This window comes from Macaca fascicularis, chromosome 16 (genome assembly GCF_037993035.2).
Source record: "Macaca fascicularis isolate 582-1 chromosome 16, T2T-MFA8v1.1".
Classification (NCBI taxonomy): Eukaryota; Metazoa; Chordata; class Mammalia; order Primates; family Cercopithecidae; genus Macaca; species Macaca fascicularis.
Window position 1 is genome coordinate 53,329,565 of NC_088390.1, and position 144,179 is coordinate 53,473,743.

The following is a 144,179-nucleotide window of genomic DNA, read 5'->3' on the forward strand; positions in this document are numbered from 1 at the left end:
GCTCTATTTCTGTGCTCTCTGATCTGTTCCATGTATCCATTTGGCTTTTTTTTTTTTTTTTTATCAATACAAATTTGTCTTGATTACTATATCTTTACAGGAACTCTTGAAGTTAGATAGTGTCAGTACTCCAACTTGATTCATCTCTTTCAGTATTAGGTTGGCTATTCTGTGTCTTTTGCCTCTTCATATAACTTCTGGAGACTATGATGCGGATAGCATTTAATCTGTAGATCAAGTTGAGAAGAACTGACATGTTGACAAATTTGAGTCTTCCTATCTGTGAACATAGAATATGTCTTCATTCATTTGCTTCTTTTTGATTCATTTTATGAATTTTATCATTTCCCCATATAGATTTGTAGATATTTTGTTAGATTTGTACCTAAGTATTTTATTCTTTAGGTACTACTGTAAATGGTATTTTGTTTTAGTTTCAAATTTTATTTGTTTATCAATGGTATATAGAAAAATAATTGACTTTTGCATATTAACATTATATCCTGAAATCTTACTATAATTGCTTTTCATTTTCAAGACTTTTTGTCATCATTTTTCATTTTCTACATCAATAATCAAGTTAAATTTGAACATGAGAGTTTTGTTTCTTCCTTCCCAATCTGTATAACTTTTATTTTATTCTCCTTGTCTTATTGCACGAGCTAGGACTTTCAATACAATATTAAAAAGATGTTGCTAAGAGTGAACATTCTTGCCTTATTTCTAATCTTAGAAGGAAAGCCTCCAGTTTCTCAACAATAAGTATGATGTTAGCTGTAGGATTTTTGTAGATATTCTTTATCAAGTTACGAAAATGCTCCTCTATTCCTAGTGTGCTGATAGCTTTTATCACAAATAAATGTTGGATTTCTTTTCAAATGTTCAGTCTACATCTATTTATATGGTCATGTGATTTATCTTCCTTAGCCTGTTTATTCAATAGAATACATTAAGTTTCTAATGTAGGACCAACTTCACATATTCATATTTGGAAGAGATTCCACTTGGTCAGAATGTATTATTCTTTGTGTACATTGTTGGATTTGGTTTGCTAAAATTTTGTTGAGGGTTTTAACATCTATATTTATTAGATTTATTGCCTATGTTTTTCTTTTCCTGTAAGGTATTCATCTGGTGTTGATATTAGGACAATTCTGGACTCAAAATGAGTTACAAAGTATTTGTCTTCTGGAAGAGATTGTAGAGAATTGGTAATTTTTTCTTAAATGTTTGCTAGAATATACCATTGAACACATCTGGGCCCCCAATTTTTAAATACATTTAAATTTAAAAATCTTTTTTCACTTGATTTTAGTTAGCACCACCATCTAATGCTAATTTTTTTCTTGCATGTCACTTTGACTGAAAAGAACAAAAAAATAAACATTATATGACTCTAGAAGAGATTAGATTTAATATTAATAAGTATTGAAATACTTTTAGCTTTTAGCTAGGTACATAACTAGTGGATCACACTACTTATAAACTAAATCTCGAGTTTGATCCATTTTTGTGTTAACTAATTTTATTGTATTATATAATCTTAGTAGAATGCATGCTAATGGTGTATGTTGCTACATGTTAGAGCAACATAAAAATGTGTTAAGATTGATGAATACAAACCTCTAAGCACCAATGAAGACTCAGTTAAAAGCACACAACGTGTTTCGCAGTAGCATCTTCCTGCATGTAAAAGTCACAGATATGTTAAGTTTAAGTAACACCAAATTTCAAATAATTCTGGCTTGAGGAATCTTGTAGAGTCTCAGGTAAATAGGTTTTACTACATTGCTTCCATATAGCTGTGCTACATAAATCTAATCTTAATTTTATAATTATCATGTACATTCACTTCAGCAAAGTTTTTTCAGTTTCTATCATGACTAAGATACTGTTTCAGTTGCTGGAAGAAATACAAAGATATGCATGTTATTGATCTTTTCTACAAGAAGCTTTGGATCTAGTGAGGAGGTAAAATACAAATTAATAAATAAATTGAAAGAAAATTATGATAGGCATTTTAATAAACACCTGATAAAATACTGAAGACTCATAGGGGAATGAGAAATTAATTTAGATTGGAGATAATAGCCGAAGGTTTGCTTCAAGAAATAAAATTTAAAATGCTATATGTAATACATGAATTTCCTAATAGGAAATACCTGAAAACTTGAATATTATAATGTTTGAAGAGATATTTATTCAGGAGCCTCAAATACTGCTCGAGATTGATTTTCAAATTAAATCTGTCAACATGTGCTATGTTGTTAAGATGCAGAACAATACTTAAAATGATGACATTTTAATGCATTTTATGACATTATTAAACTTCCTTTGTATTTTCTGGGTTTGATCTTAATCTAGTCCAATCATCAAGAATACATTATTCTTATATGTCACATAATGAAGGTGATAAAGGGGAGAATAATAGAAATAGCAGTGAATAGTTACTAAGTGATTTATAGTTATATAGGTTTTAAACAGTATGCTAAGCACTATATATAAAATGTATATATGTTAATTCTACAACAATTCTAGGAAGCATATAATATTACTATCTGTTCTTTATGGATATGAAAACTTAAAGAAATATTACCTTGCCTACAGACAGGTAAGTTCTACTTTAAAAACTTTAATGTATGAATGCTGATCTCTGCATATAAAAATGAGTTTAAATAAATTAGTTGGACATCATGTCACATGCCTGTAGTCCTAGCTATTTGGCTGGTAGGATGATTGCTTAAGCATAGGAATTTCAGGTTTCAGTGAGCTATGATCGTGCCACCACATTACATCCTGAGTGACAGAGTGAGACCCTATCTCAAAAAATAAATGAATAAATAAATTAATGTAAATGAGCAGCAGTTGTTTTGTACCAAAAAATTTTTCAATTATAGGCACTATTTTACAACTAATTTTCCAGGCACTGAGGTGGGTGCTGGGTTAGGAAGAAAATTTTAAATAATTACTCTTTTCCGTAAGATGATTACTTTGTAAAAAATCTGAAAAATAATAACAGTGTGAAAATACAATAATATGAAATTATAAATAATAAAATTGTATAAATATTATAATGAAGTAGCACTTCCACTCTCTATAGTCTCATATAACTCTCTTTGGAGTTTGGATATTCCAGTCAAACTGATATGCCATTGATATTTATCAACAAAAAGTTGCATGGGAAATAACATATTAATCATTATATACTACTTGACAAAACAATACACAATATTTACATAATGAGAATTAATCCGTACACAAAAAAAAACTATTCTTGATACCTTCGTATATCAAATGGTAACAATATTTTCTACCATAAAATTTGGTTGTAAATATTAAACTTGATGATGTATATAATTTGCCTAACATAGTATTTAGCATATAGTAAATATTCAATGAATTATAGATATCAAAAGAAAGAATCACACAGAGAGATGAGAATATATTGCATTCATAATGTAAGAACATTATTACATCCCTTATAAGTTGGATTCCTAGTATTTTATTCTCTTTGAAGCAATTGTGAATGGAAGTTCATTCATGATTTGGCTCTCTGTTTGTCTGTTACTGGTGTATAAGAATGCTTGTGATTTTTGCACATTAATTTTGTATCCTGAGACTTTGCTGAAGTTGCTTATCAGCTTAAGGAGATTTTGGGCTGAGACAATGGGGTTTACTAAATATACAATCATGTCATCTGCAAAGAGGGACAATTTGACTTCTTCTTTTCCTAACTGAATACCCTTGATTTCTTTCTCTTGCCTGATTGCCCTAGCCAGAACTTCCAACACTATGTTGGATAGGAGTGGTGAGAGAGGGCATCCGTGTCTTGTGCCAGTTTTCAAAGGGATTTTTTCCAGTTTTTAAACCACTGCTCAGTGAAATCAAAGAGGACACAAACAAATGGAAGAACATACCATGCTCATGGATAGGAAGAATCAATATCGTGAAAATGGCCATACTGCCCAAGGTAATTTATAGATTCAATGCCATCCCCATCAAGCTACCAATGAGTTTCTTCACAGAATTGGAAAAAACTGCTTTAAAGTTCATATGGAACCAAAAAAGAGCCCGCATCTCCAAGACAATCCTAAGTCAAAAGAACAAAGCTGGAGGCATCACGCTACCTGACTTCAAACTATACTACAAGGCTACAGTAACCAAAACAGCATGGTACTGGTACCAAAACAGAGATATAGACCAATGGAACAGAACAGAGTCCTCAGAAATAATACCACACATCTACAGCCATCTGATCTTTGACAAACCTGAGAGAAACAAGAAATGGGGAAAGGATTCCCTATTTAATAAGTGGTGCTGGGAAAATTGGCTAGCCATAAGTAGAAAGCTGAAACTGGATCCTTTCCTTACTCCTTATACGAAAATTAATTCAAGATGGATTAGAGACTTAAATGTTAGACCTAATACCATAAAAATCCTAGAGGAAAACCTAGGTAGTACCATTCAGGACATAGGCATGGGCAAAGACTTCATGTCTAAAACACCAAAAGCAACGGCAGCAAAAGCCAAAATTGACAAATGGGATCTAATTAAACTAAAGAGCTTCTGCACAGCAAAAGAAACTACCATCAGAGTGAACAGGCAACCTACAGAATGGGAGAAAATTTTTGCAATCTACTCATCTGACAAAGGGCTAATATCCAGAACCTACAAAGAACTCAAACAAATTTACAAGAAAAAAACAAACAACCCCATCAAAAAGTGGGCAAAGGATATGAACAGACATTTCTCAAAAGAAGACATTCATACAGCCAACAGACACATGAAAAAATGCTCATCATCACTGGCCATCAGAGAAATGCAAATCAAAACCACAATGAGATACCATCTCACACCAGTTACAATGGTGATCATTAAAAAGTCAGGAAACAACAGGTGCTGGAGAGGATGTGGAGAAATAGGAACACTTTTACACTGTTGGTGGGATTGTAAACTAGTTCAACCATTATGGAAAACAGTATGGCGATTCCTCAAGGATCTAGAACTAGATGTACCATATGACCCAGCCATCCCATTACTGGGTATATACCCAAAGGATTATAAATCATGCTGCTATAAAGACACATGCACACGTATGTTTATTGTGGCACTATTCACAATAGCAAAGACTTGGAATCAACCCAAATGTCCATCAGTGACAGACTGGATTAAGAAAATGTGGCACATATACACCATGGAATACTATGCAGCCATAAAAAAGGATGAGTTTGTGTCCTTTGTAGGGACATGGATGCAGCTGGAAACCATCATTCTTCGCAAACTATCACAAGAACAGAAAACCAAACACCGCATGTTCTCACTCATAGGTGGGAACTGAACAATGAGATCACTTGGACTCAGGAAGGGGAACATCACACACCGGGGCCTATCATGGGGAGGGGGGAGGGGGGAGGGATTGCATTGGGAGTTATACCTGATGTAAATGACGAGTTGATGGGTGCTGACGAGTTGATGGGTGCAGCACAGCAACATGGCACAAGTATACATATGTAACAAACCTGCACGTTATGCACATGTACCCTAGAACTTAAAGTATAATAATAATAATAATAAAAAGAAAGAAGTAAGAAAAAGAAAAGTTTTCTAAAATCATTGATCTTATAAATGAGGCTTAAGATTTCTAATAAAACTCTTAGAATATCTCTGATGAATTAGAAGAGCAAATGTGAAAAGAAAAATGAAAATTGGGAGATAGAATACATGAAAATGAAGAAATCCAGTTAAGGACAATAGAATATAAAAAGTGGATATTCTCTGAAAATTAGTATATTCTGGAACTGAAGGATAGGAATCTTTATATTTATGGTTTCATAGAGGGTCCAGTACAATAAATGAAGAAAAGTAAAAGACTCACAATAATGCACATGAGAGCGAAATTTCACTACACCTGGGTTAGGTACTAACAGATTCCAGAAAAAAGACAAAAAAGGCAAAAGCTCAGAATGGCATCACATTTCTGAACAGAAACACTGGGACCTAAAAGACAATGGAACAATTGCTTCAAAATTCAGAAGGACAGAAGTTTCTAAATTATAATTATTGACCAAATATATTGTCAATACATTATATAAAAAGAACAAAAACACTTTGAATATTAGTCAAAAATTTTGCCTCCCACGCACCCTTAATTAAAACATACTATAAAAAAGTGAGGGAATAAACTAAGAAAGAGACAAACACGGGGTCTAAGAAACAGGTGGCTTCACACAGAAAAGCTGTCAAGAGAAAAGTGTGGTTGGTAATAAAAATAATCCATGGTATGCATTTATGTAGCCATGACCTAGAGAACCCCCCTTTAAATTGGAGCAAAAGTATAGGCTACTCTGGGGTCTGGGTATCTCTGAGATATCCAGAAGGGTGGGGAATAAAAATATATGTATGTAAACATGGATACGAGAAATTTCCAGAAGTATTTGAATATTTGGAGTACTCTCCAAATTATTTCCTAATAATTTAAATTTTATTTGAATATTTTGAAAATAATGCTGTGTTTGGAAGATACTATTTAAAGATTTAGAAAAATATTAATCTTTCCATAAAAACTCAGACAAAAATAAAATAAGCAAATATAAAATCTAGCAAGAGCAAAATGTATAGGAAAAGAAACTTTACTGATACAGTAGGTGGGAAGGGAAGTGCTGGGAGGAGAAGAGCAGGTGCCTGGCGAGGGCTGCATCCCTGGGCCTGTGCCCACGGACCTAGGTGAGGACAAGCACTCCTGCCTTCCTGCCAAATGTTGAATTTTCCAAGACCACCCTGGCCTGCTATGCCCCCAACGTGTACCTATAAAAATCCTGAGACCCTAGCAGACACAGACACAAGCGACTGAACGTCAAGAGGAACATATCACCGGAAGAGCACACTGACCCGCACGGGCAGGCCACTGACTGGTGGAACTACACGGAGTTTGGCCAGCGCAGTGGGAGGAGAGCTCCGTCGCTGAGCTGCCTGATGCCAGGAGAAAACCACTTTCCCACTCCATCTCCCTTCTGGCTCCCCTATCTGCTGAGAGCTACTGCCACTCAATAAAACCTTGCTCCCATTCTCCAAGGCCACTTGTGATTTGATTCTTCCAGTACACCAAGGCAAGAAACCCCATGATACAGAAAGCCCTCTGTCCTTGCAATAAGGCATGGGGTCTAATTTGCTAACACAGCTGCCTGCTGACAGCTAAACAGAAAGAGCACACTGTAACACATGCCCACTGGGGCTTCAGCTGGAAACATTCACCCTTAGATACTGCCATGGGGTCGGAGCCCGAAGACATGCCCGTATGCAATTACGTTAAACTTTTTCTACTTGTTGAGTAAGTTTAATGTATTTCCACGAAACAGTAATTATTCAGCAAGTTCACCTGATGAAGTTGTTATATGAGACTCTGTTCAATTTTTCCCGAATGTTATCTGTAATGATGACGTCAGAGAAAGAGAACCCAGCACAATTGGGACTTTACCATGCCAGCTGATCATCTAAGCTTTCCTTACAATGGAACGCATTCCTGCTACATATTAGAATTCACTTGGGCCCTAAAAGAGTGAATGATTTGAATAGTTCAGCCCTGAATTCAAAGAATTCAGTGCAGTTTTACTCTCACCTGAAACATCCATGAATAATCAGAATCTATGAAGTAAAAGGTGCAAATTTGGGTATCATTTATGTGAGTAAAGGGCTTAAGTTTTGATATAGTTATTGTGGAGAGTGACCCTCCCAAATTTTCAAGAATAGAAAACAAGATTCAGCAGAAATGCCCCGGCCCCACTGAGGTAGATGATTATTTGTCTATGCTTGCTTTATCCCTAACTTTCTCTCAATATGAGACCTTGGGAAAGTCAATCTAAAATCAAACTAAGTCTTTGTTTTAACAATACAATCAAACCAACTTTAAAAAAAAAAAAATCTGTAATGCGAAAGAGCTGGTCTGTATTTTAATTATTCCATCCAATGATAGGAATGCTATTCATCAGTAAGTCATTGTATACAATGCTGAGAGTTGGAAGTAAAGTTTCATAAGATAAATTCCTGCTCACAAGCACTTTGATGTCTTTATAGATAAAATATATATTCTTACAATAAGCACGAGACAATCTGCCTGCCTGCAAACTTCATATTGACTACAATACGTTCTTTCAGGTTAGAAGTCATACTGCTATTATAACTGATGATATAATTTTAGTTCCCAAATCAGTGTTTCTCAGGGCTTTGGGGAGTTTAATGAATGCCATCTGATATTTTTCTTCTTGTGCTGAATGTTTCAGATCAGATTTCCTGCCATAGTATTTTGATTATTTCTGTTTTGAAGCTTCACTCTCCAAATTGCTTTTTGGGGCTGGGATCTGCAAGAAGATAAAAGTATGGTTTGTAATCTCACAGAGTGATTCAGGGATTAGAGCCCTGGCGTCGAGTGCCTTGCTTATATACTGCTTAGATTGCCATATGAAACTCTGTTCAAAATATTTGCAGTGTCATCTGTGATGATAACACTGGATAACAGAAAACCATCCTTTTGAACTTTGAAATGTCAGCTGTTCTATGTTGCTTTTCCTCTAACTTTAAATTTTTAGTACAGGGTTCTTAGCACAGATGAATATCAATGTCACTCAGGAAGTTTTCATGATGTCAAAGCCTTACCCTTACAGATTCAGTTGGTGTTGAATATGTCCAAAGCATTCTTTTTTCTTCTTAAGATTTCCAGGTGGTTTTCATGTGCAGTAAAGATTGAGATTCACTGTTTTAGTAATAGAGAAAGAGTAGGGTAAGTGAGTAAGTTATTGGAAAGTATACAACACATCTGTAATCCAGAATTCTTTGAAAACCTTGTCTAAGACTTGCTAAATAAAAAATATCCAATAATATAAAGAGTAGAAAAGGAGGTGTTCAAGAGAATGTGGGTTAATAGTGCTAAGGATTTGGAGCCAAGTAGGATGGAGAATGGAGAGTTTGCGTGAATTTCTTTAGAATCTGAAATTTTTCCGGAGCATAGATATTATATGCAAAATTTCTACATGAAGCTATCCATAACAGGGCTTGAACAAAATTAGGTTTATTTAAAGGTACTCCTGATATTTTGCAGTGCACCTTATCATGGCACTTAGTGTGAGTATGATTTAACTAAGGGCTTGTGTACCAGTGCTAATTTGCTTGCTCAGTCCCTTAATAATAACAGAAGTCAAAACTTTGGAATGCTCCCTCTGTTGGTACGACAAAACTCAAATACTGATGAATTTGTTTTACTTTTCTAATGTAGAGCATATTATTCAGAGTGGCAATACTCTGTTCAGAGCTGGCTGACCCTGATTCTGGCCTGAGTCCTTTTTACTTTATCAGAGAGCTGTCAGTGGTTCAAAGAAGGTAAAATCGTCTTTATAGGACACTATCTTTTCCTAATGTTCCCCTTCTGGATTATTCTTTCCCTATGTGTTTAATTTTGTTATCTTTGTCCTCCCAACGTGTATGACTTTTCCTATCTCTTTGTTTCTGGATCTGCCACAACTTTGAAGATTTCTAACAGAAGAGTCACAAATTCAGCATTGGAGACTTAGGAACTGTGTAAAGTTGAAGCAGGAGTTTAGATTGAGGCAAATCCCTTATGAGCAGTCAAGAATGCCATTTATTTCTAATTCTTGTTTCTCTAAACCCACAGGAAATAAATATGAGTAATATAACAGAGGATAGAGCTCCAAATTCTAAATGGTGGTTCCCGGATGTGGGAAGTTACCATGTCTTTTCCCACCTGATGGCATTAGTCATTATAATTTGTATCTGAGGCAGAATTGAGGGTGAACTTCTTCTTTTATTTTATTTTTTGCTTGTTGGAAAGGGAAGAAATCAATATCATGAAAATGGCCATACTGCCCAAGGTAATTTATAGATTCAATGCCATCCCCATCAAGCTACCAATGAGTTTCTTCACAGAATTGGAAAAAACTGCTTTAAAGTTCATATGGAACCAAAAAAGAGCCCGCATCTCCAAGACAATCCTAAGTCAAAAGAACAAAGCTGGAGGCATCACGCTACCTGACTTCAAACTATACTACAAGGCTACAGTAACCAAAACAGCATGGTACTGGTACCAAAACAGAGATATAGACCAATGGAACAGAACAGAGTCCTCAGAAATAATACCACACATCTACAGCCATCTGATCTTTGACAAACCTGAGAGAAACAAGAAATGGGGAAAGGATTCCCTATTTAATAAATGGTGCTGGGAAAATTGGCTAGCCATAAGTAGAAAGCTGAAACTGGATCCTTTCCTTACTCCTTATACGAAAATTAATTCAAGATGGATTAGAGACTTAAATGTTAGACCTAATACCATAAAAATCCTAGAGGAAAACCTAGGTAGTACCATTCAGGACATAGGCATGGGCAAAGACTTCACGTCTAAAACACCAAAAGCAACGGCAGCAAAAGCCAAAATTGACAAATGGGATCTCATTAAACTAAAGAGCTTCTGCACAGCAAAAGAAACTACCATCAGAGTGAACAGGCAACCTACAGAATGGGAGAAAATTTTTGCAATCTACTCATCTGACAAAGGGCTAATATCCAGAACCTACAAAGAACTCAAACAAATTTACAAGAAAAAAACAAACAACCCCATCAAAAAGTGGGCAAAGGATATGAACAGACATTTCTCAAAAGAAGACATTCATACAGCCAACAGACACATGAAAAAATGCTCATCATCACTGGCCATCAGAGAAATGCAAATCAAAACCACAGTGAGATACCATCTCACACCAGTTACAATGGCGATCAGTAAAAAGTCAGGAAACAACAGGTGCTGGAGAGGATGTGGAGAAATAGGAACGCTTTTACACTGTTGGTGGGATTGTAAACTAGTTCAACCATTATGGAAAACAGTATGGCGATTCCTCAAGGATCTAGAACTAGATGTACCATATGACCCAGCCATCCCATTACTGGGTATATACCCAAAGGATTATAAATTATGCTGCTATAAAGACACATGCACACGTATGTTTATTGCAGCACTATTCACAATAGCAAAGACTTGGAATCAACCCAAATGTCCATCAGTGACAGACTGGATTAAGAAAATGTGGCACATATACACCATGGAATACTATGCAGCCATAAAAAAGGATGAGTTTGTGTCCTTTGTAGGGACATGGATGCAGCTGGAAACCATCATTCTTCGCAAACTATCACAAGAACAGAAAACCAAACACCGCATGTTCTCACTCATAGGTGGGAACTGAACAATGAGATCACTTGGACTCAGGAAGGGGAACATCACACACCGGGGCCTATCATGGGGAGGGGGGAGGGGGGAGGGATTGCATTGGGAGTTATACCTGATGTAAATGACGAGTTGATGGGTGCAGCACACCAACATGGCACAAGTATACATATGTAACAAACCTGCACGTTATGCACATGTACCCTACAACTTAAAGTATAATAATAATAAATTAATTAAAAAAAAAAAAAAAGAAAGGGAAGAGAGAAGCCCTCCGGAGTCCATGTTCCCCACAGAAAGACTATAGCTAAAGTGAAAATCCTGCTCGTAGTATACTTAATTTATACATATTGTAAAGACTACTTCCTTCTGCTGCTAATTATTGCGTGGTCCATTGATGTTGTGAGCCTGGGAACAGCCTCACTCCTGGCCAGTCACTTAGAGACACATAGCCTGGAGAAATACAAATCTCCATCCAGCTCTGTAGAGTAATGAAACTGTCTGAAGAGTCACGAACTGAGGACTCGTCCATACACAGTTGTTAAAATGAATTTTAACTTACTTTCTGATTTATCATATCACTTAATGTTTTCTTCTTTCAGTTCAGTTTTCTGTAAGATTTTAAATGAATTATTTTGTTTTACAATTGGGTTAATACACTATGAACATTTTCCTGAATTTTTCCTTCTTTTGGTGTATCTGTAATTTTATTTTTATTTTTTAAACAAATATTTCTAGAAGCTGGAGCATTGTCCTGAAGTCCTGAAGGACATCTAATCTTCTTTTTGATGACTCGGCTGTCCTGAACAATATGAGATACTATAGTGACTGTAATCCTAAAACCTCTCTGAACTAGTCCCTGAGCATGCAGGGCACTTCAGGATTATATATCCCCAGGTATTTAGAGGTCTCCAGTCTTTGTCAATGTCAGCTTTGCATTATTTGACATTTCAATTACTTTACAGCCTTTTCTTCCCACAGTATCTTATGTTCAAGTATATTTTTGACGTTTTTAGCTTTGAGATATAATTGACAAATTAAAATCGTGTGTATATAATTGACAAATTAAAATTGTTTTCATATATATACATTGTAAAATCATCATTATAATAAAGTTAATTAAGATATTGATTATATCCTATGATTGGCATTTTTTTGTAGTAAGGGCACTTCAGATGTACCCAAAAAACATTTTTAATTATAATCAAATTTATGTGTATTAGATTTCCAGAACTTACTCATTTTGCATCACTAAAACTTTGTTTGCTTTGACCAACATCTCACTTCCCTCTTCCCCCAGCTCCTGGCAAACACCATTCTCTTTTCTTCCTTTTGGAGTTTGACTTTCTCAAGTTCCCCATATAAATGAGATAATGAAGTATTTGTCTTTCTGTGCCTGGCTTATTTCACTTAGCAAGATATTCTGCAGGTTCATCCATGCTGCTCTGTTGCAAACAGCAGGATTTTCCTGTTTTTGTGTCTGAAAATATTTCATCTTATATTAAATATATACCATTTTATGGGTCTTATGGTTATAGGTCTTATGTTTAAGTCTGTTAAGTCTGTAATTCCTTTTGACTTAATTTTTGTATATGGAGTGACAAAAGGGTCTAATTTAATTCTTCAGTTTATATGGATAGCTGGTTTTCTGAGCATCTGTTATCAAAGATCCTACGTGTTCCTCATTGTGTTTTTGTCATCCTTATCAAAGATCACTTGACTGTGTTTTCTTTATCAATTCATCTGTTGATTGGCATTAAGAATGTTTCTATGCCTTGGCTATTGTGATTAATGCTGCAATGAACATTTGGGTGCAAATATATCTGGAACATACTGACTTCATGTCCTTTGGATATGTACTCAGAAAGAGGAATGCTGGGTCATATGGTAGTTATATTTTTAATTTCTTTGGAAACTTCCATACTAGTTTCCCTAATGACTGTGCTAATTTACATTCTCACCAACAGTTTGTTACTTCTAATAGATTTTTGTGGAATATTTGGGATTCTCTATGTATAAGATTATCTCAATTGCAAATAGAGATAATTTTATCTCTTTTTTTTTTATTTGGAAGCTTGTTACATCTTTTTCTTACCTGTTTGTTCTTGCCCATACGTCCATTACTATGTTGAGTAGAAATAGTGAGAGTAAGCATCTTTGTCTCGTACTAGATCTTGAAACATTTTCTGTTGTTCCCCATCAATAATGATGGTAGTGGCGAATATTGTTAGCATATAATTATTTATAATATTTATTTTAAATCATTTTTATTTCTGAGGCATCTACTATAATGTTTCCACTTTCATTTCTGATTTTAATTATTTGAGTCTTGAGTCTTTTAGGTTTTTTATTTTAGTTTGCCTGTTGTTTTGGGATAGAAAGTTCTATATATGTCTGTTAGATGCATCTGGTCTAAAGTGCAGTTGAAGACCAGTATTAACGTATTAATTTTTTGTGTGGTTGATCTATCTGTTGTTGAAAGTGCAATATACAATTCTCCTACTATTAGAGTATTTCTCCCTGATTCTTCCTTCATGTCCATTAATATTTGCTTTATATATTTAGCTGTTGCAATGTTGGGTGCCTTAAATTGCTATGTTTTTCTGATGAATTTACCCCTTTATCATTAAATAATGACCATTTTGTCTCTTGTAACAGTTTTTGTCTTGAAGTCTATTTTATCTTATGTAAATATAGCCACCCCTGCTCTCTTTCAGTTACTTATTGCATGAAATATTTTCTTCATTCTTTCAGATATAATCTATGTATGTCCTTAAAGCTTAAAGGGGTCTCTTGCTAGCAGAAAAGAGTTGATTATTTAAAAAATCTACTCAGTCTCCTTTTGTCTTTTGATTGGAGCATTTAATTCACTTATATTCAAGATTATCATTGATAGGTAAGAAATTCCACTTGACATTTTGCTAATTGTTTTCTGGTTGGTTTATAGATCATTTTTTCCTTTCTTGTATTCTTGTAGTCTATCTTTGTAATTTGGTGATTTTCTGCAGTGTCAAGCATTAATTTGCTTCTCTTTCTGTTTTGTGTGTCTGCTGTAGTTTTTACTTTCTGGTTGTCACAGGGGCTTACATAAAATACCTTAGAATTAGGATAGACAACTTTGAACTGATAATAACTTAAATTTTGCTCATATAAAAATGCTCTAGAATTTTACCCTCCCTCACAATTTGTACATTCTGATCTTGTATATTTCTTAAAAACTTACTGTATCTATAGTTATTTTTGATCATTTTAAGTATTACCCTTCATAGTAAGGATTTGAATGATTTACACACCAACATTACAGTAATGATATATTAATTTGACTATCAGTTTACTTCTACCACTTAGTTTTATAGTTTAATTTGTTTTATTTTCCTTTCATTTCTGGTTAAAACATTCCCCTAAGCATTTCTCGCAAGGCCAGTCCAGTGGTGATGAATTCCCTCAGTTTTTGCTCATCTGGAAAAGCCTTAACTTTTCCATCAATTCGAAAGGGTAGCTTTGCTAACTATAGTGTTCTTGGCTGACACTTTTTCTTTTCTTCATTTTAAATAATTATATTCCCTTTCTCTTCTGGCCTGCAATGTTTCTGCTGAGAAATCTGTGGATATTCTTTTTTTTTTTTCCTCATGTGTGATTTAATGCTTTTTTATTACAGCTTCTAGAATTAACTGTCTTCAAAATTTTTCCTGTTTGATCATGTTGTATCTCAGGAGAATCCTTTTGGTTTTGAATCTAATTGAGATCTACGAGCTTCCTAAATCTAGGTGTTTATATCTTTCCCAAGATTTGGAAATGTTTCAGTTATTGTTTTATTAACTAGGTTTTCAGCACATTGTTTGAAATCTTTTTCCTCTGTCATCCCTATACTGTGAATATTTGTTTGCTTTATGGTAACCTGTAAGTCCCATAGGCTTTCTTCATTGTTTCTTCTTATTTTTACCTCTAACTGTAATACTTCGTAAAACTTGCCTTTAATTTCAGAAATTTTTTCTTCTGCTTGGTGTTTAAGTTCTCATTTAATTCATTGAACTCTTCAGTTCCAATATTTCTTTTTTTAATGATATCTCTTTATAGATTTTTTTTATTCAGATGATGAATTATTTTTCAGATTTCACTGAATTAGTTTTTCATATTCTCTTCTATGTCATTGCTTTCTGGGTATCTTTTTTAAAATTTCTTTTCAGGCATTCCATAAATATTCTTTTTGGGAATCTGTTACTGGAAGCTTATCGTGTTCTTTGAGAGCATCATATTTCCTGTTGATTTCTTGTGTCCCCACATTGATGCCTGTTTCTCTGGTAAAACAGTTGCTTTTTCCAATTTTATGGAGTACCTTTTGTAGCAAGAGATATTCTTCCTGCAGACGGTTCTGACGGTGTCAGTTGGGAACAGTGCATTGGCTTTGGTTCTAGTTGGACTCCAGAGCACGGCTTCTGTGAAGTTTCTTCAGTTGTAATGTTGGTCTTTCATATTTGGAACTACTTCAGTGGTCTGGGCTGAAGGAGTCTGTGATGCTTGGTTTTGGTGGAGGGAGGGGCATATATCTGGTTTATGGGCCAGACACAGGCAGGCTGAATGGCAATGCCTTCAGGGAGGTGCAGTCATCACTGTACTTGTTGTCAGGCCCACCACTCATGTGGCCGGGCAGTCTCTCTGGTGGAAAGGGCCAATGCCAGACTGGCTGTCAGGCCAAGTACAGGAACACATAGGCACAGTAGACTGGTTAGCTATGTGGTGGTTTTTTCAGTACGTGAGACTGCCACTGTGTTGGTTGTCATGCTTGATGTGTGTGCACATGGGTGTGGTGGTTTGTCTGCAAGTTCAGCAGCTTCCCCACTGTCCAGTTACACCAGTTTTCTGTGGTGTTTCTCTATGGATTTTGATGGAGTGGTGTCTCAGTTTTTTCATCAGTCCTAGGTTCCATGTTATTTGTTGTAACATAAATGAACTTGGAGGATATCATATTAAGTAAAATAAGCCAGACACATAAAGAGAAATACCACATGATAACACTCACATTTGGAATCTAAAAACAAAATATGTTGATATTATAACTAGCGTGTGGAGGATAGAGAGAGGTTGGCCAATGCATACAAAGTACATCATAATGGGAGGAATAAGTTCTGGTGTTCTATTGCACAGTGGGATACATATGGTTAAGAGTAAGGTATTACATATTACAAAATAGCCAAAGGAGGGGCATTTGAATATTCTCAACACAAAAAAAGTTAAAAGCATGAGGAGATGGATATGGTAATTACCCTGATTTTATCATTATGCAACATATTTATTGAAATATTATATTGTACACCATAAATATGTACAATTATAATGTGCCAATTAAAACATATTTTGAATTATTTGTCAGGCATTTCAAAGATCTTTAATTCTTTGGAACTTGTTTTCTAGAGACATTCTTTTTCCTTTGGTGGTATTATGCTTTTAGATTTCTTATATCCTTGTGCACTTATCTGTGCACTTGAAAGAGGAGTCACTTCTTCCTCACTTTATGGACTGGCTTTGGTGAGAAAATATCTTGCCTATAGGTAGATGCAAGGGTGCTGGCTAAGAGAGGTGTATAGCAACATCTGGTCCAGGGTTTAGATACACATGTTAGCAGGTAGTGCCAGGGCTCCATCTGAGGATAAAGATTATAGTGGTATAGTGGTGGCTTTGGCTCTGGTAGGTGGTACAATGGATGGTCTGGCTGGTTGGCGGACATATCATCATGGGCTCTGGACAGTTGTCAGCTGGGTTCAGCTTTCACAAAGACTGCAGGGCCCTCTGTTGTGGCATGTGTGTGTGTCCATGAGATAGCAAGGGCTTTTTAGGTTCTCAGCATTGAAGGCTATTGCAATTTTTCTACCCTTCTTTTTCTCCATGTAGAGAAATTGCATTTAAGGATGAACTGAGGGTATAAGGCAATGCAGGTAAAATGCTTCCTGCCGTTTTCTATGCCGCCATTCTTGTTTTGTTCTTCCACTGGGTTGTTGCAGCTTTATTTGTACTATGGAGCTCCTCCAGAGCTATTTTAATTTCTGATCAGTTGTTAAAATTGTTGGGTTTGGGACAGGGAAATGAGCAAGGACTTTTTAGCCTTCCATCTTGCTGATGTCACTCATCAAGCCAATTTTAGAAATGCAGGTATTACCAAACTCCATTGTTTAACTTAACGAAAGTCCACATAATACAAACAGTGTTTTTAAGTTTGAAGGTAAATGAAACACTCTTATGGAGATTGTTATGTTAAGTGAAATAAGCCAGGCACAGAAAGACAAACATCCCTTTCTCACTTATTTGTAGAATCTAAAAATCAAAACAATTTAACTCATGAACATAGACAGTAGGAGGATGGTTTCCAGAGGCTGAGAAGGGTTGTGGGAGGTTGGAGAGGGTGGTGGGGATGGCTAATAGGTACAAAAAAAAATAGAAAGAATGAATAAGACTTACTATTTGGTAGCACAACAGGGTGACTATAGTCAATAATAACTTCCTTGGAATATTTAAAATAACTTAGAGAATGTAATTGGATTTTTTTTCTATTTGCTATTAACAATTTTTGTAACTTTGAGTAAGCTGATTAATATTGGTAGTCATTCTTTTATTTGAATATTAGTATTATTAAATAAAATATTTTATTTAGAATATCTAGCACAGACATCATCATAGGACAAGAACTGAATAATGAGAGATATTGCTATTACTACAGAAAATATTAAGAGTGTGAATTCAAGGGTGGTTGGGGGGTGGCTCTTGACTGAAAATTTATTAGAAGATACTTGCTGAGATGACAGTACTGTTCTATGCCTTGATCTAATCATTTTGGAAATACTTTACACCTTGACTTAAGTCATTTGTATTATTGAAAGTTAATTATATGGTGTACTTATGATTTATGCATCTTACTATGTGTTTCCCTGTGGGTTCTGATAGTCTGGTATCTCAGTTGTTTCATCAGTTCTAGGTTCCACGTCATTTGTTGTAACATAAATAAAACTGGAGGACATCATATTAAGTAAAATAAGCTATACACAAAAAGAGAAATACCACATGATAGCACTCACATGTGGAATCTAAAGAAAAAAGTTGATATTACATAAGTAGAGGGTGGAGGATAGAGAGAAGTTGGTCAATGGGTACAAAGTTACAATGTAATGAGAGGAATAAGTTCGAGTGTTCTGTTGCACAGTGGGATAAATACAGTTAAGAGTAAGGTAAATACGTAAAATTAAATATGTAAAGTAAGTATGTAAAATGTGTGCTTTTTGAAAGCACTGTATTATTTCTTCATTGCTTTGACTTCAGAATCTTCCTAAACATTGATGTGATTATCTTAATAAAACTGATATATATTAGTGGAATGTATAAAAACAAACCAGTGCAGTTAGAATATTTGCCTATATTTGTGAGTGAGAAATAGCGGTTTTAAAAATTATAACATGTAGTGTGCTTTGATTATAAAGTTTTATATTTTAATTGTATAAAATCTGCCAAATGAAAATTTTAAGGCCCACAACAAAAAATAACTCATAATGTTATCATCTAAAAATAGTATTTTGTTAAATAAACTTTTTGCACCTATGCACATATATTCATATATATCTCCCATATATTTTAATAATATATGTCATACTTGCATAACTCACTATTTTTATTTAACAATGTACTATATTCTCTGCATTTTAGATATGTTTACATTATTTTTAATGTCTGCAAATTTCATAGTATGAGCATATAACTTATAAATAATATCTTATTCTGGCATTTAGAGGGTTTGTTTTTGATTTGATTTAATTATAGTCATGCTGCAGGAAACTTTTTCTTTAAAATATTGAGCACATCTACCTGGAAGTACAATTGCTGGGATAAAATATATGTACAATTTAAAAATTTTGATAGCTATACCCAAATTACCCTTCGAGAAACTTGCGGTTATTTATATTCCTGTCTAAAGTGAATCAGAAGCCATTTCTCCACATGCTTGTCAATGCTGAATACTAAAAAGACTAAGCTTTGCCAAAGGAATAGGCAGAATACATTTGTTCATATCATGTTGGTTGGTAATGGTGTTAAAATATATTTCACCTTCTTTCATTACTACATATACTTCTGCCTACTTTATCAGCCACAGTCTTCATGTTATTATAACTGAGTTGCTTGAGCTAGTTACATATTTAAGGTTTCAGGATTTTACCTGGACAACAGTACTATATAATAAATACCATTGCACTAGGATTTTTGATCAAAGGACAACAAGTCGTTAAAATTCCACATGAGATCATATTCTTATATTCCCATAATTCCCCTGCATCACAAATTAGGAGAGAACTCTCTAATAAGAATAGTGTATTTTTTTTCTCCTTCAGTGAATACAAGGTGTCAAATCTCCACAAACTCTGGGGTATTCTTTATTGGAAAATGTAGTCATTCTCCCATCAGCTCTGTTGGGGAACAAATGGTGAGACCTAAACATAGCAAACAGTCTTCCTTTCATTGTCTTCTTTCTATTATTCTGGAGATTAGTAGCAACCATTGAGCTATAGACAAAGCCATAATGTACTAAACGTAGTAAAATACTGCCTTAAACATAGGTGGTTTTGGAATTTGGACGCAGAAGTGGGGAAGAAAAGGAAAAGAAAGGGTGGCCCCTAGAATTTGTTGGGTCCCACTAAGTATAATTTGTAGAATCCCCTGACTATGTGAACACTTTTATAAGCAATGTATTATAAAATTCATGGATCATGTAAAGTATAGGGATTTATTGGCAAAGAGGCAGCAAAATAGAGAATACATGGGCGTGTACTCATTTGTTTACTCTCTTATTAGTCAGTACCTGTGAAGAATCTTGGTATTTTCCAAGCAACCCCTTTTCATGTTTTGGTCCAGAAACCATCTCTTTATTTTCTTTATGTTTAGCTGCACAGTTTCTGCCTTATTTCTAATCTCCTATCACCAGAAAGGTAGCAACATTATTTCTCATGCAATATTATTGCTTACAATGACATGGTTCTTTGGAATTCGTATTGAAACAATACAGATCTCCTTGCCTCTGCAGCTCCTAGTATCATTTGTTTAATGTTGGTTACACAGTCATGATGCTGTATTATTCATTTTCCCAAATCCACTGGCTGGCAGTGGATTTCTCAAGGTTGTTCTTGTGCTTTGATGTGATCGTCAAAGCAAGTTTACCCAAAGTATGTAGCAAAATGTGAACAATAATCAATTTTCTTGTCATGTTAAATTTATCACTGGGAATTATACAGCGTAAATATAAAAACATATCTTTTCTTGAACTCTTTAGACCATGACTATTGGATTCCTAGAGTGATTTCTGTTAATGTTGACAGCACCTTTACCTCCTACACTTGCATGGAGATAGAAAAGGGACTTGAAGACAGAGCGAGAAAAGCACTTTATTCATGAAAACATTCATGCAAAGAACGTCTGTCTCTCTACTCATCATAAAATAAGGCCAGCTCTGGAGAGAACAATGTCACCACATTGACGAAACACCAGTGAAGGCAACAGAAGAGCCCCTTTTGTTGCAGTGCAATGGTTTAAAGATCCCTTGAAGGAGATAAGGAGGACTGCTAGACAGTGGGTGCAGAGCTAACAATGTGCGTAGAGTGTCAGACCTGGATTTAACCATGAGAGGCACATGGGGTTAAGGCATCTGCTCCAATGCCTGCCACAATGGGGTGCCGTAGATTCAGGCAGCACCATGGTTAGAAAATAAACCAGTGAGAACCAGCACATGCTGGTTCTACCAGCACATGTAGATTATGCCAAAGGCTAGCGGTGAACCATCCCATTGAAAGAGTTGACATATGAGATTTCTTTTAAACATCTTTTTGAATCTGTTTTCCCTTGAAGTTTAGAGTATGAGAAGCTACATACATTTCAGGTTTCTAGTTAACATGAAGGATTGGGGTTATTTTAGATGTCTTTCCTGAATTTGTACAACTAAACATGCTATTCTTTACAATTGCTATTTCTTCTCTATTGAATTGACTACCCATTTCCTAGTTTCACAACCATTATGCTTTATCTAGGAATACTTTATGGGTCAGGGGGCAAGTAAGCTTTGGTCACTTTGCTAGGGCTTAAGATCTCTAATTACACTATATTTACTTTAAATTGAATTTTTTGTTGACTTTTAAATTCAGAAAAACAGAATCCCACATCTCTTAGGATGCAAATGACAAAAATTATCATAATTATTTAACTTCTATGAAATAGGTTTTTTTACCATGTAGAAGCCCTCTTTTCTTACTGTTTATCCAATCTTAACGCTCTTTTCAATGGTCTGTCCAAATCTTTCTGTTGCCTTGAGTTTTCTTTTTCTTTTTTTTTCTTGCTTCTCTAAATTCACACAAGTCTTGATCATTTAAAATTTCGAATGGTTTTCTAAGCACAGCTTAACCAGAAACTGGACACACGCCGGTTTGTGCGTGTATGTTTAGAAGAATGGTTATTTAATCGATCATACCATCCTGAGTCTTGAAGCCTTGGACTAGAATCATGGCTATAACATTAACTAGCTATGGGACTCTGGGCAAGTTACACAACTTTACATTGCTGCATTATTTCATCTGTAAAATAAATTCCTTTTCAAGTTTGTTTTATGGCTTATGTCATATACATATAATGTAAAGTGCCTCATTCTGATAAGTGCTCAGTTTATTTCTAACTTTTCCTCTCCTGGTTGTTGATTATGTTTTGACAAAATAAAGTATTTTTTTTTTTAAAACAAGTGGTATTGGCTACGCTTCAAGCATCTTGTAAAATTAAGTGTCATATGTTTATCACAATGCAAAACTTGGTCCAGAGAGAGGTGGGGCTTAGTTTATAAAAAGTATTGCTAAATAAGGTTTGTCATGTTAAATCAGGCTTATTTTCCTGCCTTGCCTTTTTGCTTTAGTGATTTTTCCCCATCTATACATATTGCAGTTTGTTGTATTTTTAAGAAAATATTCAAACTTTGTCTGCACTCTTCTAGCTCTGTTAAAGACTAAGCTTGTTATTATAATATTGTTTTGATGACTTCTAAGGAAGCATAATTAAATATTACTAACCTAGTATTCGATGTTAATTGTTTTTCCTTTAACTAGATGCTACTCAGTTCCCCAACACAACCAAAGAGTATTTGGGTGAAAAACAAATATGATTAATTGGAAGTAGTAAATATCTATATTTATTTATTTTCGGGAATTCATTGTGATACTACTCATAGGAGTTAACCAGTCATGAAGTTTGACTTTCTAAGAGCTGAAATATCCAAGTGGCCAATTCATGCAATAATTATGGTTTTATGCTAAACTATTTGTTCTAATTCCAGCTGTGATGATTATGTATTCTGTTGCTCAAGGGCACATTTCCTTGCTTACAGAAGAGAAAGGTTCTATTTTGAAACTGTGCAGCAGTGGCACACAGCTAAATCTCCTTTGTTACTGTCTAGAAAGTTTAGTCTTTAAATATTTTACCTCAGTCACAAAAGACAATTCCCCAGTGGAGAAATTAGAAATCACAAAATATTCTGAATGCCCCTGGAAATTATTTTATTTTCTCATATGTGAGATAGCTGGTTGAGGTTGTTGATGAAACCATGCCTATAATAGTTTAGTAAATACTCTTATTATTCATTTGGTATTGTCGTACATTCTTTATAAAACACAACATTTTAAAAAAAGTAATATTATTGAGCGGAAAATTATAAAACAAATGACAGATAAAGAGATAATATCTATCCTACAAAAAGGTTCTTACAAACTGTTAATAGGTGAAAGATGTAAAAGAAAAATGATCAAAGAATGGAAATAGGTAATTGACAGAAAATAAAAACTAAATGATCAGCACAAAAAATAATGTGGTTGAATTCAGTATTGATCAGGGGCTTACAAATTAAAGTAACCATGAGATAGTACTTTTACCTAACAGAATGGTAAAATTTTAAAGAAGAATGATAAGAACTGTTGCTGACACAGATATGAAAATAGAGTATACTTCCATGAATTTCTTCTGGATATATAAATGTTTATCTCAGTTTTAGCAACACTAACTAAAATTAAAAATACCTTTAACTTCAGTAATTCCACTCTTGGGAATCTATCCCAAAGAGATAGAAGTCTTAGTCAAATGTTTTAAACATAGCCACATTTATTAAGGCAATGTCTATAGTGTATCCTTAGGTAAAGCAGATAATTATCAATAGGAGAATGGCTAAGTGTACTATGTGCACCTACAAAATGAAATATTATGTGATCACTTAAAAATAGAATTATATCAGTTGAAACAACAATTTTCATTATCATTGAATAAGCAATATAAAACACAATTGTTCGTAAAAATAATTTCTACAATAAACATGCATATTTACACAGATATTTTGACCTAACTATGAGTATTTGCAAAATGTATCATTTTATACCATACTTATATACGATTAAACTGGGAACAGCATATGGAAGAAAACAAAGATGAGCACCAGGTTTTTAAAATGGGTACCAGTGACTTGTAGTGGAAAGTGGAAGTGGGTAGAGGAGAAGAAAAGAGGAAAGCGAGAGGTAAGTAAAGAAAACACTATAGCAATAAAATAGAAAGAATGTGTACTATAATGCCAATACTATATAGGTGATAAGGCACATACCGGTGCATATATGTTTCTAAATATTAGAAAAACATGTTAACCAATATGTAATAACTTAGGGTGTATATGATATATTATGGAGATAATAAAAACAAATAGCTCAAAATTCAAGATATTAACTCTGTCTTGAGAGAGGTATAATTTTGAGTAGGATTAAGAGGTGGGGAGTACAAAGAAAAACACCTAAGGTCTCCAAAGCTATTACTAATGTTATAAGATTATTAATTTCTATATTTTATATATAAATGCTATATATTGGCTTATATATGTAAAATACAACATAATATTAGCATACATTTTACATGCAATATAAAAATAGCCAACTAAATGATGATGTGTATAACAGATAAATTTTTATATAGGTACAAAGAAAAACAAACTTAAAACATTAAAACACACACACACACACATATATATAGAGTCAGAAATTACATGTATTGTAGGTTTCTAGTTAACGTGCAATGCATGAAGACAGAAGGGTTGTGCATTAGTCTATCAAGGCTTTAAACACTGAATGAAGCTTCAGAATGAGGCCGACTGAGGTTTAGTGATCCAGCAGGTGAAATTTTGTTGGGTTTTTTTGCCTTTGTACACCTTTCCATTGTATTATCTCCTTTGTATAGCATTACTCTGATTTCTGTTGCAATTTGAAAAAAAAAAAATTACTTCATGGAAGAACATCAAAAAAGGAAACTTGGCCAGACGCGGTGGCTCACGTCTGTAATCCCAGCATGCTGGGAGGCTGAAGCGGGCGGATCACGAGGTCAGGAGATCGAGACCATCCTGGCTAACACGGTGAAACCCCGTCTCTACTAAAAAATACAAAAAATTAGCCGGGCGCGGTGGCGGGCGCCTGTAGTCCCAGCTACTCGGGGGGCTGAAGCAGGAGAATGGCGTGAACCCAGGAGGCAGAGCTTGCAGTGAGCTGAGATCTGGCCACTGCACTCCAGCCTGGGCGACAGAGTGAGACTCCGTCTCAAAAAAAACAAAAACAAAAACAAAAAAAACGAAAAAAAAACCAAGGTAATCTATGCCAATAAGTTGGATAGTTAGGGGAAATAGACAATTCCCTAGAAAATTATAACTCCCAAAACCTACTCAAGGAGAATAGAAAATATAAATAATACTATGATTTAAAAAATATTAAATGCATAGTAAAAACTTTTTCTAAAAATCAGTAGGCCAAACTAATTAGTTATTCCCATCAAGATAAAGGAACTAATAATTCTTGGCTTGCATAATGTATTACAAAAAGAAAATAGAAGGCCAGGTCTCTAATTCCTGGTATGAGGCTGGTATAATCTTGTTATAAAGATTGGTCTAGGGCATTACTAACAAAGAAAATTGTATGTAATTTTCATTTATCAACATAGGAGAAAATCATGAATAAAATAATAGCGCTCTAAATCAAGGAATGAAAAAATGATCTAACATTAATGATTTGACGTAATACATCTATTAATGTTATTTACCACATGAACAGATTAAGGAAAAATACTACATAATTATTTCAAAAAGATGTAGAAAAACATGTATTACAATTCAACAGTCACACAAGATAAAAGACAAAACCTTTAATAAAGTAGAAAATAAGGAAATTCCCTTAGAATGACATGTCAGAACTAGTTGTTGACAAGATGTGGATGCCTACTATCGCTGTTTTTACTGAATATTGTACTTAGGGCCCTTATCAGAGAAAATAAGACAAGACATTGGACTACAATAATAAGGGCTGGAAATGAGAAAAACACACTTGTTTTTCTTTGCAGATGACATGAATGTCTGTAGAGAAAATTAAAGAAAACAAGTAATCTGTTGAAACTTATAGAAGAACATTCAGCAGTTGTTAGAGACAGCACAATATACAGAAATTAATAGTATTCTTAAAAAAGCAGTACCATAATGAATGATAATGCTAAAAAAAGATAACATGCACAATATCATCACAAATTGTAAGGCTATCAGGCCTATAATTAAAACAAAAAAGACACTGTCATGAAGAAAATTAAAAATCTTTATTGCAAGGTCTACAGGCAGATGGAAGTAAATGTGAAAACAGATCACATTCTTGAATGAGAAAACAACATTGCAATAGTTTTAATTCTATTTTAAAATGTATAATTATTATTGCCAATAGCACCCCATTGTACTATCATAAATGTGAAGAAAATATTTAGAAAAATGTGTATGTATTTTGAACGGTTATAGTAGCACTGATAAGGTTATTATTATCTTGCTTGGATAGATAAGGAAATTGAAGCAAAAAGTAACTTGTTGAAGATCACAGAGCTAGAAAATATTGAAACCCAGATTTAATTCAGGCAGTTTCAGAGTCTGTATTATATTACTTCTAAATAGAAGAAATACTATTTAAAATTTGAAAAAGAAACTCACTTTCCTCTATGCGTAAATGATAAACATTAAATACAACATTGTTTTACCTAAACATTTGTATATGCAATCTTCCAAAAGATTTCACAGTGTATTTCTGATTTATGCTAATTAAAACATCTTTCACTTTTATAAATTGAGTAAACACAGAGAGTTCTTGAGTTGGAAATGATTTTACAAATTCCTCTTACAATACACTTCCACTCAAACTAATGTTTGCTTCTGTGGTCTCTGTGATATAAACCATTTACGACTCAAAGAGTTTCAGTGCAAGAGGAACTGTCCACCTGTGTTCAGCGTCATCTTTGTATTCCAATCATTTCTGGAAACGAATATCTACTTTTGACTAGCCTTTCAAACACCAAACAAACAGGTAAAAACCAGCTTCTGGCAATAGCCCTGGTCTCAGATTGTTTATTTATCTTACCCTTTAGTCTTTCATCTCTTTTCCTTTACTCTTTGAACTCCTGATTTGCTGCCTCAACTCCTGATATCTGCCTGGAGCCTAATCTGGAAAGGTGCTGGACACTTCAGAATTCCAACGGATAACTAATGTCTACGTGGCAATCTTGAGCTAATTACAAGCTGCTCACGTTATGTGTTTCTAAACCACCTTTCCTCAGGTTGTTAAAATATATATTATGCTTATCAGGCACTAAATCATGAAGATCACTCTTTCCTGACTGTGCCCTACTTTTCCAGGGACCTTCCAATTCACACCAGCTGAGAAGAGTTCTTTCTTCATGCCCTGGCCACCTCAGTAAGTGTGGATGGCTTCTTCCTCCCTCAACAACAAAATTGATAGTATTAGAGGAGAGGTCCTGTTACACTGTTGTCACACATTGAGTGTGTTGTCAGTTTTATCCTTACATTGTATTGGTTTGTTTATCGTGTCCAATTACCCTCTTTTAAGCCAGATCTATTTCATGCCCTTCCTAATCAATTGAATCTTTTTTTTTTTTTTTTTTTTGACACAAAATCTCACTCTGTCACCCAGGCTAGAGTGCAGTGGTGGAATCTTGGTTCACTGCAACCTCTTCTGCCTCCCAGGCTCAAGTGATTCTCCCACTTCAACCTTCTAAGTAGCTGGAATTACAGGCACCCAACACCATGCCCGGCTAATTTTCTGTATTTTTACTAGAGACAGGGTTTCACCATGTTGGCCAGGCTGGTCTCCAACTCCTGACCTCAGGTGATCCACCTGCCTCAGCCTCCCAAAGTGCTGAGGTTACAGGCATGAGCCGCCATGCTCGACCCCAGTTGAATCTTTTTTAAGAAACACAATGTGAATAGTGCATTGATGAACAACCTAGGAAGTGCTTATCAATGGATTAAAAAAAATGTGATACATATACACCATGAAATACTACACAGCCATAAAGAATAGAAAACTCATGCTCCGTATGGATGCAGCTGGAAGCCATCATCCTAAGTAAATTAATGCAGAAACAGAAAATCAAATGCTACGTGTTCTCACTTGTAAATGGGAGCTAAACATTGAGCACACATGAACATAAACATGGGAATAATAGACACTGTGGATTGCTAGAGAGGGAGAAAAGCAGGGAGGCCATGGATGGAAAACTTAGCTATTAGGTACTGTGCTCACTACCTAATTGATAGGATTCACACTCCAAACCTCTGTATCACATAATAGTTCCATGTAACAAACCTGCACGTGTACCTCTGTATCTAAAATAAAAGTTGAAATTTCAAAAAAAAAAAATTGAAAAAAAAAAAACCACAATGAAGCACTTTATTCTAAGTTCTTTGAAATGGTTGCTTAAATTAGCACTAGATGATAAACGTTGAGATCCCTGATGGGCACCATATGTTTTAAGTATTCCCTATACCTACGCAGCATCTGTGAATTTGATACACATGCCTCCCGTGTTCCCTCATGTCAGTGATAAGCAAGTTTACTAGAATGCAAATCAAACACTCACTGAGGGTAATTGCTTAACCTGCTCATTGGTAATGTCATTTCTTCTATTCATTTATTCATACATTCATTTATTCATTCAGTATACAGTTCTTGAAAGCCAATTATGTAAGAGAGATTGTGTTATGCGGTAGGAACATAAAGAAATAGAAGATAAGTTTCATTTCTCCAAGGAATTCACAAGTGATAGGATGCAAACAAATGAACAAAATATTATTATAGAGGGATAAAGAGCAGCGTGGAGAGTATAAAAGAGACATTTCTTGAAAGAAGAGATTGCTCTGTTTTCTCTTTTCAGCAACATAATGCCTGACACAAAGAAAGTACTAGATGCATATTTTATGAATGAACATCTATTCATAATAAATGCTATCCATAATAAATAATATATCATTTGATTAGGGCATTTTCTTTTTCACTATAAAATTTAAAGCCTCCATATATTTTAGCAATGCCATGAAAACATTTCTACCAGCTCTGGTGAGGTGTATACCATCCTTTTGCCAAATACTGCTGTAGTAATATCATAAACTATGGTCCAGTAAACCAAATTCAGTTTTTCAACACCATCTGTGTGCTCTAGGTATTTACGTTCAATTTCCTCCTTTCTTTTCCAAAGTCACAACATTTCACTGGAAAAAGTCATCAAACACCACCTGTGTCCCAAGATCTTTAAATTTCTATTCCAAACTTCAAAATAATGAAGTATACATTCCAGGAAGTGATTTTATTTTATTTTCTCCTGTCATAATTTCTTTACACTTTGTATCAGTCAAGACTTTTTAAACAGACACAACAGAAACTGACTTTGGCTGATTTGAGAATGAAGTGGATTTATGAAAATGATAGTTGGTATGTTACAAAATTAAGAAGAAAGCTTCACCGCCACCAAGCAGTTTGAGGGAAGGTACCACGGTCATCCCCACAGAGCAGTGGACCACAGTGCTTGTACCACTTCCATGGACTTGATTCTGTTGTTGTGCTCTGGCACTGCTACGCATGGAAGCTCAATGTGTTGCTTTGGCCACCTGCCAGCAAAACCCATGCTAGGATTACTAGGAGGAACACATCTGATTGTCCAAACCTAGGTTTTATGTCTATATCCTAGTTGTAGGATGTTCTGTTAAATGCATACTCTTCTACTCACAAAGGCTTATTGTGAAAGGATTATTAAAACCTGGAGAGCAATTCAGCACTGGGTAACTCAAGACAGTGGGGGTGGGGGACAAAAAGAAAATGTTCATCACACACATGTTCCAAGTAAAGTATATGACAGAGAAGGGAAAGATTAAAAGTTAGGCCGGGCGCGGTGGCTCAAGCCTGTAATCCCAGCACTTTGGGAGGCCGAGACGGGCGGATCACGAGGTCAGGAGATCGAGACCATCCTGGCTAGCACGGTGAAACCCCGTCTCTACTAAAAAATACAAAAAACTAGCCGGGCGAGGTGGCGGGCGCCTGTAGTCCCAGCTACTCGGGAGGCTGAGGCAGGAGAATGGCGTAAACCCGGAAGGCGGAGCTTGCAGTGAGCTGAGATCCGGCCACTGCACTCCAGCCTGGGCGACAGAGCGAGACTCCGTCTCAAAAAAAAAAAAAAAAAAAAAAAAAAAAAAAAAGTTTGGACAAATAAGAACAGAGCATTCCAGAACAAAAGCACATGCCCTCAGTAGGCTCTGTATCACTATAACCAATACTAAATATGTCTCTTTCTTCTAAGGGGGTTCCTACACATCTTCGTATGTGTAATACATTTCCTACATGTAACACATTTCCTTAAACCTCATAATTCTGTGGATTTTCTGTATGTTGCAGAAAGCTGCGGAATCTTTTCCAGGAAGAGGTACATACTCGTCTTTCAGGTATTCCATTTTAATTGTAGAAATAGTGAAGATGCAGTATTGCAAAGAGAGAAAAAAGTACACGTGATCCCATTACACTCAAACAACCATGAGTACAGGTTAATAACTCTCCTTCTAGATATTTATGTCCATGTGTGCTTCTATATTCATAATACAAAAGTATCCGTGTATTTGTGGTTTATGTGATCATACTATATGCTGCTTTTATCTTGACTCTGTAAGTTAAGAATTTATCAACTGAGAAAATAGCTTCAATCTCGAATTTCTGTATTATTCTATAGGAATAGATTATTTCTTCTTTTCTTTTGGTTCTTTTCACTTTTTAAAAATTGCCCACTCATGAGGTATTTGAGTTTGCCTCTGCCTCCTCAGGAAAATAAATTATTTCTATCTTTTTGTCTTGCATGGCTTTTGCATACTGTCTCTGGACATTTTTATCTTCTTGAGAGATATTACTCAAATCAGGTGAGAAGACCAGTTGACATTTTCACATAATTGGTGAGTTCCTGAGTCAAGAAGAAAAATATAACACATCCCCTGCAGGGCGCTGAAGCATTTCCCTTGGTGTTCATACCTCCAGGGTTTCCAGATGGACTTTCCACCTTCTTGTGAATCAGCAGCAAACCTTACCTAATCCCTGCTGCAGGGAGTGGCTGGGTTCTGACACCTCAAACCCTTTTGAGTCGCTTGCTATATGAACACTCGGAAAACTGCTGCTTTGCCTTTTTTGTCCACTCCTCTTGCTAGTCTCTGTACATAGGAGTGAGCTAATTTCTCTATAGGGAAGAAAGTAAGTGGGTTAAGAAACAGCGGTTTATATTACAGCAGGCTGAGATTTTTGAGATGGAATGGACAGAACAGAATGAGTACTCTTGCCAGTGTCAGATCTAAGCTGAAATCCCAATGCTTCTACTCAAGAGTTGTGTATCTATTGATAAATTACTCAAATTAACTGAGCTTCCACATTCTTTTTTTTTTTTTTTTTTTTTTTTTTTTTTTTTTTTTTTTGAGACGGAGTCTCGCTCTGTCGCCCAGGCTGGAGTGCGGTGGCCGGATCTCGGCTCACTGCAAGCTCCGCCTCCCGGGTTCACGCTGTTCTCCTGCCTCAGCCTCCCGAGTAGCTGGGACTATAGGCACCCGCCACCTCGCCCGGCTAGTTTTTTGTATTTTTTAGTAGAGACAGGGTTTCACCACGTTAGCTAGGATGGTCTTTATCTCCTGACCTCGTGATCCGCCCGTCTCGGCCTCCCAAAGTGCTGGGATTACAGCTTGAGCCACCGCGCCCGGCCCCACGTTCTTATCTACAAAATAGGAGTAATCTATATCCTAGAGTTGTATAATTCTGTTGACTTCATGAACACTAACTCGCATACAGTAGTAGCTAATACAAACTATGTTAACATATACTGAACACATAGAAATTCACCGCTGAATATTTTCAAAATAATCTTACCTATTACTCACTTTAGTAACATATAAAGTTAACATATCCATGGCAGGTTAACATATCCATGGCAGGTTCTCTTACATAAGTAATTTTAAAAATAATAAAAACCACTAAAACTGTGTCTTATTATATTTAAAATTAGCCCCTTGGTAATGAATGACTAAAGCAACGTTATGGAATAAACTAGACAGTTTCCTTTTATAAAAGCAATAATTATTTAATCTCTCCTCTGTGCCTCCACCCTCATTCTTAAAAAACACAAATATACTGAACTAAAATGTACTAGAATAAACAGACTCTCACCAAATTTTAGCTACAGAATAAGACTTTAAATTATTGGCTACATCTATTTCCATAAAGAACATTGAATATTTGGATTTTTCTTTCCTTCATTTTTTTTCAAAACTGAAGCAACTTAAAGTTAGACATAACCTATCTCTTTTTCTCTTAGCCACATGTAAACATTTTTACTCTAACATAGTCAGGTCCAACAAGTTATTTTTTTTTTTTCTGCTTGGTAACCTTTCTTTAGAAGAGTGGGTATATTGTTTCATAACCACTGCACTTAATGATAGCTAGCATTTGAAAATAACTTAAATTTATTTTGCATGGCATATTTTATCATCCATATTAATTCACACTTGTATATAGGAAAGATTATTATGGTTATTATTCATAGTATCATTGTCATCACCATCATTCCCATCTTATATCTAAATGGACTAAAACTCTAATCAACTCAAAAACTGACCTGGGATCACACAGAGATTGATCCTCAAAATGTGTGCCTGTTGGCACCAGCGGTCATGCTTTTGTTATGCAGCTAAATACCCCCATATAGGAGGCTGAAATAAAAATATTAATCTTCTCTGTTTACATTTTACATTTGGAAAATTCACTATAGATTGATAGATGATAAATACAGATATGAATATATATATATGTGTGTGTGTATAATGTACTTGTATTATTGTTTAAAATAACTGTTGTGTTTTTTTTAATGACATGGATCTATGCACCATGAGGGCTTACCTATTATCTTCATTCACTTGCATTTCTTTTTAGAACTGAGGGCTGACTTATTATCTTCATTCACTTGCATTTCTTTTTAGAACCTACTGTTTTTTAAATAACTCAAGTAAAGTCAACAGGGATTATTCTTTGCTTTAGCTAACAGTGTTTAAGGACTACTACGTCCTGAATTCTGTGCAAATTAAGAATTTAAAGATAAATAAGACAATATTCCTGACTCTCAGTACTCAAAGTCATGTGAACCACTGTAATTCTGGTGATTTTCTTGTGTAATGCAATATATGTATATATTAAGCCATGAGAGTAAATTATGCCTGTGGGAGTCATAAAGTTTCATTGTAAATGTGGTATTATAACTAAGTCTGAATAAGTAAGTACCCCCTGTGGAACAGATCCATTGTTTCAGCAGATTTGTATAAGGGTTCAGAAATCAAAGACATTTTAAGAAGTGCTGATATTCTGATAAAGAGAAGGACTGAAAGAGCTAAGACTAATTGGATAGATCCAGGCCAGAGAGCTACTGGCTTATAACTCCAATGACAAAGTTTAGACTTTATCTTGTATGAAGTTAGGGGCAATCAATGTTTCTCCAAAAATATTTTATGATAAAGGTTGTGTTTTACAACTCACTTCTGTTAGTAACATGTAAGAAAAAATTTATACTTTAACTATGTATATATCTTGGAACATACTAATTTAGTTATCCCTTTTCACCCAAAATATGTCCAGAGATGAGATTCTATATTATGGCATTGCACAATCACAAATAGATGCTTATCAGAATATGATGTGTGACTTGTCACATTAAATTGAAATCACTGATTACATTCTATTTCTCTGATGTACAAAACTGAAAATAATAAGTACAGCAATACAGGATAGGTTGAATAACTTCACAAGAAAGCCTTCTTGGCTTCATTTAATCCCAGTAGGATATCTCTGCTCTGTGTGCTATTAACAACAGACTAATTCTTGCTTCCATAAGTTTGATTAGCCATTATTAGTTCCATCTAAAATGTCTTCAACACACATATATTTATTGTGTCATATATAAAAGTAAATGCAATTAATATTTTTCATCAAAATTAAGAATATATAAAATGTGAAATATTTCCAGGGAAATAAACAAATATTTATTTGGTATTTCCTTTGTGTAAGACAAATTAAGTATATTATCTTATTTAAAGGAAAACACAGAGGCAATGGATAGGTTATTTTGAATACAAATTTCCATAAAAAAATTAAAGTTTTGCATTAAGATAAAATATAATTCTTATACTCCCCCACCCTCTCACAAAAATATTATAATCTCATTCAGAGAATAAAATATAAAACCATATCTTTCTAATTTCTACTCAATGGTTAAATCAAGAGGAGGTTATTAAATAAAGAGGAGTAGAATAATATTAGAATCTACCTCTGAGTTACAGTAAGTATAATACTGAAGAAACTCTTATCCCTCAAATGCCATCCTTTTCTGGAACATCCCTTAGTGGTGCGCATGTGGTCTTGATGGCCATTAACGTTATCTGTAGCTATTAATGGTCTAGTCCACCATCTTTGGACCTCTGTATGGTTTTTGTAATGCTATCCCCAAAGCTGTGGACTGACCATGAGCCATCTGTGTCATCACGCTGATGGTTTAATAATACCCTCGAAATAATCATCACTCTTCATACGGTAATTGTAATGGTACTGTATTCTGATTAGTCCCAGTGTTTCTATTGCTGACTCAGAAGGGAGTCAAAATCACAGGTTTTTTTAACTCCTGATAGGTATCTAAGAAAGGAATTTTTTTTCTTAATTATTGGCGATGTCATATTCATTTCCTTTGTGTGACTTTCTCTTTAATTTTCTCAGATGTCTATTCCTTCTGCTGTCACTTATGCTGAGTGACAACTGAATTGTGGGGTAGTTTGTGCAGTGGCTAGTGTATTTGAACTGAGTCAAAGTATCTCACATTCTCATCAAAATGAAAACATTGTCCACAAAAGGAAAGTAGGGTATTTATTCTCCAACCGTCATCTCACGTTTGATTTAAGAACCTTATAATCATGGATTTTGGTTCTAACATGTGCATTTCATTTTATTTTTTCATTTCATTATTTTTCACAGGACATGGGTCTTTTCTGCAAATACCAACACTTGAAATTTGCCCAAATTACCTAAGTGGGCACACAAGCAAACATGCACGTGCTGCATCCTTCGTGTCACAAAGGTGTGAAGACCAATTCAAGGTGAGGCTCACACACTGACACAATGTTCCCACCAAACGGATGGGAGAGACATTTGGTTGTATGGGTTCTAAGGATAGGACACTTACTGGGCTTGATTTAATAGTGAATGATTAATAAAAAGAAAGTTTCTTTAACAGAGTTGAAGGTTGGATAAGGCTTAGGAAAGGAAGATAGTATTTCTGAAGGGGTGAACAGCAGAAGCTAAGTAGTAATGTGATCAAGTGAAGGAGTGTCAGATACTATGAAAGAATCTTACTGACTTGAACAAAGGATTCAGTTAGGAAACATTAAAACTGTTACATGTTATGTGGGCTTTAGGTATTTAAACATTGTATTGTGTGATTGCTATGCTTTTAATTACAATGTATAAAATTAGTCCACTCATTAACTTAAATATTTACAGAGCATCTGTTATTGCCTATGTACTGAGAAGAGAAAAATAAAGATACATGTTTAACAACACATCATATTGTAAAACTGAAAATTCATTTTAAATATCAAATGGGGAGATGAACAGTGTTTATTAATGCTACTACACAGTCTTCTACATAGATTCGGAAGCAAATCTTTATTAGTGATGCATTAAAATGTAGTATAGCATTGTGATATATATTTTACTTATTTTCCTTGGTGTTTAAGAACTTCATGTAATCATCATGGAATGACTATAATTTTTTTATTTGTCTTTCAAATAAAGTGAACTATCTAAAGCTACATTCAGCATTGTTTTTTTCTCTACTAACTCCCAGATATTTATATTATTTGAGAGTTTTATCTAAACAACTTTCCACCTTCGTATTCTACAATTTTTAAAACAGAAATGAGTATCCATTAAATGATATGAGTAGCTATCATAGCGTCCTTATTATACAGTAGAATCCCAAGAACGGTATGATTCACTGACTGCTTTCCAAAATCCAGTTAGCTGGGCAAGGGGAGGAAAGGATAAAAGGCAGGAGTAATTCTTATGTCATAACTGAGGAGATGCAGCTCAGCTAGGCTAAGTAATTCCTTACATCATAGGGGTAAAAACTGGCAGAGCCAAAATTTAAACTCAGGATAGTGTCTTTTGAAAAATCGAACCTCTTTCTAATACTTCATGTTAATTGTTACTGGGTACTCAATAGTAAAACAAATGTCCTCCGTAAATTATAATAGGGCAAAATATACCTACATAATTTTCACAATATTTCAGATGATTTCAAATCACAGTATGATTTCAAAATATCAAGGATCACCTTCTAGGGATTTGATGATATGCATCAAGCATCTTTCCAAAATACATTTCTTTTGACATGGTAATTATCCTGGTAAAAATAACAATTGAATATAACCATAAATATTTAGCCACCGCCATCTCGGACTTGTCTGTATTACTCATCTCTGACACTTCTTTCACCTGTGGAACTCATCATTTACACACCCATTACGGCACATCAACACGCTTGCCCTTTCCAAGTGGCTGTTTGTGTTCATATATTTAGTAATATTTCCTTGACTTTCCTTGGGGATTTGAGTTGTCAGTAAGTACATACTGGAGCGGCTTTGCCAAGAAGAGTCATGCACTTAAAGTGAGGTTGGAAAGGTGCCTGAGGTTAAAATGCAAATCTGATGCTACTCTTCTGCCTAAAACCTGTCAGTGACTTCTAGTCAATCAAAATATGGATCAGGATCCTTGCTTATCTAGACCTACCTACCTTTCCAGTTATATGAAACTTGCTTTCTCTCACAGTTTGAGCTCCAGCTATACTGTACTTTTAGTTTTTAAAAGGCACTAACGTTGCTTTCCAACTCAGGATATTGGTAAATATTGTCCTCTCTTGACTTAGTAAAGCTCCATAATTCTGCATCTCCTTTACCTTGCCAATGCCTATTCATTTTTAAATTCTCAACTCTAGCTAATTCCTCTAGAGGAAGTCTTTAATCAGATTAGGGTCACCAGATTTCGTAAACAAAACAGGCTGACCGGTCAACTAAGAATTTCAAACAAACAACACATATTTTTAGCACAAGAATTTCTTAAATATAGCATGACCTGTCTGTATTTTAATAGTATCTTACATTAGATCTTCTGGAAAGTTCTCTTACCACCTTCTTTCCTTTCTAAAAAGTATTATAATTTATAGTAATATAATTATTGTGTCTTTCTCCCAACTATTTTGCAAGATCCATAGGGAAAGAATTATGTCTGTTTTGATCAAGAGCATATCCTTTGTCTAGCAAAATGCCAGAAGAAAGAAGGGCTCCATAAATCTTCTAATGAATGAAATAAAAATACATATTTGAAGGTCAATTTTCAAGCAAATAGTAAAATTTTTCTGAAAGGGTGGGGTTTACATTTTAATACTTTTAATTAAATGATAATTATAATAACATTTATATTAAACATGTATTATTTATTATCTTCCAAATGCTAATTATAGCACTAAGTGCTTTGCATAGCACTAAGTACTTTGCAAATGTTATTTCTTTTAATCCTTATGACAACTCTATGATGTCAGTACATTATTGACCCTGTTTTACAGATTTGGACAGTGGGAATTAAAAAAAATATATAAAAAATTTATTTAAAAAAATCACGGACCTAGTATTTAATTGCTACCACAATTCAATATTGGGTTAGTTGATTTTTCCTGCTTCACACCTTCGTTGGAAAACATTATTTTAGAGTATACTTCCTTTGGTTATTAGAAAGAAGATTATCACCACCTGCTTAATGAGAAGAACCAGAAGTGACTATCAGGGATGTCTGCCTTTTTCTTTGTTACTTCTTTCCTTTGTTATTATGTTACTTCAAGCCACATGAAGCAACAGGCATTTCTTAAGATGAATAGTTAATAGAAGCTTTGTACTTTCCAAAACATGAAACTTGCAGTCAAGTTTATGATCTGGAAACAAAGCACCCTGTAATATGGGCAACACTATATCTTGGAATTGATATGTAATGTTATTTTCCTGAGTGTGCATATGGCATTTATTTAATGCAGTAATAAATAATAGATTCGATGCTCATCTGTCAGAGAAAGTGCCAATTTTTCTATGAGCATTTAGTGCATCCTGGTACTAAAAGTCTTTAAACATGTATTAGTATTAAGACTTGGGCTCTTGCCAAATGAGAGTAATTTTAGTTTAGTTTGAATACATCTCACCCAATGGTTATTTAATTATAAAGGAGATTAAAAAACTAAAAAATCACAAATCTCTTGGTGAGTTGAGGGAACTAAGCTAGTTAAAATCATATCTCTAATAGAAAGAGTACCTCCTGAAGGGTTTCACCAGATAATCCACAGTGATTCATGCAGAATGCTCTATGTTGCTTGTATTTTCTGAATTCGGGTGCCCTGTTGTTTTCCTTCCATGTGGTAATGTGTTATGGATGCTTGTGAATGAGCACCGTGTGAGACACTGAATTAAATATGTCTAATAAACACGAATTCTGCTTTCTCAAGGCCTATAATAAAAATGACTGTCATTTATGTGCACATTCACACAAGAGTAAATCATTACAGCCAGTTATATAGATGCTTGATTCTCAGAAAAGTCAATTGCAGATAGATAAGAATTATTCCTCTTTCCTCTTCTACCATCTCTGAAGTAAGAGAGAAAACTTTCTTTGATTTTGAAATACATCTGAAAACAAAAGTATAGTTTGAATTGCTTTTAAACTTCCCCCAAGTTGATTCAAGATAAGGAAAGAAATTCTACAATTAGGGCAGAAAAACGAATGTGAGTATCTTACCCGAGGAGACAGTAGTTGTTTGGAAATAGTTGCCTAGTGCCATTTATTTTGCTGAGGGTTGCCTCCATAGCATTTGGAAGCCTGCCCCTACCAGGAGAAAAGGGGTCTTAAAGCTGCCATCAGTTGTGAATTAGGTTACAGCGCCATTAATCTTATTAAACACCGGTAAATATATTGGGTTAATATCAGAAGCTCAACACAGCAACATTCTCAGTTTGTCTGGCCAAGATTGTTAGATTTAGTACAGCCCAAAAACTACCTTCAATTTACGGAAAAAAATAGTAGTTAACAATTCAGCTTACGCTGCAAAATGTTAGCCCTGAAAAGCAAGCCAGAAGTGACATCAAATGCCCTAGCCTATAAACACTGGCAATTTCAGGTCCTTGCAGCTAAATATTTACTGCACAACTGTCAAATTACTTTTGTGTATATCTGAGTGCAGACACTCGTTCACTGTGGGATTTAATGGGTCAGTTCTGATATTGGTAATGATGTATGAATTATATATTTTAGGCATAATCTTAAGTTTTAAAGCTAGAGGACTGAATTTCTGTTTGGAAGTCCATTTGAGATTCTGCCAGGTTGAGACTTTAGATAACATTACAGGCTGGCATATTTTTGTTTATACAGCATTGCATATATTTATAAATTACAATTATTTACTCCCTCTAAAGATGCATATTAAATATTAAAAAAAAGTATGAAAAGGTTAGAAGAGAAAAAACTTCCTGCAATAAGGCTTTTACTTTTTTCCTTGAAATTAACTTTTTTCTTTTAAGGTCAAACTTTTATTTAGGAAATCTGTCTTTGTTTACATAAGCTATGTTGCGCTGGTTTTTGGTGGAGCACATTGCTCTGCCTGTGTGCTAATACTGAGCATTTAACATTTAATTCATCTTTTCTTTCCTTCTTTGTTCATTTATTAACCCCTTAACATAAAATGTAGTAGAGTCCAGATGAATCCTTCCCTACTGGTATTCACAGGAAATATGGAAGGGCAGATAAGTAAACTACCAATTATAATTCAGTGTAGTGGGTGCCATATTAAGTTTTTATAGAGGATGCAGTGGAAGTTTATAGAAAAGAAATCTGATTCAAGGTGATAGCATCGGGAAATTTACCCAACAAGGTTATATTTAATCATGGATTAAATGAAAAATGGATTAAAAGAAAATGATATCTTGTAAGAAGGTATAACATGTTTCCAGCAAGGGAAACAGTATAGGTAAAGGCACAAAAAAGCAAATATAATGAAATGCAAATGGTAGAATAAAGCTGTACCCAAACCTAAATAATATCCATGAGTTCTTGATATTTAGGAATAATATGTTGTATATAGTAATATTTGTATATTACTTTTCTTCACCTTGTGCTATGACACAATCTACTAATTTATTACACTGGCAGCAAAAAGCAGATTACAAATAAAAAAAAAATGAAAAAAAAATACAAATTATGTAGCCAAGGTGAGTGCATTTGTCCATGCCCTTCTGCTTTCTTCATGGTTCGAAAGCAAATATTTATTAGTGATCAGTAGCGCAACTCTATACCATAAGTGATAAATTTGTTAGTTATTTTTATTGCAATCATTGTTTAACTTTTATGTTCATTGTGCAGTGACTGTGACTTTAAATGCTACAAATTTTTCCCTTTATCTTTCAAACAAAGTACATTATAGTTATTTTAAGCTTTTTTTTTCCTCTCATATACCCCAACATGTTTAGATTTCATGGGCAGTTTTCTGCCCTTAATTTGCAATACATTTTAAAAATTACAAATGTTCTAGCACAATGTTGGTATTATATGATAAAAAACACATAGTTGGCTAACTGCTTCTATAATACAATGAGATATATTTGGGGTAGCAAGTTCTTCCTTTAAATAGGGATCTTGGAGGTACAGCATAAATTTTTAAGAGAAAGAGAGAGAGAGAGAGAGAGAGAGAGAGAGTGTGTGTGTGTGTGTGTGTGTGTGTGTGAGAATTCATATTTTTTCTGGAAGTCGGTATGGAAAATATATTCTTTGAACATTTATTCATTTTAGTTATAAAAATACTTAGTGAATATTAGCTATTATTAGTTTCACTATGTGCTAAACACTGTTTCAAGAGTTTGAATTAAAACAGTGGGTAAGTACAAGTTTCTATCCTCAAGTAGCTACATGGATTTGTTTAGCAGTTGATCTGATTCCAAGTTAAAATGTTTTAACCCATGTCAGGATACCAGGTATTACTACTTTGTTGAAATCCATTCATAGCACATTTTCCATAATTGCAGCATGGCTTACAGTTTCCAACCCTCTTGAAAATAGAAAGCTAAATTCCTCAGACTGGAAAGAAGGAGCGATGATGTGACAAGTAGGAGAATGGCAGAGGACCAGAGATTTATATTGCTTTTTACCAAATTTCGATAAAAGTTCAATAGGAATTAAAGTCTTTTTCTCCAAGTACACCATGGGGAATTATGAAAGACAAGGCTAAGCTATGCTGAACTTGGCAGCTTATTTATTGTTTTATAGATTTTTTTTTTTTTCAGAGAAGAAGAAAACCAGGAAAGCACTTGCCACTATTTCCAGTCTAGTTTTTCTTATTTCTGAAGGTGCAGATTCCACTGCATATTTCCTACTGAATTTCAGTGTTTTTGTCCTCCGGATGTAGAGGAAGTTTGAAAAACAAATTTAGTTATACATTTCAGTTTCAGCCAATAAAGAGGAAACATGTTGTAAAACTGGCATAAGTGGCACACCCTAAACACAATCACCTTTCACCGTTGGTCAGCAGTTCTCAACCAAAGGTAATTTTCCCTCCTGGAGGATGTTTAGCATTATCTGGAACCGTTTTTGGTTGTCACAGCTGATGTGTACTGCTGGCATGTGGGGTAGAGTCTTGGGATGGTGTTAAATATCCTCCAGTGGAATGGTCTCCCGTTGACAAAAATGATCCACCCCAGGCTCAGTCGGGCCAAGACGAGAAACCTTGATGTAGTAGAAGCCCATTCTAGGCAAGAAAATCTGTCACCTGTTTTTCTGAGTCACTTTGAAGATGAAGGGTTTTTAATTGTAATTTTGATTCTTCCTTTCAAATTGTGAAGCATTTAGAATGAACCAATAAAAATTCTCACATAAATAGAGAGTAACTGGAGACACTGAATTATGACAACCAAAGATACATCATGAAAAGCAATGCTTTTAAAATCAGGCAGACGTGGATTTCAGATCCAGATCTGCTGTTTATTGGCTTTGTGACCACGGTTATGGTACCTTCCTATATGTTCTATTTCTTAATGCTGGTGATTGCCACAGGATGGACTCGTCTTTTGAAAAATCACAAAAACTCTTTACGTACGATTTATGTATTTTTCTGGGCCAGGCACTGTGGCTCACACCTGTAATCCTAGCACTTTGGGAGGCTGAAGCTAGCAGATCACCTGGGCTCAGGAGTTCAAGACCAGCCTGGGAAACATGATGAAACCCCGTCTCTTCTAAAAATACAAAAAAAAAACAAAAAAAAATTTAGCTGGACAGGGTGGTGCGTGTCTATAGTCCCACCTACTCAGGAGGCTGAGGCAGGAGAATCACTTGAACCCAGGAGACAGAGGTTGCAGTGAGCTGAGATAGTGCCACTTCACTCCAGTCTGGGTGACAGAGCAAGAAAAAGATGCATTTTTCTATATGCATGTTGTGTTTCAGTAACGTTTATTTAAATTAAATAAAATAATTTATTTAATATTTTAAAAATCTTAATTTGTGCACATACTGATTGCTTAATAAGTGGTCATTGTTACTATTATTATTACATGTCTTTCAATTTAATATAAGGCAAAGCACAGGTTAACTGTACTTTTAAATAGAGAAGTAGGCTTATAGAATTCTATAATTTGAATGGAGATGTTTCTATTTTTTTATGGTAAAACAAAGGATTTGGGCTTTACTATTTGATCCCAATACATATTTTTTCTCTTACGCAAATTTGCTTTTTTGGAGCGATCGTTTAGGGTCAGTTGTTTATCATCTGTTTCCTTTGTTAACTGTAACTTTAGCTGAGTTACATAATCAGAGACGAGTAGCTGAGGAAATAAAAGCACTCAGAGTTTCTTATGATGTACTAAATTGCCAAAGTTCCTTTAAGTTTTCAATGAAACATTTTATAACAGTTGACAATGTTGATGAGATATTTTCTGCAGAGAAATATCAAAATTACATAACCTCTTCAATATTTAACAAGAAAATGCTCAATAAATTCTCAATTACTTTGAAATTTTGAAAAGTTCAAATGAAAAGTAGCCTCAAGTAGAAAATAAAAGTTAATTTAAGTATTCCTTTGATATATATAGTTGGATAAGCTGAAGTCTTTTCACATGTTTGAAATTCTAATAGATGAGGAGAAAAAAGTATGCTTTAATTTGTTGAGAGGTCTTTTACTAACTCACTTTAATGAGCTATCTGCCAACGAGAAAGTTGTTGCATATCTCCAAACCAAATCACTGACTAATTTTCTGTCAAAATAATATATCATTTTAATAGAATTAAGAAAAAGCCCCCCATGACCATCTCAACTCAATAGATACAGAAAAAAAGCATTTGGCAAAATCCATCGTGCTTTTATAATAATAATTTTAAAAAAATACTCAACAAACTAGGGAACTTTCTCAACCTGATAAAGGGAAGCCATGAAATACCCACAGTCAACATCATACTCAATTGTGAAAACCTGAAAGCTTTCACCTTAATATCAGGAACATGACAGGGAGGTCGGCTCTCATTACTGTTATTTAACACTGTGTTAGAAGGTCAACCTGTGACAATAGGCAAGAAAAAGAAATAAAAGTTTCCCAATGTGTAAAGTAAAACTATCACTATTTGCAGATGATGCCATCTGTTCATGTTTACTTTAAGTTCCAGGATACATGTGCAGAACGTGCAGGTTTGTTACATAGGTAAACACGTGCCATGGTGGTTTGCTGCACCTATCAACCTGTCACCTAGGTATTAAGCCCCACAAGCATTAGCTATTTGTCCTGATGCTTTCCCTCCCCTCATACCCTACCTACAGGCCCTGGTATGTGTTGCTCCCCTCCCTATGTCCATGTGTTCTTGTTCAACTCCCACTTATGAGTGAGAACATGCAGTATTTGGCTTTCTGTTCCTGTGGTAGTTTGCTAAGGATGATGACTTCCAACTTCATCCATGTACCTGCAAACGACGTGATCTCATTCCTATTTAAGGTTGCATAGTATCCCGTGATGTATATGTACCACATTTTCTTTATCCAGTCTATCATTGATGGGCATTTGGGTTGGTTCCATATCTTTGCTATTGTGAATAGTGCTACAATATACATACGTGTGCATGTGTCTTTATAACAGAATGATTTATATTCTGTTGGGTATATACCCAGTAATGGGATTGCTGGGTCAAATGGCATTTACCAGCTAACTTTTTTCTCACCTAATGAAACTATGTAAAGTCTGTAACTAGACCATATAGTTTACTTCATATGTTTGTTAACAAAACTTTTAAATAAGATTTAAGGAAGAATAATCTTGGGAAGACTAAAACAGATTATGTTCCAACCCAATAAGCACTGCTGTAGAATTGCCACAATCTCTTGGTTCTGCTTAATTCTCTGTTTTAAGTACAGTTTATTTTAAAACTGTAAACATTATGCACACCCTAAGGAGAATTTGCAAAATAGGTAATGGTAAAAACAAAGAAAAAAAGAGGAAAAAAATGTATGTCACCATGCAGTATAATCATCATTAGTAGTTTCATATAATTTCTTAGACTTGATTTTTATATAATTGTTAACAAAGTTGAGATTACACTTTATAAGTAATTTTAACTCCTTAACTTAATATTATCCTATTTATATTTTAATGTCATTATAACTTCCTCTAAGTTTTTCAGTGAGAAAATAATATTTCATTATATTATTACACAATAACTTAATCATATGTTGAAATTTAGATTATTTCTAGTTTTGGTGCATTAAATGGTATTGTGCCTAAAACCTTCATCTACACTTGCAATTATATCATTATTAAAGATTACCAGAAATAAACCCATTGGATCAAAGAGTATTAAAATGTTAAATTGTTTTTTAATTAATCTCTTTAAGGAATTATTATGTAAACTAGTTAAGGAAATATGATAGAACGTTGACTTTTGTATTTCGTGTCTAACAAATACTTTCAAATATTGTGTACAAAGTCTTAATTCTCATCTCTTATGATTACTGTATCTAACAGTTTGATCAAAAGCACATAATTTTTAAAAAACCTTTTTTCTTAAACCATGTTATATTACTTTTTATTTGAATCAAGAACTATAATATAACCTTTTTATAGTTGAATTTAAGATCCTTATCTTTTTTGAAGCAATAGTTAGATAGCTGGATGGATGGATGGATAAATAGATCAATATATAGACACACAGACATGAAGGACCCACTAGTAAACTAGCATGGCATCCAGCATTTATATAATCAAGTATGGAAACTGCCTCAGGTGAGAGGCAAAGGTTTTGTAATGACAATCAGGAGTTAGCTCAGTATTTCCAGATAAACTGCAAATAATTGGTATTACCACTCTTCAGATGCATATTAAATTTTTGATTGATAAGTAAGGAACAGCTTATGATATCTTTACATGATGCTAAACTATCTGAAATCTTCCATGCATAATGGAAAGATGAAAGGGTGAGGGTCGCTAAAGAATTTCAAATAGTTAACTGATTTGGTCAAATATGCATTAAACAAACAACATGGTAGCAGCCTTGTGGATAACAAATTGGAGTTAGTCAGAGAATGAGAAAGTGTGGGTAGAAGCCAGGGCCATCATCATGAAATTATTGTTCATTTATTGTCAGGGTATCATAGTTTTAGACAAAACACATAAGAAGGAACATATACCCTTACATGAACTAGGATATGTGAAACTGTCAGGGTCCCTGCTAGGAAACCACAAATATAAGAGGAGCTGCCTTTAACAGTAATATTTAGGCCATTTGTTAAATAATTGCCTTGATTTCTACCCACGAAATACTTGTCTTATTTAGAGTTTGTTCTACACATGCAATGTTTAGTGATATCCAGGATCTTAGGTGGGGTTTGAGTATCAGAAAGACAGTGTTGTTCCTCGAACAGCACTGGTGCTCTTATTCTCTCTGGGGAAAAATGGAAATCATGTCACACTGATTGGCATATTTCCATTCTTAATAATGACTTGGCACTTCTGTTGGAATGATGTGCCTAGACGGAAAACAACCTTCAGCATTTGGTACCATCACCCATTATGGTACCATCACCATATGTATTATGGGCATAGGAGGGAGAGTCAACTAAATATCAATTAGCCAAGCAAACCATCCACTTTGTAAAGCTCTACAGAATTCTTCATTAACAAGAAAAGAAAGCAGTCTTGTTCATATTTACTTCTAATCGCAGAAGTTAAGATAAATATTGAGGCAATGACATAATACAACTGTGCCCTATCTGTAAATCTGAACTTGGTTGTAACAAAATTTTCCCTGTATGTGTACTGCTAGGACCTTTATTCTTCATTATAATTGGTTAAGTAAATGTAAATATAAATATAATAAGTTAGCATCCCTATATCAATAGCTTGCATTGACTGTAATATTTATTATCACTAGAACTGATACACAGTAAGACATCATTTATACACTGCCTTTTGCTTGAAATAATGACTAATTATTATTATCACTATATACATTATTTAGTATTGTTATGATATCCTTCCAAGAGGGGTTTTGAAAATTAAAGACAACCTACTAATAGATTAATGACTTTTTTCAGTCCAATAAAATCATTTTCTATAACAGTATTCTCAAAGCCTGCATATATATATGAATATATATATCCATATGTATATATACACATATATATCTTTCTGTATACTGAATTAATGCGACAGGGAACAACAATCAATAATCCAGAAATTATTATTTCTGCTTATAGGGTTAAATGACTGATAAAGGATATTTTCAGACGGAAGATATTCAAAATATCTTAAATGGTGAAACACTTTATTAAAAAATGCAAACAGCAACTACTCTTCTGGTCAACACTTGCTAGGTTTATCATTTTTTAAATAACATTGTAATTTTTTATTCAGAAATGCTTTGAAATCCTGAGTAAATAGCACCTTATTTTCATCACTGAAAATACAATCATTTCATTATGTATTAAAAATTAGCATGCCATTCTGTCTCATGACAATTTTTGTCATGTGTCTGCCATCATAGAATATAAACTTTGGCAAAGTGTTGAGAAAGTTAAGTCTTTGAATCTACAATTTGGAGAATCAGACTTTGTCCTTGATAAATTTCACATCAGAGAGTTATACTGTGAGGATCTCTGGAAGATAACCCTTAATCTTCTATTTCCATGCTTGTATTCTTTTTCAAACATTAACACAGATAAAATACAGAGCAAAGGTAGAAAACAATGAATAAAGAGATTTAGATTTTAGCCCTTTTATTGCTATCAACTAACTGAATTAAATCGGAAAACTTCCAGTAACCATTGAGATTTCCATCTCTTCATATGGAACACACATGTACAGAACTCCGTAATTGTAAGGTCTGAGTTCCAGAATTCTATGATGTTCTCCTATATTGGATGAGATAACTCCAAAGAGCAGCATGGAGTCCAAACAAACTAGCAGTACTTAGAATAAAATGTGAGTTTCTAATATTCACCACTGAGACAAATATAAGTTGCTCCTTTGTTCAACTACCACCATGAAGTATTAAAGGTGACATGCAAGTATAATATCAAAATAAACGGTAGCTTTTCTTCCTGTTCTTTTGCATTTACTGCTTGTGTATTCAAGATCATCTCCTAATTCAGGCAAGAGGTACTCCTCATAGCAACTTTGATATCTGGATATGAAAAAAGAGCCCAAAATGTGGTGCTGATGGAATCAGACAGGCACAGAAAGATGCTAACTCAATTACACTGTGTGCACATGGAGGCAGAGACAAGGATGTAAGTCACAGTTTTCAGAGGACATAGGAATTGTCAGTCTGCTTCAACAAAAGATCAATATAAAAAGTAGTGAGGTTTTGCCAGATGAGTAGCGTACAGCCAAGCAATATGAACTTAGCAGTAATTAGAAGTCCAGTTCGTTTTCCTAATAAGCTTGTACTATTTTAAACTTTGTGCAAGTATAAAAAATTATCTTCCATTAAATTCTTCAGAGGGCTGAGACGCTGCATTTGTGTAATAAGTAGAAAATGCTACTAGGAGAATGGTATAGAAAACAGAAAGCAGTCATGGTTGAAAATAGATAGCATAAATGAAAAGCTCAATAAAATGGCTAGAAGATATAGTTGAGGAAATTTCTTGGAAAGTACAGCAAAAAGAAAATTAAAACAGATATGGAAAACAAGAAAAAGTAAGTGAAATGGCAGGACTTATTCTGAAAGACTATAACGAGGCATGCCTTTCATAGCAGACACTGTTCTAAGTGGTTTACCAAAACAATTCATTCAAAGCAAAACCATTTTTGCTAGCGGGTAATATTATGATCTACATTTGGCAGATGAAAAATTCTAAGTACAGAGAAGTTAAGACAAGTTATCCTAAACACATTGCTAGTAAGGGCAGAATTTGTGTCTGCAAATACGCATTGTGACTCCAGATGCTGTACTATTATCTGCTACACTACAATGTAATGGAGGATATTATCAAATAAATAATTTAAGAAGATTTTCTAGAATTGAAGCTATGATTATGGATTGAAAATATCCATTAAGTGTCAGGAACAATGACAGAAAGTAGACCATCCCTAAAGTTTTTAATTCCACAATTTCCTGGCAGAGAAAATCTAAATGTTTCCAGAAGAAAATTTATTTCATCTACAAATACAAAGTAATCAATAATGACTTTAAACCTCTTAACAACAATATGCAAAAGTAGGAAAAATGAAACTTTGTTAAATATAAGGAAAATCTATTTCCAATTCAGAATGTTATACCTAGCCTAACTGTGCAGTATATGAAGGGCTAAATAAATATGTTTTACATGTGTAAAGTCTCAGCGGTTTTTCTCCCCAGGAAAATATTCTTCGCCTTTCCAAGACATCTATATGTTGTTCTTATGCATCTGCTGGATTTGGGGAACTATTGATATTTCCAGTACTAACAATATTTTATTGAAGGGATCATTCTTTCCTTTCTCCTTCCTTCCTTCCTTCTTCCATTTCTCCCAAACTCACTCCCTTCCTTCCTTCTTTTCTTCCTCTCATCCCTCCATCCCTCTTTTCTTCCTTCCTGCCTTCCAGTGTTAGGTAGACCACGGTCGACAAATAGAGCCTAAATTAGAGAATAATAAGAACTAGTAAACAAATAAATACATACATGAACTTGTTTTTAAAATGTGAAGAACAATGAATACAGTCTGCACAGACCAAAATTTAATCTTCGCAAGAGGTTATTTTTGTATTCCCAGTGCCTAATAAAGGGATACCCTTGCAGTAGGCACTCAGTAAATTTTTGGTGAACCACATGCATGTGTTGAATACATTTGATTTCTTCTAACAATCAAAACCAGATTGTTTTGCGTGAAAATCTAGTGGAAACAATCTTAGTAGCTCATATGCACAAATACAAGAGTTAAATTTTTAATGTTGCTGTATATTAGTCTTCTTAAAATCTTTTTAAGCCTTTCATGTTGCTGCTTGTAGAAAATAATTTTAGCACAATGCACAACAAAATTTAAAACAATTATCCCTTTGCCATTTTTGCACCTGTTTAATGGAGATGAGGAGTGCAGATGATGTGAATATCTCATTAATTCATAGAAAATATCACTTTCAACCTATTTTGCAATTCCCCAACTCCACAAGCAAGCTGCGATTCAGCTATAAGATTCTGCAGGGCTGACAGTGTCATGCCCAGTTTAACAGTAGATAGATAAATGTGATTAAATAGAGGTCTAAAAGTAATTGCACTGTGGTGAAAATGTGGTAGTAAAGCAGATTATCATTATTACATAATGTGCTAGCAATCTTTATATACATTGCTTCTCTTTATACAACAGTCAAGCCTTAGCAGTCTGCATACTTAAAATATACAGCTGCAAAGTCTTGTGTTGCATCAGATTTCATTTACTACTTGATCCAACACATACAAAACAGGAAACATGCTTCTTAGGGTTAGCAATACGAATCAACAGTCTTTAGGTTAATTAACTTTATACGTAACTTTACTATTGGTTTGGTAATGGCAGTGAATTGAGCCTAATTAGCTTTGGATTTTGTGTTGTGTGTTCTTTGAAAATAGCCAGCAAGTTTTTCTCTATGCAAAGACATTTTAAAAAACAAACAAGTGATTTTTAATTCATTTTGTAATTATCTCTGTTTTAACGCATAGAACTTTGAAAGAAAACTAAATTATATTGATGTCTTTGCAAATCAATGCCAAATGTGATTTAACAAGATGGTTTTCACCATCTCTGAAAAATACTGATATATTTAAAATTTAAAATTCACAATATTTTGTTTAACATTTGTTTAAATCCTTTCATTTCTGCAAATACGAAATTAGATAAATGTGCATTATCTTTATGAGATAAAGTAGAGTTAAGTCATCTCTTGTGGTCTTATTTGGTTATATATTGCTCATCTCCCATTTTCAATATTCCCTCCAAATCTGGCTATTCAGTTCTTCTGAGCTATTTTCAATTCTACTAGTGATCTCTGCTTTCCTTCAAAAAAACAAAAAGAAACTGTTCAATTTTCTGATTTTATATGACTTATTTCAACTTTCTGCAAACCCCAGTGGTACCCTGACTTCCCCTATGATAATAACATATTTTAACTGCTTGTCTTTTTTTTTTTTTTCTCACTAGGCTGAAACTCCAATTAAAACAGGGGCTATGTCTTGCCTAACTTCTTATTCTAAGCACATTAGCTCAGTCCTGGAATATATTATAGTAGGCTCTACTAATTGTAGAAGAGCAACCTTATTGAATAAGTGTACAAAACAAAGACTGTTAAACCTATCTAGCTCTTAGGCTAATTTAAAACATTAAACAATTTTATTTTTTATATATTCATTTTTAAAATTTTTATTTTAAGTACAAGCATACATGTACAGGTTTCTTGAATAGGTAAATTGAATTTCATGGAGTTTTGTTGTACAGATTATTTCATCATCTATGTAATAAGCATAGTACCCACTAAGTAGTTTTTTAATCCTCATGCTCCTCCCGCCCTTTTCCCTCAAGTAGGCCCTGGTGTCTATTGCTCCCTTCTTTGTGTCCATATGTACTTGATAATTAGCTCCCACTTTTAAGTGAGGACGTACGGTATTTGGTATTCTGTTCATGTGTTCATTTGTTTAGAATAAATGCCTCCAGCTCCATCCATATTGCTGCAAAGGACATATTCTCGTTCTTTTTAATGGCTGCATAGTATTGTATGGTGTACATGTGCCACATTTTTATCCACCATTGGTGGCTATATTAGTCTGTTTTTACACTGCTGATAAAGACATACCTGAGACCGGGAAATTTATAAAGAAAAAGAGGTTTAACGCACTCACAGTTCCATATGCTGGGGAGGCCTCACAATCACTGCAGAAGGTGAAAGGTACGTCTTACATGGCGACAGGCAATTGAGAGAATGAGAGCCAAGCAAAAGAGGAAACCCCTTATAAAACCATCAGATCTCATGAGACTTATTCACTACCATGAGAACAGTATGGGGGAACTGCCCCCATCAATCAATTATCTCCCACTGGGTCCCTCCCACAACATGTGGGAATTAGGGGAACTGTGATTCAAGATGAGATTTGGGTGGGGACACAGCCAAAATATATCAATGGCCATTTAGATTGATTCTATGTTTTTGGTATTTTGAACAGTGCTGCAATGAACACATGTGTGTATGTGTCTTTATGTATGAGTATATGAATATAATTATTTATACTCATTTGAGTATATACGTGATAATGGGATTGTTGGGTTGAATGGTAATTGTTTTAATTTCTTTCAGAAATCACGAAAATGCTTTCCATAATGGCTGAACTAATCTACATTCTCACCAGCAGTGAATAAGCATCCATTTTTTGTGCAACCTCTTTGTCATCTGTTATTTTTTGACTTTTAATTAATAGCTTTTCTGACTGGTGTAGATGGTTATCTCATTGTGGTGTTAATCTGCCTTTTTTAATGATTAGTGATGTCAAACATTTTTTTCATATGCTTGCTGGCCACATGTATGTCTTCTTTTGAAAAATGTCTGTTCATGTACTTTGCCCAATTTTTAATGGGGTTGTTTGTTTTCTGCTTGTAAATTTCTTTAAATTCCTTATAGATTCTGGATATTAGACCTTTGTGGAAGCATAGTTTGCAAATATTTTCTCACATTCTGTAGGTTGCCTGTTTACTCTGTTGCTAGTTTCTTTGCTATGCAGAAGCTGTTGAGTTTAATTAAGTCCCATTTGTCAATTTTTGTTTTTGTTGCAATTGCTTTTGGTATCTTCATTATAAAATCTTTACCTAGTCCTATGTCTAGAATGGTATCTCCTAGGTTATCTTCAAGAGTTTATAGAGTTTTAGGTTTTACATTTAAGTCTTTAATCTTTTTGAGCTAATTTTTGTACATTGTGTAAGGAGGGGGTCCAGTTTCAATTTTCTGCATATGACTATCCAGTTACCCCATCTGCATTTATTGAATAGGGAGTTCTTTCCCCATTGCTTATTTTTATAGACTTTATCAAAGATCAGATGGTTATAGGTGTGCTGACTTAACTTCTGAGCTCTCTCTTCTATTCCATTAGTCTACATGTCTGTTGTTATTTTGGTTGCTGTAGCCTTGTATAGTTAGAAATGGGATAATGTGATGCTTCTAGTTCTGGTCTTTTTGCTTACAATTACATTGGCTATCTGTTCTTGTTTTTCACTTTGTAAGAATTTTAATCTAGGCACAGTGGCTCGTGCCTGTAATTCTAACATTTGGTAGTCTGAGACAAGCAGATGGTTTCAGCCCAGGAGTTTGAGACTAGCCTGGGAAACATGATGAAACCCTGTCTCTTCTAAAAAATACAAAAATTAGTCTAGGGTTGTGGCCCATGCCTGTAGTCCCAGCTAACTGGGAGGTTAAGGTGGGAGTGTCACTTGAGCCTGGGAGGTCAAGACTGTCGTGAGCCATGATTGCGTCACTGCACTCTAGCCTGGACGACAGAGAGCATCCCTGTTTCCAAAAAAAGAAAAGAAAAAAAAAATTAGAATAGTTTTTTAATTCTGTAGAGAAGGTTATTGGCAGTTTGATAGAAATAGCATTGGATATGTAGATTTCTTTGGGCAGTATGGCCATTTTAATGATATGGATTCTTCCTATCCATGAACGTGGAATGTTTTTGCGTTTGCTTCTGTCATCTTTAATTTCTTTCAGCAGTGTTTTGTAGTGCTCCTTGTAGAGATCTTTCACCTCCCTGGTTAGCTGTATTCTCAGGTACTTTGGTCTTTTTTATGGCTTTTGTGAATGGGATTGTGTTCTTGATTTGGCTCTCAGCTTGGATGTTGTTGGTGTCTAGGAATGCTACTGATTTCTGTACATTAATTTTGTATGCAATAACTTTGCTGAAGTCTATCAGATGAAAGAAGTTTTGGGAAGATACTACTGGGTTTTCTAGGCATAGAATTGTATCATCTCCAAACAGGAATAGTTTGACTTCGTCTCTTCCTATTTCAATGCCTTTTATTTCTTTCTCCTGCCTGATTTTTCTAGACAGAACTTCCTTTACCATGTTGAATATGAGTAGTGAGAGAGGGCATGCTTGTCTCGTTCCAGTTTTCAAGGGAAGTGCTTCCAAATTTTGCTCATTCAGTATGACGCTGGCTATGGGTTTGACATAGATGGCTCTTATTATTTCGAAGTATGTTTATTCAATGCCTTGTTTGTTGAGGGTTTTTGAAGTGAAGAGATGTTGAATTTAATCAAAAGCCATTTCTGTGTCTGTTAAGATAATCATGTGTTTTTTTTAAATTTTAATTCTGGTTACATGATGAGTCACATTTATTGATTTGAGTCTATTGAACCAACCTTGCATCCCAGGAATAAACTCTACTTCTATGGTGGATTAGCTTTTTGATGCACTGCTGGATTCAGTTTGTTAGTAGTGTGTTGAGCATGTTTGCATCTACTTTTATCAAGGATATTGGCCTCAGTTTTTGTTGTTGTTGTTGTGTCTCTACCAGGTTTTGGTGTTAGAATGATCCTGACCTGATAGAATGAGTTAGGAAGGAGCCCCTCCTCCTCAATTTTTTGGAATAGTTTCAGTAGGAATGGTACTAGCTCTTCTTTATATATCTGATAGAATTCAGCTGTGAATTTGTTGGCCCTGGCTTTTTTTGGGGTGGGTGGTGGTGGGGTGGGGGGCAGGCTTTTTATCACTGATTCAATTTTGGAACCCAATTGGTCTTCTCAGAGATTTAATTTCTACTTGGTTTAGTCTTGTGAGGTTGTATACGTTCAGGAATTTGTACATTACTTTTAGATTTTCTAACATGTGTAGATAGAATTACTCCTACTAGTCTCTGAGGGGTTTTTGTATTTCTATGGGGGTAAATGGTAATGCCCCCTTTGTCATTTTTGACTGTCTTTATTTAGATCTGCTCTTTTTACCTTTATTACTTTTTTCAAAAAATCAACTCTTAATTCTTTGCTCTTTTGCATTGTTTTACACATCTCAATTTCCTTCAGTACAGCTTTGATTTGGTTATTTATTTTCTTCTGTGAACTTTGAGGGTGGTTTGCTCTGGTTTCTCTGTGTCATCCAGTTGTGATGTTGTGCTCCTAATTTGAAATCTTTCTAACTTTTTGATGTGAGTGTTCAGTACTATAAATCTCCCTCTTGACACTGCCTTAGCTGTCTCCCAGAGATTCTGGTATATTGCATCTTTGTTCTCATTAATTTCAAATAATTTCTTGATTTCTGCCTTATTTTCATTATTTACCCAAATGTCATTCGGGAGCAGGTTAATTCCCATGTAGTTATATGGTTTTCAGTGATTTTCTTAGTATTGATTTCTATTTTTATTGGGCTGTAGTGTGACAGCATGGTTGGTATGATTTTGTGGGTTTTTTTTTTTTTTAGTTGCTAAGGATTGTTTTATGGCCCATGGTCGATTTTAAACTATGTGCCAGGTGCAGATTAGAAGAATGTATATTCTCTTTTTTTTTAATTGGGAAGACTGTTCTGTAGATGTTTATTAGGTCCACTTGGTAAAGTGTCATGTTCAGGTCCTGAATATATTTGTTAATGCTTTGCCTCAATGATCTGTCTGTCTGTCAGTGGGATATTGAAGCCTCCCAATATTATGGTATGGTAATCTAAGTCTCTTTGTAGGATTCTATGAGCTTGCTTTATGAATCTGGGTGCTTCTGTACTGGGTGCATATATATGTAGGATAGTTATTTTTTCTTGTTGAATTGAACCCTTTACTATTATGTAGTACACTTTGTCTTTTTTGATCTTCATTGAATTAAAGTCTGTTTTGTCTGAAATTAGAATAGTCACCCCAGATTTTTCTGTTTTCCTTTTGCTTGATAGATTTTTTTTTTTGCCATATCTCTTTACTTTGAGCTTGTTGGTGTCATTGAATGTGAGATAGATCTCTCAAAGACAGCATACCGTTGTATTTTACTTCTTTACCCAACTTACTACTCTGTGCCTTTTAATTGGGATAATTATATCATTTACATTCAAGATTAGTATTGACATGTGTGGAATAGTTCATGTTATCATGTTGTTAACTGGTTATTGTTCAGACTTGTTGGTGTGGTTGTTTTATAGTGCCAGTGGTCTATGTATTTTAAGTGTATCTTTCTAGTGGCAAGTATTAGTCTTTCTTTTCCATGTTTAGCACTCCCTTCAGGACCTCTTGTAAGACAAGTCTGCCAATAAATTCTCTTAGCTTTTGCTTGTCCGAGAAGGATCTTATTTCTTAACTTTTGAAGCTTAGTTTGGTTGGATATAAAATTCATGTTTGGAAATTCTTTTCTTTAAAAATGCTGAATACAGGCCCTCATTCTTTTCTGGCTCTTAGAGTTTATGATTAAAGTCCTTCTGTTAACCTGAAGGTATTACAGGTAATTTTCCCATTCTCTTCAGTTGCTTTTAATATTTTTTTCTTTCATTTTGACTTTGGAGAATCTAATGACTATGTGTCTTGGGGATGTTCTACTTGTGTAGTATTTCACAGGGTTTCTTTCCATTTCCTAAATTTGAACTTTGGCCTCTGTAGTGAGGTTGGAAAAATTTTCATGAACGATATAAAAAATATGTTTTCCAACTCGCTTGCTTTCTTTTCCTGTCTCTCAGAAATGCCAGTGAGTCATAGATTTGGTCTCTTTACATAAATCTGTATTTTCAGATTTTCAGAGGTTTTGTTCGTTATTCTTTACTTCTTTTTCCTTTATTTTATCTGATCAGGTTATGTCAGAGAGCAGGTCTTTGAGCTCTGAGATTCTTCTATCTCCTTAATGCTACTGATCCCCATTCCTATCTATATTCTGAATTCCATTTCTGGTAATTTCAGGCATTTCAGCTTGGTTAATAATCATTTCTGGGAAACTATTGCACTCATTTAGAGGTAAGAAGACACTCTGGCTTTTTGAGTTTCCAGAGTTCTCGTCTTGTGCTGGTTCTTTCTCATCTGTGTGGCCTGAGAGTCCTTCAGTTTTTGACACTGATATCCTTTTGATGGGTTTGTTTTTTGTTTTGCTTTTATCTTATTAAATGTCCTTGGGTGTTTGATTGTGGTGTAAGGTGAATTTAGTCAATTGGATTTGTTTCCAGTGAACTTTTTTTTTGGTGAGGGCAAGGCCCAACTCAGCGCTCCTGGGTTGTGTGCACTCATTCTGGGGGACTGGTACTGGGCCTCTGGCTTTGTTCTCTCACCCTTCAGTGTTGGTAACCTGCTTCACTGGAGGGTTTGAGGTGTTCCCAGACTACTGACCACAACCTTCCAAAGAGTGATGCCAGCCAGTGAGACACTTTTTCAGGCGGTGGCAGAGGGATTTGTGTTCATTTTATGTGACAGCAGAAACAGCAGCATGGTTGGGTGTATGCCCATCAGCTGGGACAGGGTGCTAGCAGTCCCAGAGCTGCCAGCCTCCTCACAGGAGGAGGCACTTTGGGAGGCATGAAGCTGCTGGAGTCTGTGTACACGTTCACACCCATGACAGTATTGATGCAGGGGTGGGGCACAGGTGGCACAGGTCTGGTGACCTCCATGTGCACATTCATGGCAGTGTTGGTGGTGGTGGCTTGGGGCATGGCACAGGGCTACCAGTTTTCCTCTGTGTGTCCATGCCTGTGGCAGTGGCAACAAAGAGTGAGGATTGGGGCCACTGGTGAACACGTTCATGTTTGGGCTGGCAATGGCAGCATGGTATCATGGTATTGCAATGGCATGGGGGAGCAGGTATGCTCTAGTGGACAGCAGTGGTACAGTGTGTTATATGGACACTCATGTGCCAGCAGGGAAGGGGAGGAAAGGTTGCCCATGCAAATGCATGCTGGTAAAGCAATGGGGGTGACTGTGGGCACGTCCATGCTGGCAAGGTGGCACAGGGGAGGCTGTGCTGAGGGGGATTTGGGTGGGTTGGTGCATGTTGTCAGGGGCCACTTGTTGAAGCTGGCTGATGGTCATGTAGAGTCTGGCAGTATAAGAACTATGATTTGTGCCCTTGGGAGGCATCCAGGTTGGGCATCCAAGTCTGCACTGCAAATAGGCACAGCCAGGCTGGGGCCCTGGGACAGGCCAGCAAACAGAAGAGTGCTCAGGTCAGACTAGTTCCATCTCACAGGTAGATTGCCCTACTCTATTCAGGTCTAACAGTCCCGTTAAGGCTAGAGTCTTCTAGAGGAGTATGGCAAGCCTTTGGGGATGGCTGTCCCTTGCCATGCTCCCCTGCAGATGTTTCTGCATCAAACACTCTGGGCTCTGCACAGGCTACAGGCCTGCTCCTACCACCTCTAAGTAGCAGCCCCTGCCAACTCAAGTGCCTGTGGGGGCTGTGGGGTCTCCTGTTGCCAGGATCCCAGGGGTCTATGGCAAAAGGGAGTCGCTAACCGTGTGCCCAACTCACCCCTTCCCTAGGAGTAGTTGGGATCCAGGTGCATGGTATTGCTGAGAGCATTCCCTGCTTCTTCACCCTTCAGCCCAGTGTCTGTGTTCTCCCTCTATTCACTCTCAATGTCTTCATTCCAAAGATCTGCTCAGAGTATGCCAGTCTTCCTGGTGTCCTGGTTCCTCAGTGGCAGATGCTCCTGCTAGCTGTGTCTAGTCAGCCATCTTGCCTTGTGAGATTCTCTCATTTCTTTTACTATGAGAACAATTTCTGTGTTGGAAGACTATTTTATAAAGATTGGCAAGGTCAATCAGTAAATTTTATCATAATGGCTAAACAAATTAACACAGGTTGACTTGAGAACACTGCAAAAAATAACAGGACTTTCATCTTCAACTTTGGTCCTTCTTACCGATATTCCAACTACACACTTTTTGAACAGTGCATGTTTTTTTTTTTTTCATTCAAGTCAATGTGAAGCAATCAGACACTTTCATATCCATAGAATGCTATCCTTTTTAAAAAAGAGCTGTTTTTAGTAACTTAACATGGCACCCAGATAAAATAACAAACGAAGTCCTGTGGAATTACAGAGAGATTAGCTCCACTGTCTGTCATCACATTTTCATCACAATGTGCTTTATGGTTAGCTATGGGACATCCAGAAGCTGTGTAAGTATTTAGAGGTAAAAGATAAAGTAATATTATAATGTTTAAAAAATGTTGCAAGATTAGTGTCATATGGCATTAGATGTTCCAAGCCTTCTCCATTCTCTTCAAGCCCTGAATATAGCCATTTTCTCTTATATGTAGCTGATGAATTGTTTGCCTCTTACTGGATATGAGTGCTATTTGATATGTAGTCCTTCAACTTTTTCATTTTCTGTTTTAAATTACTTCAAATTCTACTTCTAGCATTTCTATAGAAATATTAATAAAACATGCACTTACAGACATGCATATTATTTTCAATAATGATAATAACAAAACTTAGAAATAACTTAAATGCACATCACATGAATTGAGATGATGAAACTTGGAATAGCTACATAAAGGGTATTCTGTCTGACACTCTGAAAAAAGAGAGATCTATACATAAATTGACAAGTGACGGTAAGATAGCAGATAAAAAGTACATATTTCATCCTATTTGTATTAAATAATAATAAATTATGTATGCTAACTCATGCCTAGAAAAATACAGAGGAACTGATGGCAACTTTTGATCAACACTTACCCATGGGAGAATGATCCAGTTATGGGATAAATTCATTTTCTCCTTTTCTAAATTTCTATGGTGTTACATTTTTAATATATATCAACTTAAATTTGTAGTTAGCAAAAAATAAAAGTATTTATACAAATATTGTATAGTGGCTTTTCTCTTTTTCAAACTTGTCTCAGGGTAATTTTAATGTTGTCATCATTAACAAGACTGTTCTATGTCTTTCACTAGAATTTGGAATCTCATTCTCTTCTCACTATTCCAGAGCCACACTTCCTCAATTATTTTATCATATGCCTGCATCTTCAGATTTGCACTGTGGCTTACAACATTCTTAGGTTTCATAAAATAAGTATTTGTCCAAATGAAATAAAATAAGCAACAAGTAAATAAGTACATAAATAACAATTTTTGAAAACATGTTTTTATATTTCTTCTCCAGCAAAATTCTAAAATAAGTTGTATCTACTTTATTAACCTACTTTCTCAATTTTCCTGTCATTCTTCGCTCATTGGTTCTATGCTATCCATTGAAAGCTTAAAAATCATGAGTACTTTTGTAATCATGTAACCTAAGGGTTGGGAAACTAATTCTGAAATATCCAGACAGTAAAGATGTTAGTCTTTGCTGATCATACAGGTTCTGCCACAACTAAACTCTGCTGTTGTAGTAAGAAAGCTCCAACAGACTAAGTATTTGATAAATAACCATAGCTGTATTCAAATAAAGTTATATATATACAGGAAGCAGACTGGATTTGACCTGTGATCTATAATTTGTAGGCTTCTGATATAGTCTAAGAGCTAATTTGCAATTATCATTCACCATTAGTTCACTAAAGCATTTGACACTGCTTCCTTATTGTTAAATCTCCTCTCCGGACAGACACTTTGGGCTTACCAAATGTCCCATGGACTCTTCTGCATTTCCAGTTCACCGTTGCAGTTAGATTGGAGCACATGATTTATTATGGCCAATAGATTTGAGTGGAAGTCAGGTGTGTTCTTTCTCGGCTCCCTGACAAAGTTAAAAATGAGGCTATGAATTCTCCACGCACTCCCTCTTGTTTGTGTTGAGAGAGGGAAAGGACTCCAAAATGTCAGCATGGCAGGATGAATGCCCCCAGGATTCTGGGTCACAATAAAGATGAGATGCTAAGAAAAGAATGTTCATAACCATCAAGGCAACAACAACAACAACAACAAAAAGCACTTTTCTATGTTAGGAGTCCGAGATAGCAGACTTTATCAGTTACATCACAAGAAAGCCTATCCAGATCTTTCAACAATGGTATACCTACAAAAGGTTACCTTCATGTCTATACTTCTTGAAGTTTTTTTATTGTAACTAATTTTGAAATTTATATTCTTCCTAAAGAAACTATGGGGTGTGCGTGTGTGTGTGTGTGTGTGTGTGTGTGTGTATAAACTAGAATATTATTCAACTAAAAAATAATAAGATTCTGTCATTTGTAACAACATAGATGAGGCTTGGGAATATTTTGTTAAGTAAAACTAGGTACAGAAAGATGAAAATTGCATGTTCTCACTCATATGTGGGAGCTAAAACTGTGGATCTCATTGAAGTAGAGAATAGAATGGTGGCTACTATAGGTTGAAAATGATGATGAGGGGGATGAAGATAGGTTGGTTAATTGGTACAAAAATACAGTTAGGGCCGGGCGCGGTGGCTCAAGCCTGTAATCCCAGCACTTTGGGAGGCCGAGACGGGCGGATCACGAGGTCAGGAGATCGAGACCATCCTGGCTAACACGGTGAAACCCCGTCTCTACTAAAAATACAAGAAAATTAGCTGGGCGAGGTGGCGGGCGCCTGTAGTCCCAGCTACTCGGGAGGCTGAGGCAGGAGAATGGCATGAACCCAGGGAGGCGGAGCTTGCAGTGAGCCGAGATGGCGCCACTGCACTCCAGCCTAGGGCACAGAGCAAGACTCCGTCTCAAAAAAAAAAAAAAAAAAAAAAAAAATACAGTTAGATAGAAGGAATAATTTCTAATGTTCAACAACATAGTAGGGTGATTATAACTGAAAATATTTATTATATATTTCAAAATAGAAGAGAAGTTTTGGAATATTCCTAATACAAAGAAATAATACATATTTGAGGTGATGGATATCCCACTGACCTAAATGTGATCATTACATGTCATACACATCTATCAAAATATTATATGTACTTTATGTATAATTATTACCTAACAATAAAAAATGTATATATTTTACCAACTATAGGCTATATTGTCCATTGTTTTTGTATCTTATTGTTTTGCTTTATTCTCTCTCCCTTCTTTTCTAACTCTGATTAACAGTAGGTTATATCTTTTGATATTATTCCAAAGAAAGACTCTGTTTCCAAATCATTTTAGTCTCTTCATCAAAATACAACATTTTCTTGACATGTCTTTTAATTTCTTTCCTTTGTGACCTTCATTTTGTTGTTAAAGTCATATATATCCTTTTCAATATTTTTTGTTTCATTAATTTTTCAGTTCCATAATTTCTATTATTATTATTCATCATTTCTATATCACTATTGGGATTTTCTATGCTTTTATGCACTGGATCTATATTTCCTTTACTCTTTTTGAGCAGAAAAATATGTATTATAATCTTCGTCTACTTACTGCAACACATTTGTCGTATCAGGTTTTATACCTGTTGACTGTCTTTTTTTGAGAATGAGTCTTTGCATGTTGAAAAATTTGCATTTTATCCTTAACATTGTAAATATTACATTTTGGATTACATATATTTCTATGAATAATTCTGAATTATTTTGCTTTAGTGGGTAATTAAACTTGTTTCAACCTAAACTATAAAAGCTGGTTTTTTGATAACATCTCCAGTCTCGGTGTAATTTTTAAATTTGTATGGCTAATTTTATCCCATGCAAGTGTGGTTCAGAGTTTAGTCAGAAATTTGAGCAGAGTTTATACATAAAAGATGTGGCTCATCCTCTCCGACCCTCTCCTTTCTTGAACTTTGCCTTTATTTTCAAGAAAATAGCTCTTTCTATCAGAAAGGCTGTGGTTTGCATTCTATCTGTATTTATTTATTCATTCTGTCATTCAATTATCATCATCCGTTGGCCTTTTCTCATGCTAAAAACAAAACCTTGCTAGTGTATATTGACAAACCCTGAGAAATATTTGTCTTTATGGATTCTGTTGGCGCTAGACCAAGAAGAAAAGTATATTAGTGAGTAGGCTGAATTTATAGCATTGGGTAAACATGCCATAGATTCTAGATTTAACGTACTAGCTTGAAACTGTGTGCTCCATTACTTGATTAAAACTTGTACTCATCCTTAGCCCAGACTAAATGCACTTGATACAACAGAAATTACTTGCTATAATGAAGAGGTAGAAATCTAAATAATTCAGTAGCTGGGGACGTTGACACGTATTTACTACATGTTAAATGTTGGAAAGTACTTTAGTTGTTACTGCTGTCTGTTGACTGGAATACTGCTAGAAATTTTAGAAGGTATTCATATAAGGAATGTTTTTATCTGCAAGAGACAACCTAACTATAGGGACAGAGTCTTGTTATTGAGTTAGAAAGAAGTTTAAAGATAAAAATTCGTGGGTTCTGCTTTTAAGGATGAAGAGTGACAGAGCCAGCATTTTTGTGACCCTTCTGATTTATTTTATCATGGTTATAATATGGCTTTTCTAGTTTAACTTTACATCTGCTTTTAAGGCAGAAATAAACAAAGTGACTAGGTCAGTCATTTTAACCTTTTTATCTAGACAGCAAAAATATCTCCATAAACACCCCCTCCCCAACAAAGACTTCCTTAAATATCTAATTTGCTAGATCAAAGTAACATAACCACTTCTATCTGCAAAGCAGATTGGGTAAGAGGAGAACGAGATTGTCATAATTGGTTTAAATACACAAATCTCTTTCCATTGGCATATTGCCCCTCTGAAATGCTTTGTGGTTATGTAAGCCACATTTCAGTGAGGAATTGATATTAAATAAATATCTGACAATGTTTTTGAAAGGAAGAAAAGGAGTCCAGAACACCAGAGGCTACATAAAGTTAAACGTTGTTGTCACATGTAGCAATGCCAATGTGGTAATCAAAGTGACTTGCCCCACAGGTATATTTAGTGATTATTAGTAAGTAATGAAATTCCAAGGACTGAAATAAATAGATAGCCTACTAAGATTGATTTTGTATTTTATTAAGGAAAAGGTCTATGTTTGTTATAGGAAAACCAAGAGTCAAAAAAATATAGAGAGTGATGGTAACTTTCCTTATTTCAGGACAGGATTCAGATAAAAAACAACATCTTTCAAATGAAGAAAAATCTATAACTCTTTGAGAAATGAGACTGCAGTAACATGATTATGTACTGTGAATTCCTCCTAAACTTCCCCAAGGGACCTAAAACAACTCAACTGGGTAACTTTGCCAGTAGAAGGTAAATAGTTTTGAACAGCACCCCTTAGCAAATACCAATTCTAAGTAAGCTAGAACATCACAGGTCCAGCAGTTGAGGTCAAGGGGACAGATGTTTAAAGGATGTCTAACATAATTTTCCTCGTGATAGGATAAGTAAAACTGAATGTGTCATTTGAACATGTATCCTAAAGACCGGGCAGTGGGCCACGTATGATGGCTCATGCCTGTAATCGCAACATTTTGGGAGACCAAAGCAGGAGGATGGCTTAAGGCCATGATCAGCCTGAGCAAAAAGTGAGACCTCTTCTCTACTAAACATTTTTTTTTAAATGTAGCTGGGTATGGTGGAGCACTACTGTAGTCCCAGTTACTTGGGAGGCTGAGGTGGGAGGACCACTTGAGCTCAGGAGTTTGAAGCTGCAATGAGCTGTGATCATACAACTGCACTGCAGCCTGGGTAACAGAGCAAGACCTCATCTCTTTAAAAAATAATAAAAAATAAGTGAAATTAAAATTTAAAAATACCTGGCAGAATTAATATAATAACTCACTGATGTACCAGGTTAAGACTACTATAGGAGAAAAGCGCAGTAATTTTTTAAATAACGTCCTGTGTAAATCACAGCTATTAGCATCAACATAAAAACATTAAAGAATGAGGAAAGGTGATCCTTATTCCATTTTTATATCAGACTCTATATTGCCTGATACAAAAGTTAAATGTGTCTTGGAGAAACACAATGGAATATTGTAAGTTTAATCATATCATCATTCCATTGCAGTCGTTCTTCCAGATATGGTCTATTGTAGAAACAAATGAATTCAGTTGGCAAGCAGCTATTGACCTGACAAATACTTTTTCTCCATTTCAGTAAGATAAAATAGCACAAGAGGATTGCTTTTACCTTACAAGCCTAGAAATAAAATGTTATCATTTGTTTCAGGGTTATTCACCCTCTGCACAGGGCTACCAGTAGCCCTTAAGCAATTGCTATAGTTTAGATGTTTGTCCTCCAAATCTCATGTTTAAATTTGATTCCCAACACTGGATGTGAAGTCTAATGGATACATTTTATGAAATGTGTTAGGTGATTTCGCTGTTGTACAAACATGGTAGAGTGTACTTACACAAACTCGATGGCATATCTTACTACATCTCTGGGTTATATGATATACCCTATTGCTTCTAGGCTACAAACCTGTAAATCATCTACTGAATATTAATGGGAACACAATGGTAAATATGTGTGTATCTAAACATAGAAAAAGTTCAGTAAAGTCATGGTATAAAATATTAAAAATGTTATACCTATACTGAGTGCTTACATGAATGGAGCTTGCATGACTGGGAGTTGTTCTGGGTGAGTAAGTTAATGATGGGTGAATGAGACAGTCTAGAACATTGTTGTGTACTACTATAGACTTTACAAACACTGTACACTTAGGGTACACTAAATTCACAAAACAAAATCTTCAATAATAACTTAACCTTAGCTTACTGTATTTTTTCTTATAAACTTTTAAATATTTTAACTCTTTTAACTTTTTAACTCTTTTGTAATAGCACAGCTGAAAACACAAACCTATTGTATGATGTACGTAAATAGTTTTTAATACTTATTCTATAAGATTTTGTCTACTTTTTAAAACTTTTCATGGGTTTTTTTTTTAAACTAATGCATAAACACATACATTAACCTAGGCCTACACAGCGTTAGGATCATCTTTATCACTATGTACCACCTCCACATCACATTGAAAGGTCTTCAGGGGCAGTAACATCTGTGGAGTTGTCATGTTCCATTATAACAGTGCCTTCTTCTGAAATATCTCCTGAAAGACCTACCTGAGGCTGTTTTATAGTTAATTTTATAGATAGATAGATACATAGATAGATAGGAGTGCACTGTAAGATTACAATACAATGTATAATACAGTAAATGCATGAATAATTAGCAAGTCATTTATTACAATTATCAAGTATTATTCACAGTTCATAATTGTATGTGCTATACTTTTATAGGACTAGCAGCATAGTAGTCTTGTTTACACCAGCATCACCAGAGACATGTGAGTAACGCATTCCACTACAACCTTATGAAGGCTATGACTTTGGCAGATTAAAATAATTTTTCAGTTTCATTATAATTATAATCTTTTAGGACCACCACGCTATACCAAAAGGTATAGAGAGTCTATGTTGACTGAAATGTCATCATGGAGTGTATAACTGTATTCTGAGACTGAGAATAAATCACACAAAGTTACAGGAGTCTGCTACATCAAGGAACTTTTTTGACAGGCCAAGAATCTGGAACTTGCCAGTCTTTTCCTTCTGAGAGGACAAGGCAAGATGCGGTATCCCCAACCGCTAAGAAAAGAGCCTGCTGATAGGTTTAGGAGGGACCATATATCACCTTTGAGCAGAGTGCTCCAACATACTACCTGAGACATCCCCAAAGTAACCAGCTTTCCATGGTGTTCCATGCTAGAAAGGCAGCTTTTCCAGGCTGTGCCTCTTCTACTTTGCACTTACAATCTTAGGGTCAATGTGGCTCAATGTATCTATGCTCACTGATGGTAAGCTAACGTGAGCGAGAGCCCAAGTGAGGTCCCCAGGGATCTGAAGCTATATGGTGCACTCTTCCAGTAGTAACTCTGTGATTATCCTTTGACAACAGTTCTTGACTTGCTAGGGACCATTCTGGAGGTTCAGCATATATCTCTGGGGCATCAAATGACTGCTTGGTTTGTTGTTGCTTTTGTTGTTTCTAGTAGTTCACCCTGAACTGGATGTAAACGAATCTACTCATCTATTAGATCCAGATCTCAGAGTAGCACTTCATCATCAGAGGGATGTGGGCTATATAAAAGACTGAACCCAGGTATTTCTTTAAAGTATAAGAAAGTCACATAACCAGCTTATTCACATTCCTAGTGTGCCAATTTCTGCTACACTCTTGCCCTCCCTTAACTCATACTGATAGCCTCATGTGGATTTCCTTAGGGTAATTTAACTGAGGAATAAAAATTTAATCCTAGTTTGGTTTGTATGACTCCATATGCTATGATTGCAACAGCTGATTTATGCAGGGGTGGTATTGCAACCCCTCTGCAGATAGTCCTGAAGAACACTGGGGAGCTCTAAACTGTGTATTTCAGTGTTACTCCTTGACAGGACAGAAAGAAGGACTGAGTAAGATTCTGCCATGACTCTGGGTCCCACTAATACCTTGCCTGTGTGTGTGTCTCTGAGGATATCCAATTCAGAAAAACCTCTAAATAGTGAAGTTGATAGAAATTGTCATGTATATATTTATATATTTTAATAAATTCCTTGTATTCACTCCCTCACCTTCAGTATTTTATATGCTTTAGTGGTTAGTTTTATAATTACACAGTTGTTCTATAATTTTCAGAAAATAACAGTGATAGAATTTGAAGAAGAATTTACATTATATAGACATTCTGAACCTGGACTGTGTACAGTTACTTATAAAAATGTTGTCTACTTGGGAAGAGTGTAAATTCATTTTTAGTTGTAACAGGAGTAGCTGCATTATATACAATGGGAATATTTGTGTGCGGGGGGAGGGAGGTGGGGATGCAATGTATAAAAATAATTTGTATAGATGTCAAACAACAAAAAGGATATTTGTTTATTCTTATGCCAGGAGGCAACTCAAGCTAAAGTTAATATTCTGTTTATTCCTTTCTTTTACACATGCTCTGGAATCTATAGCTTTTGCAAATAACCAGCGCATAACCAACTTGATGCTTCCTCTCAGAAACTTAAATAATGCAAAAATCCTACAAATTGAAGAACCCCTCAACATAGCAGCATGTGTTCAGGGCTATGGCATTCAGAAATACTAAAGGGAATGTAGTGGAAGAAGCCACATGGCAGTGTTCGCAGTAGATGGCCACTGCTGTGGATCTTGTTCTTGGTTCCTGGAAAGCGTGGCTCCTTGACACACTTTCATTGAATTTCGTTGCCTCCAAGTTAATGAGAGGCTATTTCTATTTCTTTTTTACTATTGACTGGAAGTGTAACCATCATATAGAATCTAGGGAGAAGAGTACTGGTCAAGCTCTGTTTGTAGACTTCTGCTGGATATCCAATATCATTCATCCATAGTTAATTTTGAAATACACCTCTGTACGTTCACGCACACATTACTCCCTCCTCCTGAAAAGTCTTATTTGCTTTGACTTGCCAATAATATTCTGTCTCCTCTCTTGTCCAAGTTCCCTGATGACATGAAGCAAACTGTCATTTACTACCATCTTCCATAATCTCATTTATCACCATATATATACATATTTGTAGTATATATAGATGTTTTTAGCTGTACCAGTTTATTTACCATTCTCTGACTTTTCCACTACAGTGTTACCCTTATGCCTTAACCTGAAGTGCTTTTCCACCATTTCTTCTTTATTTTGGCAGATGTTGATCATACATCAGTATGTAGTTTAAATTCTAACACATTTCATTAAAACTTTAATTTATAATTTAATTCCTTATTTTTTATTATCAGAGTATTTTTATTATTTTATTTAAAATAATTATTTCAATATGCCTTATAGTAATAGTATTGTCTATTGAGATATTTAAGGACCAAGACTACTTTTTCACTATCACTCTATGTTTTTTTCTCTTGGAATGATTCTTCGAATATCATACATACCCAACTACCATTTGTTCATTAACTTATAGTCAAGAATGGCTTGGTCAAAGAAGGCCAGCATAACTCATTTTAAATAATTGGCCATGACAACAATATAGAAATGAAAACTTTATACTCATATTTACTACATTTATTTCTTTGTAATTTTCAAAACTGTATTGAAGTACAACATACATACCCAAAGGTACCCAGATTCTAATTTTATAGCAAGTTAATTTTTACCAAGGAAATCTTCATAACAGGCCTGCTAGTCAAGAAATAGAATGTTATTAGCACATCCGAATATGCTTTTTTTTTTTTTTTTTTTTACCTCTGCCCCTTACAACTTCTTCTTTCTCTCCCAAAGTTAATTACTATCCTGAATTGAAAGAAACAGCTTTTGGTTCAATTTATTCTGTATAAGTTTTTTATTTCTTTTCTATTTTATTAGTTTCTGATACATAAATATTATTTATTTTCTTATATTTTTAATTTTCTTTTCTCTTGATAATATTTTCTTAAGGTGAATGCTTGTCAAATACATTTTGAATGTACATTCTTCATATTGGCCTTTAAAAAAGCATGTTTTTCAAGTCCTTACTTTGACTTTACCCTGTATTTTTATTAATTTCACATTTTAATTAATATATACTTTAAATGATTTGTAATTTTAGTATGTTGTCTTTCTTGACTTGAGCTATAAATATGTGTGTTAATTTTCAAACACATGGAGATTTTCTAGTTTCCTATCATTCATTCCTTGCCAATTCCACAGTGGTCAAAAACCACATTCTCAAAAGTATATAATGCAGATACTATCAATATGGAAATCTTCCTGAGAACTTATAAACTACACACATACTTCAGTCTTTCATAAAAATCAACCAGGCAATTGTTAATTTGGTTGAGAAAATATTTTCTTAGTAATATAATATTGTCTATATTGTGTACCACAGCCTGAGACAGGTGCATAAACATACCCCCAAAATAATTGTAGGTATATGTATTTCTCCTTTCTTCCTCCTTTTTTTTTTTTTTTTTTTGAGACAGAGTTTCTCCCTGTAGCCCAGACTGAAGTGCAGTGGTGCCATCTCAGCTCACTACAACCTTCGCTTTCCAGGTTCAAGCAATTCTCCTGTCTCAGCCTCCAGAGTAGCTGGGATTACAAGCACATGCCACCACGCCCGGCTAATTTTTGTATTTTTAGTAGACAGAGGATTTCACCTTGTTGGCCATGTTGATCTTGAACTCCTGACCTCAGGTCAGATCCACCTGAATGCCAGAATTACAGGCGTGAGACACCGTGCCCGGTCATTTCTGACACTATATGTTTTATATATTTTAGGGTAGGTTTTGTAATGCTCAAAAATCTTACATTTTATATCTCTCTGGTATTTATTTTTTAGCATATAATGGCCTTTTCTCCTGCAAAGTTTTTTTTTAGTTCTAATTTTTCCATATTGCAGTAGCACCACAATTTTGTTGTTTAATTTTGCTTAGAATATATTTTTATTTATGCATAAATCTTCTTATTTAATGTAGAGTTGACTCTTTTAAGCAGAATGCAGTATTTTTTAATCTAAACTTTTGTCTTTCTTTTTTTTTTTTGAGATGGAGTCTTGCTTTTGGAAAAAATTGGCTATTTACATGTAATGTGGATAGTTATACATTTAGATTTAAATATACTATTCTACTACTTGCTCTCTATCTCATAATGTCTCTTTATTATCTTGATTATTATACATTATTTTACTTTTTATTTTAGCATCTTTCCTGGAGATTGCATCATTAATCTTTGATCTATCAGAGTCTATACAAGTCCAAATGTTTACCTCTTCCCAGCAAGAGAATGACTCTAGAACATTATAATAATATTTTTCACTCTCTACCAACTCATGCTATTACCTTCTGTTACATAAATTCCAGTATAATTGTTACATTGTTTTTTGCAATCAATATTCTTTTAGATTTATAATGTTTATATGTATTTTTGTTGGTCTTTATCTTGTACCTCCAAACTTCCATATGGGATGATTTCTTTCTCTGTTAGGAAAACTTATTAGTATATCTTTTAATGCCGGTCTTTTGTGTCTGAGTAAGTTTTATTTACCTGATAATGTTTAACCTCAACCATTTAATAACATTTTTTACATGGTATGGAATTTCAACTTGACCTTCCTTCAGTGACACCCCCATCCCAACAACAACCTGAAGATATAATCCAATTGATTTTGGTCTCTCTCATACTTACTCCTTTAAAGTCAATGTGACATTATAAGGTTGATTTTAATATTTTTATCATGACAATTTTACTTATGTCTTTTAAAAATATTTTTCAGATGAATATTACGGTGCTTCCTGATTTTGTGGCTTGATTTCTTTTAAATCACTTTGAGAAAATTCTCTTATTTTCATCTTCAAATATTTCATATTCTCTCTTATTATCTTGCCTCTCCTGGGATTCTAAGGACCATATCTTTTTCATGTCTATTTTCTGTTTCTATCTTCCATCCTCTTATTTTTACAAATGATATGGGATGTATTGTGTCTCCCACAGATTTATATGTTTAAGCCCCAACCTCCAATACTCCAGAATGTGACTATATTTGAAGATCTGGTCATTACAAAGGTGTTTGTGTTTAAATGGGTATTCATTAAGGTAGGCCCTAACCGAATATGAACTGTATCCTTAAAAGAAGAGGAAAATTGGACACAGATGAGCATAGAGGAAAAGCCATTTGAAGATACTCATGCAAAAAAAAACAAGGAAAAACGTTTCAGAAGAAATTAACCCTGCTAATACCTTGGATTGGATTTCTAGCCTCCAGGACCATAAGAAAATATCTGTTATAGGGCCGGGCGTGGTAGCTTATGCCTGTAATCCCAGCACTTTTGGAAGCTGAGGTAGGTGGATCACTGAGGCCAGGAGTTCAAGACTAGCCTGGCCCACATGGTGAAAACCTGTCTCTACTAAAAACACAAAAAAATTAGCTGGGCGTGGTGGCAGGCTCCTATAATCCCATTTACTTGGGAAGCAGAAGCAGGAGAATCGCTGGAACCCTGGAGGCGGAGGTTGAGTTGAGCCAAGATCACGCCATTGCACTCCAGCCTGGGCAACAAAAGCGAAACTCCATCTCAAAAAAAGAAAAAAAAAAGAAAAGAAAAGACCCGTTGTTTAAGCCACTCAATCTGTGGTACTTTATTATTATAACAGTCGTAGCAAACTAATATGTAATGCTTAATTACATATTTTTATTTCATATGTTTTTACATAAATTTTTGTTGGTAAGTCTATCCTTTAGCAACTTAATTTTAAGTATTATGTTTTTCAGTTCTAGAATTTCTACTTGTTTATAGAGCTTTCTGCTCTCTAATAAAATATTTTTAGAAAAAAATTTGAGAGTATTAATCTGAATTATTTGAAGTCTCTATCTGATAATTTTGCATGTGGGTTCAATGTGCGTTCCTTTTAAGCTCACTATTTTTGGATTTTCATTACAAATAACGTCTCATTATATGCCTAACTTTTTTATTGTTATGTGTTAATAGGAAAAAATGTTAAAATTATATATGTTTTGGGATTACTCCATTAAATATTTCTGTTAACTTCTTGTATATGAGTAGAGGTGCTAGCAATCCTGATTACCTTAATCACATAATGGATTTGAACATGTGCTATAGAATTCATGAGGGCTGTTCTCTTTCAAGTTTGGTTTTGCTTCTGGGTTATTGATTTTGAAGGTTCCACATAAAGCATAGAGGCCTTACCAAAGGATCAATCCTTTGACTTGGTGCACTCAAATTAATAGACTCCCTATATAATTGTGCTCTCGGAAACTTTTAATACTTCTCATTTTCTTAGAATTTAAGTATCTCTTTCACATTAAACTCAGCTAATGCCTCCTTTAAAAAAATCATGTAAATTGCTCTTTTCCTCCCTGACTGTCCGAAGATAGGCAGCCATCATGAACGACACCGTAACTATCCGCACTAGAAAGTTCATGACCAACCGACTACTTCAGAGGAAACAAATGGTCATTGACGTCCTTCACCCTGGGAAGGCAACAGTGCCTAAGACAGAAATTCGGGAAAAACTAGCCAAAATGTACAAGACCACACTGGATGTCATCTTTGTATTTGGATTCAGAACTCATTTTGGTGGTGCCAAGACAACTGGCTTTGGCATGATTTATGACTCCCTGGATTATGCAAAGAAAAATGAACCCAAACATAGACTTGCAAGACATGGCCTGTATGAGAAGAAAAAGACCTCAAGAAAGCAACGAAAGGAACGCAAAAACAGAATGAAGAAAGTCAGGGGGACTGCAAAGGCCAATGTTGGTGCTGGCAAAAAGTGAGCTGGAGATTGGATCACAGCCAAAAGAGTAAAGGTGCTGCAGTAAAGGCTACCTGTGTCCATTTTGGATTTTTCACAAGCAGATTAATAAACTAAAAACTTTCAAAAAAAAAAAATCATGTAAATTATCACTCAAGCAGCAGTTCTTTTTAGAATAAAAAGTGACACTAAAGGCAAATTGTATTTCCATACATTTAGAATAATTCTATATAAAAACTAGATTTCCATTTGGGTGATGACATTTATTCCATTTTTATATTTTAGCTGGTTTGTGTGTGTGCGTGTGTTTGTGTGTGTATAGGAGTGCATACGTGTGTTATTGTTAGGTAGTTTTATTTTCTCTAGGTTGTCTCAAATCCTGTGCTAAGATAGACAGACAGATAAATCTATAGGTAGATAATACTAATCTACTGTACAGTCATTTATTTTCATCTTGTTTTTTCTCAGAGGTCAAAGGTCATTTTATTGTTAAATTAACTTGCATTTTCTTGATTACTGGTAAGTATGAACATTTTTGTAAGTTGACTGGTCATTCACAGTTTGTTCTTTTACCATGTCTATTTTTATTGGTGCCAAATTTTCCTGTCATCCAATCTGTTTAAACCTATGGATTTTTAACATAAAATAAAGTGTCTTACTTTCAATTATCTTAAGAAAACTGCACAAACACAATACAGTTGAAACATAAACAATTATTTTTCCACTCAAATAAATTGTTAAAAGATAACCAGCAGACTTAGAAAGATTTGCTCATCTGTAAGCTGAGTTTTTATTGGCTTTCCTTTTTTCTTTTTTCTTTTCTTTTTTTTGATACAGGGTTTTACTTCCCAGACTGGAGTGCAATGCTGTGATCTCATCTCAGGGCAACCTTTGACTTTTGGACTCAAGTTATTTTCCTGCCCCAGCCTCCTGTGTAACTGGGACCACAGGCACGTACCCCCACGCCTGGCTAATTTTTGTATTTTTAGTAGAGCCAGGGTTTTGTCCTGTTTCCCAGGCTGGTCTCGAACTCCTAGCCTCAAGTAATCCTCCCTCTTTGGCTTCCCAAAGTGCTAGGATTACAGGTGTGAGCCACCATGCCTGGCGAGCCTTTTCAGTCTAATAGGAAGGAAAGAAAATCGCCATGAGTTTACCATGTGACTTAATTACTTCATTTAAAAATTATATATCCACACACACATCTCTTTTTAAAGATAAATATACACTTTTTTTTGCGAAATATCAGGATGACTGGTTTTTACTATTGATATGCGTTCTCAAGAGCTGATTATCTCCTTCGCTTTGCATTAAGCTGTAGAAAGTTATGGAGATGAGACAAAAAAAGCATTTTTTCTTAGTTGAGATTTATATATTGTGCTTCCTAATGGCTTTTTCATTCCAACAAATAATGACCCAATTCTCTTTGACAGAAATTCCTTAGAGTGTTTCTGCCATCATATGAATAAATAGCATTCATTCTTAATGTAGCATAGAATTACACTATGGCGTAAATGAACTTATTATTGATAATTTGTAACTGCTGCAAGTTTCTGTCAGAATACTGTCAGGACGCATTTGGCAAATCTTCCCAGATAACTGGCAAACAGAAAAGGCTAATTACATTTGGGATAATCGCAATGTGAATATACGCAAACCTAATAAGAGGGTAAAAGGTTCTAAAATGCTTTGTAAATCTTTAAGTGGTTTCTCCTGAATTCCATGCTACACATGACAGGAACCAATGTGGTGATGGTTTTCAGACTACAACGTGTATCTTCAAGAGTAGAAAATTCTGATAGAACAAAGGAACAGCAGTTAAAGTCAGCCACACACACACACAAAAATTGCTTTTGGTTGAATATACTGTGTTTTCAAATAGACAGGCAGCTTGGGAGGAACCTGATGCTTGTGTTTCTGAAGATCTTAAAGTTAACTGCCATGTGTGATTTTTGTCAGCGCCTAGGAAATGATAGCAGTCAAAAACATCAAAACATTTTTGTGGATATATGATTGCTTGTTGGTCTGCAACATTCTTTCATACCTTGATAAGAGGTAAAAGTGATATGTCAGAAAAGATATTTTGAGATACATCTATATCTATCTATCCATATATATATATATATATATATATATATAATGCTAGTGAATTTGAAGGTTAAGAAATTCTTAAATAAATTGTGAACCTTCAGTAAGATGCCATTTTAATATTGCCCTGGGAAGAAGAGTGTTTGAAATCAAGGCTAATGTAGGAATTTTAGGAAATGCAAACAGATTTTATTATGTTTAAGTTGTGATGATCTCCCTGCTATATTAGCATAAAAACAGAAACCTCTATATACTTCTAATTCTTGTGTTTATGAATTTCTTAGACCCAGAGGACAGATATTAAATGTTTCATTTATTTTTTAAAACTTTATGTATGCATGTATGTATATATTTGTTTACTTATTCATTCATTCTTTTATTTATCTATTTATTTTTGAGATAGGATCTTACTCTGTCCCCAAGGCTGGAGTGCAATGCCATGATCCTGGCTCAATGTAGTTTCAATCTCCCAGGCTCAAACAATCCTCCCATTCAGTGTCCCGGAGTATCTGGGACCACAGGCACACACCATCACATTGGGCTAATTTTTGTTGTTGTTGTTGTTTTTGGTAGAGATGAGTTATCGTTACGTTGCCCAGGCTGGTGTTGAATTCCTGGGCTCAAGCTACCCTACTCACTTGGCCTCCCAAAGTGTTGGTATCACAGGCATGAGCCACTGCCCCAGCCCCTTGTTTTATATATTCTGAAATAACTTATCATGCATCTGAAGTATGAAATACCATACCGATAGCTCATACATTCAAGTCGAGCGGTCTCTGGGCTAATTAACATTTTGTCTTACTAAAGGGGCAACTGTTTTTTCTTTGTGTGAAGGGCATCTTGTCAGACTCCCAACAATATTGTTTCTTAAAATAATAGAAACCTTTCCAGTTTATGTAACAGCTTTTGTCATTCTCCTATTACTCATGCTCTGAAAGAAAATATTTATTGGAATCCTTCAGCTTTAGTGGGGTGGGCAGAAAATCCTACTATATGGATGAGATTTGGAGTTTACAATTCTTTAAACTTATTTTGTAAATTCACATCACAGATTTATGACTATCAATAAACTGGCCGCATTTAATTCCACAGTGTTTATTAAACTTGGGAAGAAAAATAATAGATGCCCAATAAACCCCTGCTTACTGTAATATATAATATGTATTACTGTAAATAATGAAACAAAGACAATAATAATGTGCTCTAATAGTAACAATAATAATGACAAATCCCTATATAGTTTACTCCATATAATAGGACTTTTCTTAATTTTTTACGTATTAGTTCATTTGCTTTTCAAAATATTCATATAATTAGGTACTATTTTTAGAGTGAGGAACCTAAAGCACAAAGGTTTTAAATAATATCCATGGAAAAATGGAATAACTATGATGGCATCCCACGTCCGTTGGATTGAATGCTCATGTTCTAACCTCTGTGTTATTCTAACTGTAAGAAGCTCAGTGTTCAAAAGTTCACACTCTCATAGACAGAAAAATGACACATCTTGAGAATGATGTGTTCTTAAAAGCAGAGTGTCCTAAGACTGCAGAGAAAGAAAAGACGAAATTTTTGGAGGAGGAGAATGTGAAAGCCTTTGCAAAGGCTTTTGTTAGAAATATGTTGGATTTCAAAAGACAATGGTTACAATAAAAAAGGACAATATTGGCAATAGTGGGAGACTTGACTCTTTGTGAAATATTAAATAGTATTTAATTCTTGAGGATGATTCACTTATTCAGTGTGAGGATATGTTGGTACATTACCATTAAATAAGATCCACATTAAATTTAGATTTTCTACATATTTTCTTAATGTACTTTTTCAGCCATAATTGATCCAGGACACCACATTGAACATAAGTATCATGTCTCCCTAGGCTTCTTTTGGTTGTGACAATTTCTCAGCATTTCTTTGACTTTGATAACCTTGATACTTTTAGAAGAATACTTTGCAGTTATTTTGCAAAATGTTTCTCAGTTAACATTTATCTGAAGTTTCTGTCATGACTAGACTAGGAGTATATATTGCTGGGAGTAAGATCACAGAAATAAAATGCCATTTGAGTCACATCATATGAAGAATACATGTTATCAACATGACTTATCCCTGTCAATGTTAACGTTGATCACCTGGGTGACAATTTGTCAGATTTCTCCACTATAAAGTCACTCTTTTCCTCATACTGTACTCTTTGTAAGGAAGTCACTATCTGTTACCCACACTGAAGTTGGATAATTATGTTCCAGTTTCTCACTGGTGGAGTATCTACATAAACTTGAAATTCATTTTTTATGGGATACTTGTCTATTCTCCCTTGTATACTTACATGTTAAATATTTATTTATGTCAATGTTAATGATAGGATGCTTATTTTATATTTTGTGTTATAATCCAATACAACTGTATTGTTCACATTTTCTCAGATTTAGTTATTAGGAGCTCTTTTAGTTGACTTTTGTGCTAGCTACTTTGACGTCTTCCCATACTTAAAGGGTTTTTTGATTGGTGGTGGTGGTGTTTGTCTGTTTTTAGGACGTTCTTGCTTTTTGGCAGTACAAGATTTTCCAGGTTGATCTTGTCTATTTCCTGCCCCAGTCATTGAATAGGCCATTTATCCAATGAGCTCTGGTTTATTTTTTATGGAATAGATTTAGAAACCTAAATCTGAGTCCTAGTGTTCTCATTCCTACCAGGGTGTCATGATTTCTGTGTCCTCTCAGCTGATGCAGCAAGGAAATATATGTGTGTCTACTAACCAGTGTACAGAAAGATATCTATACATATTTCCATGTGTAACCATCTGTACCTATACGAAGCAGATATAAGTTTAAGTTAAAGTCTCCAATTCTAATATACTATTATATGGATCAATTTAGCTTCCTCTCCTTGCTCATTTGTAACATCCTACTCCAACAGTAAGAAGCCTGGCTCTCACAATTAGTAATCCACTTACAGAATTGTTTAACTCCATTATACATGTATAGTGGTCAGAACTGTTAACCCGTAATCCATGTGAAACAACTTTATCAACTAAAGTACAGCACTTATGTAAAGCTTCATGTCTCTTTAGTTTTGCAGACTTTCTCCATTTCAAAAGTTCCTTAGGTCAGAATTAGTTTTTCTCACTTCTTTCAGTGAGGTTATTCACTGATTTTGTATGCAATTTAATTGATTTGTCACATTCTTCACTCCATCTTAGGTTTCTCCATCCTCCAACATAGTTTTTAAAATGTTTGCGTATTAAAGTTCAATATCTGTGCCATAAAGTTTTATAAATTTGTGATATATACATAGTGTTTTATGTACACCATTTCAGTATTACAGTTTTACAACCCTAAAGAAAAATCACTGGTCCTTTAGCATTCCAACCTTTCCTTTCTCCCTGAACTGCTGACAATCACTATTTATTATTTGTGGTGGCTCAATCACGGTCCCTAAAATTTATGTCTTTGTGCTAACCCTGGAACCTGTGAATACTATCATATTTGTAAAATGGATCTTGCAGATATAATTAATTAAACAGTCTCAAGATTAGGAGACTACCCTGAATGACACAGGTGAGCACTAAATCCAATGACAAATGTTCTTATGAGAAACAAACAGATAGAAGACACTCAGAGAACAAAAGGAAGCAATATGATTATTGAGGCAGACATGGGAGTGATGTGGTCACCAGCCAAAGAATGTTTGGATCTACCAGATGTTGGAAGATGTAAATAATGGATTGACTTCCAGTGCCTCTGGAGGGAGTGTAGCCCTCCTGACACCTTGATTTCAGACTTGTAATGATGAAAGAATTTATTTCTGTTGTTTTAAGCTGCCAAATTTGTGGTAATTTGTTAGTGCAGCCACAGAAAACTAATATACTGTCACTATTGTTTTCCTTTTTCAGAATGACATGTAGTTGGACTCATACAGTATATAGCATTCACAGACTGGCTCATTTCACTTAGCAATATGCATTTAAAATTCTTCCACATATTTTCATGGCTTAATTTTTTGCATTTCTTATTGATAATAACTATTGTATGGGTGCTCCCCAGTTTGTTTATCTATTCACCTATTGAAGAGTGTCTCATCTTGGTTACTTCCTGTTTCTATCAATTATGAATAAATACCATTCATATGCATTTTTTTGTCTGGACATGCATATTTTAATAAGCTGGATAAAAATATAGTAGGGTGATTGTGGGATCACATGGCAAGACTGCATTTAATTTTATTAGAAACTGATGGTCTCTCTTCCAAAGTGGGAGTAGCATTTTGCATTTCCTCCAGGAATGCATGAAAATCCTTGTTCTGCATCATCATCAGCAACAAGAATTACAATTTTTTAAGTTAGCATTTCTTAATAAGTGTGTAGTGTTATCTTATTGTTGTTTTAATTTGAGATTCCCTAGTGACAGATAATTTTGACCCTCTTTTCATATGATTATTGTCATTGGCATATATTTATTGCTAAAATGTCTGTTCATATTATTTTGCCTATTATTTTTCTTCTTGTTCAATTTAATTGTTCTTTGCATATTTTGGACTGATACATTTATTAAATATTTGCCTTTAAAATATATTCCTCCATTATGTTTCTTGACTATTCATTTTATAATAGTATATTTTACAGATGAGAAGTTTTAATTTAAAAAATTGCAAATTATCTTTTATTTTTTATTTTTTGGTGAATGGTTTTAGTTTTACACATTAAGACTCATCATCAGTTCCAAAGTCACATCATTTCTTCCATGTTTTCTTCTAGAAGTTTTATAGTTGCGTGTTCTACCTTAGGTTTATGCTCCTTTTGAGTTAATTTAGGTAAAAGTGTAAGGTCTGTGTAGGGGTGTGTGTGTGTGTGTGCATGCATATCTTTCTATTCTACTTTGCATATGAAAGTTCAGTCATTTCAGAACCATTTGTTAAAATGACTATACATTCTCTATTGACTTGCCTTTGTTCCTTTGTAACTTGACAAATTTGTGTGTCTATTTCTGGGTTCTCTATTTTGCTCCATTAATCTATGTATCTATTCTTTACCAGTACCACACTGTCTGAATCTCTATAGATTTTACTACAGAGTTATAGAAATTAGGTAGTATAAACATTCTAACTTTGTTCTTCTTCGTCAGCATTGTATTCTCTGTTCAAAGTCTTCTTTTCTATATATACCTTAGAATCAGTTTGCTAATATCTATGAAATAGATTGTTGTGATTTTAATTGGGATTATGTTATCTGTATGCTGAGTTGAAAAGAGGTGAAATCTTAAGACATACTTAATCTTGTATGTTTTTATACATAAAAGACAATCTCAGATAAACAAAACATATTTCATGTGAGATGTCATGTCTAATAAATTACAGAACTTGTATTTGAACTCTTATCAATCTAGCTTCCAAACAAGAGGTTTTAAGAAAATGTCATTATCTTTTTTTAATTAGAGCAGTCATCACATTATTTATTTTTCTTTTTAGATGGCCTACATACATTTCAAGTATATGGCTACCCATCTCATTTTTGTTTCTCCAACACTTAGTCAAATATTTAACATATATTAGAAATACAACTGTCCACTACAGTTTCTACTGTTATCATCCCCACCTTGGAAAACACATCTCCTGAAAAACGGGTTTCAGAGAGGTGCTCATCTTCCTCTATTGTCCATTCTCAGTATAGCTGCAGGCAGTTTTATTATGAAAAAATAATTTATGAAAACAAAAATCATTCAAACATTTCCTTCTGTGCTTAAACTCTTCCCAGAAGTGTTCGACTTAAATTAAAATAAAATTCAAGTATGTTCCATGGTTCATAATGTCCTGTACAATTTGACTTTTTGCTACCTCTCTGACCTCAGATTAAATTATTACTCTTCTACTTTGTTAGGCTTCAGCCATATCATCTCTCTTTCTAGTCTTGAAATTGTCAAGTTCATCCTTTGACAGACTTTTACACTAATTATTCCTTTTGCTTGGAATGTTTACTCTAAATATGCACAAACTTGATTCGGTGTCACACAGATCTTAGTCATAACATCAGTTTCCCAGAGAGGATGCTCTGACCGCCTTACCTAAAGCAAGGAATCAAACTCTTGCTACTCCGTCTCCCCTAACCACTAGCATTCTACTCTCTATTTAGTTTTAAAGTTATTTTGACCTCATAGCATCTGTAATTATACAAAATTTACTCATGTCCTTTTTTCCATGTGTAATATCCATAATCCACTTTAAGTTTCACAAGGCAAAGATATTTTCTGACTTGTTCACCACTCAATAAATGTTTGTTTGAGTGAACAAATAGGAAAATGAAGAAGAAACAAAAATCCATTGCTGAATGAAGGTATTCTTTGATATTCATTCTTATTCAAAGTTTTGATATTCAAATATTTGATATTCAATGTTATTTTGAGTAACACTAAGTTGTACACATTATATATTTAGTGCACATTATGGTGATGTATTAAGGATATTGTATGTCAGGCTCTGTGCAGTGACCCTTAGTAGAAGCAATATGAGCCTTTATTTTCTACCTTTGTTTTTTCTTTTACAGGCTTTATCTGGCTATGTCTGACCTCAAATGTTGGTGCTGCAGAAGCTGGCCCATGACTCTTCTCCTCTATACACTACCTTTAGGTGACTACATCCGAAGTTTCAACTATCCCCCTATAACTGAGCAATCCCTCTATGTTTTTATTTAAAACATTTTTCTCAAGTTTCAAACTGAAGTTTTCCTCTGCCTTCCAAACAGATTGTCCTGGATATTTTACAGGTATTTATAATTCAGCATGTCAGCCATATATCTGGCCCAACTTATTTTCTATGTTATTTTGTTTGAGTGAACAGTCAATATGTGTTTTGAAATGCAAACATATGTACATAGTTTTTTTATTATTTGCACATTTCACCTTTTTATTAATAGATCAAAACCTTCTCAAAATTTGAAGAGATGACTCATCAATCTCTCTCAAGGCTCAACAATCTGTTTGCAAATTTTAATGACACTTGTGTTCAAAGAGTTTTGGAGTATTTTGTCATAACATGCTAACCACTTTTAAATACATTGTAATGAAGTACAAGGCATTTCCTCTGAAAATTGTTTTGAAATATGTATAAAAGTTTTAGAAACTTCCCAAAAGATTACAGTCAAGTCAGTTGTAGAAAAAAATTCCTTATATTCTTTTGGGAAGTTATGTGTTAAAATGTATAAAATGTGATTCACCTTCTCTGACTCTTTTTATTATATTTAAAGATAACCTATCAGGATTTAGAAAATGTGGTTATGATAAAATTGTGTAGCAACTTAGATTATATGGATTTTTGATTTCCCTTTAATTTTTGTATGCTTAAAAAGGAACAATTTCTAGTATCATTCACCACATAAGAAAGAAACCTAAACTTGTTTGGAATGAATCAAAAGAAAGAGCAGGTGGGACTATTCAACAGGTTTTTGAGCATTCTTTTATGCCTGAATTATTTCCACTGTTATCTGTAAAGCGCTTCTCAAGTGGCACACCCTGGGAATACACAAATATGTTCTAAAGGGAGCTTTCTCTTTAATTATTTGAAATCTAGGGAAGGTGCAAGTATTTAATCCACCTCTCCAAAAATGTACATCATTTGTTACTGTGAAGATCTTTAAACTCTACGTAGGGTCTAAATTTCCTTGGGGGAAAATAAGCAAGTTTATCACAGGTAATAACAATTGAACTGAGAGTGAAAGAATGGATTAGCGTAGTTAGTGTGAAATCAAGATAAATCATTTAAAGCAAATGGTGGTTGAGCAACTGAAAAGGAAATGGAGGCCCTGGCTTGTCTTGGTATAAACATGGAATTATGAGTATTTCAGTGCTGTTGAATTTCAAGGAATAAAAAGAAATGGAAAAAAAAAAAAAAGAGGCGAAAACACCAAATCATAGATCCCTAGGGCCACATGAAACATTTTGGATGTTCCTTTCAGGAAATAAGAAGTATTTGAAAACATTTGAGTAAAAACTGACATAATTGGATTAAATACTAGAAATACCAAGTTGATAACAATGTGGAAGTTTGCTTCAAGTGAAGAATGTTATAAGAGTAAAAAAGGAGAGATGAAAATATTAAGATGATTACCAAAATATTCAAAGTTAACATCTGAAAAGTTTAACTGAAGAGGGTATGAAAATACATGAAGATCATCAAAATGAAAATAAATGGATTATTTATGCACAGCTTGCTATGATAAAGAAGTTGACTATCAGCGCTTGTGTTAGGCAGATACTCAAAGACAGCCAAGTGCGAAAGCTTTATAGTGGAAAAGAAAAAGAAGGCTTCAGGTATGCTCCGATTAGAAGTTATCAGCATGGGGAAGCTGAAGTCAGGCTAACGAAAAGTGGGACATTCTGTGTGATTGGTTTGAAGAGTGTATTTGGCTGTCTCTGGTTAGTCTTAATTGCAGACAGGGAAGCTGACAAGTCCTTACTGTCCTTGACTGCTGCAGATGTACTTTGGCTTTCTGGATTGGGCAGTGCAGAGATTGTAGGTCGGGTTTTATTGTCACATGTGTTTCATCTATTCCCTTTACTGTATTCAGTCCTTCAAGTAGGTATATATAAATTTAGAATATACAATCATATGAGCACTGATTGTATATGAATTTGTGGAAGGACATCCAGGAGAACAGAGCAGGGGAGCAGATTTAAGGAGTAAGGACAGATATTTACTGAATAATGCTCTTTTCAAGCCCTTGACTAAGTTGCATTATCTGCCCATCTCTTTTAATCCTTAACTAAAGTCTGCAAGCACTATATATATGTGCAAAACAGACTATTCACAGCACAAGGAAACTTATTAAAGTGATGTAGAGAAAACAAATTTATGATCAGAAATGTGCAGCTAAAATTTTAAATATATACATATATATATATAATTTGGAAAATAAAGTTTAATTATAGTGTTCAGGCACTGCCTTCTAAATTTTTATACCTTATAATTAGTGATGGGATAACTTCCTTTTTTATTTTGGAGGTAGATTTGAGAAGATGAAAGAAAGATAATAAAAATAAATTACTTTATTTCTATGTATTTAATTCTAATGTTTATTTTTTTCTTTTATCTTGGTTTGGATGTTCAATATAGAGCTCAGCGGAATTTAGAGAATGTCCCATTCTTTGTAAAGTAATTCTTCATTTCCTAAGTACAAAATAGAACTAGACTAGACAAGAAAGAAAAATGAGCTGGCTGCCCTTTCCAAAACAGGTCGACCTGTCTTCATTACATGAATAATTGTTTATAATGTCAAGGGGACTTACACCTTATGATGATTAAAGGAAAAATTTCTTGAATATCCTTACTTAATGGTCTTTAATATAAATTAATACTGCCAAAATTTGAAGCAAGTTTCTTTTAAAATACTTTCTCTCCTTTGATAATCAATTTATGAGTGTATAACCGAATGCTTTCCAACAGTTTAGTCAACAATTCAACATGTTTGTGGAAAATCTAAAACATATACAGCATCAAGGTTGAGATCCAAATCTCCATAAGACGGGGTTTTTGTCCTTGAGGAGTTTAGAGCATGAATGGTGGGTGGGGTCTTGAGGTAGAATATATGTACAGAAAACATTAATAAGAATGAAAGATTTTAAAAATACCAATTAATCATTGAAGAAAATTATTCCTGGATTTCATTGGCCGTAGAGATAACATTGATCTTTGTGTTCAGCAAAGTCATCAGAAAGAAAATAAAAATCTTCTTTTCTAATTTTAAAGAAATTGAGACAGAAAGGACTAAATTTTCTTTTCTAATATTTAAGGGTATTATTTTTTTATGTCCAAAAAAAGAGTTTGGGAGAAGAGGATATATGTTCAATATTTATTGAAGTAATACACTTACTGAATAATACTTCCTGCTAATCATTGGACCTGATACATTATATATCCTTCTCATTTAACCTTACCGCAAGTCTGAAGAGTAGATAATATTAACCATATTGTTCAATGGATAGAAATGATTCTTGAGGATACAAGTCTCTAAAAGACTGCAGATTTCTTTAAAAGAGAGAGTTCACATGAGGGCCCTGAAGTCATCTTTTATTGCAACAATATATATTTAGAATATGTTTGGTCGTAGAAGGAGAAAGGTAAGTTCTATCAGAGGCCCAGTTTTACAACACAGTATGACAGAAGAGAGGAAGCTGAAAGACGCACCACCTGGAAAACTAATTAGTTTCATTTATTATCTTTTCATTTATTATTTTTCTTTTAATCCTGAAGTGAAAGTAAAATTGAAAGCAAAACAAGCTACCATTTTTGTAGTTGTTGATAATAATCAATTAAATATAGAAAATTTAACCCTAAACTATTCTTCAGACAAAAAATAGACACAAGAGTACTTTCTAAGTGTCAACCATTAATCTACACACCAGAAATATCATAATGGACAAGGAATGTCTCTGAGGAACTTGTTGGAAGATTGATCAATAAAGAGGTTAACAAAAAATATAATTTGAACATATAAAGTAAGATACATCAATAAGTGAGGAGGGAAATGTCCCTACAATGTTATCCCAACATAATTTTTATTAATTCAGGTTTATTGAGGTGTAAGTTACATCAGTAAAACTCATTTTCTTTTTAAATTGGGAAATAGCACTTGAATACATTTATGAGCTGTGAGGTGATTTTTGATATATGTATATGTTGCAGAATGATGAAGTCAAGCTAATTAACATACTCATCACATCACGTCATATTTTTTGGTTAGAATATTACCTCTTTTCAATGGGAACATTTGAAATTTACATTCTAAGAAATTACAAAATATACAATATAAAATTATTAACTATACTCATCATGCTGTGCAATAGATCTCAAAAACGTATTTATCCTTATCTAACTGAAACTTTGCACCCTTTGACCAACATCTCCCCATTCCTCCCCACCATGACCCTTCCTCTTACCAGCCTCTAATAACCATCATGCTACTCTCTCCCTCTATGTTTTTGTGTGTTTTGGGGTTTTTTTTTGAGGCGGAGTCTCACTCTGTTGCCAGGCTGGAGGCTGGAGTGCAGTGGTAGGATCTCAGCTCACTGCAATCTCCACCTACTGGGTTCAAGCGATTCTCATGCCTCACCCTCCCAAGTAGCTGGGACTATGGGCACCCACTACCACGCCTGGCTAATTTTTGTATTTTTTGTAGAGACTGGGTTTCACCATGTTGGCCAGGATGATCTCGATCTCCAGACCTCGTGATCTGCCTGCCTCGGCCTCCCAAAGTGCTGGGATTACAGACGTGAGCCATCGCTTGCAGCCTGGATCATATGTTAATTCTATTTTCAGCTTTTTGAGGAATCGTTGTAGGGTTTTGTCTACAGGCCTCATTAATTTACGCTCATCAACAGTGTACAAGGATTCTCTTTTCTCCACAACCTATCCAACTATTTATCATTAAAATTTTTTGACAATAGTCATTCTAAGAGGTATTAATTTACTCTTATCAACAGTGTACAAGGATTCTCTTTCTCCACATCCTATCCAACTATTTGTCATTAAAAGATTTTTATAATAGTCATTCTAAGAGGTATGAGGTGATATTTCATTGTAGTTTAGTTTGTATATCCCTGATGATAAGTGACGCTGAACATTTTTTCAGATACTTGGCCATTTGTTTTCTTCTAAGAAATATCTATTTAGAAAGTCTTAACCAGAGCAGTCAGGCAAGAGAAAGAAACAAACGACATTCGAATAGGAAAAGAAAAAGTCAAACTATGTCTTTTCATTGATGGTATAATTCTATACTTATAAAACCCTAAAGACTGCCAAAAGACTACTAGAAATGGCAGATAATCTTAGTAAGGTTTCAGGATACAAAATTGATGGACAAAAATCAGTGGCAATTCTATATATCAATAAATTTCCAGGCTGAGAGTCAGATCAAGAACACAATCCTATTTATAATTGCCACAGAAAAATGAAATACCTAGGGATACAGCTAACCAAGGAGGTGAAGGAGCTCTACAAGGAGAACTACAAAACACTGCTGAAATAAATCAGAGAAGACAAAAATAAATGGCAAAACAGTCCGGGCTAATGGATTAAAAGAATCAATACCTTAAATTGTATTTCCCATTATCCCCATGTGTCATGGGAGGGGCCTGGTGGGAAGTAATTGAATGGGGGTATTACCCCCATTCTGTTCTCATAATAGTGAGTTATTACAAGATCTGGTGGTTTTATAAGTGGCTTTTTCCTCTTTGCTGGGCACTCTCTCTTAGTTCAGCCACCATGGAAAGCAGTTTGGAGATTTCCATAAAAACTTAAAACAGAACTACCATTTGACCCAGAAATCCCATTACTGGGTATATACCCAATGGAAAATAGATCATTATACCAAAAAGACACATGTACTCATATGTTCATCATCCAGCTATTCACAATATTAAAGACATGAAATCAACCTAGGTGCCCATTAACGGTGGATTAAATAAAGAAAATGTGGTACATATACACCGTGGAATACTACATAGCCATAAAAAATAATAAAATAATGTACCTCAAACACTAGTTCTAATTATATGTTTATACCCATTAACTAACTTCTTTTTATCTTCCCCCATCACCACTTTCCCCAGCCCCTGGTAAGTATTATTCTGTTCTTTATGAGATTCTATCACCATGAGATCAACTTTTTTAGTTTCCACATCTGAGTGAGAAAATTCAGTGTTTGTCTTTCTGTGACTGGCTCATTTCACTTATCATAATGAAGTCTAGTTTCATCCATGTTGCTACAAATGACAGAATTTCATTCTTTTTTATGGCTAAATATTATTCTACTATATACATATATCCCACATTTTCTGTATACATTCACTTGTTGACCACTTAGGTTGATTTCATATTTTGGCAATTGTGAATAGTGCTACAATAAAGATGGGGGTGCAGGTATCACTTTGGTATAATAATTTTTCAGTTTTGGATAAACAGTAAGGAAATTTCTGAAATGTATGCAGTTTTATTTTTATTTATCTGAGAAACTTGCATATTGTTTTCCATAATGGCACTAAAATTTACATTCCCACATTCCCATCAACAGCATACATAAGTTTTTTTGTTTTTTGTTTTGTTTTGTTCTGTTTTTTTTTTTTGTTTGTTTTTTTTTTTTTTTAGTTGTGTTCTCATCAGCATGTTTTATTTTTTGTCTTTTTGATAATAGCTATTCTAACTGGGGTAAGATAATAACTAATTGTAATTTTAATCTTCGTTTACCTAATGATTAGTGATGTTGAGTATTTTCTGATATACTCGCCCCTTGTATGCGTCACTTGAGAAGTGTTTCTTCAGAACTGCTGCCCACTTTTTAATGAAAAATATTATTATTATTACTATTATAATTTTGCTATAGAGTTGTTTGAGGTTCCTGTATTTTCTTCACATTAGTTTCTTGTCATATGAATGTTTTCCAAATATTTTCTTTCATTCTACAGGTTGTCTCTTCACTCTGTTTACTGCTTCCTTTCCTGTGCAGAAGTTTTTCAGCTTGATGTAATCTTATTTGTCTATTTTGGCTTTTGTTGCCTATGCTTTTGAAGTCTTATTCATGAAATTATTGTGTAGGTTATTTCCCTGAAGCATTGCACCTATGTTTTCTTGCAGTAGTTTCACAGCCTCAGGTCTTTCAATAAAGTTTTTAATCCATTTTGATTTTATTTTTGTAAATGGTGAGAGATAGGGATTTAACTAGGCTTCTCTGCAAGTTGATATCCAATTTTCCCAGTACTGTTTTTTGAAGAGAGTATCCTTTCCCCAGTGTATATTCTTGATTCTTTTGTCGAAAATCATTTTGGCTATAAGTACATGCATTTATTTCTTGATTCTCTATTTTGTTCCACTTGTCTATGTGTCTGTTTTTATATCAATACCATGCTCTTTCAAATACTACAGCTTTGTAGTATATTTTGAAGTTGGGGAATGTGATGCCTCCAGCTTTGTTCTTTTTGCTCAATATTACTTTGGCTATTTGGGGTCTTTTGTGATTCCATATGAATTTTATGATTTTTTTATTTCTGTGAATAATGTCATTGGTATTTTGATAGGAACTGTATTCAATCTGTAGGTTATTTTGAATAGTATAGCTATTCTAACAATACTAATTCTGATCCATGAATATAGATATCTCTCCATTTTGTGTGTATTATCTTGCATTGCTTTTATTAGTGTTTTATTGTATTTGTTAAGGAGGTTTTTTATCTCCTTGGTTAAATTTATTCCTAAGTATTTTTGTAGCTATTTTAAATGAGATTGCATTCTTGATCTCTTTTTTAGCTAGGTGGTTATTGGTGTATAGAAACACTACTGATGTTTGTTTGTAGGTTGATTTTGTATTCTGCAACTTTACTAAATACATTTATCAGCTCTAAGAGTTTTTTGGCTTAATTTTTAGATTTGTCTATATATGAGATCATGTCATTTGCAAAAAGGAACAATTTGAATTCCTCTTTTTCAATTTTGATGTCTTGCATTTTTTTATATTGTCTGATTGCTGTGGCTAGGACTTCAAATATACTGTTGAATAAGAGTGGTAAAAGTGGTCATCTTCTTCTTGTTCCAGTTCTTTTGGGAAAGACTTTCAGAATTTCCTCATTCAGTATGATATTACCTGTAGGTTTGTCACATATGGGCTTTATTATGTTGATGAATGTCCCTTCTATGTCTAATTTGTTGAGAGGCTTTATCATGAAGAGATGTTGGATTTTATCAAATTCTTTTTTTTCTGGTTCTATTGAGATGATCATATGGTGTTTGTCCTTCATCTTGTTGATGTGATGTATCACATTTGTTGATTTGCCTACGTTGAACTATTCTTGTGTTCCTGGAATAAACCCCACTTGGTCATGGCACATTTTCTTTTTGATGTGTTGTTGAGAAATTGGTTTGCTAATATCTTGTTGAGAATTTCTGCACCTAAGTTTATCAGAGATATTGGCCTGTGGTATTCTTTTGGTTGTTATTGTATCCTTAACTGGTTTTTGTATCAGGTAAACTGGGTTGTCTCTTTCTGGCTATTTTTTTTGCGTGTATATATATATATACATATATGCATACACATATAGTGAAGATTAACCTTTTTCAGATGTATACATTACAAATACTTTTTTCCCCACATCCCTAGGTTCTCTTCACTCTGTAATTGTTTCCTTTTTTTCCCTTTTCTTTCTTTCCTTTTTTTTTTTTTTTTTTTTTTTGTGAGACAGCCTCTCATGCTGACACACAGGTTGGAGTGCAGTGCCAAGATCTCAACTCACTGCCACCTCTGCCTCCTAGGCTTAAGCCATCTGATATGGTTAGGCTTTGTGTCCCCACCCAAATCTCACCTTGAATTGTAATCTTCATAGTCTGCATAATCCCCACATGTCAATGGAGAGACCCAGTGGAGGTAACCAAATCTTTGGGGTGATTTCCTCCATGCTGTTCTTGTGATAGTGAGTGAGTTCTCACAAAATCTGATGGTTTTTTCAGGTGCCCTTCCCCCTTCACTGGGCACTTCTCCTTCCTGCCACCTTGTGAGGAAAGTGATTTGCTTTCCCTTCATCTTCCACCATGATTGTAAGACTCCTGAGGACTCCCCAGCCATGCTGAACTGTGAGTCAGTTAAAACTCTGTCCTTTATAAATTACCCAGTCTCAGTCAGTTCTTTAAAGCAGTATAAAAACAGACTAACACAACATCCTCCCACTTCGGCCTCCTGGGTAGCTGGGACCACAGTTTCAGACCACCACATCTGGCTGTTAATTGTTTCTGCTCTGTAGAAACTTTTTAGTTAGATGAAATTCTACTTTACTTTGTGTGTGTGTGTGTGTGTGTGTGTGTGTGTGTGTGTCCTTTGTTGACGGTGCTTTTAGGGTCAAATGCAAAAAAATTATTGTCTAGACAAATATTGTGAAGCTTTCTTGCTATGTTTACTTCTAGCAGTTTAACAGTTTCAGAACTTATGTTTAAGTTTTTAAAATTTATTTTAGTTCTTTTAAGTATATGGTGGGAGATAAGGGTCCAATTTCATTTTTCATACTCAATAGTGAAAAATTGAACTTTTCCTGTAAGATCATGGATAACACAAGGGTGCCTACTCTCACAATTTCTTTTTTTCTTTTTCTTTTTTTTTTTTTTTTTGAGACTGAGTCTCGCTCTGTCGCCCAGGCTGGAGTGCAGTGGCCGGATCTCAGCTCACTGCAAGCTCCGCCTCCCGGGTTTACGCCATTCTCCTGCCTCAGCCTCCCGAGTAGCTGGGACTACAGGCGCCCGCCACCACGCCCAGCTAGTTTTTTGTATTTTTTTTTAGTAGAGACGGGGTTTCACCGTGTTAGCCAGGATGGTCTTGATCTCCTGACCTCGTGATCCGCCTGTCTCGGCCTCCCAAAGTGCTGGGATTACAGGCGTGAGCCACCGCGCCTGGCTACTCTCACAGTTTCTATTTAACAGGATGCACAACATCCTAGCCAGAGGAACTAAGCGAGAAAAAGAAATAAAAGACCTCCAAATAAGAAAGAAGTAAAAATGTCTTTCTTGCTGATTACATGATTTTATACATTGAAACCCCAAATATTCCACCAAAAAACTGTTAGAACTAGTAAGCAAATTTAGTATAGTTGCAGGGTAGAAAATCAACATACAAAAATTAATGGCATTTGTATACACTAACAGTGAACTCTCTGAAAAAAATGTTTTAAAATCCCATTCTCAATAGCTACAAAAATTAAAATATTTAGAATAAATTTAACCAAAGAGTTGAAACATCTGTACACTGGTAAAACAAACTGAAGAAGATGCAAATAAGTGGAAAGATATGTCATATTCATAAATTAGAAGAATTAATATTGTTAAATGTTCATACTTACCCAACAGATCTACAGATTCAAAGCAATCTATATCAAAATTCCAATGTAAATTTTCAAAAAATTAAAACAAATTCTAAACATTTTATGGAAACATAAAAGACCTTGACTAATCAAAGCACTTTTGAGTCAAACAAACAAAAACACAAACAGAGCCAAAGCTGGAAGCATCACACTGCCTAACTTTAAAATATATTACAATTATGAAAAACAGTATGAAGTCCCCTGAACAATATTAAAATAGAACTATAATATTATCTAGCAATCCCTCTAATGGGTGTAAATCCAAAGGAAATAATATCAGTATGTTAAATAAATGCCTGTATTTTCATATTTATTGCAGCATTGTTGGCAATGACCAATATATGAATCAAACTAAATGTTCATCAATGGATGAATGGATAAAGAAAATGTGAAATATATACATAATTAAATTCTATTAAACCCTTTTTAAAAAAGAAAATTCTGTCATTTATGACAACAGGGATAGAACATAATGGAAAACATTATGTTCAGTGAAATAAACAAAGTACCAAATACACATATCACTCACTTATCTCACTTACGTGTGGAATCTAAAAAATATAATCTCATAGAAGTGGGAAATAGAATGGTGGCTACCGGGGTTGGGTTGTTTGGGAGGAGCATTGGGGAATTTTCAGTCAAAGGATGTAAGATTTCAATTAGATAGGAAGAAGTGCAAGAGGTCTACTGTACAACATAGTGACTATTGTTAAAAATACGTTGTATTCTTGAAAAGTGCTGAGAGTGCATATTAAGTGTTCTTACCATAAAAATGACAACTATATGAAGTAATATATATGCTAATATAGCTAGATGTAGTCATTCCACAATGTATCCGTACTTCAAGACATTATGTTGTATATGGTATTTATAAGTTTATCTATCAAAAGGTAAATAAAATATATCAGAAAGCTATAATAATCAAAACAGCACAATATTACCATTAAAACAGACACATCAACCATTGGAACAAAATAGAAACCCAAGAAATAAATCCATGCATTAATGGTCTATTGATTTTCTTCCAAGGCGCTAGGAAATAATTTTAAAAGGAAAGTCTCTTCACAAAATAGTTTTTGGGAAAACTGAATATCCACTTGCAGAAGAATGAATACTCATCCATTTTTAGATTTTCATATGGTTTAGATCTGTGCCCCCCCACCAAAATATCATGTGGAATTGTAATCCTCAGCGTTGGGAGTTGGAGCCTAGTTGGAGGTGATTGGCCCATGGGGGTGAATTTCTCATGAATGGTTTGGCAACATCCTCTTGGTGCTGTTCTTGTGATAGTGAGTGAGTTCTCACAAGATCTGGTTGCTCTCTGTCTTGTTCCTGCTCCCATCATGTAAGATGCTTGCTCCTTCTTTGCCTTCTGCCATTACTGGAAGCTTCCCGATGACACTGCAAAAGCTGAAGCCATTATAAGGGCTGTACTGTAACTTCAGTACAGTCTGCAGAACTATGGAACCAATTAAACTTATTTTCTTTATAAATTACCCAGTCTCAGGTAGTTCTTTATAGCAGTATCACAGATGTACACTTCCATTAGGCTTGAGAAATGTAATAGGATGTATAACAAACAACATAATCAAGATATGAAATATTTCAAGCACTTTGCAAAATTATCTTATTCCTTTTTGTAGTCAGTCTCGCAAATTCTCCTCTCAGTCCTTGGCAAGTGATGATCTGATCTTTGTCCTTAATTCTTTGCATTTTCTAGAATATCATATAAATGAAAATATTCAGCATGTACATTTTTTAGTCTGGCTTCATTCCTTAGCATAATGTTTTTAAACTTCATTCCTGTTGTGGCATATATCAGTAGTTGGTTCCTTGTTGTTGCTGAATACATTTTGCATTCTTCCAACAGAGCATTAGAGTTCCAATGGTGTTACAGCCTTGCATACACTTCGTATTGCCTGTTTCTTTCTTTAAAAAATCAGTTTCTTTAGTAAATGTGTAGTGAAATATTATTTTGGTATTTTAATTTGCATTTTTCAAAGAACTACCATGCTGAACATTTTTTCCACCATCTCTTCCTGAATCTCTCTCTCCTTGGTGAAGTGTTTGCTCAACATTTTTTGGCAATTTATTATTGGTTGTTTCTCTATTTAACATTGAATTTTAAGAATTCTTTATATATTCTGGACATAAGTCCTTTTTTCCAGTATATGTTTTGGAAACATTTCTCTTATTAGTGACTTATCTTTTCATTTTCTTACTGATGCCTTTCAAAAAGCAACATTTAAAATTGTGAGGAAACTCAACTTACCACTTTTTAAATTTTATGATTTTTGTAAAACCAAAAGAAATATATTTACCAATATTACCAATATAAATATAGTTACCAATATTTTGCTTTATATTTACTTTTAGATGTTTTATAGTTACTTGGTCTATAATTCAATACTAGATAATGTTTTTATACGATGAGCTAAGCAGTATAAGCTGAGGTTCTTTTTATTTGTTTTCTTAATTTTACTTTAACAAAACAAAACAAAAATTGGTTGTATAATTTTTCCAGCAATTCATGATGAAAAAAAAATTTTCCAATGAATCATCTTGTCACCTTTGTTTGAATTGATTAATCGTGTAACTGTGGGTCTCTTTATGAACTCTCCATTCGGTTCCATTGATGTGTATATCTACACCACATGTCACAGCATAATTTTCACATTTTCTGAGATTGTATATGAAAATGAATCCCTTTGCTAACTCAACTCTCACAGATGTCCATCCCCAATTTATTTTTAAGCAAATGGCAGAACTAGACAGGTAAGCTCCAATTTAAAAAAAAAATCCATATAAACTAAATAAGATAAATTGAATTTATGTACGGATACCACTAAAAATCTGAAAAACAAAACAAATAATAAAAATTGACCTAGAAGATACACTCTAGATGAAGTTTTATGAAAAACAAACACTGCATGTTCTCCCTCATACGTGGGAGTTGAAAATGAGAAGACATGGACATAGAGAGGGGAACATCACACCCTGGGGCCTATTGGGGTGTGCGGGGGCAATGGGAGGGAAAGCATTAGGACAAATACCTAATGCACGTGGGGCTTAAAACCTAAATGATGGATTGATAGGTGCAGTAAACCACCATGGCACATGTATACCTATGTAAAAACCCTGCACGTTCTGAACTTGTATCCCAGAACTTAAAGTAAAATAAAATAGATAAATAAATAAATTTAAAAATAAAAATAAAGAAAATGGAATAAGCATACTCTATATTTCCACCAAAATAACAACATTAAAGTAAATGATATTTTTAGGGAGAAATTATAAAAATGATTCAAAGAGATAAAAAAAGAGGGAGAAGATAAAACAAATGTTTAAAGTAAGCTGATAGTGATAAAGAAAATGATGAAAATAATTGCAACTCTGATAAAGAACTCATATTCAGAATATATAAAGCATTCTCAAAACTCGATAATGTGAAAACAAAATACTCATGTCATGAAGAGCACCTGGACTTATCATGGGGTCACATCCTGATAAAACCTATCAGAAAGTCAAAAAATAACATTAAGTTCAAAAAGCTTTAAGTCAACCATCCTAAATCAGAGACCTTCTGTACATAGATACCCATGCTTGTGGGAGCAAAGAAAAATAATAATAAAGTAAAAACATCTAAGAAGTAATTTAGTTTATACAAGAACCAATGAATTCAGAGTTCCATAAATTAAAGGGTATGATTTACTTCCATTTATGAATCTGAGCTCCACTAAAAATAAGCCCTGGAACTTGATTAAAATTCAGTGTCAGTTACGTCACTTTGGGCCATTGAAGACACTAAACATGGAAATTGTATAATATACAAAAATAGTATAATAAAACCTAGTATCAAACTCCTCTATGAAAACTCAAGTAAGCCCCACAAATCCCGAGAAAAGGATATGAAAGTGTGCTCAGATGAGTCAAGGCCTAAGAGTAAACATAGAGTAAACATAGTACTTTGACTGGAATCATTTAAAGAAGTTAAAACACTCTTTTTTCATTCAGGCAAAAAGCTCTTTGTGTCTCTTAATATGATCAGTACTTCTCTTACTGGCCTGTAAGAGATTTATATTACTTCACAAGCCTGGTTTGGCCAAAGTGGTCAGATTCTTTTTCTTCTTTGAAGGATCCCTTACTATGCCTAGATACATATTTAGAGGGTTAAATGACTAAGAAGCCACTTCAAAGTTTTAGTGACTGACTGGGACTAAACAAGCTCTGCATTGGATTGTTTAGTGGTTGAATCTAGGGTCAAACAGTAGTCTGTTTTCTGCCTTCTTTCTCGAACTTAGAGAAGAGAATTTCATATTCTCATCACAAAATAAAACAGTTAAAATATGAATTAAATTTCAATTAAAAATACCCGTTTATTAGACTACACTATTAAGAGGGCACAAAGGCATGCTACAGAATGGTAAAATGTATATTTTAACACAAGTAAATGACAAGGTTTACATGTGCAACATATATATATAGGACTTACACCAATTAGTAAAGAAAAGAAAGGCAATACAATAGGAAAATGGGTAAGTGACTTGAGCAGGCACTTCAAAAACAAAATAGGAGACTCAAGTGTCCAATCACACTGTGAAAGTTGTTCAATTTTGTTTGTTATTTGACACACACTGGTTAAAATTACAAATTATAATGACAAATTATGAGGTACCACTACAAACTTAGAATATTTCATCAAAAAAAAAAAAAAAAAAAAAAGACCAACAAAAATCCCAGCAATGAAGTAAATTGACAGCATTCATGTACTCTCAGTGGGAGTCGGTATTAGTACATCCATTGAGAGAACTGTTTGTTTATCTATTGTGGTTCAACATGTGCATATGCTATGACCCAATTATTCTATTCTTGTGCACACAATAGATTAATTAAATCAAAATTTATATAAAATGATGTTATGAAAACATTATATTCTTAATAGCTCCAAAGTGTAGAAACTGTTCATCAGTAGTGGAACAGGTAAAAATGCATAAACAAATTGTATCATATAATGATATAATGGGATATAATGGATTGTTATATAGTCAAATAATGGAATATTACGTAGCACTGAATAGGAGTGGATTGCACCTGCATGCTATGCCATGGCTTATTATCACAATATAGTATTTAATAAAATAAGCTACATGCAAAATAATATATATTTCAGGCATGCATTTGTATAAAGTTCAGAACAGGTCATCTTAATTTATATTGTTAGATATGCGAATATTGGAAGGGAGGCTAGTGATTGGGGAGGAGCTGGAATTTTTTATGGTATTGGAAATGCTCTGATTTTTTACTTTGTTGGAGGTTAATTGGAAACGTTTACTTTTTGATAACTTATTTCACTGCATAATTAGGATGTACGTCACTGTTTTCTTTTGTCTTACACATCAATATGAAATAATTTGTTTTAAATGAATGTTACACAAATATCAATTTTTATATAGTTTTTGCCACGTTGTAATCTTGAATTCCTATTCTGGAAAGTGGACTCCTGGATTGTTCTCACACTCTCTTTCTCCTTTTCTTTGGAATATGGACACTTCATAAATGCTGAGGTGTTTGCCTTCCATTTGACAACCTCCTTCTCAGGTCCAGAGGCCAGATCTCAGTTCTTAACTTCCTAATGGGTGAACTTGAAGACCTATTGACAAATTTCTCTTCAGCTATTTTCTACCACTTTACATAGCAAAATACTGTTCATCTTCAATATTATTACCTTTTTAAGGCTCTGCCCACCTGTCATCTATTATTATGTATAGTTACATCAATATCCCTTTCTCTCAGGATTCATACCCATGGTATACCATGTCTGCTAGATACTATCTACTGACTATCCTTTTTTTCTGTTTCTATGACTGGGTTTATGTTCTTATTACACCTCTCTACATTGACTAGTTGTCACTATTGGGCTTGTACCCTTGCCAGACTGACCTGTATGCATAATTATAAATCATAATAAGTATAATTAATTCAGCACTTGTACTTGAAGGATGTTTGTTTGCAAACGTATTTTATTCAGTTACAGTGATTGGAATAGAAGAAGGCCAAGTGTGTGTTTTCAAACAGTAATTGGCAACTGGAAAACATGTTTGATCATAGATTTAAAAATCATTTGTTTATAAGTCTTGGCACTATAATATGAAAGCAGTTACATAGTCATGCCATATTAAAATAGAAGAGTAAAGACATAATGTGTTCCAGGTGACTTAAAGGAAGAGAATTTAAAGTGAATACTTCATATGGGTAAGTATGGAAGCTCTATGAAGCTGGTTTCACCTAAACAGCAGAAGATACCAGAAATAAAATAGTGTCAGAGGAGCCAAATTGGAATTATGGAAGAGGAGCTTCTCAGCTAGACTGTAGTCTTGATTGACTCTGCTTGCCAAAGACAATGCTAAGAAAGAGAAGAAGCAGTGGGGTCGGGCAGGGGATTGTCGTAATCTCTCTCTCCTCCCTTTTGTGATCTGCTGCTGGTGACTTTCATTTTCCAGGCACAATGGAAGCCAGGTTTCCAAGGAATTCAAGTGATATATGCCACAGTGTTCTACGTCTCTTTGCACAAAGTAGAGCCTACAAGGGTGGGGAATGAATCTGAGGAGCAGAGATGATAAATGAAGAACTAGCATAATTACGATGTTTGCTCCTGTATTTCATACTTATCCAATTATAGTTAGAGGACTATATATATCCTATGTCAAAAAATGCCAGATTGAGTTTAAAATAATTTGAATTGAAAAATGAAGATTATTCTGGTGTACAAGTACAATATTTTTGTTTTTCAGTCTATCATTGATGAGCATTTAGGTTGATCCTATGCCTTTGCTACTGGGAATAGTGCTGCAATGATCATATGTGTGCATGTCTTTATAATAAAACAATATGCAGCCATAAAAATGAACAAGATCATGTCATTTGCAAGAACATGGTTGGAATCGGAGGCCATTATCCTTAGCAAACTAATGAAAGATGAGAAAACCAAGTACTGTATGTTTTCACTTATAAGTGAGAACTAAATGATGAGAAGACATGGACACATAAACAGGAACAACACACACGGAGAATGGAGGAAGTAGAGGATCAGGAAAAAGAACTAATGGGTACTAGGCTTAATACCTGGGTTATGAAATAATCTGTACAACAAACACCCATGACACAAGTTTACCTATGTAAAAAACCCACATATGTATCTCTGAACTTAGAAGTTTTTTTAAAAAAGAAAACTATCCTGGAATAGCCTGTGTTTATTAATTTTTTATGTCAATTGCATGCAATGAGGATTATGTGCTTGCTATAAGTAAGCACTGTCCTAAGTACTTTGCATATGATAAACTAGTTATATATTATTCCTCATAAAAGAACAGGGTAGTTACACTTATTTTCCCGTTCTTTCTTTCAGATAAAGGAAGTGAGTCACAGATCAGTTACAGTAGATTGCCAAAGTTCACACAACTGGTTAAACTCCTCAGAGTTGTGCTCTGTACCACTAGAAAAACAAAAAAGGGGAAAGAAATAGAACATGAATTGAACAATAACTTGTCTTAGCAATATCTGGAACACTATATATGTCTGATAGAACATTACTTTTATAATACCTCCTGCTGCATTTTCTCTTTCCATAACTTTTTTTTCCTTTCCTGAAAATCCCTTCCTCCTTTAATGCTCAGCCATGAGGTTTCTCATCCACAGTGAAAGGCATATTAGTTAAACAATGAGGTCCAGCATGTGGGACAGAAGAATGTAATATTAGAGATATTCTCATTCAGCAGCAAAGAAAAATAAATATAAGCTCTGCAAAGGGATGTCGTGGTGGACAAGTTGATTCTGAGAGCTTGAGAATAAGGTTGAATTAATAGCTTCTTGGAACACTTAGGTCTTAAGGAAACAAATCTGTAGTTTAACTTCTTGAATTATTTGCAAAGTAAATACTTGACATACAACTTCAAGTATAAAGGTAAATCTTTACAGATGTGTATACGTCAGTTATTTATGATTAATTCTGTTTCCAGAAATCCCAAATGTGAGCCTATAGCCTGTAATTTTGTTACCTTTCCATAATTAGTCACTTATTAATAATATTTACAAAAGTTGTTTGACTTCATACAGAGAAAATAGCCATCATAGAACTTATGAATAAATCTTAACTATCTCTCATTGCAAACTCAAGATTATTACTAAAAAAAACAACAACAACGACAACAAAAAATCTTTAAAAATCCATGGTATCAGTGGTTGCAAAATCTGAAGTCTTATTGTATTTGGCAAATTAAATGTGAGGTAAAAAGTAAAATGGTCTTCATCAGCAGAAAAGAAAGATAAGTGACTTTTTAGTGACAGGTTCTCAATATTTGGAAGAATAGTGAAGCAGGAAACCTAAGCATCCCCTAGGTGTTACTAAGAAACTCATTGCAGCTGTCAGTCAATGTAACTGACGTAAAGAGAAAATGAAATCTATTCTAACATAATACTGGGAGTCAATGTTAATAAAACATGGTAGAGAAGTCCAAAGAGTGTCTGAAATATTCCAAATGCAAGTCCACTGAGAACTGAATGCTTCTAACTCTTCTTAATGCATGAACCAGAATATGAAGCAGGCTTTCCTACAGGACTTTTAGGAGGAACTAAAAGTGCTGATTTTATTAAGAAGATACTGAATTATATGGATCGATATGGAAAGATGACCATGTTATAGCGTTAAGTGAACTAGAAGGCCATTTCTGATCATTGTATTAATACAAAGCAAGATTTCAGTTAAAACAGAAACAGCAATAACAACTTGAAGAACCTCCAGGGTTTTCCTCAATGGCAAGTTATATAGATCGGTGTGCTTTCAAATGTTATATTTCTCCTATGGTGAAAGGCATATTTCCAAAACTGTTCATGTTTAGTGACTATTTTGGCGGTAGAGATAGGAGTTTTCAATTCACTCCCCCTGTGAACACCAGGCTACCACCTTAATAAGAAGCGGATCTAAGCTCCTAGAATGAACAAGGAGATACTTATTTTCCTTTCACGTTTCATACTCATTTAGTTCAGAAAAAAATGGAAGAGAATCAGAAATTGTAAAATACTTAAAGTACTGCATGAATGTAGGTAGTGAAATTGCTGATTGCTGGCATTTAATTCTTATTCCTATGTCTCTGTTTTTCCTCATTTTTCTGACGTGTTTTGGGGGTTACCAAAGGTTTATTTTTGGCCTCTGGCCTCCCAAAGCCATTGGATATAATTTTTTGTACTCTTGCTACTTCTGAGCCTACCCAACTTCTGAGCTGATACTTGCTGTGCCATTTTTCTCTCATTTTTTAAAATGATCTCCAGTACTGTGCTCTGCCTCCCAATGTCTAGCTTGTTATGTTCCTTCCATACTCTTACCATCAGCTTCCATGATACGCTTATCTGCAAAGGGTTCCATATTTTAGACTCTCTATCTCCAGCCCAGACCTCACTTCTTAAATACATACTGCATATATCCAATTGCCAATCCTCTCAGGCTATTATAACAAAATACCTTAGTCGAGGTAATTCATAAATTCACAGCAGTAACTATAATTTACTGTTCTAGATGGCAGCAGATTCAGTGCTTGCTGAGGCCCCACTCTATTCTTCAAAGATGGTGCCTTCTCCTGGTGTCCTCACATGACAGGAGGGCAAAAGGTTATGTCCTCACATGATGGAAGGAACAGTAAGCTTTCTGAAGCCTCTTATGTATGGACACTAATCCCATTTATGGGGGTGGTCCCCTTGTGACCTAATCACCTCCTAAAGGCCCACCTCTTAATACTGCCACAATGAGGATTAGGTTTCAACATGAATTTTGGAGGAACAAAAACATTCAGACCATAGCACCAAACATCTTCTAGTTTTTATTTGGTAATTTTGCAGACACCACAAAGTTTTACCAAGAATTATACTTTTATGATTAAGACTATGAGTTTTGAACCTAGAATTGCTAGATTTTAATCTTTATTACTTATAACTGTGTGACCTTAAAGAAATGATTTAACATCAAAGATCAAATGGTTGTAGATGTGTGGTGTTGTTTCTGAGGGCTCTGTTCTGTTCCATTGTTCTATATATTTGTTTTGGTATCAGTACCTGACAAAAACAAGCAATGGGGTAATGATTCCTCATTTAATAAATGTTGTTGGGAAAACTGGAGAGCCATATGCAGAAAACTGAAACTGGACCGCTTCCTTATACCTTATACAAAAATTAACTCAAGATGGATTAAAGACTTAAACGTAAGACCTAAAACCATTAAAACCCTAGAAGAAACCCTAAGCAATACCACTGAGGACACAGGCGTGGGCAAAGACTTCATGACTCAAACACCAAAAACAATGGCAACAAAAGCCAAAATTGACAAATGGGATCTAATTAAACTAAAGAGCTTCTGCACAGCAAAAGAAACTATCATCAGAGTGAAGAGGCAACCTAGAGAATAGGAGAAAATATTTGCAATCTATCCATCTAACAAAGGGCTAATATCCAGAATCTACAAGGAACTTAAACAAATTTACAAGAAAAATCCTAACAACCCCATCAAAAAGTGAGCAAAGGATATGAACAGACACTTCTCAAAAGAAGACATTTATGTAGCCAACAAACATATGAAAAAAAAACTCTCATCATGACTGGTTATTAGAGAAATGCAAATCAAAACCACAGTGGCATAACACATCACCCCAGTTAGAATGAACGATCATTAAAAAGTCAGGAAGCAACAGATGCTGGAGAGGATATGGAGAAATAGGAATACGTTTACACTGTTTGTGGGAGTGCAAATTAGTTCAACCATTGTGGAAGACAGTATGGCAATTCCTCAAGGATCTAGAACCAGAAATACTATTTGACCCAGCAATTCCATTACTGGGTATATACCCAAAGGATTATAAATCACTCTACTATAAAGACACATGCACACATATGTTTATTGTAGCACTATTCACAATAGCAAAGACTTGGGACTAACGCAAATGCCCATCAATGATAGACTGGATAAAGAAAATGTGGCATGTATACAGAATACTGTGCAGCCATAAAAAAGGATGAGTTCATTTCCTTTGCAGGGACATGGATAGAGCTGGAAACCATCATTCTCAGCAAACTAACACAAGAACAGAAAAACAAACACCACATGTTCTCATTCATAAGTGGGAGTTGAACAATGAGAACACACGGACACAGAGTGGGGAACATCACACACCAGCGTCTGTTGGAGGCTGGGGGACTAGGGGAGGGATAACATTAGTAGAAATACCTAATGTAGATGATGGGTTGATGGGTGCAGCCAACCACCATAGCTCATGTATACCTATGTAACAAACCTGCACGTTCTCCACATGTACCCCAGAACTTAAAGCATAATAAAATAAAAAAAAAAAAGAAAAAAAAAGAAATGATTTAAACTTTCCTTTTTAAATTATTTTTTTAAATTTCCATAGGTTATTGAGGAACCAGTGGTGTTTTGTTACACGAGAAAGTTCTTTAGTGGTGATTTTTGACATTTTCGTGCACCCATCACCTGAGCAATATACACGGAATCCTATTTGTAGTATTTCATGCCTCGCCCTGTTCCTGCCCTTTCTCCAAGTCCCCAGAGTCCACTGTGTCTTTCTTATACCTTTGCATTCTTGCAGCTTAGCTCCCACTTCTGAGTGAGAACATATGATGCTTGGTTTTCCATTCCTGAGTTACTTCACTTAGAATAATTGTCTTCATCTCATCCAGGTCATTCGTTGTGAATGCCATTAATTCATTCCTTTTTATGGCTGAGTAGTATTCTATCTCTCATATATATATATATATATATATATTCCATCATATATCTATCATATATATTCCATATATGCATATACATATATATGTGAAATACATATATATGATGGTATAGTTAGATGATAGTATATATGATGGAATATATATATATATATATATATATATATATATATATCACAGTTTTTGTAGTTGTTGTTATTGCTTGTTTGAGATGGAGTTTTGCTGTTGTTGACCAGGTTGGAGTGCAATGGTGCAGTCTTGGCTCACCCCAACCTACGTCTCCCAGGTTCAAGTGATTCTCCCGCCTTCGCCTCCCAATTAGGTGAGATTACAGGCATGTGCTGCCATGCCTGGCTAATTTTTTTGTATTTTTAGTAGAGATGGGGTTTCTCCATATTGCTCAAGCTGGTCTCGATCTCCCAACCTTAGGTGATCTGCCAGCCTTAGCCTCCCAAAGTGCTGGGATTACAGGCGTGAGACATCGCACCTGGCCTATACCACAGTTTCTTTATCCTCTCATTGGTTGATGGGCATTTGGGTTGGTTCCATGTTTTTGCAGTTGCGAATTGTGCTGCTATACACATGTGTGTGCAAATATTTTTTTTTTTTTTTTTTTTTTTTTTTGGTATAATGACTTCTCTTCCTCTGGGTGGATACCCAGTAGTGCAATTGCTGGGTCAAGTGGTAGTTCTACTTTTAGTTCCTTAAGGAATCTCCACACTGTTTTTAGTTTATATTCCCACCAGCATTGTGGAAGTGTTCCCTGTTCACTGCATCCACGCCAACATCTGCATTTTTTTAATTTTTTGATTATGGCTATTTTTCCAGGACTAAGGTAGTATCTCATTGTGGTTTTGATTTCCATTTCCCTGATTATTAGAGAAGCTGAGCATTTTTTATATGTTTGTTGGCCATTTGTATATCTTCTTTTGAGTATTGTTTATTCATGTATTTAGCCCACTTTTGACGGAATTGTTTGTTTTTTTCTTGCTTTTTTTTTTTTTTTTTAGTTTGTTGTAGATTCTGGATATAAGTTCTTTGTCAGATATATAGATTGTGAAGATTTTCTCCCATTCTGTGGGTTGTCTGTTTGCTCTGCTGACTGTTCTTTTTCCTGTGCAAAAGTTGTAATTAAGTCCGAGGTATTTATCTTTGTTTTTATTGCATTTCCTTTTGGGTTCTTGGTCATGAAATCCTTGCTTAATCCAATGTCTAGAAGGATTTTTCCAATGTCATCTTCTATAATTTTTATAGTTTCAGGTCTTAGATTTAAGTCCCAATTCCAACTTGAGTTGATTTTTGCATAGGGTGAGAGATGATGAGAGTTTTATTCTCCTACATGTGGCTTGCCAATTATCCCAGCACTGTTTGTCAAAAAGGGTGTCTTTCCCCATTTTATGTTTTCGTTTGCTTTGTGGAAGATCACTTGGCTGTAATTATTTGGACTTATTGCTGGGTTATCTTTTCTGTTCCATTGGCCTATGCACTGTTTTTATACCAGTACCACACTGTTTTCGTGACTAGGGCTTCATAGTATAGTTTGAAATCAAGTAATGTGATTCCTCCAGATTTGTTCTTTTGGCTTACTTTTGCTTTGGCTATGAGGGCTCTTTTTTGGTTCCATATGAATTTTAGAATTGCTTTTTCTAATTCTATGAAGAATGATGGTGGTATTCTGTTTGGAATTGCATTGCATTTGTAGATTGCTTTTGGCAGTATGGTCATTTTCATAATAATGATTCTACCCATCCATGAGCATGGGATGTGTTGCCATTTGTTTGTGTCGTCTTATGATTTCTTTCAGTAGTGTTTTGTAGTTTTCCTTATAGAAGTCTTTCATCTCCTTGGTTAGGTGTATTCCTAAGTTTTTTTTGTTTTATTTGGTTTTGTTTTGCAGCTATTGTAAAAGGGGTTGAGTTCTTGATTTGATTCTCTATTTGGTCTATGTTGGTGTATAGAAGAACTACTGCTTTGTATACATTTATTTTGTGTACAGAATCTTTGGTGAATTCTTATATCGGCTCTATTGAGGAGCTAATAAATGATTTAATGTTCCTGTCCTTTTTCTTTACCTGCAAATGAAAGTAAGTACACATCTACCTTATAAAAATATGGTGATAATTAAAGAGATGAATCACTTGGAACAGTTCCCACCCATAGTAAATTCTCAACCTCATTTACTGTTAGCCATCCCTCTTTATTTTTCAGTAGGCTGGAGTGAACCTTCAGGATGCTGGTTCAGGGAAAATTTGTAAATATTTTATTTTCTGAGACATTGCATATGTGACTGAATTTGTTGAAAGGCACAGACATAAAAGAGAGTTTGGCTATTTAAATATTTACAACATGTTTCTGTTATTTTCTTCTGGGAAGAAAAACCATGAAAAACCACTGCGTAATAGATCCTGGGGGTGGACTTACAGCTGTGTTGTATGCCTCCTGCTATAGAAGATGGAAAAGCTAGAAAATGGTTTTCTCCATCTCCTTTGCATTTTGAGGGTACTAGACCTAGAGGTCTGGTAAATGGCTTATAATAGAGACTGCCTGAGACTTTTAGGCAATATATCTCCTTAACAAGGGAGAGGGGTAATTTAAGAAAGTTATGTCATCTACTTGAACCCCCTTTGGTGGGCAGAAAAATGATCCTCCCAAAGATGTACCTTCCCTAATCCCTGGACTCTGTGGGGTTATTTTATATAACATCAGAAATTGTAAAACACTTAAAGTATTACATAAGTATATGGTGGTGCAATTCTGGACATTATAAATTATGTTTATTCTCTGTACTATGAACCACTGGTGGAGAAGTCTGTCTTGTATATCTTTTTTACTTATTGAGTTCACCACAGATTCTTACATAGAGAAAGAGATTAATATACACTTTTTCAATTGCTGTTTAAATTAATGCCTTTTATTTTTTAGCACTACTCCAGGAAACAGCTTGATAGTCTGAGAATGCCATATTTGACATGTAAAACTTTCTATATTGTCGAATTAATTAGTCAATTAATGTTTTTACAATGGTTCATAAATGTTATTAGCTGATTAATTCTGGGTCATTATTTGCATAATGTTCACAAAATATACCTGTAACATTTGAGTTGTAAGTCAAACACCAAAATCAGCATAGAGAATTTCACATTTTTAAAATAAATTAACTTATGTGGGAGCAGTTAATCCTTGATGTCAAGCAATGCTGCTTTTTTTCCCTTAAGTAATTTAAAATATAATTTCCCCTTGGATTTTAAAAGCATTGAGATATGCTATATTGAATAAAATCAACTCTGCTTGGGAAAAAGAATGACACACTTCATATAGTCTGAGAATAATTTGCCATAGACTAATGTAGTTTCTCTTAGAATTCATCACAATTCAACCTGAATATTATCAGAAAGAAAAATCTAATTCTGACATTAATTTAGAAGGCACAAGCCACTGGACTAAAAATCATTGCAATGGAATTTATAAAGTGATAAACTGTCTTGAAAGTGAAATACATAGTGAAGAAAATCAAGAGGTATAATTATTTATATTTTTCTTTCTCAATAACTATGTTGTTTATACACCACATTTATGTAATGATCATATCTGAAGCCATCAGAAAACTGTCTGTCCAGTACAGTTGATAAAGTTCGTATGTTTCTTTCAGATGCATATGTGTACTGTATGTGCATAAATCAAATATAATTTTGTATCAGAGGATTATTATTATGGTGTTAGTTTATATTTTTATACTTTTATAGTTTATAAATGCAGATACATACATAATCTATTTTACTCTTTAAAATAATCTTGTGAAGTGGTTATTGCAATGTGAAATAATTTCCACTTTTTTTTCTTTGGTGGGGGGAAATGGATTTCCAGAAAATATAAGTGACTTTCAAAGGAATACACAGCTACAAAGGGAAAAACTAAGGTAGCAAATCAATTTTTCTACATTTCAGCAGGTGTTCATTTAGAAAGAAGTAACAGTCATGTGGCACACACACACACACACTCTTTTGCATGAAAATGTAATGTAGCATAGTGGTTAAGAGCATAGGCAGTACATCTATGGTACATGGGATAAAGAAAACGTGGTACACATACACCATGGAATACTTCACAGAGATAAAAAAGAATAAAATCATGTCCTTTGAAGCAATATGGATGGAGCTGGAGGCCATAATGTCAAGGAAATTAATGTAGGAACAGAAAACCAAATAACACAAGCTCTCCCAGGTAGGTGGGACCTGAACATTGGGCATGTATGAACATAAACATGGGAACAATAGATGATGCAGAAAAATAGAAGGCGGTAGGGAGTGGTTGAAAATCTACCTGCAGGGTAGTATGCTCTCTGTCTGGGTGGCAGGACCATCCATAACCCAAACCTCAGCATCAAGCAATATTCTCATGTAACAAACTTGCACATGTACCCCTTGTATCTAAAGTAAAAACTGACATTGAAAAAAAAGAAACACAGCATGGGCAGATCGGCAGTGGAGTTGCACTCATTGGCTCGTTGGCTTCAAATACTGACTTTATCACTTATTTGCTGTGTCTCAAGGAACTGTTATTTTTATGCCTTAGGGTTCACATCTATAAGCTAGAGGTAATAATAATATAAACCTAACCAAGTTATTACAAGGAGGCATTGATGCCTCTGAGCAAAATAAAGTAAGTCTCAATAATAATAGCTACTATCACTATCATCACTGCAATTATCATCATCCTCATGTACCTTGCTGTTCACTTCTAATACATCTTCTCTCAGATGTCATTGCCTCATTGATAAAATGAAAATTTAAAATAATGTTACTAAACTAAATGTGGGAGTTGAAACAGGTGATCTTATGTTATAGAACCTAGGAGTTATTTCATCAAATCCTCTACTAAAACAAAATTTAATTTTTTGAAATATATTTTATATTTGCATAATATTTTATACAAAATAATTGATGCAGCATTTGTGTAGATCTTGAAAAGTCTACATATATGCATCTTCCCTGTCTGCCTTCCTAAGGAACTACTATTCTGAATCTTGTCTTTATCATTCTCTTGTTTTATTGTTTTTACCTTTTCCTTATGACATATACAGAAAATATTATGAATTTTGTGTTTGTCATTTCCTTGTGTATTAGTCGGGGCTCTCTAGAGGGACAGAACTAATAGGATAGATGTATATATAAAGGGGAGTTTATTAAGGAGTATTGACTCACAGAATCACAAGACGAGGTCCCACAATAGGCCATCTGCAAGTTGAGGAGCAAGGAAGTCAATTCCAGTCCCAAAGCCGAAGAACTGGGGTCCGATGTTTGAGTACAGGAAGCATCCAGCAGGGGAGAAAGATGTAGGCCAGAAGACTAAACCAGTCTAATCTTGTCTAATCTCTCCACATTCTCACATTTTTCTTCCTGGTTTTTTTTTTGTTTGTTTTGGTTTTTTTTTTTTACAGAGTCTCACTCCGTCCCTAGGTTGTAGTGCAGTGGCACAATCTCCACTCACTGCAACCTCTGCCTCCCAGGTTCAAGCGATTCTCCTGCCTCAGCCTTCCGAGTAGCTGGGACTACAGGTGCACACCACCACCCCCAGCTAATTTTTGTATTTTTAGCAGAGATGGGTTCCACCATGTTGGCCAGGATGATCTGCATCTCTACCTCCTGATCTGCCCACTTTGGCCTCCCAAAGTGCTGGGATTACAGGCGTGAGCCACCGCACCCAGCCTCTGCCTGCTTTTATTCTGGCTGTGCTAGCAGCTGATTAGATTGCGCCCACCCAGATTGAGGGTGAGTCTGCCTTTCCCAGTCCACTGACTCAAATGTTAATCTCCTTTGGCAACATCCTCACAGGCACACCTAGAAACATCATTTTGCATCCTTCAAGCCAATCAAGTTGACACTCAATATTAATCATCACACTTTGTTTTATTCTTTTCACCTTTTTCTTATGACACACACAGAAAATATGCTTGATATATAAAACTTGAGATTCGTCACAAAGTTAAGGCCATGCAATCACAACCCTACTCAAGAAAAAGAATATTGACGATACCCTGGAAACCCCCCCCCCACTTTTTTTTTTTTTTTTTTTTGAGACAGAGTCTAGCTCTGTCGCCCAGGCTGGAGTGCCGTGGCGTGATCTCGGCTTACTGCAAGCTCCGCCTGCTAGGTTCATGCCAATTTCCTGCCTCGGCCTCCTGAGTAGCCAGGACTACAGGCACCCGCCACGACGACCTGCTAAGTTTTTTGTATTTTTAGTAGAGACGGGGCCCGGAAACCCTTTGATACTCTTTCCCAATCATTATCTTCTCCTTCCCACACAAAAGTAACCTTTATCTAACTTTTATGTGAAACCATTCCTCACTTTTCCCATTATTTTAATATCTAGATTTTCTTCCCTAAATATTACAATTTACTTTTACTACTCTTTTGATATACATTAAAATGAAATAATATAATATATGTTCTTCTTTGGCTTATTTTATGCAGCATTATGTTTGTGAGATGTAGCCATGTGGTTCTTTTATTTTCAGAGTTGTATAGTACCCTTGTAGCAATATTCCCATCTTTGTCAGCTTGAGGGACTGATCTAGTTTGTATATTTGTCCCCACCAAAATCTCATGTTGAATTGTAATTCCCAGTACTGGAAGTGGGACCTGGTAGGAGGTGATTGTATCATGGGGGAGAATTTCTCATAAATGTGTTAGTATCATTCCCTTGGTGCTGTCCTCGCAATTGTGAATGAGATCTCCTGAGATCTGGTTATTTAAAAAGGTATAGTCCCTCCTCACCTTCCTCTGTCTTGCTCCTGCTTTTAACTATGTGATATTCCTTCTCTCACTTCACCTTCCATAATGAGTAAAGGCTTCTGGAGGCCACACCAGAAGCCAAGCCGGTGCTGGTCGCACATTTGTGCAGCCTGCAGAACTGCTAAATTTCTCAGTCTCAGGTATTATTTTTAACAGCAACACAAGAGTGGCCTGATACAGAGGCTATAATAAAACATTATAGCCTAGGCTGCTTAAACAACAGAAATTTATTTCTCACAGTTCTGAAGGTTGGGGAGTCCAAGATCAAGGTGCTGGCTGATTTAGTTCCTAATGAGGGCTCTCTTCCTTGGTTTCTCAGAGTGGTCTTCCCCTTATGTTCTCAGGTGACCTTTCCTCAGTGCTCTTTTTTCCTCTTCTTACATGGCCATTAATCTCATCATAAAGGCTCCATTCTCACTACCTCATCTAACCTTAATTATATCTCAAAGACTCCAACTCCAAATACCAACACATGGGGAGTTAAGATTTCAATGTATGAATTCTGGAGAAACACAAGTGTTGAGACCATAACAATTCCATACTTTGTTAGTCACTTTTTCTATTTGAGTTTTAAAAATATTGCTGGTAAACATTCCTATTTATATTCAATATTCTATACATGCATGTATCTCTGTTGTTATGAACTTACTCAGTAACAAGGTATGAAGTTCCCCAACTTCACTAGGTAACGCCAGTTTTCCAAATTATCAATTTACCTATTTAAACAAATTTACATTCCCACCAGCAGCATATAACATTTTTATCACTTTACAGTCCGGTTTTAATTTTAGCAATTCTGAAGAATGAGTAATGGCTTCTCACTGTGGTTTGAAATTGCAATATTCTCAGAGGTTATACAACTTTTTATAGCTTACTTGCAATTTGGGTCACTCCTTTTGTGAGGCATATTTTGAAATCTCTTGCTTATTTTTTGGGGGTTGGCTGTTCCTTTCTTAATGATGATATAATTTCTTTATATACCCTGTACATGAGTTCCTTGTTGATTATATGTAATGTAACATTTTTCACCCACTCACTGACTTGCCTATTCTTTCTTAATTACTTAAAACAATAGAAGTCATCTCTCTCTCCACTCTTTAAATCAACTTCATTAAAATACAGTTTAAACCCAATGATATGAACACATCTAGTGTGTAACTCGCAAAGAATATATATACACTTTTTTTTTCAGACAGAGCCTCGCTCTGTCGCCCAGGCTGGAGTGCAGTGGCTGGATCTCGGCTGACTGCAAACTCCGCCTCACAGGTTCACACCATTCTCCTGCCTCAGCCTCCCAAGTAGCTGGGACTACAGGCACCCGAGAAGCTTCAACATATTATACACCTGTGCAATACCACCAAAATCAAGACATTAAACACTTCCTTCAACCCAGAACATTCATCCATTTCCCTTTGCAGTCAAACTTTTCCCTACAACCATCCCACTTTCATCACTCTGGGCATTTACCTATCTAAATTTCTGTCTCCAAAAATTAGTATTGTTCTTTGAAACTTAATATAATTACACATGTTTCTTTTGGGCAATGTTTGTTTCATTTTCTTTTTTCTAGATTTCTTTTAATTCAAAATTTCTGCTTTGTTTCTTTCACACATGCCTTTTAACTCCACATCTAGTTGGAATATAAGAATATTATTTTTTATTACTTGTCTATTATCTGGAGTATTTAGAATAGTTAGTCCTTCATTAGCTGTAAGGTTTCAAACAAAAAATTGGAGATTCATTCTTCTTGTTGTTGGATTAAACTTAGTCATATTTATCAATCTTTTAATTTTTGACTAGAGCTTGCTATGTTTTACGTAAGAAAACTTTCCTTGTGAGTACAATAGTACTCCTTCTCTGCATTTTCCATTAATTACTGAGAGAGAGAGAGAGAGAAGGAGAGAGATGCTTAAGTAGAGATGAAATTCTGGAGATTGTCATATCAGTATGTAATACTAGAAAATTTCTGTAATAAAAAAAAGGAGAACTGACCCATTTAGTTTATTTTTTACTGATGTCAGTATAGGAATCCTATGTAAAATAAAGCTTTTTTAACAAAAATCTTATAATATTCCTGAGTTCCCATTAGTTTCTTGAAATAAAACCTTGGGCACTTGAACCTGTTCTTTCATGCCTCCAGGTATAAACCCTAGTAATTTTAATCTATTTTATATAGTTTTGCAGTAGCCATTACACAGATTTCCAGAGTGTTGATGTAAATGGTCAAAAGGGTCCAGGCAGACATAGCTGATAACAATTCACCATTTTCCCTCTACATATTATGTATTTACAGATTCCATCTCCAATGTTGGCAGATACCTACCTCACTTACTGTTCATTCCAGCCAATCAGTTCCAAATATCTCATATTTCCCTTAATATATCTTTCCAAATCTATACTCAATATCACCTAGAAATTTTTAGTTGCAAATAATATAAATTCATGAACAAATTTATGGTATAATATACATAGGACTTTTAGTATCAGCTCCAATATGTAAAGAGCTTAGAAGATTGCTATCCTCACAACAAGAAAAAAGACTAAATCAAATGGAAAATCAACAACTTTTCTTGAAACCTTCAGAGAACTGAGGTTTCAGGGAAATCTGCTACCCTGAAATCTGGAAAGACAGGCAAATCCAGAGAGTCATAGCCAAGAACTACTTACTTGGAGCAGATGCCACTAGAACATTAAGTGAGGAGAACACTTAAGTGGTAGATTTGATGAATTTCTGGAGGCAACTACAATGAGTGGTCACCTCACTCTATTTAGCATGGCTGTTATTAAAAAGACAGAAAATAACAACTGCTGGCAAGGATGCAGAGAAAAGGAAATGTATGTACACTGTTGGTGGGAATGTAAACTAGTACAGCCACAACGAATAACAGTGTGAAGGTGTCTCAAAAAACCACAAACAGAACTACCATAGGATCCAGCTATCCCACTACTGGGTATTTAATCCAAAGAAAGGAAATCAATATATCAAAGAGACATCTGCATGTCCATATTTATTGTAGCACTATTCACTATAGCCAAGATATGGAATCAACTTAAGTGTCCAGCAATAGATACATGCATAAAAAAATGTGATATATATATACACACACAATGGAATACTATTCTACCATACAGAACAATAAAATCCTGTCATTTGTGGTAACAGGGGTAAAACCGAAGGACAACTTATTAAATGAAACAAGCCAGGAACAGAAAGTTAAACACTGCATGTACTCACTCATATGTGGAAGCTAAAAGGTAGTTGATCTCATACAAGTAAAAAGTGGAACACAGGACACCAGAGACTGCGGAGGGTGGGGGAAAAAAGCAAAGGGAAAGATTTCCTAAAGGATATAAAGTTACAGCTCAATAGGAGGAATTCTAGTGTTCTATAGCATTGTAGGATGACAATAGGATAATTATTATAGAGTTTTAAATAGCTAGAAGGGGGATATTAATGTTCCCAACACAAAAAATTATAACTGTTTGAGTTGACGGATGTGCTAACTACCTGATCTGATAGCCGTACATTATATGTACCAAAACATCGCTCTGTACTTCATAAATATACACAATTAGCATATATCAGTTAAAAATAAAATTAAGGGAGAAAAAGTAAAAATAAAAAATAAAGTTTCTAAACTGAACTTCAAAGTCAAAAATAAAAATTAAAACATTAAAAACAGATCCAAGATCTATAGCGTAAATTCAAAATATGTAACTAATATATCAGGTTGGTGCAGAAGTAATTGTTGTTTTTGCCATTTTTTTTAAAGTCTTGGCAAAAACCACTATTGTTTTTACATCTATCTAATATAAATAACTGGAATAGCAGAAAAAGAAAAAATTAGAATGGAGCAGGAGAAATATTTGATATAATAATAGACAAAACCTTTCCAAAAATGACAGATATCAAATCATAGATCTAGGAAGCTCTGAGAAAAGCAAATAATATAAATCCCACAGAATTACTCTTACACATAACATATTTAGATAGCAAAAAATTGAAGCCAGAGAAAATATTTAAAGTAGCTGGTGAGAGGGGAACATCTTGCCTATAAAGGAACAAGGATAAAAATTACAGCAGACGTGTCATCAGAAAATATGCGAGCAAGAAAAAAGTGGAGTGAAATAACGTATTGAAAGAAAGAATCCCCAGCAATTTAGAAATCTATGTCCAACAAAATTATACTTTAAAAGTAAAGGAGATATCATAACTTTATCTGACAAACAAAACAGGGACTTTATGGTTAACAGATCTTCTTTCAATAAACATTAAAAGAATTTCATTAGACAAAAGGAAAATGCTATCCATCAGAAACTTGAACCTATTATACATGAAGGAAGGAAGGATTCAGGGAAAGAATAGATGATGATAGAATAAGGTTTTTATTCTTATTCTTTATTTATAAGTTAATTATTTGTATGAAGTAATAATAGTAACAATATACTGGGTGATTATAATATATGGATAAGTGGAATGAATTGTAAGCAATGTCATAGGGATCAAAGTCTCAGGGACAGGAAAGAAGAATTAGGAATACTCTTTTATCATGTACCTGCCTTATATGTGAAGTGGTGTAATGTTATATGTAGGTGGACTTACGCTACCTAAAAATTCATACTGGAAACTTTAAGGCAAACAATAAAAAAACTAAAAAGAAGACAGGCATGGTGACTCATGCCTGCACTCCCAGCACTTTGGGAGGCACAGGTGGCCAGATCACTTGAGCTCAGGAGTTTCAGACCAGCATGGGGAACACGGAAAACACCACCCCCAACTCTACAAAAAAAAAAAAAAAAAAAAAAAAATATATATATATATATATATACACACACACATATAAATTAGCTGGGCCTGGTAGCATGTGCCTGTACTCCCAGCTACTCAGGAGGCTGAGGTGGGAGGATCCATTGATCTCAGGCCAGAGAAGGGGTTGAGGCTTCAGTGAGTCATGATCATGTCACTGTCCCCCAGCCTGGGGCAACAGAGATGCTGTCTAAAAACAAAGAATTAAAAATTATTAAGAAGCATAAGTGATGTGTTAAGAGAATAGATAAAATATAATATTATAAAATGCTAAATTTTAATCAAGAAAGCATAAAAAGGAATAAGAAAAATGAACCAAAGAACAAATGTAATGAATAAAGAGGAGTTACAAAAGTCAAAGGTATTAACCAACTATATCAATACTCACTTTAAATAGTCTAAATACACCAGTTAAAATAAAAAGGTATTTAGAGTGAATATTTAAACTGTTTTGAATATAAAGCTTCAGAAAGATTAAAAGTGAAGGGGTGAGGAAAGAAATACCATGCTCATATTAATATGAGCAAAGCTGAAGTCACTAAATTAATTTCAGACAAAGCATGCCTAAGAACAAAGAAAAGAGGGGCATTATATAATGATCTCCGAGTCATTTTCTGTGAAGACATACAAACCTAAACATGAATATGCCAAACTGGTGAGTTTCAAAGTACGTGAGGAAAAACTGATAGAATTGCAAAGAGAAATAGATTTTGAGAAATAGACAAATCCGCTACCATAGTCCATGACTTCAACACCTTCTTTTTAGTTATTGATACATCAAGCAGGCAGAAAATCAGTAAGGATAGAGTGGACTTCAAAAGCACTATTAACTGGCTTCATCTAATTGACACTGGTACTACATCCGACAACAGAATGCACGTGCTTCTCAAACTTACATGAAACGTTCACTAACATAGATTAAATGAGCAATAAAATGCAATTTAACAAATGTTTTAAAAAAGAAAGCCATGCACATATGTTCTCAGATCACATTGCAATTAAACTAGAAATCAATAAAAGAAATAAAGAAGAAATATATCCCATCAATAGTGCATAAGCCTTCCCTTTGCTCTGCAGCCTGTCCAACATTTGTTGTTTTTTGACCTTTTCTAATTGTTATTCTGATTGGTGTGAGATAGTATCTCATTGATTGGAGATGGTTTCTCATCTCTGATGATTGGTGATGCTGAGCATTTTTTATGTTTTTGGCCATTGTATGTCTTATTTGGAGAAGTGTCTGTTTATGTCCTTTGTCCATTTTTAAATTAGATTACTTTGTTTTATTCTTGTTGGTTTGTTTCAGCAGTTTAGAGATTTCTGACATACTTAAATTAAACTATTATTTGACTCAGCAATGCCACTGACTGAGTATATACCCAAAGGAAAATAATTCATTCTATCAAAAAGACACATGCACCCATAAGTTCATTGCAGTACTCTTCACAATAGCATATACTTGGAATCAACCTAGGTGCCCATGAAGAGTGGATTAGATAAAGAAAATGTGTTACATATACACCACTTAATACTATGCAGCCATAAAAAAGAACGTAATCATGTCCTTTGCAGCAACATGGATGGAGCTGGAGTCCATTATCCTAAGCAACCTAACACAAGAACAAAAAACCAAATACTTTGTTCTCACTTATGAGTAGAAAGTAAACATTAAATACACATGAACATAAAGATGGGAAGAATAGATATTGGGGACCACCAAATATGGGGGCAAGGGGACATTGGCTAAAAATCTACCCGTTGAGACTATATTTACAGCCTGGGTGATGTGGTCTTTGGGACCCTAAGCCTCAACATCACAGTTTACCCATCTAACAAACCTTCATGTGTACCTTTAATCTGTAATAAAAGTTGAAAAAAAAATCCAAATACATGGAAATTAAACAACACACTGCTAAACAGCATGTAAGTCAAAGAACTTTCAAGTTAATTTAAAAAACTAATTAAATTTTGAGCTGAATGAAAACAGACAACTTAAAAATAGTATGGGATACAGCAAAAGTGTTCAGAGATAAATTTATAGCATTAAATTTACGTATTAGAAAATATATAACTAAAATAAAAAATGTATGCTTCTACCTCAGGAAAAAAGCACATGAGAAATTTAAGTCTAATGAAAAACAGTAGAAAATAAATAATAAAATCTGATTCACTCAAAATGAAATATACATGTTATATGTTCTAAATATAAAGTGAAAACCTCCTAGAAGATAACATAAACATTTGAGTGACCCTGGGTCTGGCAATGACTTTTAGACACAACACAAAGATACAATCCACAAAACAAATAATTGATCAACTTCATTAAAATTAAAAACTACTCCGTGAAAGTTACTGTCAGGAGCATGAGAAGACAAGCCAAGGCCGGAAGAAAAAAAATTTGCAGATGACTTTATTCTCTGTGCATAAAATACAAATAAGTGACCAAGAAAAATCCTGGAACTAATAAATCAGTATAGAAGAGAATAAGAATGCAATATTTATGTACTCAATTTCATTCCTATATGCTAGCCCTAATGCTTAAGTCTCCTAGGGAAGCAAAGCAGGCCTTAGAGGATGAGCATATCCAGTAATGTTCCACTGCAGTTCCCACCCCTAACACTTCTAAGCAGCTCTCTCTGCCAGCTTAAGTGTTCGCAGGGGCCATGGGGTCTCCTGCTGCCAGGATTCCAGAGGTCCCTGGAAGAGCAGATCATTCCTCGCTTGTTCAACTTACTCCTTCCCCAGGAATTGCTGGGGGACAGGAAGGAATCCTGCTGCACAGTAGCCCCATGTAGAGTTCCCAGCTTCCTCTCCCTTCAGCCTAGCGTCTCTTTCCTCCCTCTGTCCACTCAATTCCTTCCCTCCAAAGATTTATTTGGAGTGTGCTAGTCTTCCCGACATCCCTATCCCTCAGTCACTTGGTGTCAGATATTTCTCTTGACTGGGTCTAGTCCACCATCCTGCCTCTCTTCCCAGAGCTCTCTTGATACATCCAAGTGAGGCTTAAAGAAAGTATTCAGGAGGCTTCAGTGGATGGAAAGAGGGGCCCTGCAATAGCAAATTAAGGAGAGTCAGAATAATGCATTTTTCAAATAATAACAGCAGTATGAATGGTGGGCACACCTGCCATCTGTATAATCTATTGCCTGTTTTAAATTTTTAGAATATTAACTTATTTTTCTTTTCTGTTGATCATTTGGAGCTACATAAATAGAAGATACAAACTCCAGCACTACTATGGCTGACCATGTGACCTCCAGCCAACTTGTTGAGCTTCTTAAGACCTTACTTTATTTCCTGTAAAGTGGATGCAGTATTAAAAATCTGTTGACAACAGAAAAATGTAGTACAGGTGTGATAGCAGTGTTGAATACCTGACCCCACCCCCTCTACCCCAACCAACCACTCCTCTGTAATCCCCTTTTCTAGTTCTCTTGGTATACCCATCACCTAGCCACTGCTGATGCTTTGGAAAATGGCTTCATCTGCAGGAATTGCTCTTGGGTAGTTGAAGTCACCTCTCTGAAAGGTACCTGGGAGGCTGGCCACCTATTTTACTCCACAGTGTCTGTGGTCAAAATGTCTTGGGCAGTCAAGAAACTATAAAGGCCTTGCTCTCTTGCCTCAAGGAGTGACAAACTCAGGTTCAATTTACGTCTAGATATGCGCATGATTCCTTCCACTTTCTCTACCCCAATTCTTTTACTCATTTAACTGTTTATCTTGAAAGCACACAAACAAAATATACAAAGGAATTCTGGAGACTTTGCTTTTAGGGAACCCAATCTAGGACAACAGGTATAGTGTTTGGCATAGCACTTGCCAGTAAAGAAAAAAGAAAGCTAAATAACAGAGCCCCAAGCAGAACTGAGCTTGGAAGGCAAGTCTTTTGTTTGCTGATTTCATCCCTTTTCACTTATAGTAGACATCACAGAGCTCTTGAATAAAAACCTGCTTCTGAAGATAAGGGGCTGGGACAGAGTAGCAGATTCTTCTCTTTGTACTTAAAAATGTCTGCAAAATGTGTACAAGAAGAATTTTAAAGTTTATCTTTCAAATGCAACACACATAATTAATTTGTAGATAATATATTCAGTACTGTTTATTACTGGGATCTTAGAGCACTCACCACCAACACCAATGACAGCAACAAACAGACTTTGAAATACATCAGATCGCAATCATGCAAATAGAAAATTGTAGTGTTTTTTCAGGCTTAATATTATAGACCTCATTTCTACAAAGAGCTCAGCTGAAATAATGCCAAATGCTGTAAAATTTTACTTTGAAAGAGAACAATCTATCAAAGTCTACATTTTGATATGTATTTTCTCACCAAGTAGTCAAGGCGAAATGGAATAAAATGAGAAGCAGCATGAGATAATGGAAATGTCAATGAATGTGGAGTCATAACACAGAATTAAGTATTTATCCTTAGATTTGCTCTTTGGAGGTTACATAGTTGTATAAATTTGTCAAAGTTCTCTAAACTATATACTTAAGATGGGGGCAAAATTATGTATCAATAAAATAGTATTTTAAAATAAACCTTACTTCCCAGCATTTTTGTCAAAATTAAATCTTGTGGGTTAGAACTCTTTGTAGAGTGCACAGGTCTAAAAGTTGTTAATTACCACTCTGTAAACTGGTATCTTCTAGCCCTTCTTGTATATTTGTGGAATGGATTAATTCATAAAAGTTAATAATACATATGAAACTAGTTATTTTTCTCTGTTATCATTTGTCCTGGCATAAGTATAAAACTAATTTTGTGTTTGTAGGTAATGAGGCATCAATCAGAATCTGAGGATATGACTAATTGGTTGATTTCTGTCTAGGTTAATTAATGAAAGCCAGCACCAGAGCTTTCTGGTTGGCTGTTATTTGCATGTATGAATTACTCAAATTAACCATCCCATATTAAAAATTAATTTTATATACAACTGCTCAACATTCGTATCTTTATTTCATTATAGTTTATTTTCAAAAAGCCACAGATAGATGCTTTAAATGGTTTCTAGAGTAAGGACAAATGTAGTCTTTTTCCTGGGCATCTCTTCCACCGCATTCATTTATCATGACAAGGTAAAACATCTATAGTGAAGGCGATTGCTTTGGGAAAAAAGATTCATTTATTTAATATGTCTGAGTAAATGTTACCTTAATTAATTGTGATTCCAGGAAAACTAACAAATGTGATTTGACAACCTGGAATAAAATTGGCAGCCAATGAGAAACCTGAAGTTTATGCTAGCATACTTTTTGATATGGGTATTACATTTCAACTCAAGCTCATTCAATATGGGCTATTGTAATACTTGGAATCTTAGTGTTCAAATACAGAAAACATGGTCTGTGGTATATTGTTATATATCCCTTGAAAAAATATAATAATATAGTTCTAACATGGTAACATTCTACAAATAATTATTCAAATTAAGCAGTTTCTGGTAAATCATGCAAACCAGTTATTTTGTATTGTTTGGTAGGGGTGGACTACTTGCTAATAAATCTGACTTGAAAAGATTTATGGTCATTTGCCTTTTCCACAATTTTGCTTCCCCAAGATGGCACTTGCTTATATCTTGTTCATTAACTGTGCCCTACACTAGACAAAAGATAGATATTTGCAGAGATTTAATCCTACTACAATGAGCCTTGACCCTACTCAACTGTGCCCAATATAATGATTCTCAAATGGGATCTAGGAATCTAGGCTTACTTGAAGTACAACACTACAGGATAAAATGCCTAACTAGAGCAGAAGATAAAAGGTTCAGATGAAGCATTTCTGGAATGGTAAATGAGTCATGTGGTGTCAATCATTATGGTCACCATTATTAACCATATAAAATTAAATATTGAAATATGATCCTCACACTTTCTCTGTTTAGTCTAAGTCACCAAAATAAACAAGAATAATTCCAGTGTAATGATGTGCTAATTTAGCAGGTGAAAGGTAATTATAGCTAGCAATTGGAATGCTTAACATGTGCCAGATATGTTGCACACATTAACACATTTCATGCTTACAAGGGTTCTGTAAGGTGATTGCAATGATGGTCTTCTTTCTTCAGACAAAGAGACTAAGGTATTATGAGGTTGAGTAACTTGCCTATGGCCACGCAAATGCTAGATTTCAGGCATTGCAATTTTCAATCATGTTGTACTACTCTAGAACCCACCTTCTTAAGTAATTAACCACCTACTTATACTATAGTGGCTTTCCGTTTGTGGCAGAAAATAAGACAGCATGGACAAACCATTTAGGGAGGTAGAAGTGGTGATATAATAGTGTACCAGAGGGCTGTTCTCTAAGATTATTCTACTGGTAGCTAAGGAATCAGAGAAATATTTACAAAGAGAAGAACTTTCAGAATGGATACAGCCAAAAGGAAAACCAGAATTGTGGTAACATAGGTAATTTGACAATGTATTACTTTATAATCCTGTGGTCTTTAGTGATCATTACTTCGATTATGGTAAATCAAAGAAAAATGGCATAAAATTAAGAGTGTACTAGTGCATAGACTTTATATTAAAACTATGAATGATGATACAATGTTAAATTATGCCCTTAAAATTACAAATATAATAATGGCTTGAAAAAGATATTAAAGAGGCTTCATTTGCAGTAGTTGAATGGAGAGTTCTGTTTTCAGTCTCTTAGAGAAGTAAGAATCATCAATATTGAGGGGAAATGTTAGTATGAGTTAAAGTATGCATTGAAGGTAGAGGTAGTTGTAGTAGAAATAACATGAATGAAAAGCACAATAATCAATACACTAAATAGTAATAAACAACCTTATAGAAAAAACCCTTATTATAATAAATTTGTTTTATTATTATTACTTTTTTAATTTGGGGGAATGTGATGTTGTGTTTTTTCTGTTAGTTATATATCTCCCTGTAAACGGTATATATGTCAGTCATGTTATTAATATATAATGAGGAAAAGTCAAAACAGGAAATGAATAAAAAGCCAAGTCATTATTATTTTTACAAAAAAAAATCCGAAGCACAGTAAGGAATGATCAGCGGTGAAAGGTAGTAACACACAATAAGCAGATAGAAACAGGGCCCAGTAGAAACAGGGCCCAGTAAAGTCTATGAGATTATTGACTAAAAGGTCTGATGAGGAGAGCTGACTGCATAGTTTAAACCTCTGGCTCTGGAAAGATAAAGCCCCCTAGTGATATTACTAATTATAACACAATGTTAATGAGGCATAATAATGAAGATAGTAAACTAAGATGGAAGTCCAATGGACAATCTTGACCGATACTAAGTAAAAAAAGGAGGCACTGAGGATGATGTAAACAGCAGGAAAGTATCTGACAGGAGACTTTCTTTACACATATATATTTATAGTTGTTCTCAAACTTTTAGTGTGCATTAGAATCACTGGGAGGTTTATTAAAGCACAGATTTCTAGGTCCCACCCCAAGAACCTCTGATTCAGTATATCTGAGGTCAAAGGTAGATAATTTGCATTTATTGCAAATAACTGAGCAATGCAGCTGCTGCCGATCTAGAAATCACACTTTGAGAACCACTTTTCTATGTAAACTAGCAACCGTACTGTCTCATTCAGCTTCTCTAGGGTGCAGCTGATATATTCCTGAATGAACAACTCTAAGTTCTATTTTTTTGTCACTGTCACTCCAGGCACCACCACGGGGAGAACCAGGTCAACAAAGCATGCTCTTAAAACAGGAATGAAATAAGCACATACAGATTCCTCAAACCCCATCCTCTATACACTAACAAAGGCAAGTGAAGAAATTTGAGTCAAGAAAAGATGAAAGTAATATTTTAGGGAGAAGATATAAAGAAGTTCCTCCATTTTCACTGTATTTGCAAGCGATGCCTAATTGTTCCATGTCTAGTGTGCTTTGGAGATGCACTGTGATATCATTTGGCTGTGTGTCCCCACCCAAATCGCACCTTGAATTGTAGTAATACCCATGTGTCAAGACCAGGACCAGGTGGAGATAATTGAATCACGGGGAAATTTTCCCACATCCTGTTCTTGTGATAGTGAGTTCTCACGAGATCTGAATAGGGTTTTATTTTTTTATTTTTTTATTTTTTTGAGACTGAGCCTCACTCTGTCACCCAGGCTGGAGTGCAGTGGCATGATCTCAGCTCACTGCAACCTCTGCCTCCTGGGTTCAAGGGATTCTTCTGCCTCAGTCTTCCAAGTAGCTGGGATTATAGATGCCCACCACTGCGCCAGGCTAATTTTTGTATTTTTAGTAGAGATGAGGTTTCACCATGTTGGCGAGTCTTGTCTCAAACTCTTAACCTCTAGTGATCTGCCTGCCTCAGCCTCCCAAAATGCTGAGATTACAGGTGTGAGCCACCATACCTGGGGATCGGATAGTTTTATAAGGGGCTTCTTCTTTCAATCGACACTGATTCTCTCTCCTCCTGCCCTGTGAAGAGGTGCCTTGTGCCACCATGATTGTAAGTTTCCTGAGGCTTCCCCAGTCATGCTGAATGGTGAGTCAATTAAACCCCTTTTCTCTATGAATACCCAATCTCAGGTATTTCTTCACAGCAGCATGGGAACAGACTGATACACACTGCTTGTTAAGTTTCCTGCAGGCCCTATGAATGTCTGCATATTTCTGTATGCTTTTATTAGCTTATTTCTCAAAGAAAAAAGATTATTTGGTTGAAAACATTATAAAAGGGAGTGGGTTGCATTTGACAACCTCACTTTTTCTTTGGAGGGAAGGAAGTGAGCAGTGGGGATTTAATATCTATATCAATAGTGGGGATTTAAAACCTATATCATGAAGATTTGCACCAGAGAGTTTGACCAGTTTGTGGAAGATGAACAAATGTGTTAATGGGCACTGGGGAGCAACCCTACCCGGAGCCTCCAATTTTCACCTGAAGATTCAGGTGTATCTGTGCATGTCTAGAGGTCTGGTGTAGTGGTTCTGAAAATAGTCAATTTGAGAGACAGACCAGGTCATCCTCTGTAAGGAAAGTAAATCTAAGAAAAGTAGCTACTTGGACTCAGACTTACATGGCCATTTAGCAGAGATCCAGTGTGCTTTTGGAGTCCTTCCTGAGATTGTTTTATGACTGTAAGCTCTCTGAAACCTTAAGAACTCAAATTCAGGCCGGGTGCAGTGGCTCATGCCCATAATCCCAGCACTTCGGGAGGCCGAGGTGGGTGGATCACTTGAGGTCAGGATTTCGAGACCAGCCTTGCCAACATGGCAAAACCTTGTCTCTACTAAAAATAGAAAAATTACCCAGGCGTGGTAGGCACACCTGTAGTCTCAGCTACTTTGGAGGCTGAGGCAGGAGAAACGCTTAAACCTGTGAGGCGGAGGTCGCAGTGAGTGGAGATTGCTCCACTGCACTCTAGCCTGGGAGACAGAGCAAGACCCTGTCTCGAAAAATGAATGAATTAATAAATAAGTAAATAAATAGAATTCAAATTCACATAAAAGTACCCGAGAGTTCTTCTTTTACTAAAAACCCACGCAATGGATGATGACTGTAAGGTGGAAAAAGGGCTTCCTTCCCACACCAGTAGGGAACACTGCATGATAAGGCCACGAGGAAACTGCCAAAAGACTGCTGGGACAGCAGCAGCAGGGCCTGCAGCTTGGCACAGGGAAAAATACTGACAGCAACTAAGAAAATTATTCTGCTATTGATAGTCCTGTCATGGACAGGAGGTCAAATGTCTTTGTTTGTGTACTATTCACAAAAGAATAGTCTGTGTCATGTTTTTGACTCGAGCACAGTAGAATACTTATGGGTTTTAAAAACAAGGCATACATTTGTTATATGTATGGGCTCTATTTTAACACTGGTAACACTGCGCTCTAATTGTTGATTTTTACCACTAAACAGTGAACTCCTTAAGGAGAAGGGCTGGATTATGCACACCTTTTTTTGTTTGTTTTTTATTTTTCTGGACGGGGTCTTGCCCTGTTACCCAGGCTGGAGTGCAGTGGAGTGCAAGCTCGGTTCGCTGCAACCTCCACCTCTCGGGTTCAAGCAATTATCTTGCCTCAGCCTCCCGACTAGCTGGGATTACAGACATGCGCTACCACATCTGGCTAATTTTTGTATTTTTAGTAGAGATGGGGTTTCACCATGTTGACCAGGCTGGTCTCGAACTCCTGACTTCAGGTGATCCACCTCAGCCTCCCAGTGCTGGGATTACAGGTGTGAGCCACATCACCTGGCCTGCATATCATCTCATTATCTCTGAATACCTGACACAGAGGCAGTGCTGAAATATATGTGTGCATTAATGGGAAGAAATTAAATGTTGGTTTATAATTCTGTGTTCTGTAATATCTCAGACTGATTATTCTCCCTTATTACTTTACTAAAGAAATTGTGAAATTGGTTTCAGGTTTGTACCTCTATCCAGGTTACATCAGGATGTTTTGTTCACTGCTATAGTGTCAATGACTAGAACACTGGATCATCAATGTGATTTTATTAGAAAGTATTCACAATAAAAAACTACAGCTCCCTCACTGTTTCCCAAAAGTAAGGAAAGTCATACAAAAATGTCATTTATTCTATGTGAAAAATACAATGGATTATAGAGTTACAAATGCTCCTTTAGTTCCTCCTTTATTTCATTTCTAAAGAAAGACTATTCATTTACTTTCAGAATTAATATATAATCAGAAACACTAAATACAAATAAAGTGATTATTGTTTGAAGCTGATTCATTTAAAAATGTGTAATATTCCTGGGGGATTCAACAGAATCACCCACTATCAAATCAATTATTCCTTCATTACTATGCTATTCAATGGAGAATACAAGTATGAAATGAAAACATTATAGGATTTATTATTAGTGTATGAGGAATGATTTCTCTGTGTGTGAGAAATCTATTATGACTTGTCTTTATCCAAGTTTCTCTACAGTGAAAGAATACAAAATGTTGTCGTCTGACACTTGCAGACAGCTATTATTTTATACTTCTGACAGTAACATAGTGACACTAATTTGGAAAGTCCTCTTTAACAATATTTCTCAAGTATTATATGCAGACTATCTACAACAAAATTACATGGAGGTACCTGTTAAAAATTCATAATACTGAGCTCCCCTCACAAGCACCCCACCTGCACCAGGAGTCTGCATTTTACCAATTATGTATTCAGAACAAACAACAACAAATTCTACTATATTTGGCTAATTGCATTCTGACTACTCAATACAGGCGGCGTATTTCATAGGAATTCAAAAGAAGCAAAGATCTGTGAGGCCTGGAGAGATGAGACATGAACTAGGCCTTCAAATTGTGTAGGGATTTCAGATAAGTGTTAAATGATAAAGCGAGTCAACAGCAAAGGGAGTGTTTGGTGGGGCGAATGTATGCACAGGTAAATTAATAAATAAATATGATCTGACATCCTAAATTCACCTTCATACTAATCGCCCAGATATCAATATGTTTTCAGTGGGAAACTAAAATAGTTGCCTGACATTTCATTGCACATTCGAAAATAGTCCTTTATGAGACAAAGTTGATAAGCTCTTTAGAGTATCAGCCCATGAGACTTGGAATCTTGTCTTTCTTACTTAACTGCATATCATAGATACTAACTGCATATCATAGGTACTAACTGGCTGTTTAGATTATGCCATGGAAGACAAGGTGGTATTCTGAGTGAAAGAGATAGAATGCGTGACTATAGGGCAATGGGAATAAGAACACCCACTTTAAATTTATGGTTTAAAGAAGTGAATTTAAACCAGTGTGCTTTGGTAATGTGTATTGATGACACATCTTCTGATCATGAAGCACTTTCACTTCCTTAATCATTTGATTCTCACAAGCATCCTATAAGTTATGAGTTAGTCTCTTTTTAAGTGACAAAGCTTTTTACTTAAGCTCATATATCCTAGAAAAATTGTAGTTTGACATGTTGCTGTTTATCTCCACTTAGTAATGACTGTTCACTTATACTGTAGCTCCCCCTCATTTGAATAAAGAAAGGATTCAGGTTGTGAAACACATTAAGAGTTCATTTATAAATCAGATATTTATTGAATTGCTAAGTGATCGGCCTTTGTAAACATACAATTTAAATACTGGCTTCCCAGATCTCAGTCAAGACTTGACATCTGATGACAACCTCTGCTTATCAATTGTTTGACCCCTATTGCACTTTCTACTAAGTTTTTTCTCGAGAAAGTAGTACTAGGGATGATTGTAGTAAACTTTATGAGAGACAACAGGCTTTGTTTGAGAGCAGTAGAAAGCACTCAGCCTGTCTTCTCTTTTTCACTATTTAAAACTGGCCTCATATCCTCTTTACCTCAAAAGCTTCCTCCTTTTCCTGTTTTCCAGTCAATGCTCACAAACCAAAGAAGCTTAGTTGGAATCCTGATTCTGACTGTTCATCAGCTGTATACATACTGGCTGTACACATTTTTCTTGAAATTTTTGCATAGGGTACAGCATCTTAAGACAAATTGCTACTGAAATTTTTCTTACTGTACATTTCAGAAAAGCTAATAAGGTCATTTACTACCACAGCGGTGTTGCTTCTAACTCAATCAGCTCTTCAGTCATAGGGTGAACAATGAGTAGTGAGTATTCTGAATTGATCCACTGAAGTCTAACCAGAAAAGCAGCCAAAAATAAATGATTAGTTTAGAGGTCCTCTGTAAAAGAATACATAAAAACTGGATAACAAAGAGGAAGACTAAGCTACTTCATATGAAAAGCAGCCAAAAATAAATGATTCGTTTAGAGGTTCTCTGTAAAAGAATACATAAAAACTGGATAACAAAGAGGAAGACTAAGCTACTCCAAATGGGATAAAATAACAAAGATGTTGAGCTCACAAAGCATTATATTTGGAGGAGGAAAAAGTATTTTAAAAATATCTGATTGTAAGCAAGTATAAGGTGTGGCCGTTTTGGAAACACGAGACTGTGTATTTGATATCTTGTATTTGACTGTGAGAATGAGGCAATTACTAACACGAGTCCCCACATGCATTGCTCAAGGTATTATGATCCCCATGTATAATGTTTAATAAATGGGAGTATTATAAATGAATTATTAAAGGGAGAATTCTTTAGAGGGTACATACTTTTGTAATATTTAATGTTTAAATATCAGGTCGGGAAAAATAGATTTCTCAAGTTGAGGATTTTAAAACAATTCTTTGCCTTTAAAAGCCCTTGCTAGCCCAGGTCAATCATTTCTCTTTGTGTATGCACAGTTCCCAGCCTGGGGGAGCACTGGGAGCAATTTTACATTTACAGCAAACTTTCATTGCATAGTGTTTCACAGATGAGTTTATGCATTCTGGGGAGATCATATTAGATCCATTTCTGAAGCACAGCTGACTCCCAATAACGCAGAGCCCTGCTGCTTACAAATTAAGAAATTCCGGTATAGAACATTGAGGACGGCACTCAGCAACAAGCAGCACACAGTGCGCTTCACAGAGGAAAAGAAGCAAAGATAGGGTTTTCCTGTTGTATCTGATATTCTAAACTGAGTTTAGAATGATGAATGTTTATATTCAGGAAAATGGGGACGAATACTGTGGTGAACTGGACAGGGCTCTGTTACACCAAAAAGAAAACACAAAAAAAAGAATGAGATCCCTTAGGATAGCAACCTGTGTCTCCACCTTCTTCTACTGTCCCCAAGTTCTAAAAATGTTAATCACATATTTGAGAATAAAGCCATGCAGAGCCAGCGTGGGCACTACCATTAAGGATACGGTAGGGAATAGAGGGAGATCCTGGTTTTGGAGGGAGTGGCACAAAAGATTTTGACAAATTTTATCTAATAAATATATTTGATAGTTGTAGCCTTCATTTGAAAATTCCTTGTTTACACTCTAGTTTTCTTTTTTTTTTTTTTTTTTTTTTTTTTTTTTTTTTTTGAGACGGAGTCTCGCTCTGTCGCCCAGGCTGGAGTGCAGTGGCCGGGTCTCAGCTCACTGCAAGCTCCGCCTCCCGGGTTCACGCCATTCTCCTGCCTCAGCCTCCGGAGTAGCTGGGACTACAGGCGCCCGCCACCTCGCCCGGCTAGTTTTTTGTATTTTTAGTAGAGACGGGGTTTCACCATGTTAGCCAGGATGGTCTCGATCTCCTGACCTTGTGATCCGCCCGTCTCGGCCTCCCAAAGTGCTGGGATTACAGGCTTGAGCCACCGCGCCCGGCCATTACACCCTAGTTTTCAAAGGATAGCACAAAAGATTTGCAAGAAGTTCGAAACAGCAAAGGGAGCTTGAGGTGAAAGGTCAATATTCAACTCAATGACCCTAAAGTCCTTAACGAGGACAAATTCCATTACACCCATGAAGAATTAAACACCTTTTGATCTCTGTAGCCCAAGGATCTATATGCACGTTGTACAATGCAGTGAGTTGAATGATTAAAGAAGATAAATTTTAGTGAAGTATCATGTAGGCAGACTGTGCCTAGAAGGCAGAATTATAAAATGAAGAATCTAGAAGGAACTAGTGTTTCTTAAGCCCCACTGTGACTTCAGTGGAAACTGGCCAATGTGAGGTAAATACACAGATGTCAGCAACTTTTACAAAAAGGTGAGGCACCATGAAGCAATTGCCATTTGATTAATGCCATTAAAGTTAGTGAGGTTTGGAGAGAACCCAATGCACTCTGAAGAAAGTGCATTGCTCCTGCAGCACCCGGAAGCACCCCAAATACTGTGCTGGTATTCACAGCTGAGAGACCCACAGTCAGTTCACATCACAGGACTCTGTGCAGACAACTTCCAGTACCAGCTTGGAGCCTGGTAGACTTGCTGCATAGCTAGATCCAGAAGAGAGATAACAATCACTTCAGCTCGGCTCTCAGGAAGCCACATCCCAAGGAAAAGGGGGAGAGTACTACATCGAGGAAACACCCCGTGGAACAAAAGAATCTGGACAACAGCCTTGAACCCTAGATCTTCCTTCTGACAGAGCCTACCCAAATGAGAAGGAACCAGAAAACCAACTCTGACAATATGACAAAACAAGGTCCTTTAACACACACCCCCCAAAAATCACACTAGCTCAGCAGTAATGGATCCAAACCAAGAATAAATTCCTTATTTACATGAAAAACAATTTGGAGGGTTGGGCTGAGCATAGTGGCTCATGCCTGTAATCCCAGCACTTTGGGAGGCCAAGGGGAGCGGATCACCTGAGGTCAGGAATTCAAGACCAGCCTGGCCAACATGGTGAAACCCTGTCTCTACTAAAAATACACAAATTAGCCGGGTGTGATGGTGGGCACCTGTAGTTCCAGCTACTTGGGAGGCTGAGGCAGGGGAATTGCTTGAACCCAGGAGGAGGAGGTTGCAGTGGGCAGAGATCACACTACTGTACTCCAGCCTGGGTGACAGATTGAGACTCCATCTCAAAAAATAAATAAATGAATAAATAAATAAGAAGATGAGTTATTAAATTAATCAGGGAAGCACCAGAGAAAGGTGAAGCCCAATTTAAGGAAGTCAAAAAAATGTTACAAGAAATGAGGAGAGAAATTTTCAATAAAATTGATAGTATAAATAAAAAAAATTCAAAACGTCAATAAACAATGAACACACTTACAGATATGCAAAATGCTCTGGGAAGTCTCAACAATAGAATCAAACAAGCAGAAGAAAGAACTTTAGAGCTCGAAGACAAGGTTTTCCAATTAATCCAATCCAACAAAGACAAAAAAAAAAAAAAAAAAAAAAAGAGTAAGAGTAGGAAAACATGAACAAAGCCTCCAAGGAGTCTGGGATTATGTTAAATGACCAAACCTAAGAATAATTGGTGTTCCTGAGGAAGAAGAGAAATCTAAGTTTGGAAAACATAGTTGGGGGAATACCAGAGGAAAACTTTCCTGGCCTTGCTAGAGACCTAGACATCCAAATACAAGAAGCTCAAAGAACACCTGGGAAATTCATCACAAAAAGTTCATCACCTAGGCACACTGTCCTCAGGTTATCCAAAGTTCAGATGAAGGAAAGAATCTTAAGAGCTGTGAGGCAAAAGCACAAGGTAACCTATTAAGGAAAGCCTATCAAATTAACAGAAGATTTCTCAGCAGAAACTCTACAAGCTAGAAGAGATTGGCACTCTGTCTTCAGTCTCCTTAAACAAAACAATGATCAGCCAAGAATTTTGTATCCAGTGAAACTAAGCTTCATAAATGAAGGAAAGATAAGGTCTTTTTCAGACAAACAAATGCTGAGAGAATTTGCCACTACCAAGCCAGCACTACAAGAACTGCTAAATGGAGCTCTAAATCTTGAAACAAATACTGGAAACACATCAAAACAGAACCTCTTTAAATCTTACAGAACCTATAAAACAAAAATACAATTAGAAAACAAAAGCAAGGTATATAGGCAACAAATAGCATAATGAATGGAATGGTAACTCACCTCTCAGTACTAACTTTGAATGCAAATAGCCTAAATGCTTCACTTAAAAGATACAGAATTACAGAATAGATAAGAATTCATCAACCCTCAGCTGCCTTCAAGAGACTCACCTAACACATAAAGACTCACATAAACTTAAGGTGAAGGGGTGAGAAAAGGCATTCCATGCAAATGGATACCAATGTGAGCAGGAGTAGCTCTTCTAACATCAGACAGAACAAACTTTAAAGCAACAGCAGTTAAAAAAGACAAAGAGGGACATTATATAATGATAAAAAGCCTTGTCCAACAAGAAAATATCACAATTCTAAATATATATTCACCTAACACTGGAGCTCCCAAATTTATAAAACAATTACTGATAGACCTAAGAAATGAGACAGGAACACAATAATAGTGGGGGATCTCAATGATCCACTGACAGCACTAGATAGTTCATCAATGCAGAAAGTCAACAAAGAAATGATGGACTTAAACTATACCCTGGAACAAATGGACTTAACAGATATTTACTGAACACTGTACTCAACAACCACAGAATATACATTCTATTCATCAGTGCATGGTGCTTTCTCCAAGATAGACCATATGATAGGCCACAAAACGAGCCTTAATAAATTTAAGAAAACTGAAATTGTATCAAGCACTCTCTCAGACCATAGTTGAATAAAACTGGAAATCACCTCCAAAAGAAACCTTCAAAATCATGCAAATATGTGGTAATTCAATAACCTGCTCCCGAATGATCACTGAGTCAAAAATTAAATCAAGATGAAAACTAAAAAATTTCTCAAACTGAGTGACAATAGTACACAACCTATCAAAATCACTGGGAAACAGCAAATGCAGTGCTAAAAGGAAAATTCATAGCCCTAAATGCCTACATCAACAAGTTTGAAAGAGCACAAACATATAACCTAAGGTCACACCTCAAGGAACTAGAGAAACAAGAAAAAAACAAACCCAAACCCAGCAACAGAAAGGAAATAATCAAGATCAGAGCAGAACTACATGAAATTGAAACCAAAAAAAAAAAAAATACAAAAGATAAATGAAACAAAAAACTGATTCTTTGAAAAGATAAATAAGATTGATAGACCATTAGCAAGATTAACCAACAAAAGAAGAAAGAAAATTCAAATAAACTCAATTAGAAACAAAACAGGAGATATTGCAACCAACACCACAGAAATACAAAAGATCATTCAAGGCTACTATGAACACCTTTATGCACATAAACTACAAAACCAAGAGGAGATGGATAAATTATTGGAAAGATACAACCCTTGGCTTAAATCAGAAAGAATTAGATGCCCTGAACAGACCAATAACAAAGAGCAAGATTGAAATGGTAATAAAAACAATTGTCAACAAAAAAAGATCCAGAACCAGATGAATTCCCAGCAGAATTATACCAGACATTCAAAGAATTGTTACCAATCCTAACGACATTATTCCACAAGATAGAGAAAGAGGGAAACCTCCCTAAATCATTCTGTGAAACCAATATCACCCTAATACCAAAGCCAGAAAAGTACATAACCAAAAAGGAAAACTACAGACAAATAATGCTGATGAACATAGATGCAAAAATCCTTAACAAAATACTAGCAAACCGAATTCAACAACATATCAAAAAGATAATCCACCATGATCAAGTTGGATTCATACCAGGGATGGAGGGATGGTTTAACATATGCAAGTCAATAAATGTGATAAAGCACACAAACAGAATTAACAAAAATCACATGATCGTCTCAACAAATGCAGAATAAACATTTGACAAAATCCAGCATACCTTTGATTAAAACTCTCAGCAAAATCAGCATACAAGGGACATATCTCAACATAATAAAAGCCACCTATGACAAACTCACAGTCAACATAATGCTGAATGGAGAAAAGTTGAAAACATTTCCTTTGAGAACTGGAACAAACAAGGATGCCTGATCTCACCAGTTCTTTTCAATATAGTACGGGATGTCCTAGCCAGAGAAATCAGACAAGAAAAAGAAATAAAAGGCATCCAAATTGGTAAACAGCAAGTCAAACTGCTGCTGTTTGCTGATGATATGACTGTTTACCCAGGAAACCCTAAAGACTCCTCCAGAAAGCTCCTAGAACTGATTAAAAAATTCAACAAAGTTTCTGGATACAAAATTAATGTACACAAATCTGTAGCTCTTCTATACACCAACAGAGACCAAACTGCGAATGAAATCATGAGCTCAGCCCCTTTTACAATAGTTGCAAAAAATATATAAAACAAAATAGTTAGGAATATACCTGACCAAGAAAGTGAAAGAACTCTACAAGGAAAACTATGAAACACTGCTGAAATAAATCATAGACAACACAAACAAATGGAAACACATCCCATACTCATGGATAGGTAGAACTGATATTGTGAAAATGGCCATACTGCCAAAAGCAATCTACAAATTCAACACAATCTCCATCAGAATACCACCATTATTCTTCACGGAACTAGAAAAAACAATCCTAAAATTTACATAAAACCAAAAATTAGCCCACATAGCCAAAGCAAGACTAAGCAAAAATAGCAAATCTGAAGGCATCACATTACCTGATTTCAAACTATATTATCAGGCCACATTCACCAAAACAGCATGGTACTGTTATAAAAATAGGCACAGAGACCAATGGAACAGAATAGAAGAGCCAAGAAATAAACCCAAATACTCATAGCCAACTGATCTTCAACAAGGCAAACAAAACCATGAAGTGGGGAAAGAACACCCTATTCAACAAATGCTGTGATAATGGGAAAGCCATATGTAGGAGAATGAAACCGGATCTTTGCCTCTCACGTTATACAAAAGTCAACTCAAGATGGATCAAGGACTTAGATCTAAGACCTGAAACTATAAAATTCTGGAGTTAACATTGGAAAACTCCTTCTAGACAATGGCTTAAGCAAGGGTTTCATGACCAAGAACCCAAAACCAAATGCAACAAAAACAAACATAAATAGCTGCGACTGAATTACTAAAGAACTTTTGCACGGCAAAAGAACAGTCAGCAGAGTAAACATACGGCCCACAGAGTGGAAGACAATCTTCGCAATCTATACATCTGACAAAGGATTAATACCCAGAATTAATATCCACAATCTACAACAAACTCAAACAAATTAGAAAGAAAAAAAAAACAATGCCATCAAAAAGTGGGTTAAGGACATAGACAATTCTCAAAAAAAGATATACAATGGCCAACGAACATAAGAAAAAATGCTCAACATCACTGATGATCAGAGAAATGTAAACCAAAACCACAATGTGATACTGCCTTACTCCTGCAAGTATGGCCATAATCAAAAAATTAAAAAATAATAGATGTTGGCATGAATGTGGTGAACAGAGAACACTTCTACACTGCTTGCGGGAATGTAAACTAGTACAACCACTATGGAAAACAGTGTGGAGATTCCCTAAATAACTAAAAGTAGAACTGCCATTTGATTCAGCAGTCTTATTACTGGGTAGCTACCCAGAGAAAAATAAGTCATTATTTGAAAAATATACTTCCACACACATGTTTATAGCAGCACAATTCACAATTGCAAAAAGTGGAATCAACCCAAATGCCCATCAATCAATGGGTGGATAAGAAACTGTGATGTATATGTATATGTATATATTTCCATATATATTTTTCATATATATATATATGGAATATTACTCAGACATAAAAAGGAATGAATTAACAGCATTTGCAGTAACCTGGATGAGAGTGGAGATGAATATTCTAAGTGAAGAAACTCAGGAATGGAAAACCAAACATCATATGTTCTCACTTATAAGTGGGAGCTAAGTTATGAGGATGCAAAGGCATAAGAATGACACAATGGGCTTTGGGGACTCAGGAGGAAAGGATGGGAAGGGGGCGAGGGATAAAAGACTACAAATTGTGTGCAGTGTGTACTGCTCAGGTGATGAATGCACCAAAATCTCACAAATCGTCACTAAAGAACTTACTCATACAACCAAACACTGCCTGTTCCTAAATAACCTATGGAAAGAAAAAAAAATTAAAAGTTAGTGAGGATTAAGTTCTGGAAGTTAGAAAAGAAAATATTAAAGAGCTTGGGTGGAAGTGAAAGGTAGACAGGGTTTGGAATAATAAAATAACTTGAAAACTATAATGTAAACAAGACATTTTCAAAAGAAGGATATGACTATCAAATGTTTTTATTAGATGACATCTGTCATGTATCATGCTAGATTGAGAAGGAAGTTAAAGGCACAGATAACATCATACCTGATTCTCAACTGTTATACCCTAAGAGGAACAGAGAAGTTATCAAATATTTACATAATTAGTTGAAAGCAAGATGCTTGAGTAGAAGATGAGGTCTGCAAAGTGAATAAGGTTCTCTTCTATGCTAGAAAGTATGTAGAAAGTGAAAATTTGGCTCTAAATTTAAAAGTATTTTAAAAGGCAGAGCAAAAAGTAGATGTAAGGAGAGAAAGACATGATGCTGGAAAGGGAAGAAACAGGTTTTTTGCCTTTTACTAGGATGGAGAGATAGGAAGAAAAGGAAAGCTAACTGCATTTGAGCAGTTTTAGCAACAGAAATGATTTTACTTATAGACAAGTAATTGCTGAAGAGACTGTATAATTTAATCCCTTGAGAGGTTTTCTCTTCCTTAATAACACACTTATACATGTTTTGAGTGAAACAATATTTGTAAAACATCTGGACAAATTAATATGAATTTTAATGTCTTGATGTATATAAAGGTCCTTGAAACATTATCAAGGCATAGATAATAGAGATTCTAAGTAGGTTTGCTTCACCTCTCTAGACATCCTAGAAAGTCACAAAGGAAATAGCAGTTTAAAAATATAATTATTAAAATGCTAAAGTGATTCACATATTTTACAAATCTGGATCATTATAAAACTATTTGATTATGACTTTTCCCAATAACTCAGCAATGGGGCCCTAGATGCTTCTAGGCTGAGTTTTGCAGGTGAGAATAACATATCTGGTCATGACAACCTTCTCTTTGTAACTTCAATACTCAAAATGATCATAAAGTGAAATGATTTCAAACTAGAACAAACGCATGTGGGTAGTAAGAAAATGCGCATGAAATACAAGAGAGAAAGAAAAGACATTTTTGCCACCAAAATTAAAAGATTACTTCTGAAATGTAAAGAAAGAGTAATTAGGATGATTTGTCATGGCAAAAAGCAAAATGTAGGTTTCTGAAAGAAAAGAGAGAAAGGGAATAGCATATGATACTGTTTGAATTGTCAAAAAAATACCTCATGAAATAAAAACAATAATTTTAATTTTTAAATGGATGCTAATATTGCTCGTATTTATACAATGTATTTGATATGCACCATTGGGCTTATTCTTATTTTTAAAAACAATTAATGTAATTTATTAATTATTCTGGACACAAATGAATTGTTACCTGCAGGTGTAGTTTTGTGGAAGCAAGCTTTCCTTTTCTTATTTATTAGATTTCACTAATATAATTACGTTGTTATGGAGCTTTAATGTAACTATTTAAATTCACTCCCATTACTCATGAACATATAGAACATCTTTTGTGCATGTGAAGCTAGAGACACTGGATAATTTTAAGGAAGCTTACCTTTTAAATGAATCACATAACAATATCTTCTGATTTTAAACATGAATGCGATCTACTCTGGTTAAAATGCAGAAACTTTTCAGTATGTCATGGGATTGGCTACAGGAACTTAGATGGGGAGAGAAGAGCTGGGCTGGAATTGAGTTCAGAAACATATGCTATTTAACTTTGGATAATCACTTTAGTTTAATTCATTTATCTTTAAAATAAATGATATTTCAGAAAGGTTTTAATTTTATAAACGATTACACTAATATTCTATGTGTTTTTAACAGGTGAATATAATCTTATTATCTACCTTGTATCATGCTTTGGAAATACGACTTGTGAAATTTTGATCTCCAGGTTAACATAATAAATACATGTGCACACACACACACAGTTTAAGGATGCTGGTCACCTTGAGGAGTCAAAAATTTACATATAGATTTATGAAGATAAGTCTACATAAATCTATATTTATATCTCATAAGCTATATGAATCTATATGTTAGTAGTCACGTTTTGATTCTTTCAAAACGTGACTACTAACACCCTATTGCTGACTGGAAGTTTTCTGAATAAGATAAATAATTGATTAACACATATTTTATATATATATATAATATATACTGAATTCTTACTATAAAGTAAGCTACATAAAATAAAATGTTATTAAGAATATCATAAGGAAGATAAAATATGCATACTATTTATGAAGTGGAATTTGATCAACATACAGGTTTTTATTGTCATCATCTTCAGGTCAAGTAGGCTAAGGAGGTGAAGGAAGAGGAGGGATTATTCTTTCTGTCTCAGGAGTGGCAGAGATGGAAGAGGAGGAAGAAGTGGAAGGAGGAGACAAGAATAGGCAGGCACATTTAGTGTAAATTTACCGAAATGCATCATGATTTCTGTCTGAATTTGCTTTTTTATTTCTGCAAAAATATTTCTATATGGTACAAACCCTTCTTCCATCATTTGCTTTAGTTTCAGTGCCCATATCATAGAATAGTTGATGTCATGAGAGAAGTCAAAAGCACTCAAAAACAATCACAGCCTGTCAGCTCTGATCGTTGTTAGACACTTGGTCATCTTCTCTTATGTCATTAGACACTAGATTGTCTCATGTCAATTTGTTTTCTGGCACTGCTTTTTCTACATCTTCTTCCTCATCATCTGGCACTAGTTCAGAAGCACTCAGCTCCATCAAGTTGTATTGTGTTAATTCCTCTGGTGTGATGTCTATTCTAGAATTTCTCCAACAACCATATCTTGAAACCTTTCACTTCCCTTTTTTTGGCCAAATCCATAATCTTTTTCATGATTTTATTGCTTGACCCTGTTATAAATCCTGTAAACTCATGCACAACATCTGGACAAAGTTCTCTTCAGCAGGATTTGTTGTTTGGGGCTTGATGCTTTTTCTGTAACAATGATGGCATCTTCAGTGCTATAATCTTTCCATAATTTTATAATGTTCTTGCTATTGAGATTATCTTCCCTAGCACTGACAATCCTTTTCATAAAGTACCATGTGTAATGACCATTAAAAGTCCTTATGATCCTGAGCTAGAGACTGATATAGAGCTGTTGTGTTTGGGGACAAGCAGACAACTCAGCACTCATGATGTTGAACTCATGGGTTTCTGGGTGGCTAGGGCATTGTACAGCGTCAAATGAGCTTTAAGAAATAGTTCATTGCTGGCCAGTTACTTCCTGACTTCAGGTACAAAGCATCAGTGGAACCAATCTAGAAAATGGATTTTCATTGTCTAGGCTTTCTTGTTATACAACCAGAAGACTAGCAGCTTGTGTTTATTTCTTCCTTTCAAGACTCAAGGGTTAGTAACTACATAGATAGGCATAGATAGGGATAGTCCAGGTCATAAACCCGACTGCATTTGCACAAGCAGTAGAATTAGCCTATCTTTTTCTGCCTTAAACTCTAATACTCATTTCTCTTTCTAACTAGTAAATGTCCTTTGTGACTTTTTTCTCCCAGAATAGGGCACTTTCATCTGCATGAAAAACCTATTCATGCAGATATTCTTTCTTCTCAATGATTTTGTTAACGGTATCTGGAAACTCATTGCTGCTTCTTGGTCAGCAGAAGCTGCTTCTCCTGTTATCTTGACATTTTTAAGACCAAACCTCTTACTAAAATTATCAAACCATCCTTTGCAGGCATTGAATTCTCCAGCTTTATATCTTTCGCTTCCTTTTTGCTTTAAGTTGTCATATGATGACTTTGCTTCTTCTCAGGTTATACTAGAGTCTGTAGGTATGCCTTTCTGATAGCTATTCTGCAGCCACATAAAAGCTGCATTTTTAATACAATTTTTTAAAAAGGATTTCACAAAACAATGCAAAATTTTTGTCCCTATTGGGTAGCTGCAGAAATGGCTTTATGAATTTCTTTATCTTTTTTCTACTTTTTTTTCTTTACAGTCGTCCTTCTGTGGGATCCTTTTATTTTGAAATTCTGGACAACCGCAGCTATATACCCCAATTTAATGTACATATTAAGCAATTCAGCTTTTTCTTGATGTCATGACTTTTCTCTGCTTCTTGGGAGCACTTCCAGAATCACTAGTGGCACTTTGCATGGGTTCCACAGTGATAGTCAAGGTTTGTGGTATTGCACTTAACATGATGAAAAATATGTGAGAACCAGGAGAAATCACTTTTTGCTGCAATATGCAATTTACTGGAGAGACAAATTGCTCATGCAGAGATGATTAATATCACACAGCATTTTAATTGGATACCTACAACACTTCAGCTCACCATAGTAGCAACAGGAGGTTGCTACAAAGTTATTACAGTATTAGAATATACATTACAGTCAATTTTATGCAGTTATGCTTTAATACTGCACCTTTACATTTCTTTATATTGCTGTCAACTGTAAATGGTATAATGTATGGTGTTTGTGTATGTTTTAATACATTTTAACATTTTATCATAGATTTGTAGATATTTTATAGTAGTAAATGGCAAAATAAACTATCTACATGTATTTTATGCATTCATGTCATAGTTTACTTCTTAATTTTTCAAATTTATAACCCATGTGATTGATCTGTGAGATTTTTTGCAAATTCTCACAAATCTCCAAAAACTTTTCTAATATATTTATTGAAATAAATCCACATTTAAGTAAATTTGTACCACTTAACTCAATGTGTTGTGTTGTTCAAGGGTCAACTGTATATATAAATAATATTATAAAAGTCTATTATTCCAAAATAATTAACTGCTATGTCAAGCTTGAAAGCAAATATAAAAGTTTTATTTTAAAAATGAAGTTCACATGATAAACATGAAGATTAGGTTATGATTCTAACACAAAAGTGTATTCTTTGTGCATCTCTCTGGATTTTTCACAGTGATATGGCATTGTGCATATACATTATCAACATGTCTTTGATATTTCAGCATGGATCCAATTTCAGATGTGTTTTCTTACTGGAAAACCATGTGTCAGGTAGACTTTCCGTATAATTGGCTTAGGCAATCTGACTTTTGTTTCCACAACATGTAAATCTACCTTGTACTCCTTTAAGGCAGCTAATTACTAGAAATGAGAGGCATACCAATTACATTTTGTATATACTCTGAGAAGGGTATTCTAATTTGTTTCCTGTGAATTTTACCCTGTAAATGGTGATAAATGCCAACTTCTGAAATCTTTCTGAGAGTTAAGCATGGTTTAAAATTTTTCTGAGAGATGTGTTTGGAATATATTTGGAACTCTTTTAGGAAAGTGAAGTCCTTCTACAAAATAATGTAGCTTAAAATCAATCAATCTTTCCCTATATTTGTGTCAAATAAACACAGATAGCAACATTGATTCAAGAGAGTTTCATTAAACACAGTTTAAAAGAAAAGGATATAGGTTTAGTTTCTTTTTAAAATCTGCAACTTTTTAAATAGATTAAATAAATTAAAGTTTATTTAGAATATGAGAAAATAAATGTTGAAGTATTTTTACAGTTGAAATGCCTTTATGTTACTGAATTCATTCACTCGTAATTTAACGTAAGGTATTGCAATGTAATTTTTAAAGCAAGCCATGGATGTATACAGAAATATTTAATAGCACCCACCTATTTTGCTTTGAGATTTGTTTTTCACAATGAATAGCAACATGTGATACAGTAATAAAAAAACTACAAAAGGCAAAAGAAAAGCGTTTCTGTATAGCACTTCAAGGCAATTTGGAAAGCCATAGGTTCATCATATAAATAATGGCTTCTGAGATCTGATCCTTAGAGTTTCATAAAAATAAATTGCTTTTCAATAGTTAGTGCTGAAGCATTCATTAAGAGAAAGAATTCTACAACAAGGCTCCAGTTCTGTATTACACAATAATATTTTTTAAAGGTACATGGACTAAATGGCAAACGTAACTACGTGACTTGATTTTGAATAATATTTGAAGAAGTCTTAAGGAAAAAATAATTATGATTCCTAGGTGGTATTTCTGAGACGTAAAAATAGTCAGTACTCCATTTTTACCTTTCCCTGACTGTGCTGACAATACATGTACAATTTCAAGCTACTTGACTTCAAGGAAAAGCATTATGCAATATCAGGTTTAAACCCAAGGTGAAAACAATATTTATAAGGAACATAAGTGTTAAAAGGACCCATCACTCATATTGAATCACAAGATAAAAGGTGTTGATAAAAGATGGTTTGCTATATTCTTTAAAAGATGGTTTCAATTTATTACAATAAGTAATAGCTAGCAGGTGACACATAACAATTGTATTTTAATGTGATTTCTGAGTTCCTAAGAGTTGGAAATCTTTCTTCTCATTCTTAAAGAGCTGGATGTAGTGTTGGTTTGTGTAGGGGGTGGTGATTTTGAAAATTGTCAATCAGTTACCAATTCAACAGTTAGAAAGAGACCTTCACACTTCCTACTGATGGACTGCAAAAAATTGTCTTGTATCAGTACTCTATGGAGTAAGGCAAAATTCCTTCTGGGCTATCAGTAACTCAGTTGACCTCGCCTGGGTATTACAAGTAGTTTTTTTTAAATCGCACTTTGAAGCATAGTAGAGTGCCATTGTATTCCGAACATGGACATTAAAAAGAGATAGAAGCATTTACATTACCCTTTTGATCTGATAGTCTTTAAAAAACTAGAAAATAACTTTGCTAGTTTTCCACAGAGATCTAACCAGACATTCACAAAGCATTGGTTTTCACCCAATGCTACTGTCAGCCTTCCATGAATTAAGTATAGCGCTTGAATCCTTAGTTTTCAGTCCCTAGTTGTAACTAAAATATCTGCAATCACTCTCCCCCTGGCATCACCATCTTCCCTTCCTTGCATCGCCTCACTTTCCTTACAATAAATTCTGTGTGATTGAGAATGAAAAGCAAAAGCCAAAGTGAAATGGGAAAAAATAGGGCAGGATAAACTTTATCTATCTTGTTGCTTTCTTAAAGAAATCACAGATCAACCCGCTGGGACACATGAGAGTTGGAAATTTCACTTCAAAGCATGGAATAAATGTTATCTCATTATTTTGTCCCTCGCTTTTGAAGGTATTTGGTTTAAGTGATGACATATAAAAATAAGATGAAATCAATTCATCATTCTGGCTATGTTGCTGATTGTCCTGGTAAGAAAATTGATGTTTTATACCCTGATTAGAATGTTTTCTATCTTGGCCTAGGATCATTTCATTTTCTTTTAGGAAATGGAAAAAAGTTTTTGTATATGCTGTCAGAACTTCACATTTTCTAAGATGTATTTGGAGGCATTTTAAGCTTATTGTATTAGATTAATTAGAGGATATGGTATATTTGGTAAGATCTAACCCTAAAACTATACACTGTAGGTTATCCAATTTGTTAATTTTCATTTCAAGGTTCAATTAATGTGATTTCAGTTTTTTTCTTTTAACAAACGCTATAAATTGCTTGGTGTTGGTTGCAATACATGCAAGAATAATAACCTCAAGGAAAGGAGTATAAATTAGAACCTAAGGTGGATGCTCAAGGATAAAATTAGTGAATGGAACAAAGGTCCTAATAACACTAGAAGCAATTGCCATTGGAAATAGAAAAGCTTTCCAATATTCCAAATGCCACCGGAAATATCTGTATTTTGACTTCTTGGATAGAAAAATCATGATAATAATTATAAATAATAAAATAGAAGCAGAGAGTTTTTCTAGCCTAATTCTGTGATTTGTTTTATATGACACAGTTTAATAGGTGTATGGGCCCTGTGTATAAATAATCTATACATTTCAGTAAATAGCTTAAGACTACACATATAGAACAATAAAAGCAAAAAGTGTGATATGAATAGGAGTAACATATTAAGCATACTGTAAGTAAGTGTGTCAAGCCATGTCTGTTTTCTCCCTTCAACACTAAGATGGGCAATCAGGTGGTTGTGCTTCTACTGTAGAATTCTACAGGCAGGGTCAATGTTCATGAGTTGGGGGATAATGTCTGTTTTCCTAGGGAGTTCTATTTAGGATTAAGTGAGATTCTAAATAACTAGAGACAGTAGACAAAAGGCCAGGGAATGATTTAAATTTTTATCAGGATTGCAATCCAATGGAGAGATGTTTATTGTAGCATTCCAGTCCAAGTAAATCAAGAAATAATGACGAAACAGAATACGAGAAATTGACGCAATATTTTACAGGTTGAGATGGTGGGGAAATGTGTGCCGTGTTACTGCCCAGAACCCTACTCCAGAGCATCCTGTTTTGACTTGGAAAAGTAAGAGTAGGTAAGAGTTCCCAGCTGAGTGAGGCTAGAACTCCCTTTTCATTTCCCAGCTTGACTGCCAGGTATTCACTATCTGGGGGAGGCTGAGTCTCCAAGTGGAATTTCTTCAGTAGGTGAAGCTCCGGATGTTTGAGGAACTTAATGATGGGCAGATATCATTCAACAGTGTTCAGTTCTTAAGAATATTGAGCTATTTACCAGAAATGCATCACTCAGGAGCCTGTAGTTCCAGAAAACATTTATGAGGATTGCATATTGGTGGCCTGATGGTCAAATTCAATCTGTATAAATGCTTTACTCAGACTCCACAGAGCTTTATACATCTTGAAATAATTTTCTATTTTAAAAATCAGAGTGTTTTCAAATACATATGTGGATGATAGGTGCTTTGTGAGAAATTCATGGTGGTGTACTCACATCTCTACATGATAAGGATCAACATTACCAAGATTCATGCTCTCTACTTGACAACAAACCCATTGTCCTTACACCTAACCTGTTATACACAGTTGTATTAATTTAACTACCAGCCACTTGGGCCTTTGTGTTTTTAACTGTAGTATTACCAGACTCTCCTTCTCACTTTATTTCTTTTAAAATATTTTTTGCCTTTTTTGAACTGGAAATGATTTTTGTTACTTGCTTCTTCAAATTATGATATATGCCTATTAGAGAAAGAATCTCCTCTGGAAAAACAGAGTATGTGTTCATGGTTCAAGTAGTAAAGCATTATCAAGGTTAATTGCTATCA

General features: G+C 35.0%; 1 pseudogene; it reads left to right on the forward strand.

Moving 5' to 3' along the window:
* The first annotated feature begins 71,879 nt into the window (after positions 1–71,879).
* On the forward strand, positions 71,880–72,426 carry LOC102130153 (small ribosomal subunit protein eS24 pseudogene; annotated as a pseudogene).
* Positions 72,427–144,179: the final 71,753 nt, after the last annotated feature.